At 40.7% G+C, this 144,179-nt stretch overlaps 4 protein-coding genes and 1 pseudogene across 4 annotated transcripts; all 5 read right to left on the reverse strand.

The window, feature by feature from the left end:
* Positions 1-17,127: 17,127 nt before the first annotated feature.
* LOC146890203 (uncharacterized) lies at positions 17,128-35,048 on the reverse strand. Its single transcript, XM_087900575.1, is given in 5 exon segments — positions 17,128-24,238; positions 24,240-25,698; positions 26,864-26,924; positions 27,120-27,246; positions 34,915-35,048. Coding segments are annotated over 5 exon segments (1,734 nt in total). The 5' UTR covers positions 34,942-35,048; the 3' UTR covers positions 17,128-24,178.
* An 18,528-nt stretch (positions 35,049-53,576) lies between these two features.
* LOC148118602 (poly(rC)-binding protein 2 pseudogene) lies at positions 53,577-54,901 on the reverse strand (annotated as a pseudogene).
* Positions 54,902-59,284: 4,383 nt separating this feature from the next.
* Positions 59,285-69,913, reverse strand: LOC125410595 (uncharacterized). The gene is given in 5 exon segments (XM_085681882.2): positions 59,285-59,848; positions 59,851-60,865; positions 62,030-62,090; positions 62,288-62,414; positions 69,783-69,913. Coding segments are annotated over 5 exon segments (1,257 nt in total). The 5' UTR covers positions 69,810-69,913; the 3' UTR covers positions 59,285-59,821.
* Positions 69,914-87,462: 17,549 nt separating this feature from the next.
* Positions 87,463-91,034, reverse strand: LOC148118603 (uncharacterized). The gene is made up of 3 exons (XM_087900578.1): positions 90,872-91,034; positions 90,614-90,674; positions 87,463-89,235 (listed from the first exon to the last, which is right to left on the reverse strand). The coding sequence occupies exons 1-3, from the start codon at positions 91,032-91,034 to the stop codon at positions 88,110-88,112; spliced, it is 1,350 nt and encodes a 449-aa protein (XP_087756704.1). The 3' UTR covers positions 87,463-88,109.
* Positions 91,035-116,328: 25,294 nt separating this feature from the next.
* On the reverse strand, positions 116,329-117,216 carry LOC148118604 (uncharacterized). Its single transcript, XM_087900580.1, has one exon. The coding sequence runs from the start codon at positions 117,052-117,054 to the stop codon at positions 116,347-116,349; it is 708 nt and encodes a 235-aa protein (XP_087756706.1). The 5' UTR covers positions 117,055-117,216; the 3' UTR covers positions 116,329-116,346.
* Positions 117,217-144,179: the final 26,963 nt, after the last annotated feature.

Here is a 144,179-nt window from a genome sequence, read left to right on the forward strand (position 1 = left end):
ATAGATCATGAAAGTTTTGGTGGGGCTGATCAAAACTCCATGATAGATAATGTGTAGCATTAGCTCTCATTTAACCCAAAGTGACAATAATGGTAAGGTTGCTCCTTGTATCCCAATTACACAAAAAAGAAACTGAATCAGAAGCCTTATTGTAAGAGACTGTAGGCCCATAATTATCTATGGTGTGGCAGCCAGGCTCTGAAGCCATAAGCCCAACCTGCTAACAAAAGGTCAGGCTGTTGTTGCTCCTTTCTTTGTAATTTGGAGGATGTCTGATAGAGATGCTAATTTAAGCCTATGTGACAGCTGGAGTGCACAGCAGACAGGTGGATGGGGACATGACAAAACGCCATTCAACTGGTTATCTAGGAGATAGAATATTGGTGTATTTCAAGCTCAGTTTATGTATTGGTATAAAAGCTGTTTGGAGAATAAATGAGAGGAATTCTTCAGGATGTGAACTCAGGACTACATGAGGGACCACTGAGAATCTCCCTCCTGAGAAAGCATATGAGTTGTGTCTTTATTCCCACACCTCCACACCAGTCCAGAGACAGTTTATGTTGGGGTCTGGTCGAGAGAAATAATTTATGGTCTGGGCTAGCACCGGTCCCCAACAGAGACAGAACAGATCATAACACTTACTGTAATGAATAAAGTAAAAAATGACTTTTAGACATGGAAAAATAGCTTAGTCAGAAACTCACTACACCCAAAGCTGCACCTGATGACCTTAACACAGTAACATCACTCACTCAAGACCAGCAAACACCATCTCACCCACGACAAGTCTATAAGCAAGGACTATGAGAAATGTTGTGCTATGCACATCTGGAGAGATACCACTTTGATCTGCTCTGTGTGAAAGATACCCGATTCGGGTGTTTTTTTTTTAATCAGATCAGACAGTGACAATGGACAATGTTGTTTGTTCATGCTATTTCCTAGATGTTTCATTTTGGCCCTGAAATTTCCCACTAACATTCTAAGTTTGGCACATGTGCCAACCATGGATATCCTGTTCTTCTAAGCAAATGGGAAGTTCTCATGAGAACAGGCCAGCTTCTGGTCCTGGGGGTCTCGAGGGTCTTCCACTGAAACAGGATGTTCTCATGAAAGCAGCTGGCTGCAGGTCCTGATAGCAAAGAGGATGTTCTCATTGGAGCAGGCCAGCTGCAGGTTCTGAGGGAGGGGTCCTGGGAGTCTTTCATTCTTCCCTTTTCTTTTCTCATGGATTTAATCATAAATCCATGTGTTTGAAAACCTCTACATCATTCTGCTTTAATATCTGATATTGCTGGGAGAATACCATGGTTTGAATAACTGAAAGCCTGTCTTTTATAAATTGCACCAGGCAATTTAAAATGAAGGGGCCGAATGTAAAGATAAGAAGCAAAATAAGTAGGGGCCCAGCTATAGTGGAAATTAAGGTCACTAACCATAGTGATTGATCAAATCATCTTTTAAATCATCCTTGTTGAGAATCATATTCTTTCTCTTTCTGTTTTAAGCGTTCCCTAAGTTTGGTCATAGATTCCATAACCAATCTGGTATGGTTAGCATAAAAACAACATTCTTCCTTGAATGCAGTGCAAAGGTCCCCTTCCTTTAAAAACAACAGATCTAGGCCCCTCCTGTTCTAGACACCACCACTGAAAGTGAGGTTATGGATATATGTGTTCAATATATATATTGAAAGTGAGGTTATGGATATATATGCTCAATATATATATTCAATATATATTTGATACATATGTTCAATATATATGTGTTCAATATATATAGAAAGTGAGGCTGTGGATATATATACTCAATATATATATGATCAATATATTAGATATATATTCAACATACATGTGTTCAATGTATATATTGAAAGTGAGGTTATGGATATATATGTTCACTATATATGTGTTATATATATATATTGAAAACAAAATCAAAAGACTTGCTCAGACAATAACCATATGAAAAGTAGTATAACTGATGGGACAAAATAACTCACATTTTACAGAGCACTATTTATACAGCAGTGTTGAGAGAAGATAGTAAAACACCTCCAGGGCATGCAGAATAGCTCTAAAAAATTATCTGATGAATGAGGCTTGAAAGTAACTACATGGTAGACATTGTGAACTATTGTCCACTGGGAATAGCACCCATCACTGTGGCAATAATAGTCTATTGACTACAAAGAGCTTATCTCAGTCCTAAGAAACACATGGATGCCTTATCACTGTAAAACAATGTCCTTATGCAAATTTCATGAAATGTATATTTCCCTTAAAAGGCAAGTTCAGCATTATGAAGACAAATCTCCATTGTTGATCCTCAACTCCAGAGAATGCACCTGAGAGGTCAGCTTCAGCCCGGCTGGCGCCATATGACATTCACCGGCTTCCATTGTGTTCTGTAGCATCAGCTTCATCCAAATGTACAAGGGTTGTGCCCATTGCGAGAACTTCAACAAGCAATGAAAGAAAATGCAATACAGAATGACAAATGTTCAAAACAAAACAAAAAGCCCTAAAGCCAGAGGTCAGCCAATGAGGAAGCAGAAATCAAGAATTAGGTTTAGTTCATAAGAGGTACAGAAAGACAAATATAATTAACCCAGTAAGTCCTAAAAGCTCAACATGTCATTAAAACATTAGGCCAGCTTGGACCTAGGGACAACATTCAGAAATAAAATCAATGGGGGTGTAAAACGGAGATGGTGTATTAGGATTTATGTTCAAAACTAAAACAAAAATAAAAGAAAAGGATCAGCAGTATCTTGAGAACCTAAACAGTGGTTCTCCAGCCTCAGCACTCAGAGGGACTGGAAAGGTGATCATAAATAAAACCATATTTGTTTATCTTCTGAAAGTCATGCCATTCCATAATCTCATAGATTAAAGCAAGATTTTCCTGTGGAAAAGTAAACCCTGTCAAGAGGTGAGAAAGATTTAGGTGTGCTTGCTTCTCTCTGCAGTTATCTGCACAATACGGTCTGATCTGGAAAAAATCTCAAACCGTACAAAATAATTCCTGTCAACAGGTCCCAGACACATAGGGGAGGAACAGAACAGAATTACTTTTTGCTTCTGCTATCTGATACTGTTTTAAAAGACATCAACTCTAAAAAAATGAGCAGAGCCCTGTGGGCTTCTGACTTCAGGAAAGAAGAGCCTTAAAGGTGATGTAAACCCATCTCCCAGCAGATGTGCCTGTCCTGTCCAGGCCTTGAGCTCAGGAGATCCATCACCAAGGTCAACCACTGATGGAGGAGGGTTATCTGTCTATTGTGTTATTTTCATTGGTCAATAAAGAGACTGCCTTGGCCCCTTGATAGGACAGAAAATTAGGTAGGCGGAGTTAAACAGAACAAAATGCTGGGAAGAGGGCTATGAGCCAGACGCCATGGAGCCAGCCACCAGGTCAGACATGCTAAATCTTTTCCGGTAAGCCACCACCTCGTGGTGCTACAGATTATTAGAAATGGGTTAATATCAAGATATGAGAGTTAGTCAGTAACTAACTCTCTAAGAGATAATGGGCCAGGCAATGCTTAAATGAATATAACTTGTGTGTTATTATTTCTGGGACTAAGCTAGCCATGCGGGAGCCGGGTGAGGAGAAAAGCAGGCCTGCCCGTAGCTCCTTTCTACAGATGGCGCCAACGTGGATAACTGAATCCACAGAAAGCCTGAGAAAGCTTGGGAAAGAATAGAGTAAAGCATGTTTTCTAGGTGGCAGCCATTTCTCGGGTCTGCTCTGCTTGCTAGAGTCAAGCAAGCGCTCTCTCTAAGAGAGGCTTCCTGACTCAGCTTTAGCTGCAAAACCCTGCAGTTCTTTAAAGAGGTCCTGCCACGAAACACTGAAATGATGTTGATGAAAAGCTGAACGCATGCTTTTCAGTTTTCAGCCATAGCAGGAAAAAAGCTGCGCTGTTTTAAAATGCTGGTTTTCTGGGCTGTCCTGCCAGGGCAAACTCTGACTCTTTCAGGTAGGCAGTCTGACTGAATGTGGTCTATGAGCAGAATGCTGCAGCTTGCTGGCAAGGACCTTGAAGCGCCATAGAGTTGTGGCACTGGCTGGTACACAGCTCTGGCTGGTACCTCAGCCACGAGGATTTAGCTGTCAAAGCCACGGCTTTCATCCTCTCTTTAAAGACTCCTGTATTCAGAAAAAGAGAGATATATAATAAAAGAAAGATTCAAAGTTGAAGAAAACCTCTAAATGGTTTACAATATGTTAAAAATATATACAGGCTAAAAGTTAAAGTTCTTAGGGTAAAAAAGGAAGAAAGAGAGTAGTTGGGTATGGTGGTATACACCTTTAATCCCAACACAAGGGAGGCAGAGGTAGACTGACCTCTGTGACCTCAAGGTGTGGTAGTACACACCTTTAATCCAATGCCTGGGAGGCAGAGACAGACAGATCTCTATGAGTTCAAGGTGTGGTAGCATACACCTTTGAGCCCAGCACTTGGGAGACAGAGACAAATGGATCTCTGTGAGTTCAAGGACAGCCTGGTCTACAGAGTTATTCCAGGACAAAGATATACAGAGAACCTATGTCAAAAAGTAAAAGTAAAAATAAAAGAAATAGAGGTTAAAAATAAAGCTACATAAAAATGAAAAATACACAGACAATCTTGATAATATATGTTATTATGCTCTCTTTGAATTGTTTGAATGCTGAGGAAGGAGCAACAGCTTCTAAAAGACTTTTGTATATAAATGCTGCTGAACTAATCCAAGATAGATATGGTAAAAATACCTTGACTTCTAAATTTGGATCTAAGGATATGATACTTTGGAAAGGAGGTTCTTCTTTTGTTTTCACAGAGGATGAAACCCTGTGGATTGCTTCTATCCCGATATGGTATGATAGACCACGCCCTCCTGAAAGGTTTCTGTGAACACCCTCAAAAAATTTCTTCACTCAACTGCCGACTGAGATGAACCTGGCAGACAGGTTATACCATGAAAGACCTGATTAACTGCGCCCCTATACAGCAGGAAGAAGTTTGGAGAGAAATAACTACGTCCATATTCCCAAATATTGTTTATAAATGTTCTTTTACATTTAAAGGGGGATATGATATAGATATAAATAATTTCATTGGTATGGATTTTAAGGTCAATTTTGTTATATGTATATATATTTCTGATCTTGACTGATGTATTGTGATTGTGTAGTTCATTTTAAAAATGTAATGTATAATTAGAAAATATAGGTTGTTAATGGATAATATCGATAATAGTCAAGCTTGTAGTAAATTTCAGATAAGACATTCATATCTTTCAAAGACTACAGAGCATGGCATTTAATGTTTTAATAACTTAGGACTTTTCATGACAATGAGACACGTCTGCTCCTGGCAGCACCAATCTACTTCAAGAGGAAGAAGGGCATCGAAGAGGCTCCTTATGGAGTTGGTTAGCCATTTGGGCAAGAAACTGCTCTTGCCTAGACTGTTGTATAAACTGGACACAGAGAACCAGCAGAGAGAGGACTGCTGAACTTGCCTAAAGGTAAGATGATCTTTCGAGGTTCTTGATTCATGAAAGAGTCTGCGAGACATTCTGCAGGACACAACAGATAATGACTGAACTGCCTTTGAAATTTCCTGCTTCATGGAAATGTCTCTGGATATTATGGGCCTGAAGGCCGAAAATGGATGCCCCAACGATACAGAGGAACTTTGGATGACTGTCCAGGCAGCGAGATATCTCTATCATTTCTAGAGTTTTGGAAGTTGCTTACTTCTTGTTTACTTAGGTAATATATCCTTCTGGAGTCTTTGATGGAGTTGAAGAATAGATAGTCATAGTTATAATTTTCCATTATTATGATAAAGATATAGTTATAAATATTATGACTGTAATTCTTGCTTGATAACTGTTTTGTTATGTGTAATTTTACTATGTTAAAATGAAAGCCTTTCTTTTTTGTTTAAACAGAAAAAGGGGAAATGATGGAGGAGGGTTATCTGTCTATTGTGTTATTTTCATTGGTCAATAAAGAGACTGCCTTGGCCCCTTGATAGGACAGAAAATTAGGTAGGCGGAGTTAAACAGAACAAAATGCTGGGAAGAGGGCTATGAGCCAGACGCCATGGAGCCAGCCACCAGGTCAGACATGCTAAATCTTTTCCGGTAAGCCACCACCTCGTGGTGCTACAGATTATTAGAAATGGGTTAATATCAAGATATGAGAGTTAGTCAGTAACTAACTCTCTAAGAGATAATGGGCCAGGCAATGCTTAAATGAATATAACTTGTGTGTTATTATTTCTGGGACTAAGCTAGCCATGCGGGAGCCGGGTGAGGAGAAAAGCAGGCCTGCCCGTAGCTCCTTTCTATAAACCACAGTCAGCAGATGCGTGAGCAGCAGCTAACTAGCCAGGAAACAGAACTAGTGGCAGCGATTGCTGGGGTGTTTTGAACCCAGAACAGGACAGAGGGAGGGAGGTCTGTCCAGTCATTTTTGCTGGCCTCTAGGGCCAATTTTGTCAGTTTATAAAAATTTTCTTTTAGAATTTTATTTATACTATCTATCTGACCTGAGCTTTGGGGTTGGTAAGCATAATTTAATCTTTAATTGATCCCCAGTGTCTTGGCCATGGCTTACTTGGGCAACAAAGGCAGGTCTATTATCAGACATGATTACCTTGGGCATTTCAAACCTCAGGAAGATTTCTTTTATGATCTTCTTAGCCATTACATTGGCTGTCTCAGTCCTGGACAATGTATGTTGGCTATCTTTTTGGCAAATGTGTGGCCTTGAGAAGGCTCAAAATTTCCGCAAATGTCAACAGTCCTCTTTGTCTGTATATTGCTCTGTGTATATGGGTGGTGGCAAAAGCATACCTGCTGTCAGTGTAGACATGTCCTCTGCCATCCATAGAATTTGTATCAAAGCCACAGGTTCAGTCTTCTGGGTGGGTCACCGTCCCTGAAGGGAGGCTACTCACCCAAATCATTAGCTTTCTGTTCATCACTGCTGCCCCCACCTTTTGCTTACCTTCAGTCTTATATACCTGCTTGGCTCAGACCCCCAGCCTTGTGCCCCAGGCAAGCTTTGCCATCATTTCCGGCTCTGCCTGGCACAGCTCAGCCTGCCATTCTGCCAGCCGCCTGTCCTTTCTGCAGGTGCTGGTATGATCCATAGTCCATGGACCTGAGCAGGGCACAGGAGCAGCAGTCCAGTGCAGGAGTGCACCTGTGGTAGCATTGTGAGTTCTCTATTGCAGTCTGACAGGGGTGAAGGGAACAAGACTACAGGTTGAGCAGCCAGGGCTCATGCAGGCTTTAGGGCAAGTGAAACCAAGGCAGTTGCTAGGAGGCAAGGATTTCTCCTGTGGTGATGGCAGGGGGAGGTGGTCAAACTGGTGAGGAGGGCATGGTGGAGGCAGAGGCAGGCAAGCAGCCTGTGTCTCCTGCAGAACTGAAAACAGCAAGGAAAGTGGAAAGTCCCTTGTTTGGTCAACAAAAGGCTTTGATCAGGGGTGACCAGGGAGTCTGTCCCTCTTCATTTGTCTATTAACCTTCTGTTGCCCAGGCTCCCTATCTATCTGAGTCCTGTCAGAGATTTCTTTGACAGTCTTAGCCAGCGAGCCAGTGGTTGCAATGCAGATGTTTGCAGTGTTTCCAGGGATGCAGATCCACAGCAGGACTGTGGAGGTTGCTGAGAGAAGTTGCTTTGAATTCTGTCATGGGTAAGTAGTGTGCACATAGGGTAGTCAGTGAAGGTAGATGTCCTTGGTCTTGAAGCCTGATTAAGTGCTTCTGAAGTCATTAAGGGAAGCAGGGTAGCTCTGCAATTTAGGACAACTCACAGTGACTTCCACGGCGAGAGCACTTTTCTTGCCAGAAATCTGTAAGAGCCACAGCACAAGCTCCTTATGCACATTCCGACTCCTGCAAACATCCAACTTCCTCTGCCTCAGAGGCTCAGACAAGGTGAGCAGGATGCTAGTATTGTCTGTTCAGCAGGTTTGGGGATTTTGTTGGAAGATTTTCTTTGTGAGAAATTCTTGGAACTCACACTGATGTTGGTGACATTTTTAACTTGGAGATGTCTAAGTTTGGGGGTTGTGGTTTTATTGTATCCATGGTTTATTTTGCAATTCTCAGGAGACATTAGATTAGGGGCAGTAGGACAATCGGAGGGGATGTTTCTTCAAATAGTTTGAGGGCTGGACTAACCTCTCTCCTCTCACCAGCTCCCTACCCAGACAGCACAGTGGGCTCTGGGATGGGGGTGGGGAGGAGGGACAGGTCAGCATCAGGTTTAGGAAAAGAAGTTACTTTTTTAATTCTGACATTTAGACAAAAGCCAACATTTCCTCAGGGACGTGAGAAAATATTTTCTACTTTCTAAAAAGGACTTTTCTCCTGTATCTTATTAAAATGATCTTTGGCTCTACAGTGCAGAGACCTGGGGTGCAGATTAGCATACCAAGGGCTGAGCAAGTCTCTAGGCTCCTGCAGTGCCTACTCACAGGTACTTGTTAAACCCATGGTTCCCCCATTTTACCCACTGTGCACAGCTGCCATTTTACTTACTTACTTACTTTCTTTCTTTTTTCTTTTTGGTTTTTCAAGACAGGGTTTCTCTGCAGCTTTGGAGCCTGTCCTGGAACTAGCTCTCGTAGACCAGGCTGGCCTTGAACTCACAAAGATCCACCTGCCTCTGCCTCCGAAGTGCTGGGATTAAAGGTGTGGGCAACCACCGCCCAGCCCATTTTAGTTTCTTTACTGTGCTCATTTCATTCACTCACTGAGCTCGTCCTCTATCCAGAAGGCTGGGCAGGGAGAAGAGAGGCAGTAGATGCAGACTGCAGTTATGCAGGGTGAGGTGATAAAGTTTGCAGAGCCATTGGGTGCTCAGTGACTTTCCTTCTACATTCCATGGCAAAGGGAATTATGGGAAGGAGGCACATTGGGTGAGCATTGAGACACAACCAGGTTCCCAACCCCACCTCAGCCTCCTCCTTCTCTTCCACCTAATCACCTAACTTCTCTGCACCCAGGAGCCCTCATTAATGATCCAGCCACAGGTGTTCAGTACCATGTTCTGGGGCCCTTCCACCGTGAAGATCCAGCTTTACAGATGATTCACAATACTGTGTCTCTTGAGGCCAAACTGAGAAAAAAGCTAGGCAGGGCAAGGCAGGTCAGGCCAGGGCAGGGCATGTCTGGTCAGATCAGGTTGGGGCAGGACAGAGCAGGGCAGTGTAGTTCTCACCCAGGAACCTTGAGGCCTAGAACTGGAGCCTTGGGGCCAGAAGCCTTCAGCTGACAGGAACTTGATGGGCAGACAGCCAAAATGCCCATAGCAAATTGTGGGTCATAAGTTAAAGAGACCTGTCACTGTGGCTGTTAAAAGCCACACTTGATGAAGTGAGTGATTTTAGAAGGTGTCTTTTCTGTCACCTCTCTCCACCATGAACTATCTGAAACCTACTTTCTCTAGCTGGAGGAAACTGACATCCAGAGATGATAAATTACCAGCCTTACACTGCAAGCATCTCTTACCATCACACTCTCCTCTTGGTACTTCTTCTAAGCTGTGCCAGCCTCATCCTGTGGCACAAGCAGTGTCTGTTTAATTGTTGTTTCCATCCTAAACCCTACAGTTGTTGGATTCTTGGGATTGAGAGGAGGAGGGACAGGACATGATCAAGGTTGGGTGTCCAATAGAGAACTATGTGAAGCACTGCAGACTCAGGTACACAGATGCATCTTTCCCCTGTCAATCAAACACTGTCCTGCAAAATTATACAAAATAGGCAGGTTATATTCATATATTCAGGAGAGAGAGAGAAAGAAGCAACAATTAATAAAAATGAGGATATGTACCACACCAGCGTGGATTGGAACCAAGAGTCTCGGTAGAGGATGTTGAATGAATTCACAGAGCATGAGGTTTAGGTGGAACAGCTACTTTATTGTTCTGCTGGGGCTAGCTTTTATACCATGGCATCAAAAGAGGGGACTGCGAAGGGACTGTCACCTGACCGCAGTAGGGACTGTCACCTGACCCCAGCAGGGATCAAGAAATGATCACATGCACTCAAACTTCCTTACCCAACTCCAGGAGCAGAGGGAAGTTATTATGTGTTCTTTGCAGATAAGCACCTCAAATGGGAGCAGGGAAATGTAACTCGGTGCTGCAATTCCCACAATTCTCCCTACTTTATTTTATAATGAGGGTTCCTGTCTTAGGTTCTGCGAGGGAAGAACCTTCCCTTACCTCTCAAAAGGCCCCCATGCCCTGTCTTACGTGGGGGGTCTCCTCACAGGTTGCCCGTCCTTGGAAACCCTCATTTTTTCAGCATCTGCAGCCATAGCTCATGACTTCTGGGAGAGTCATGGGCCAGACTGAGTAACACCTGACGGTGGACAAGCTCAGTCATGGTGAAGGTGTTTAGGACTCGTTTAAGAGGAGCAGGTGTACTGCCACCCTACTAGTCCCAAGATCCCCAGGGACAAGGCACCTCCCCATCGCTGTGCCCAACCCCCATTCTGGGCCATGGTATTCCACCATCCCTCAGTAGATACAGGTTTAACACGAGTTTCATTAATTGCAATAATTTGATGTACCAAAGAGTGGGTAAAGTTTACAAAGGAATCATTCCAAGGCCCCCTAAGGTAACCATTAAGGCGTTGCACCTCAAAGGACATATTTTTCACTTCCATAAGGGTCACACAGGCAGAATGATAAAAATGAGAACAAGAGGCTTGTTGCACCATCCACAACACATTAATCTGTTACTGCAATAAGGCTGTTTGCTGATTTAAATTTAACATCCCCAATTGAATATGTGAGTTAATGGTATTTTGAGTGTCTAAGGCCTGGGTAACATGGCAAGAGTGTTAACAGTCTCTGCAGTAGCTGTATTCTGGGACACGGTAATTCCTGCAATGGTGGCAGCTGTGGCTGATATGGCAATAGCTGCGATGACTGCGGCAGTGATCCCAAAGTCTCTTCTTTCTTGATACAAGATTAGCTCCCGCCCGCCCATCATGTGGGTCTTCTACCACCAGGGGAACCAGAGCACGAATTTTCACCATCAGCATGGACTCATCTGTCAGGGACCAGCAGTTGCTCAAAAAGCAGGAGCTGTAAGAACAATTAAGGACACCATCCTCCCCGACCGACCCATTAAAGGAGACAAACATAAAGGGAGGCAGAACACAAGCTAGGCTGATAATAGAGAAATTCATTCCCGCTGTGTAATTAATCTGGAGGGATGTTTCAAAGATGTCTGATGTGTTACATCTGGCTGTAGCATTGAAAGCCAAGCCCCTTTGAAGGGCTAAAGGCCTAATATCTGTACATGCATGCAGGCCGCAGAGAAACATGCCTGCAAACGTAGGTGAAACCCCTGACATATTTGGAATTCCATAGGAATAATCAAGACCCCTCTCAAGGAGTTTTTAAAGGTTGGTCAGTGACCAAACCACCATAAATATTTATCTCCCTCCAATTTCCATGGTTCCTTAGAACCACAATTTCCCCAAGGTAATGGTAAGTACAATCTGAAGGATTGTGGCATCTTCCAACATACGGGATCTGGTCTCAGAGGGGTTGGAAGTCCAGAAACATTTCTTTTAAAATTTATTGGGTAAAAGATATCTCTCAATCCAAATCAGGGATGCCCAGAAGGATAAGAAGAAAAGTCTCCCAAAGAATAATTACTAAGGAACACGCATGGTCCAGACAAAGAGATACTAGGCAACTCTGAAATATTGCTAATCTTCCGGAAGCAGAGGGCATGGCATATATCAAATGTTAAATTACCCAATGAAGATCTTTCTAATGCTGTATTTGCTGCAGGAATCCCCAAGGTATAATTGGTGGAATAAAAGGATGGAAAAACAGAGCTTATTTTACTTACTGGCATCAGTATGGGTGGATTCCTCACCAGTGTCCATCTCAGGCCTCCCTCGATGTTCTTCACTTGAATCCATTTTATCAGGACCAGTAGGGCCTGGCTCCACTGGCCGAACAATCAGCTCCCGCACCCAGATGGGCTTTTTGGTTCCTGAAGGGAAGACACAAATGGCTCCCCTCACCCTACCCAACATGGGTGTGGGTGATTGCCATTGTCCCGTGATACTATCCTTCCATTTAACCCAACCCAGAGATTGGGAAGGTTTCTGCCAATGTCTTTCCATTGCTGATAGACCTTGTTTATCTACTGTTAAAATTTTTAAATGTATAAAATTATAGATAACTGATTATTTGGGGAGGTGATATACTCCCCCTTCTTTATTTTACAAAAAAAAATTGTTTAAGGGTAGCATGCGTGCACTCCACTATGGCCTGTCCTGTGGGATTATGTGGAATTCCAAAGGTATGTGTAATTTGATGTTCTTGGCAAAAATTTGCCAACCATTGGCTGGTATAAGCCGGTCCATTGTCCATTTTGAGAAAATCTGGGATGCCCATATAGGCAAAAGTCTGTAGACAATGAGCAATAACATCCTTAATCTTTTATCCTGAATGTAGAGAGGCATAAATTACCTTGGAATAAGTGTCTATAGAGACATGTAAAAATTTAAGTTTGCCAGCTTGAGACAAATGGGCAACATCCATCTGCCAAAGGTGGTTAGGATGGAGGACTCGAGGATTAACACCTTCATTTGGGGCATTATGAAATGGAGCATAAGCTGGACATTGGGATGTGATTTGAGTAGCTGTGGCTAGAGTACAGCCATAGTGAAACTTTAGAGAAGAGGCATTTAAATGATACTTTCCATGAAGATGATGGGCTCGTTGTTCCTCAGAAAGGAACAATGTCATTGGGTGGGTGAGGGAATCTGCAAGCTTATTTCCTTCTGTCAAGGGCCCTTGCCAAACGGTATGGGCCCAAATGTGGCCAACAAAGGCAGGAAGCACTCTTTGGCATTTAAGACTTTGCAGCTGAACCAAAAGGTGGAAAACCTGAGAGGTAGGTAATATGTATGGCAAGGTTTTCAATGGCCCAACAATCCTTGCCACATATATACTATCAGTGAACAAATTGAAGGGTTGATCCTTGAAAAGAGAAAAGGCTATAAGGTAGGCCGTGAGTTCTGCAGCTTTGGCAGAAATTGGACCTAGGGCCTGCTTTTCTTTAATTGAACCAGAGTCCACCACTGCATAGCCCTTGGAAGAATCATCAGTAAACACTGAGCGCACTCCCTTAAGGGGGGATGTTTTAATAATTCTTGGAAAGATAACAGGATGATTCTTTAAAAATGAAATTAAATGAAAATCAGGATAATGGTGATCAAAAATGGCTCCAGTGGTTGCAATGAACAAGGTCCATCCATCTTGAACCCTCTGTAGCCTTGCTATTTCCTCTTTTTGATAAGGGATTAGAAATTTACTTGGGATCCTGCCAAAAACTTGTAAACTAAAATCATATGCCTTCCATAGGAGCTGTAGCACCATTTCATAATATGCGGTCACTACCTTCTTAGGGGAAGAGGGTAAATGTAGCCAATAAATGGGTCCCCCTTGCCAAAAAACACCAGTAGGTGAAAATTGTGATCTTGGAATGAGCCCCTAAATTCTGAGAGGAAACTCTGTCCCGTGACTCATTTCCCCCTCCCTGTCTGGAGGCTTTTTCTTTTTAATCTTCCTCTCCTCTACCTTACCGGGCCTCCCCTTAGCAGGCTGAGGGACTGGTTCTGCCTCTGTGTCAGAGGCCACATCAGAACAAAGGGAAGCCTTAGTCTCACTATCTTGAATCTCAGATAACACCTCTTTTGTTGCTTCCAAAGCCTGCTTAACCCGTACTTTCTCTGTAAGCAAAGCATCCAAATCAGTCTCCAAAGGGAGAATGTGGCAATTGGCAGGACTTCAGGCCCCTCCTTTCTCAAAGTTTTTTGAAGATCCTCGCAAACCTGTTCCCATACAGAAATATTGAGGGCGCCACTGGTGACGAATCAGGGACTCCACATTTCTATAGTTTTAAGAAAAACATCTAAAGTCTTAGTTTTTACAGCTATTCCCTGCTCTTTCAACAACCTCTTTAACTGAAACTTTAACTCTGATTTACATGGGATATTTCCCATTGCTTAATTATCTCTTAATTACCTTAAATATCTCTTATCCTTTAATTATCTCTTGATCCCTAATGTATCCTGGCCGGCTACAGAATGACCTGGTCCACTAACTTCTCTTTCCAATCTCGGGGGGGGGCTCCAATTACCGTGCCAGTGCGGCCTGGAACAGGAGTCTCAGGGGAGGGTGTTCAGGTTGAATGAATTCACAGAGCACGAGATTCAGGTGGAACAGCTTCTTTATTGTTCTGCTGGGGCTAGCTTTTATACCATGGCACCAAAAGAGTAGGGGGTTGCAAAGGGACTGTCACCTGACCCCAGTAGGGACTGTCACCTGACCCCAGCAGGGATCAAGGAATGATCACATGCACTCAAACTTCCTTACCCAACTCCAAGAGCAGAGGGAAGTTTTTATGTTTTTTTGCAGATAAGCACCTCAAATGGGGGCAGGGAAATGTAATTTGGGGCTGCAATTCCCACAGATATAAGAGCAAGTGGTATGTGGGAGGAGATTGGAGGAGAAAAGGGAACGGAAGTAATGAAGGAATTGTATTTTTATTTCAAATAATATTAACTAGGAAAGAAGAACAATTCAGATCTTTATCAATCCAATGTGTATGTATGTCTCATATAGGAAGGGGAACCTCCTTCATACATAATGATTAAGGACATGGCTCAACACTCACTGTACACAGTTCCTTATGCATAACTGAAAATCCAGAGTGTTAAAGAAATCTTTGGGATTTTGATTGCTAATTCAGCTTCTGTAAGCAACTACATGTATCCTCTCTGGGCCACATGTCTTTTTTGGTGACTTGATTTTTAAATAATGAGTACAAATCAAATATATGCATATGAAATATTTTCATCTTTTAATATTGAGTTTCCTAAAAATAGTACAAGATGAGGATAGGGTGATGGACCAATGGATGCCTTAGTTTCCTTTCTGTTGCTATAATAAAAAAGCATGACAACAAACAACATGAAGAGGAAAGGGATTATTTGGCATCTATATTCCGGGTCACAATCCACTGAGGAAAGTCAAGACAGAAACTCAAACAGGAACTCAAGCAGGAGCCATGGAGAGTTAGTTGTTTGCTAGTTTGTCCCTCATGACTTTGTTAACCTTTATTCAGATACATCCCAGCACTGTCTGCCCAGAGGAAGCACGGTCCATCCTGAACTGGGTCCTCACACACCAAACATTACTGCCAGAAAATCCCCCAAACACTCGCCTACAAGCAATTTGATGGAGATGCTTCCCAACTGAAGTTCCTCTTCAGTGCCCTGGTGCTATTCACTTGGAGGGAGAAAACAGATAACAGAACAGAGTGATGGGCAGGCAAGAACTGGGAAAAGGCAAAAGCTAACATCTTTAGCATGTTACATGACACCTAAGGTACCCAGAAAACTTAAGAGGCACAACTGAGTCAATGTCTATGTAGTGAAATGTGGACATACTTACAAAGGTGCATATGGATTGAAGATGGTAAATATCTGTAAAATTCAATAAACTTATTCTTTTACGATGCAAGCTTATTCGAATGATGAATATTTAATGTAAAAGCAAGGGAGAAACAAACCAGAATATCCAGCTATTCAAGTAGCTAGGTACATGACCCTGAAAGCCTGAATGCCTTTGGTTTACTAGACTTTGCCACGTGTCTACTAGCTTATCTCTCCTTCCCTGTGAGACACTTTGTTCTATATGAGATGCAGAGCTGCAGTGTAGTTCTTTTTTTTAACTTTTTTAAAAAAAGATTTACTTATTTATTTATTATGTATACAACATTCTGCCTCCATGTATGCCTGCAGGCCAGAAGAGGATGTCAGATCTCATTAGAGATGGTTGTGAGCCACCACGTGGTTGCTGGGAATTGAACTCAGGACCTCTGGAAGAGCAGTCAGTGCACTTAACCACTGAGCCATCTCTCCAGCTCCCAGTGTAGGTTCTTTGCATGTCAACTGTAAACTCCTGGGCCTTTATTTTTACTATTATTCATGTTCAGCATTGTTGAATGAATTATTGATGGTGTTAAAGCATGTTTGCTTTGTAGTTTGCGATCTTCAGAGTCTAGTTTATTTAAATAATGATGATGCCTGGTGAGTGTATTCTTGGGACCGGGATCATGGAGGAAATGCAAGTTATTTTCATGAATGGGATTTTGAGATGGGTTGGAAAATATCTATCCTACTGCAGGGATGGCCTGTCTGTGGAAGCCCACGTGTGACTCAGTTTCCTTCTGGAGTCATTTCTGACTTAAATTATTTGAGTTGGAGCTTGCCTGTTCTTCTTTTTCTATTAACATTGAGGGCTGTAATGACTGTGTTAACCCATAGAAAAGGTATTTTTGTCCAGATGAAAAAGCACATTTTTCTATTAAGATTTTGGCTGGTGTATACCAGCTGGAGGCACACCTCCATAAAGATTAGTAGCTGCTTGCTACTAGATGAATTCTTGTAATGAGATAATGCACCTGCTTGAGCTTCCTCCCAAGGAAGGAGCAGGGAGGTGGTCAGCTGGCTGTGCTGCTCTTTGTTCTGTCTTTGGCCTGCAGTATATGTGCTGCCTGAGAAATTAACTCGGGGCTGTTTGGTATTGACCATCAGTCCTCCTGCTATACCCTATGTTTCTGTCTGCATTTCTCTTCATCAAACATTTCCTTAGCCTCAGCGCCCCCTTCCAGGGAACCTCAGCTGATTTCTGCCAGAGTGGGCCCTGACAGCAGTCCAGATGCAATCTTCCTACACAATCAAATGGGCATTTTCTCAGATCAGAGGGAATAGTTTTACCTGCCAGTGTGCTCACCCTTTAGGTTTTTCAGGAATTGGTGCTGTCAGAACAGACATTACTTTGAGCCTTTTCGTACATGTTCTATGTTATCTCCTTTAAATCTTGCCTGAGAAGTTTGCTAAGACATGCACAGTGGAATGCTCTCAGCAGAACCGACTGCTCCCCCTTCCCCTTTTCTTTTGTAGAGATGTTCCTATTCTGCGCATGTGTATTCTATGCCGCATTTATTCCTTACTTGTTGTTTAGGAAATATTTTCTGCTGAGGAAAAGATGGAAGATTCATTTGATTTGTCTCAGTGTTCTTTATTTGAGAGCTTGTATTTTAAAGGGACTGTAACTTTACAAGACAAGGCACAGAGAAAGCAGAAAGTAATTGTAGTGAACAGTTAGCTACATTTGTCCTTATCTATGCTTAACTCCCCACAAGTCACTATGATATTATTAAGAGCTGAAATAATTTGTATTGGGCAGGAACCTATGACTTCCACATTCAGTGTCTGAGTGATATTTACCAAGGACCATTTACTGAGATAAAGCAAAAATGATAACAGAGCAGACTAGTAGCCAGAAAACTACCACAGGTCAGGGAAGGGCAATGTCTTCAGGTTGTGCCACGAAGTCTGAGGCACCCAGAGCACTTTTAAGGCATAACTTATAATAAGGAAAACATAGATTTCATTGCAAAATGCATATGGTTTCCATAACATATATTTGCAAGATACACCAAGCATAAATGAAAATATGTATGCATGAATATATTTAATATATGTGGGTACATATTAAATATTACTATAGACCTATAGGAATAAAAATAAGGTACTGACATCAATACATTCATCAGCTGAATAGAATTTGAATAGAAGCCTACAGTCTATGTGTATACAACCACCTGATATTTGAAAAAGAGACCAACCACACACCTTGTTGTAAAAACAGCATCTGTAACCAATATTTCTGGTTAAACAGGGAAGATACATGTAGAAGAATGAAACTTAGTTCTAATTATTTCAGCTTCAATAAAACTCAAACCCATAGAAATCAAGGACCTTACTATACGATGTGGTATTCTAGATATGGTAGAGAAAGGATTAGGGAATGCACTTGAATTTAGATGCACTAGAAAGGATTTTCTGAATAGGACCCTGCTAGAACAAACATAAAGATCAAGAATTCAGAAACAGGAACAAATGAAACTGAATAGTTTATGTACAGCAGAGGACACAATAATGGAAGTAAAGAGACAGCCTATAGAATTTGAAAAATCTTTACCAGCTACGTGCCTGACAGAAAGCAGCTATCTAGAATATAAAAAGAACTAAATAACTAATAAATACATAAATAAAAAACAAGGATAAAAGCAATCCAATTAAAAAATGAGGCATGGAACTAAACAAATAGTTCCCAAGAGACGAAAACCAAATGGTCGATAACGTTCTTCAAACCTCAATATTCATAACCATCAGAGAGACAGAGAGAGAGACAGAGACAGAGACAGAGACAGAGAGAAAGAAAGACAGAGAGAGAGAGAGAGAAATTAAAACTACTTTGAGATTCCATCTCACTCCACTCAGAAAGACTAAGTTGGATAAAATTTCAACAAATGCTGGCAAGGATGTGTGGAGAGAACAGGTTTTTGCTGCCAATGGGAATGCAAAACGTGTGTATCCAGCTATGGAAATCAGTGAAGATCTTTCTCAAAAAGCTAGAAATAAGGGGCTGGAGAGATGGCTCAGAGGTTAAGAACATTGCCTGTTCTTCCAAAGGTCCTGAGTTCAATTCCCAGCAACCACATGGTGGCTCACAACCATCTGTAATGGAGTCTGGTGCCCTCTTCTGGCCTGTAGGCATACACACAGAGAGAATATTGTATACATAATAAATAAATATTTTAAAAAAAAGCTAGAAATAAATGTACCACATCATCCTCCTATACCACTGTAGGGCAACTACCCAAGGACTCCACTATATTCGACTACAGAAATACTTGCTCATCCATGGTCATTGCTGTTTTATTCCCATTATGCAGAAAATGGAAACCACCTAGATATGCATGAACTGATGAATTGAACATAAACATGCTGTGTACTTTTGCAATGGAATTTCATTCAGTTAATAAGAAAATTAAGCTATGAAATCACAGGTAGAGGGATAAAGCTAGAAATGGTCATTCCCAGTGAGGTAGCCCAGGCATAGTAAGACAATATTGTAAGTTTTCTTTCATTTGTAGACATAAGCTTTGAATATGTAGATGTGTATGCTTCATTTGGAATACCCATAGAGGTCAGCATTAAACTGACTCCTGATGACTTACCTGTCTCTTCATTAAGTCCAAAGATTGGTGCCTCTATGCTGTCTCTTTCATGGTGATAACCCTCAAAATCACTGCCTGTATTTCAGAACTTGAATGCCATCTGAAGATACCTAGTGCTGTTTTCTGCTACAAACCACAGATGTTTGGATTTCTTTTTATCCCACTTGTTGCTCTTTTTCAATAAATAGCTAAATGATTCATTGGTTATAACCATTCAGTAGAGTAACAAATTTTTTCTAAGAAATCAGCCCTTTCTATTTAATTCTGCCTCACTCAATAAAAAAGATTCTGGGTCAAAATATCAAACAAATAACCTCTAGATTGACTTTTCTTGCAGACATTTTATCAATGAAATCCTATGACCTTGACCTTAACTACAATTCATCCTCCAGGAACTAGAGAAATAGCTGACGACTCTAATAGCTCTGTACACAGGTTTCTATGGCTTTTTCTATCGACACCTGTGATATCTTCCACATTCTTCCAAAAGACAACATTTCCAAGTCCTAGGCAGCAACAAAATCACTTTTGAGGAACCATTTTTCTCCTAACTTGCTTCTCTGTTGCTGTGATGAAATTACCTAACCAAAAAACAACACAGGTAATGAACAGGTTTATTTCAATGAAAACCACAGGATACAGTCCATCACTGGGGGAGCTTAGGATATAAGCTTAAGCTAGGAAGGAAAGGCAAAATCACAAAGAAAGAAGGTTTCCTGCTTTCTCAGTGTCTCACATTGACAGCAGATTCCCACTTGCTTAGTGGTACAGTAACTCTGAGTAGAGGAACCTTCCCACATCACCCAGCAATCAACACAATCTCTCACCGTCACTGCAGTCAACCAGTCTGATATGGTTAAGCCATCAACTGACAGTTCCTCAGATGACTCTAGCCTATGTCATGTTTATAGGTGAAGGAAATGAGGACATAAAGACAATATATGAGTATTTTTAAAATCCATAAGCAATATATTAAACAGATAAACCACTGAGGTAGCAAAATCCTAAATAATGATGATAGCAAAAACTGGAAAACTCAGATATGCCGAGAAATAAGCAGAGGGAAGACTCTAAAATAAAAGGGAACAAACTGAAACTGTTTCTCCTAGACAGTCCCCAAACCAACAAAATCTGAACACACGACATAATAAAGCGAATTTTCAGAATATAGAAATAGGTGAAGGTCCCCCATTTACAGAGAAACTACAATATAGACTATAATTAATAAAACTATACAACAATGATGGCACCAGTGATAAAAGACAGAGCAATAAATATAACACCAACCTTTAAACAAGAACTAAAGATTAAAATCTAAATCAAACAAACTAGGGCCTTCAGTCCCCAGCAGCTTTTTGAGGCCAGAGCAGTGCTCATGATACCAGCAAATACACTGCTTGCTACCCCATAAACCCTTCACGCTTGTCCAACAACTCTAGAGTTCAACCCTGCACCTGGGCCCCAAGTCTCAGGCTATTTAGAAGGTGTCCTTGTCTTTATTAGAGACCAGAAAGGCTCAAGAAACCTCAGGTCAGACACTGCCCATCAGTTGACACTCCTTAAATCCTGCCCAGCAAGCAGCACCAGACAGCACACCTTCCCCTGGGCTCCACACTTGGGCCCACAGCCCCAGCAGTTTTACAGGAGGGAAGGCTGGTCCCAGAAACCCCAGGGAAGACACTGCCTACTGTCCACTGAGCCTGTTTGAGCCTGCTCAAATATCGAAGATGGCACACACCATTCCCCACCCTCACTCTTCACTCCTGATCATGGTCTACACCTTTGGAAGATTTTTACTTTCTCAGATGAAAGGCAAAATCCAGGAATCCAAGGTCTAAAACATCAGAAGACTTCAATCTCACTGGAGCACAGGCCAGATCTAGATTCCTGGTCCTAGGGACACCAGACCATAACAGATCTAGGGACTCTATACTGCACACCCACTCTTGGGCTCCAGATCCTGGTCAACAACTTTAGAAGAGGACTTCAGTTTCATCTAGCAATCCTCATGAAACCCAGAGCAGACACCCCAATGAACCCAAAGAAACACTTGCCACCAGAACTCTTGGTCATTGAGGGCAGAAGACCAGAAAAGAAAGAGAAACCAAGGAACAAAACACTCATGTAACAAAGACAATTTTAGGAATCGACACCTGGACCTAAAATCACCTCAAATACAGATGGGTAAATGTCAGTGGTAAGAACACAAACACAAACAGAAAATGCAATAATGCATTATCAGAGTCTACCTATTCTACAGCAGCAACACCTAAACAATGCAACAGAGCTGAAACTCAAGAAAATGACCTTAAAATTACTTTATGAAGATAATAGAAATCCTCAAGAGGATATGAACAAATCCCATAATAAAGTTGAGGAACAGACAAAGAAAATTTGAAGAAGTCAATAAATCCCCAATAGAAAACCAAAAAAATTAAAGATTTCAAGGTCTACAAATAAATATAGACTTAATAAAGAAAACAAATGGATGGAAACCTAGAAATGGAAAATCTGGATAAATGAACAGGAACTACAGCATCAAGCATCACTAATAGAGTATAAGAGATGGCAGAAAGAATTGTTAAAGACACATCAGAGGAAATTAATTCTTCAATCAAAAAGTTGTAAATTTAAAAAATTCCTGCCACACAATATCCAGAAAATGGTGGGCACTATGAACCAATCAAATATAAGAATAGTAGGAATACAGGAATGAGAAAAATCGAGCCCAGAAATGCAGAGAATATATTTAAACAAAACCAAAAAAGAAAATTTTCCCAATGTACATAACAATATGCTTATAAAGGTACAAGAAGATTACAGAACACCAAATAGATTGGGCCAGAAAAATGAATCACCTCACCACATAATACTCAAATGCTAAGCATACAGAACAATGAAAGAATATTAAAAGCAGCAAGGGGAAAAGTGGAAGTAACAAATAAAGGAAGACCCATTACAATCACACCTAACCCCCAACAGAGACCGTAAAAGCCAAAAGGGCCTAGACTGATGACTTGTAGACTACAAGAGACTAAGGATGTCATCAAAGACTACTATACCCAGCAAAATGCTCAACCATCAGAGATTGGAAAAACAAGACAAGATATTTCATAACAAAGTCAAATTTAAACAGTATCAAACTAAAGCCCAAGCCCGATATAAGTTACTAGAAGGAAAACTCCACTCCACAAAGCTAACTAACCCCATAAACAGAAGTAATAGATAATATCACACCAGCAAAACCGAAAGAGAAACACACACACACACAAAAACACAAGCACACTTTACAACCAACAACAATATAACAGGAATTAACAATCATTGGTCATTGAAATACCTCAATATCAATGGACTAATAACATCAAAAAAAAGAAAAAGAAAAGACACCGGGTGACAAGCTGAATACAAACTCACAAACTAACATTCTACTGTATACGAAAAGCACACCTCAGCATCCAAGATAGACATTACCTTTGATTAAAGGATTGGAGAAGGATTTTCAAGTCAAATGAATCTAAGAAGCAAGCTCGCGTAGCTATCCTAGCATCTAACAACAGACTCTGAAGAAACACAGAGGATAATAGCATATTTGCATCTCAGCTCTGTAACAATTCTAGCAACTAAAAGCTTGGGATTTAAATTTTTCTCCTCCACATAGCAAACAAATGAACATTAGAAAAGCCCTCTGGCTGGGCTGTGGTGGCCTGGTCTACAAGAGCTAGTTACAGGACGGGTTCTAAAACTAAAAAAAAAAAAAAAAAAAAAAAAGCTCTCAGATGGTCATGACTTTCATTATTTCTGTGTTCTGTCTGCCCTTTATTTTCCATTGCTACATGTAGTGTAGACAAGAAGGGTGGAACTAGAACAGCCATCTGACAAATGAGAGATCAGTAAAGATAAAAATCAGAAAGTAACAAAATCAGAAATGATAGGGGGAGATAACAACAGAATAATTTCTTCATATTTCAAAACTCTGCACTCCACAAAATTGGAAAATTTGAAATGGACAACTTTCTGGATAAATATCACTTACCAAAATTAAATCAAGACCAGATGAGCAAATTAGATAGACCTATAATGTCTGCCTTCTGCCACACGGATTATGTCACCTGCTTAACACCATGAACACCAAAAGAATTTCTGTAACTTCACCCTTTCACAGTTACCCTTACTGAAATAGTATGAACACATGCTAATTTATAATAAAAAATGGACCACTTAGATGATGGGCATCCCATTCTATACATTACAGCAGAAACACATCAATCACTAAGTAAAAGCAGAAGAAAAGATGAACAAAAGTGGCAGAAGAAATACAACGAACAAAAAATAATTTTCACTAAAAGGATTTGTCACACATAGAGAAAACTTTAGTATTTCAAAATAGAAAGCACAATACAGTGCTCTTCATCATTGGTCCTGAGTGATCATGGCAATTAATTTACTTCCTTCAAGACTGTGATGCATAATAAAAGAAACAAGAGATTTTTCTTGTTGCTAAAGACTACCGTGATGTCTAAAGTACTCACCAAATAATAACATGAATAGGGTTTTTCTCTTGTATAAGTTTGTTCTTCTTTCCTGAGTTCAAAATGATGTGAGTAGACTTTAAAACATTGACAGGGTTAGACAGTTTAGAAAAGTATATAACCGGGACCGAGGTCTGATTTTTGACAACTTCACATAGAGCTTCATAAATTCATAAACTGATTTTGTCGATGAGTTTTCAGATGGAAACAATATATAAGAAAACATCATGAATCTTGAACAGATTGTTGACACTGTCAAAATTTCCCACAGAATGCTCCTTTATGTAAGGATATAAGTGTGCTGGATAAAGAGTTTACCAAATACTTTACGATAATACACTCTCAGAATTTTTCATAGGCACTCACAGACTACTGTAAAAAACAAAGGCTTCAACAGAGTGATTGTACACAAAAAGGTTAACTCCTGTATAAAGTGCAAAACTTTGCAACACTGACTATATTATTAGGGTATTTCTGCAGCACATCTTTTTCAGATGATTTCAAAGACTGCTGACCAATGCAAAGGCTTTAGCACATTGGTTACATTCTCAGGGTTTCTCTCCAGTATGTGTTGTTTTATGCTTTTGAAGACTACCTTGTTGTGCAAAGGCTTTACCACACTGATTGCATTCATAGGGTTTCTCTCCAGTATGTGTTCTTTTATGTGTTTGAAGATTACTGGGGTGAGAAAAGGCTTTACCACATTGATTGCATTCATAGGGTTTCTCCCCAGTATGTGTTCTTTTATGCTTTTTAAGATTACCTTGTACTGCAAAAGATTTTTTACATTGATTACATGGATAGGGTTTCTCTCCAGTATGTGTACTTTTATGTATTTGAAGAGTATTGTGATGAGCAAAGCTTTTACCACATTGAATACATTCATAGGGTTTCTCTCCAGTGTGTGTTCTTTTATGTGCTAGGAGATGACTATGTTGAATAAAGGCTTTACCACATTCATTGCATTCATAGGTTTTCTCCCCAGTATGTGTTCTTTTATGTCTTCGAAGATTACCTTGTAGTGCAAAGACTTTACCACACTGAATGCATTCATAGGGTTTCTCCCCAGTATGTGTTCTTTTATGTATTTGAAGAGCACTGTGACAAGCTAAGGCTTTACCACATTGATTACATTCATAGGGCTTCTCCCCAGTATGTGTTCGTTTATGTATTCGAAGACTGATCTGATAGGCAAAGGCTTTACCACATTCATTGCATTCATATGGTTTCTCCCCAGTATGTTTTCTTTTATGCATTTGAAGACTATTGTGACATGTAAAGGCTTTATCACATTGATTACATTCATAGGTTTTCTCCCCAGTATGTGTTCGTTTATGAATTTGAAGACCTTTCTGAGAGGCAAAGGCTTTACCACACTGATTACATTCATAGGGTTTCTCTCCAGTATGTATTCCTTTATGTCTTCGAAGATTACCTTGTTGTGCAAAGGCTTTACCACACTGATTACACTGATATGGTTTCTCTCCAGTATGTGTTCGTTTATGAATTTGAAGACCTATCTGAGAGGCAAAGGCTTTACCACACTGATTACATTCATAGGGTTTCTCTCCAGTATGTATTCTTTTATGCCTTCGAAGATTACCTTGTAGTGCAAAGGCTTTACCACACTGATTACACTGATATGGTTTCTCTCCAGTATGTGTTTGTTTATGCCTTTGAAGACCTATCGGATAGGCAAAGCCTTTACCACACTGATTACATTCATAGGGTTTCTCTCCAGTATGTGTTCGTTTATGCGTTTGAAGAACTATCTGATAGGCAAAGGCTTTACCACACTGATTACATTCATAGGGTTTCACTCCAGTATGTATTCTTTTATGCCGTCGAAGATTACCTTGTCCTGGAAAAGATTTACCACACTGATGACATTCATAGTGTTTCTCTCCAGTATGTGTTCTTCCATGCCTTTGAAGATGTCTGTCATATGCAAAGGCTTTAACATATCGATTATAAACAGAAGATTTCTCTCCAGGATGATTTCTTTCTGGTCTGTAAGGATAATTGACACATGCAAAAGTTTAACCACGTTCAATACACCATTGAATCTCTTTATCTCTATGAATGCATTTTATAATTTAGTCCAATTGTAAAGAGGACTTACATCTTAGTGCTCTATTACTAGGTTTGTACTCATGTTGTTCCCCTTCATTTTGGGTTGTTTTGCATCTTTGAAGATGCTTCTGATGGAAGGATACTTTAATGAAGAGTTCACATTTATAGAATCTTTTCAATAGGAGATTTTTCACATATTTGTAGAAAAATGGAAAAATTCATATATAGACATACGGTATAGAAAGTAAGGTTTCTTGGGAGCTGGAGAGATGATTCAGGGATTAAGAGCACTGACTGCTCTTCCAGAAGACCCTAGTTCAATTCCCAGTATCTATATGGCATCTCCAATGTGTCTCAAATTCCTGCCTAGGGCATCCAACACACTCACACAGACATACACCAGGTAAAACACCAATGCACGTAAAATAAAAGTTAAAAAAAAAAGAAAGTGAGGTTTCTTCATAACAACTGCCTCTTGGCTCTTGACTCTAACAGCCTATCACACTAAACTCAGCACAGTCACAGCAAGATTATGAGCAACACTAGATTACTATGGACTGTTTGCTTACTAGAAGGTTAGAGGGATGGACTCATTACCTTTTCAGAATGTTTACCTTTTGGGGGGCTGGAGAGATGGCTCAGAGGTTAAGAGCACTGACTGCTATTCTTCCAGAGTTCAATTCCCAGCAACCACATGTTGGCTCACAGTATTGAGATCTTCTGCCTTCTTATGGCCAGCAAGCATATAGACAGATAGAACACTGCATACTAAATCAATAAATCTGTTTTAAATATAGTTTACCTTTTGTAATATGAGTGGTGAGAAGTTAATGGACTAACAGTTCTACCAAACAGCTCTCATTGAGCTGTGATTCAAATGGTGATATCTGTTTAGGCATTGTTTCTGGTCTTCTTTCTTAAAAAAATGCCTTGCAAATGCAATTCATCTACTTGAAATTGAGGTATATGATTTTCTGAGAATTTAATAATCATCATCCACATGAGGCTGTTCTTATTTATACTGTTCTTTAGTGTAAAATCTCCAGAACACATTACAATTTCTTCAGAGGAACATTTGTATCAGTTTGGGAATGATAATTACCTCTCATGACTTTTAGAACTTTGACAGTGTTCTTTAATATTACGGTCTTTCCAAGTGTATCCTACAAGAGTTGAAAACATATGATATATTATTAAAAATTGTGTAACATTTAAATTACTATCATCAGTGAACCTTAGAACTATGACGGATTTATTCACCTCATTCTTCTTTCTCAATCAAATTACAGAAGAACATGAAAAAAACCAAGGAACACTTGTCTCCTTATTGAAAACCATGATGGAACATTCAGTTTTACCTAGGATAGTGAGGCTGTGGTAGATGTCCAGCATCACATCTTTGTAGAGATTCCTCTGTGAAGGATCCAGCAATGTCCACTCTTCCCATGTGAAGTCAACATGCACATCATCATAGGTCACTGCATTCTGAAATGACACATACATGTGTACAACCGGAAGTATGTTAATGGCAACATTGAAAATATACACTTCTTTGACAGTATAGTCATATAATTCTTGTACTCCTTATACTTATTCCATTAAATAGACATTATAATGTAATCACCAAGTCACTTTGGAAAAAAACTGAATGGAAGGTTCACCTCTCTCATTACTGTACCCTGTGTAAGGGATATCATCTTGTAAGCGAAACGACTATTAAAAAACAGAGAGAGACCAGTAAATAGATAACAGTATAGCAGACACAGGAGAGAAATTATATCAACAATTGGTAGATACAGAAAAGAAAACAAAAGGGACAGCCTGTGTCTATTGGCTCATGACTTTAAACACTGCAATCAGAAGTCAGAGGGAGGTAAATCTGCCTTGGAGTTTAATGCCAGCCTAGTCTATTCAGTCAGTTCCAGGACAGCCAGAAGTACATATTACAACCCCATCTCCCATGCAAAAATCAGTCAAGCAAACAAAAAATAGACAGAACTCAGTAGTATCTTACTGACATTGCTACAAAGAGTTCCGCATTCATCTTCCAGAAACCCAAACTTCTCCACTCTAACCTGTAACATCAGTAAGATTTTACTAAAAGGCACTACGTGTTTTAAACAGTTACAAGTGGACAGTTGGAAACATTACCAAATTAGATGTGGACAATAAATAATCAACACAGAGTCAAAGAGATATCTCATTAGTCAAGAGCTCTTGCTCGTCTTGCATATAGGAGGGCTCAGTTACTATTATTTGTTTCTGGGAACATAACTATCAATTATTCAAGTTCAGGGTTTTTGAAAATATCTTTGATTATTGTGAGGATCAGGTACCTGAGTGATGCATGTCCATGCTTATAGGTGAAATAAGAATTTTCATTAAAAAATTAAAAACAAAAGCAACAGGCAGGAAGAAGGTGATGTATGTGCAATCCAGTGAATCAGAAGGCACAGGCAGTATTTTTGTCATGAATACATGCCATCCTGGGAAACCAAATGATAACTTCTGCCAAATTTGGAAATTCAAAGTATAAGTGCAACTCAGATTAACAGCAAATGCTTGACATGGTCAAAACCCTACATTCCAGACATATCAGACAATAAGATGAAAAGAAAAAGCCAGGAATGTTGGCCCACTTTTAATCCCGGGATTTGGGATACCAAGTCAAGGGGATCGGTGAGTTTGAGGTCATTTTGGAGCCAGCTGGGTGGACAGAGTTACTGTCAAGACAGCTAGGGCTGCAAAGAAAATCCTTATATTGAGAAACAAACAAACAATTAAAAAACAGAAAGGGTAGCAAACTTGCTTAGCATTATATAGCAGTTGCTTCTCCTATATCTTACACGATGTAGAGATAGAGTCTTTAATGGTGGTGGAGGCATGACAGCACAAGAAGGAAGCTGGGTGATTAGTATCAACTGCAACACAGTAGACACAAAGGACAGGAAATGAACTAATGCTGTAGAGACCCATATCACTCTCCCATGAGGAAAACCATCCAGAAAGTCTCTTCCTAATAAAAGGTTCACAAGCAATTGAAAGAAAGTGACCAAAAAAAAACCCATATGTTCAAATATATCATTATCTGGTAAGTTTTAGATTCAATCAACTACATAGTCTCATTATAGGCTAATGGTTATCCATGAAGAAAATACAATTAGTCACTTCAATGATCCTCATCATCTGCAACAACCCCTACACTGCTCCAATGTCCCAAGTCTCTCCACACACACAAGACATCTATTGACAGTAACATCTTGTAAATCAGAAAACAAGTTACATCTTTCCTACACACAATTGCACAGCACACTATTCATATTCTGAAAGACAGTAATGGAGATACAATGAGGAAAGACAGGCCCAAGGCAAGACCAAAGCATAGTAGCCTCACTAGTTCGCCATAAAAACCTGGCTGTAGTGGTGCACGCCTTTAATCCCAGTCCTAGAGAGGAAGATATAAAGGGGTGAGACAGCTCTCAGACAGTGTCATTCTGGAATTCCTGGAGGCAGGATCACCATTTCAGACTGAGGTAGAGGTAAAAGCCAGTGACTGACTGTTTTGCTTTTTTGATCTTCAGGTTGAACCCCAATATCTATCTCTGTTTTTCTATTAATTGTGCTACGGGCCTAGGATGGATAAGGTAGTTATCTGAGCATAAGACAGTGAATAGGCAAGAGGAAATGCAGGAAACAATCTTTGCCCACGAAATTTCCTTTTAGTGACCAGCTTGAATTTCTATCCTAAACTCCCAAAATGGCAGACTATAACCCAAAAGAATCAGCCAAATAATCCTGTTTTTGCCTGGAATCCTTTGGTTAATCGATTTAATCACAGCAACAGAGAAGCAAGTTAGAACAAAAACAGGACACCGAACCTGAATTTGTTCCTAGGGAAAGCCAGGGAATGTTGTCTTTCAGAAGAATGTGGGAGATATCAAGACTTTAGTTGGCGAAAATCATAGAAAGCTGTGCACAGAACTTAATTATCTGTTCTTTCTGGACCAGGAAGATGGGGATATTGAGAGTAATGGCTGAAGGTGGAGATAGAGATGATAGGATTTCAGTCAGAACTAGACAGACTCCATAAGAGTTTGAGCTAGAGGTCATTTCTGTGGTATTTTGGCTCCAAAGTCTATTTTTAATTCTGTCTATATCCTAGAAACTAAAAGAGCATACTGAATAAGTAGTGGGCTAATTTCTTCTTTTCTTTATTTTTTTTTTGAGACAGGGTTTCTCTGTAGCTTTGGAGCCTGTCCTGGAACTAGCTCTTGTAGACCAGGCTGGCCTAGAACTCAAAGAGATCCACCTGCCTCTACCTCCCAAGTGCTGGGATTAAAGGCATGGGCCACCACTGCCCGGCTCTGTTGGCTAATTTCTTAAATGAAGTCGTGAATCTGTTGAATGGTTATTACTGATGGCTCATTCAGTGAAAAATTTCAGAAATGGCAAGTGTTTCAACTGTGGTAAATAAGGTCATCTAAAAAGGGATTCCTAGTGAAGCTCATTGGGATACCAAGCCATTGACTATACATTTGACTCACACTTGCCCTGACTGCAGGATATGTTAGGTCAATGGTGGCTCAGAGCTTCTGTATTGGCCAACCAATGACTGGTCTAATGCATAAGATGTGAAAGAAAGCCCATACCTAACACTGCCACGATGGCCAGCACCCAGAACTTGGATGTTCAGAGAATTAGAGTAGAACCAAGATATGACTAAGAAAAAAAAATCAATGAAATGATGTGTACCTAAATTCTCCTGTAATCATATATTGGTGCCTAGCCCAACAGTCGTCAGAGAGGCTTCTTCTGATTGCAATGGGAGCACACGCACAGACCCTTACCCACACCCAAGCTCTGGGAGTCCTGCGGAAGTAGAGAATGGTTGTAGGGACAAAATGAAAGGATCAAACCTAGTAATAATAGGAATAAAAGGAGAAGAATCACAGTTCAAAGGCCCAGAAAACATTTTCAAAAAAATTGATAATCAAAAATTTTCCTGGGGGGCTGGAGAGATGGTTCAGAGGTTAAGAGCATTGCCTGCTCTTCCAAAGGTCCTGAGTTCATTCCCAGCAACGACATGGTGGCTCACAACCATCTGTAATGGGATCTGGTGCCCTCTTCTGGCCTGCAGGCATACACACTGACAGAATATAGTATTCATAATAAATAAATAAATATTTAAAAAATAATTTTCCTGGGCTCGAGAGATGGCTCAGCGGTTAAGAGCACTGACTGCTCTTCCAGAGGACCCGGATTCAATTCCCAGCACCCACATGGCAGCTCACAACTGTCTGAAAACCCAGTTCCGGGGGATCTGACACCTTCACACCAATGCACATAAAATAAAGTTAAATAAACCATAAAAAATATTTTAAAAAAATTTCCTAATGCAGCCCACAAAATCAACTAAGCAGAGATCATAGAGGCTCACAGAAACAGAAACAGTAATCACAAGACTGCAGGGGTTTGAACATGGATCTCTGCATACATGTTATGGTTTGGCAGCTTAGTGTGGGTGGAGGCTGTTCATTCAGTCTTGGTCACAAGAAATAACCACATAGAAACTTTATTAATTAAAACACTGCTTGGCTTATTACTTATGCATATTTCTAGCTAGCTCATCTTAGGTTTACCCATTTCTATTAATCTGTATATTGCCACATGGTTGTGGCCTATTCTCTATCTGCCTGGAAGGCCCACCTTGCCATTTTTGGCCCTGTGATAGGCCAAAAGCAGCTTCTTTATTAACCAATGGTATTTACAGAATACAGAGGGGAATCCCACATCAGTTTGATGTTTTTGTGGGACCTCTAACAGTGGGTGAGGAGGTGTCTCTGACTCTTTTACTTATTCTTGGAAATCTTTGCCTCCTACTAGGTTGCTTCATCCATCCTTGATATAAGGGCTTATGACTGGTCTTATTGTACCTTGTTATACAGGATTTTGTTGATATCCTTGGGATTTCTGTCATATTCTGAAGAAAAATCGAGAAGTGGATCTGGTGGAAAGAGGAGCAGTGGAGAGGACAGGGAATAGTGGAAGGAGGGGAAATTCCATTTGGGATGTAGTGAATAAGATAGAATAAATTTAAATAAAAAGAAAGAAAGGAATGTGGACACAGTGAGTGAAGACTGGACCAACACAAGACTAAAACTCAGTAGGGCAAACAACAAATCCTGTAGCTCTGTCTCAGACAGGAGGGTCTTCATTCTCAAAGGACTTATATAAGTATCCCTGAAAATTTACATACATGTCTCTCCTTTGCTACTTCTACTCCCTGTATGCAGCTCTCCATAGCAGACGTCCCATAGCTTGGGTATCTCAATATCCCATCATCTCAACATAATACAACCCTTCCTTCATCTCCACAGCTTCACACAATGAACTCTAAGTCTCCTCACTGAATTTCTATTCCAAACTTAGATAGGTGCAAAATGGGTGAACTAAATAAAATCACAGAGGAAGAACCTATGACCAATAAATTCTGTATCTTTCTTATATCCAGAACTAGGACAACATGGGTTATGCCCCAAAATTTGGCTTCTAAGTAGTGATGGAAACTACCGTGCTTGGACCAGAGTTGTAGCAGGCTCTGTACGAAGTTGCCTTTTGGGATTAGGAATCAAGTTGCCTATTTCTTTGTTAAATTGAAGGATTTGATAGATGGAATCTTTCCCTTATGTTCCCTGTCTATGCTTCATAGATTAAAAAGGGCCTTTGCTGGCCAGTGCTCATCCTATGCATTGGGGTTCTCGACTTTGCTAGTTACAGAAAAGGACTGGAAGAGGAGGGTGTCCCAACAAACTGGAGTAGTGGAGAGGATACCTAAACTAAACTACTAAACTACCCTACCCATGTCATCAGACTGATGACTACTCTCTTCCAGTGCTTGATGGGGCAGATGCAGAGATCCACAGATAAACACTAGGCCAAACTCCTGGAGTCCAGTCATAGAGAGGGAGGAGTGGGAGTATGCTAGGGAGAGAAAACTGGAATTGGTATGTAAAATAAGACAGTAAGAAAGAAAAAGAGAGACAAGAAAGAAAGGAGGGCGGGAACGAGGAATGGAAGGAAAGAGGGGGAGGCAGGCAAAAGAAAGAATGAATGAATGAAGGGATTATGGAGAAAATATAAAGAAATGGCAATTAGAACATTGATGGAGCATCTCAAATTGGTTACCTGACTCCACACTGCTAATATCAACTACTGCCAAAGCAGGGAAGCTCTCCCCTCCTTCCTGTCATTCCCTTTCTGTACTGTGCCTGCATCAGCTTCAGAGTTCATCAGTGAACTCAGTTCCTGCACACGTCCTTCTTCATCTGTAACTCCCCAGGAAAAGTCAGAGAGGCTGTAGGACACCATTCCCTGGTCTCTTATCCTTCTCACTGACCAGTCAAGGCCCAGCCTGGAAGGAGCTGGAGGACTGTCTTCTCAGAACTGGGCAACAGAGCCAGGATTAGGTGTTCAAAGCAATTCTCAACTTCGTAGCTCAAGGCAAGACTGGGCTACAGAGGTTATTGCTATAAACAGAAATAAATCAACAGATTTGAAAAAAAGGGAATGAAATTCTTACTGATCAGGAAACACTGGAGAACAGAAAGAAATAGACAAAACAGCACTAATGCACATAAAGAAAATGTTAAAAATGAAACCAGTAAGTGACTTTTAAAATGATAAAAATAGAATAAAAAACATAGCTATACTGACTTTGAAAAAGAGTAGGCCCTTCCCTAGTAGAAGAAAGGCCATTAGTAAGAGATTGATCTTGCCTATGTGCACATGTTGGCTGCTGAAATCTGTAACATGACACTCAGAGCTACGGCCATGCTTGTTACTCAAACCTCTAAGCTGACTTAAATGTGTGGGACAGGACTGAACATTTTGTACAGAGTTCCCTCATAGCAAATCCAATATTCATCGCCTCAAGGTAACTTTCTCCAATGGTGTAGTCACCCATGTGGCCAGTCTTTATTCATATGACATGAACTGACACATGCTGGGCAACTACAGACTTACTCCTCCTGCCACACTCAGGGTCTTTTTCATAATGTAGACTCCAGCAGCTACTGTCTGCCCTGTTTCCCCCTGCAGCGTACACAAACTATTCCTCCTATTCTGGTTCGAAGGCCCCTTGTGGAAATCATTCTCCTGTTACTGCAATGGACAGTCTCATTGTCACAGTCTCTGTGACTCATACATGCAGGTAGAACATTGTATATGTAATAAATAAATCTTTAAAAAAAATGTTCCTTTTCCCTTCCTGAGGGCTAGAGGAAAGCCTTCCTTGACCAGGCCAGTCCTTAACAGGACAGGGTCTTACTTTTCAAATTCTTGTCCCCTGCTGTCATGTTTCACCCCCGTCTGAACTGTGCTTTTCTCAAGGACAAAACTGGAACTTCAAGGCACACCAGGCCACAGGTCAGCTGTAACCCTGTGGTGCTGCCTTAAGCAGCTTGTTAGAATCCTCTTTGAGATGGAAATGGGCCTAGAGGCTGGTTACCAGTCAGGGGTGTCTCCTTTGGAAGGATTTAGAGCCAAATGTCTGGATCATCCCGTTAAAAAAGTATGCTTCTCTCTCCCAGGCCCGGTTAGCATATACTTATGAGTGGGGTATTTTAGAAGCAACCCTCCCGCAGCTATATTCTACTTTGAGACTTACTACCTATCCAGCATTATTAAGTTCTTAATGTCACCAAATCTTACTCTTAGGACATCACAATAAAGTAGTGGAGTGCTACCCGACACACGAGATGCCTTTTACAACCTCCACAAAATTAACTGTAAATGAACCTTACATGTAAAGGTTAATAGCAAAGTGCTGAACATCTAGAACATACTAGAGAAACCAGGCCTCTCCGAGTTAGGCAACCCGCCTTTCATGGCTGCACCAAAAGTTCATTGTTGTTGACTCCAAACACGGTCCCACACACAGCTCCCTGCTCCCGTCGCTCTGCATAGGTGCAGCTCATAGAGCACCGTTACTCACAGGACTGTGCCTGGGTCCAGAGAGCAGCAGGGACCGCATGGGAGCTCACAGGACACGGAATGTGACTGCAGATTCCCACCCGGCCCTGAGGACCTGCCACGAGGGATCCTGGATCTCTGCATCTGATCTTCGCGATCTGGGGACAGCAGCCCCTCGCTCACCATGTTGTGGCTTCCCGGCTCACCCATGCTCCTCTCCCAGCTCTCTGCAGCAGCACTGTCAGCACAACAGGCGAAAACTCCGGACCCAGGTCCTCGTGCATATCTCAGCGAACACCGCCGCTCCCGGAAGGGCTCCACACGACTTCTGACTGGAAGTTCGACCTGGGCGCTCTGATTGGTTGGTGAGGCTTGAGAGACAAGAGTCCCACCCCTCAGGTTATCTAGTGCTTAAAGGCATAGCTCCATAGATTCCTCAGGCTACCTTCCACCCCTGACCTCAGAGCACACCAGGCCGGCAGAGATTTGCATTTCAATAAACGTAGCCCTTTGCTTCAATTGCAGACTCTGCAAACTCCCTGCACTCCACAGGCATGCCCCCTTCTTCCTCCCTCATGAGGTGTGAACATCTTTCACAGCCCTTTCCTCCAGGTGGAGTGCACGGATTCCCTGTCCCACAGGTGGAAGGGTGCCAGTATATTAGTAATTCTAAAGAGAAATTTAAGGACACAAAAGATCTTTGTTCCGTGGCTTTACTAAGAGGTCAGGTGAACTGAAGGTACTTTTTATGTGAAAAACAGAGATACAGAAGAGATGAACGAGAATCAGATAAGAAAAAAAGATCTGTCTCCCACCACAGGGCTGGATGATGGCTTCAATGTTTTCAAAGTTTTCTTCCGGAATTCAGGGCAAACTCTTGATAAATGAATAATAATAAAAAGTGTAGACTTCGGGTAAATTGAATATTTAGAAAATAATGTAGTTAGGAATATTGTCTTTATGAGTACTAGTCAGCATTTTGAATGATAACCAGCTCATCTTCATCAATGGGCAGGTGAAAGAAAAACACAATTCAAGTTCTCTACATGAGCAGGAATGGTAAAATCAAACTTTCCATGCATTAGAAAGGGGGTTGATTAGAATGTCTCACAAGTTGTGGTCCCACTTGTCAACAATGGCATCTATCAAGGGGAAGTGAAGACTCCAGTAGTTCCTCTGACCATGAGGCTGGATGTCTCAGCTGGTCTTCAGTATGCACCAAAGTTCCAAAAAGTAGGCTCTAATGCTAGTAAAGGGATGAACTTGGTACCCAGAGCTAGGACAAGCAGACAAAGAGAGCTTCCTTCTTCAGTACCTTCTTCAGTACCATTTATATGTGTAGGCTGCTATCAGAAGGTGTGATCCAGATTAAATGTGGATTTTATTCTTTGTTTGATCTTTGTGTGTGTGTGTGTGTGTGTGTGTGTGTGTGTGTTTGACACAAGGTTTATCTTTGTAGACCTGAAAATCACACTGTAGTTCAGACTGCTCTCAAACTTAGAAAAGTCAACTGCCTCTGCCTCTTGAGTGCTGGGATAAAAGTGTGCACCGACACAAGGTGCTAAAGGTGGATTTCATCAATTCATGTGATTCAGATTAAAAATGGATCTTGTATTTCAAAATCTTTAAGAAAACTCCCTTACAGGTGTACCCAATGCTTAGTGTTTCAGTTATTCCAGAGTTAGTCAGTCAGATTACCAAGAATAGCCATCATGATAGCCACGTCACAGAACTGAGAAGGACTTCTTACCTATAGAAGGCAAGGAAAGTATTGGAGTTGATTCCAAAGCAATGCTTTCCCTAATCAAAGGGAGCGTGGGGATTTCACTTAGGAGTCTGGACATGCGCAGGTAGAGTTCTGCTATTCCTAAGCATTCTGAGTTAGCAAATCCACATCTGACATGATCACGATGTAAATGCAGGGACATGTAGGGGCTTTTGTACCTCAAAGTCATGTGGGAACGTGTCTAAATTATAAAAATAATGGGAAAAAGTGCCTCCAACATATTCATCTCATACCACAAGTTATTAGCTGAAAATCAAGTAAATGACTCTTGAAAATCAGATTGCTTTGAAGCCTGTACTACATGTTAACCTTTGTCTTTGATCTACATGACAGCTGTATCTGTATCAATTTCACAGTTCCTGCTGATACAAAAGTCATACAACACTGTTATGAGTCTGTAAGGACAAGTCTAGGAGAAACAACACAAGTAGAAATATGTGCAGTTATGATAAGAGTGATGTAATAATGTAGATAGGCAGACAGGAGTGTTAATCGAGAGTGTGATGCATATAGGAATGAGGCAATGCTTAAGAGTGGTATAAATATGAGGCAAAAACTACCAGAAGACATTCTCAAGATGATCTGCTAGAGACTCTGTCGGAGAGGCGCCAGAGAACCTCTACGGCACCGAGAATCAACCAATCAACGAGACACCGAACCAGAGATCTTCCAAAAGCCAGAGAAGTAGCTCTTGCCAGCGGATCAAGACTTGCTGATCCAGAGGTCTACGTCGAGAGCCACGGACCACCATTAGGTTGTATACCCCAATGCCTTATTAGATAGAATATAGTAATGCCTTGCCTAGGATTTAGAAATATATGCTGGCCGAGGAATGTTACCTCGGTGTGATAGGATTGAAGTGGAAGTGAATATGTGCTTCTGTGTAATATTATAATTTTGTTTGTGATAATGATACTTGCTTATTGGCTTGCCAGAACGATTATAAGATCTTGAAGTGCCTATACAATAAACTTAGTTCAGACAAAGCAGAGAACTGCTATCCTGAGTGTCATTTCCTTGGAGACCTCCAAGTGAGGCCAGAAGGCCCGCTCAGTAGTCTCGCGACAAACACAAATACAGAAATTTAAGGAAAGGTCACCTTACAGCACTCTGGCCACTGCTCTTAGATGTGTGGGTATTCTGAACTCTAATAACTGCAGAACAAAGTTGCTCTTGCCTCTTGAGCAGGCTTGCCTGGAGGAAGGTCACAGCTGCTTCTATATAAGACCAGAAGGAGTTCATTTTAAGTTATCCCTGTTTGCTGTCTGTCTCAGAGTTGTGATACCATTGTAGAAAATCCCATTCTTTCCTTTTTAATTTTTTTTCTAATTTTATTTATATGGTGTTTTTACTGAATATGTCTGTACACAGTACCCACAGAGGCCAGAAGACAGCAGGAGATGCCTGTGACTGGAGTTACAGCAAATGGTTAACTACCATGTGGGTTCTGGGAATGGAACCTCAGGAACAACACCCAGTGGTCTCTCCAGCCCCTCTTTTTTTATTGAATTGCTTTCTTTAACTAAAACATATTACATCAATTTTCCCTTTTAGTCCTCCCGCCATTCGTTTCCACATTCTTCCCTTCTGACTTCTTCTTTGTTATGGATATATGAATAAATGTACTTAGATATATGAATACACCCTGCTGAGTCTGTTTTTGTTATTTGTATGTATATGGTTTAAGGGCTGACCATGTTGTACTTAGGGAGCTCATCCCTGCCTGAGGATAATCCTCTCACCTGAAAGAGAATTCTACTTTTCATTCAGCATGGAGGGTCTGATGCTAACTAGGCTGCCCTGTACAGGAAACGTAATCAAGAACAGAATGTATGGGGCTGGAGAGATGGCTCAGAGGTTAAGAGCCCTGCCTACTCTTCCAAAGGTCTTGAGTTCAATTCCCAGCAACCACATGGTGGCTCACAAACATCTGTAATGAGGTCTGGTGACCTCTTCTGGCATACAGACAGAATATTGTATACATAATAATAAAAAAACAGAACAGAATGTATGGATTGGAGAATACTTTAGCAGTTAAGAGTACTGAAGAATCTTCCAGAGCACCCAGCTTCCATTCCCAGTACATTTAGAAACTCACTACTATATGCAACTCCAGTTTCAGCAGTTCTGACACCATCTCTTGGGCTCCCTGGTCACCTGTCATGAATGGTGTACAAAGACATGCATACAGAAAAAAACATATACATAAAATAGTGACTGATACTAGATTTGTAAGAAACAAAACAAAAGAATCCACCATCACCACAATGACAACAAAAACATAAAAAAGAGATGACTTGCACCATAAGATTTCTTTTTCACACTGTGTGTGGTAGTGAATTCTTTTAATACAAAACTCCAGACACAGAGGCAGGAAGAGAAAGATGAGTCTTAAAACATGAACTACATAGACGAAAGCAACACACACACATACACCATATGCACAATGTTAAAAAATTGAATAACAGAGAGCACAGAAGGTTCAGGACAATATGTCTTAAAGTCATTTTAGCTGTCAGCCATTGGCCACTATTAAATCACTCTCAGAAGTGAATATATACGAGTTTACTAGCAGAGTCAGGATTACCTACCTGAATTCAAGGCTGCTTAGCCTACATAGTAAGTATGATAGCAAGACATCTCTAAATTATATGTGATAATACACCCTTAAACACACATACCTATTTGAATATAATTTTGCCTTGTTGTTTGAGACAAGCTCTAGCTAGCCTAGAACTCATTATGTAGAGTTTAATGAACAGTATTTATATTGAATCTTATACAAAAAATCTGGTAAATATTTTATCCTACACCTTTAGCTTATTATTGAAAGCATGACAGTTTTCTATACAAGAGGGAGTTTCCAAGTAAAAGCCTTCATATTTACTTATATTTCAAGAGAACTGGAAGTGGAGAAGAATTTATACTCATTACATGCCTATAGGTTGTTTTCCTTCATCCAATCATTCTATGAAATCAATAATAGTTTTCTTGAACTCTTTCGATTTTAGAAACATTTAACTAGTTGATTTGTAAATTGTTCTGTCTGCCTATTTTGTGTTACTGGTAAGACTCCAACTATGGAAGCTGAAACTATGGAAGAATATTGAAGTAAATATTCCAGCTACAAGTAAACCAATGACTTTTTAAGAATGTTTTTCTAGCAGAAGCAGACAGAGATCCATAGACAAGTACTAGCCAGAGCTTCCAAGGAGTCCCATTGAAGAGAGTAAGGTGGGCTGTACAAACCAGGGGAAGTCAAGGTCATGACAGAGGATCACGCAGAGACAGCTGACCTGGGCTCTGGGACCTCATGGATACTGGACCACCCATTAGGGAGCATGTGCTTGGCAGTTGTATAGCTAGTATGTTTGTGCAGATTCTAGCTGTGGGATCAAGACCTGTCCCCAGCCACTGGCATTGTGCTGGATTTTGGGAAAGTATTCCTCAAATTGGCTTGCCTCTCACAGCCTTAATACGGGGAGAGAATCTTGGTAGTACCTCAATTGGATGTGCCATTCTTTGCTGACACCCGTGGGAGACCTGCCCCTTTCTGAATGGAGAGGAAGAAGTGGATGGCGGTAGAGTTGAGGTGAGTGGAGAGAACAGGAGTGAAGTGAGGGGAAACAGGAGGCGGGATATAAAATAAATGAAAAAATTTAAATAAAAATAAAAAATTTAAGAAATAAAGAAAAATCAAAAAGAATGTTTTTCTTTGTAAACGGTTTGTTTATCAAGACAGGGTTTCTCTGTAGCTTTTGGAGCCTGTCCTGGAACTTGATTTTGTAGACCAGGCTGGCCTTGAACTCACAAAGATCTGCCTGCCTCTGCCTCCCGACTGCTGGGATTAAAGGCCTATGTGAAAGATACCCAATTCGGGTGTTCTCCCCTCGGGAACCCTGACACCCAAGAACCAAGATCAGTCCACACTGGATGCAAAAGCAAGAGGTATTTTTATTTCGGTAGCGCTATCCGGTGACTCAGGGCTCCAGGGGGAGAGTGAGAACCCTGAGCAAAATTTCAGCAAGCTTATATAGGCAAAATTGATTATGTTCTCAGCAGTTTTCAGAGCATAAATGTCACTAGTTATTTTAAACAGATCAGACAGTGACAACGGACAATATTGTTTGTTCATGCTATTTCCTAGATGTTTTATTTTGGCCCTGAAATTTCCCACTATCATTCTAAGTTTGGCACATGTGCCAACCATAGATATCGTGTTCTCCTAAGTAAACCGGATGTTCTCATGAGAACAGGCCAGCTTCAGGTCCTGGGGGTCTCGAGGGTCTTCCACCAAAACAGGATGTTCTCATGAGAGCAGCTGGCTGCAGGTCCTGATAGCAAAGAGGATGTTCTCATTGGAGCAGGCCAGCTGCAGGTTCTGAGGGAGGGGTCCTGGGAGTCTTTCATTCCCCCCTTTTCTTTTCTCATGGATTTAATCATAAATCCATGTGTTTGAAAACTTCTACATCATTCTGCTTTAATATCTGATATTGCTGGGAGAATACCATGGTTTGGATAACTGAAAGCCTGTCTTTTATAAATTGCACCAGGCAATTTAAAATGAAGGGGCCGAATGTAAAGATAGGAAGCAAAATAAGTAGGGGCCCAGCTACAGTGGGAATTAAGGTCATTAACCATAGTGATTTATTAAACCATCCTTCAAGTCATCCTTGTTGAGAATCATATTCTTTCTTTCTCTGTTTTAAGCGTTCCCTAAATTTGGTCATAGATTCCCTAACCAATCCAGTATGGTTAACATAAAAACAACATTCTTCCTTGAGTGCAGTGCAAAGGCCCCCTTCCTTTAAAGACAACCGATCCAGGCCCCTCCTGTTCTGGAGCACCACCTATGAAAGTGAGGTTATAGATATATATGTTCAATATATATATGTTCAATATATATATGTGTATGTATATATATAGATATATATATATATATATATATATATTGAAAACAAAATCAAAAGACTTGCTCAGACAATAACCACATGAAAAGAAGTATAACTGATGGGATAAAATAACTCACATTTTACAGAGCACTATTTATACAGCAGTGTTGAGAGAAGATAGTAAAACACCTCCAGGGCATGCAGAATAGCTCTAAAAAATTATCTGATGAATGAGGCTTGAAAGTAACTACACGGTAGACATTGTGAACCATTGTCCACTGGGAATAGCACCCATCACTGTGGCAATAATAGTCTATTGACTACAAAGAGCTTATCTCAGTCCTAAGAAATACATGGATGCCTTATCACTGTAAAACAATGTCCTTATGCAAATTTCATGAAACGTATTTTTCCCTTAAAAGGCAAGTTCAGTATTATGAAGACAAATCTCCTTTGCTGTAGACACTGGGAGTGTTGATCCTCAACTCCCGAGAATGCGCCTGAGAGGTCAGCTTCAACCCAGCTGGGGCCATATGACATTCACCGGCTTCCATTGTGTTTTGTAGCATCAGCTTCATCCAAATGTACAAGGGTTGTGCCCATTGCGAGAACTTCAACAAGCAATGAAAGAAAATGCAATACAGAATGACAAATGTTCAAAACAAAACAAAAAGCCCTAAAGCCAGAGGTCAGCCAATGAGGAAGCAGAAATCAAGAATTAGGTTTAGTTCGTAAGAGGTACAGAAAGACAAATATAATTAACCCAGTAAGTCCTAAAAGCTCAACATGTCATTAAAACATTAGGCCAGCTTGGACCTAGGGACAACATTCAGAAATAAAATCAATGGGGGTGTAAAACGGAGATGGTGTATTAGGATTTATGTTCAGAACTAAAACAAAAATAGAAGAAAAGGATCAGCAGTATCTTGAGAACCTAAACAGTGGTTCTCCAGCCTCAGTACTCAGAGGGACTGGAATGGTGATCGTAAATAAAACCATATTTGTTTATCTTCTGAAAGTCATGCCATTCCATAATCTCATAGATTAAAGCAAGATTTTCCTGTGGAAAAGCAAACCCTGTCAAGAGGTGAGAAAGATTTAGGTGTGCTTGCTTCTCTCTGCATTTACCTGCACAATACGGTCTGATCTGGAAAAAAATCTCAAACCGTACAAAATAATTCCTGTCAACAGGTCCCAGACACATATGGGAGGAACAGAAAAGAATTACTTTTTGCTTCTGCTATCTGATACTGTGTTTCAAAAGACATCAACTCTTAAAAAATGAGCAGAGCCCTGTGAGCTTCTGACTTCAGGAAAGAAGAGCCTTAAAGGCGATGTAAACCCATCTCCCAGCAGATGTGCCTGTCCTGTGCAGGCCTTGAGCTCAGGAGATCCATCACCAGGGTCAGCCATAGTCAGCAGATGCGTGAGCAGCAGCTAACTAGCCAGGAAACAGAACTAGTGGCAGCGATTGCTGGGGTGTTTTGAACCCAGAACAGGACAGAGGGAGATCTGTCCAGTCATTTTTGCTGGTCTCTAGGGCCAATTTTGTCAGTTTATAAAAATTTTCTTTTAGAATTTTATTTATACTATCTATCTGACCTGAGCTTTGGGGTTGGTAAGCATAATTTAATCTTTAATTGATCCCCAGTGTCTTGGCCATGGCTTACTTGGGCAACAAAGGCAGGTCTATTATCAGACATGATTACCTTGGGCATTTCAAACCTCAGGAAGATTATTTTTATGATCTTCTTAGCCATTACATTGGCTGTCTCAGTCCTGGACAATGTATGTTGGCTATCTTTTTTGGCAAATGTGTGGCCTTGAGAAGGCTCAAAATTTCCGCAAATGTCAACAGTCCTCTTTGTCTGTATATTGTTCTGTGTATATGGGTGGTGGCAAAAGCATACCTGCTGTCAGTGTAGACATGTCCTCTGCCATCCATAGAATTTGTATCAAAGCCACAGGTTCAGCCTTCTGGGTGGGTCACCGTCCCTGAAGGGAGGCTACTCACCCAAATCATTAGCTTTCTGTTCACCACTGCTGCCCCCACATTTTGCTTACCTTTAGTATTTTATACCTGCTTGGCTCAGACCCCCAGCCTTGTGCCCCAGGCAAGCTTTGCCATCATTTCTGGCTCTGCCTGGCACAGCTCAGCCTACCATTCTGCCAGCCGCTTGTCCTTTCTGCAGGTGCTGATATAATCCAAAATCCATCAACGGGCACAGGAGCAGCAGTCCAGTGCAGGAGGGTACCTGTGGTAGCATTGTGAGTGCTCTATTGCAGTCTGATAGGGGTGAAGGGAACAAGACTGCAGGTTGAGCAGCCAGGGCTCATGCAGGCTTTAGGGCAAGTGTGGCACCAAGGCAGTTGCTAGTAGGCCAGGATTTCTCCTGTGGTGATGGCAGGGGGAGGTGTTCATCCTGGTGAGGAGGGCGTGGTGGAGGCAGAGGCAGGCAAGCTGACTGTGTCTTCTGCAGAACTGAAAACAGCCTGGAAAGCGAAAGTCCCTTGTTTGGTCAACAAAAGGCTTTGATCAGGGGTGACCAGGGAGTGTGTCCGTCTTCATTTGTCTTTGATCTTCTGTTGCCCAGGCTCCCTATCTATCTGAGTCCTGTCTCTCTTTTTTTTTCTAGTCAAATTTCTTGTCTATTATCCCTCCGGTTTTCTCTTTTCTCTGCCTCCTGCCTTTTTCTTTTATTTCATTTTCTCTGTCTCTCGTTTAACATTTCTCTATCTCCCCCAATTCTGCAAGGTACAATCTTGCAACCTATCTATCTGCTGTAACTTTCTCCTTATATCTGATGCTGACTGTCCTATGAAGGCCATGGCTATCACTGCCTGATGACCTTCAAAGGTTGGGCAAAATTCCTGTAAACCTTCATTAAACATTTAAGGAACATAGATTCTAACTGGCCCCTGGAGAACCTCTCTTACCTTGGCTGAATTAGTGGGGTGTCTTGCATCTCCCCCTGAGATTTGCTATGAGCCCAGGATTTTTTTTTATTTATTTATTATGTGTACAATATTCTGTCTGCATTATGCTTGCAGGTCAGCAGAGGGCACCAGACCTCATGACAGGTGGTTGTGAGCCACCATGTGGTTGCTGGGAATTGAACTCAGGACCTTTGGAAGAGCAGGCAATGCTCTTAACTACTGCGCCATCTCTCCAGCCCTGAGCCCAGGATTTTGACTTCCAGTTTATCCTTTTAAGAATTAATTAGACATCATCATGTAGAAGAATGAAAATAGATCCATATTTATCTCTATGCACAAAACTAAAATCCAAACAAATCAAAGACCTTAACATAAAACCAACAATATTGAACCTCATAGTAGAAAAAGGGTTTTAAATACATTTTTAAACACAGCCTCAGTGGCATAGACATTGAGAAAAACAATCAATAAATGAGATCTCCAGAACTGAGAAGCTTTTTGTATAGCAAAGGATATAATCAACAGAACATAACATCAGCCTGTAGAATGGGAAGGTATCTTTATAAGAAAATTAGGAACCTAGTCCTCATAAGAACAAATAATCCAGTAAAATTATGTTACAGACCTAAACTGTAAAATCTCAACAGATGAACTTAAAATAACTGAAAGATATTTAGAATTTGCTTAAATAACATTCTTAATCATCAGGGAAATGCAAATTAAACAATTATGAGATTTTTGTCTTATCCCTGTAAAAATGACCAAGATTAAAAATATTGTTCGACAATTTATGCTTAAAAGAATGTTGGATAAAAATAAACTGATACAACTACCTTGAACAATAGTATGATGAATTTTCAGAATTAGGTAACACATTATCTTAAAACTCAGCAATACCCTTTTTGGGCCTATTTATAAAAGATGTTTATTTATATCATAAGGACATGTGTTTAACTATGTACATAGCAGAATTATTTTATCATAGGTAGAATCTGAACACAACCCATAATGTATCTCCTTTATATCAATAATAAATGAAAATCATCATATTTTTAAATAGTCATAAATATTATAAAGAATCAAAAGGCCATTTTAATTTAACCTCATCAATTAGCAAAATCATCATTGCCATTATAGTGGGGTGAGAGGCTTCAGCTGATCTTCACCATGTGGGGCAACTCGGGGGCCCCCAATCCATCACAAGCATTGTGAGCACTAAATTTTAGATCTAAACATGGGCTGTTTACATGGCCCTGGCCCAGGGCCAGGGCTTTTACAGTGATAGTTCTTGAAGACAATGTTGTCCTGTGCCCATCTAAACAGAGCTGGAAGTTCATTTTTTTTTTCTGGACATACTGCGTAGTTAGAAATATAGAAACCAACAATCTGTAGTTTTTCTATAAGCACATTCTTTTAATGTGACTCAGCTTAATTTCCCTCAATTTTTAAACCAGAAGATTTACCCTGGACACAGCACGTGATGACTGCAACAGAGCATCCCTAGAGAGAAGCTATCAGGGCTGGCAGACCCTTGAAAACATCCCTGCCAGTAGGAGCTGGGAAGACCTTGGCATTGGCTATAAGCGGAGGGAGCACCCTAGATTGTCTAAGGCAGCCTTCCCCCCCAAGTCTTCCTGCACAGTGCTGGTGAACTTCAGGTCAGAAAGGAGCCCTGCTGGAGTAAGGGAGGATGTCACATTCAGCACAGGGACTTCAGTGGGGCAAGCATTCCCCTCTCGTGGATGCTTCAGCCCCAATCTCTACCTGCTGTAGCAGGGAGAACTAACTGTGAGAAGAGGTGGGCAGGATTACAAAGCCTAAGAGGAGTTATGAGCCAATAGCAGAGGCTCCTCACCTGGGGAATTTAGCTGGAGCCCGTGGCGAGCTTTCCCCGGGCCTGCCTTTTCGCCCATGGTGACTGGAGGGGGAGGGGCCCAGCAGTTGCAACAGCAAGAGGAGCGGTGGGACTGGGTATCAGGGAGGCAGGATTTACTGTTTTGTCACTCCAGCATGGAAAACGAGATGGGGGAGGGGCAGACTGCCCTTATCAAAGTCAGAGAGAAGCCAGCCCCTGCACTGTGCTCTGTAACAAAATGGTTTTACCCAGAGTAGGGGAGTTCCCTGGATAAGCTCTCCTGGTGGCCATTAGGGTCAGGCTGGCTTGCCCTGTTGCTGGCCCATTTTAAAAGTGGGCCATTCCAGGAAGCAGACTGCTTGCCCTCTCTCAGATTTCCACAGCTTGGTCTGCAACTTCGCTCTAAAGTTAGAGCAAGGGTCAGAGGTGGATACTTACTGTTTACTGTCCCATGGTACCAGGTTTAGACTTCAGTACAAATAGATATACAAAAACAAAGACACAACATATAAACAGAACAATCAGACAGCCGGCAACGCAAAGCGCAACTTCGGTGAAAAACTGAAAGTACAAATTCAGAAGGGGAAGTGAAAACGCCACCCTGCACACGCACAAATCCCTAGGATTCATGCTGAGCCCAAAAATATTGAGCTCCCCAGATCCCCTGGAGCATCCCCCGGGGTGGCAAGGGAGGAGTCCGAGCTTGTCAGTCCCTCCTCAGGCCACCTCAAATACAGAACGGCAACGGATCCGAGCCCATTTACAGACGCTGCACAACAGGGTTAAGACAAAAACAAACAGAGAACAAATAATCAGACAGACAAGGACGAACAGATGCTGGCCAACTTACCTCCCAGTGGGCTTCCGGTTGGTCTGGGCGGGGTTCCCCAAATCCAGGACGAGCCCCCAAATGAAAGATACCCGATTCGGGTGTTCTCCCTTCGGGGACCCTGACACCCAAGAAACAAAATCAGTCTGCACTGGATGCAAAAGCAAAGGTATTTTTATTTCGGTAGTGCTATCGGGTGACGCAGGGCTCCAAGGGGAGATTGAGCACCCCGAGCAAAATTTCAGCGAGCTTATATAGGCAAAATTAATTACGTAATCGGCAGTTTTCAGAGCATAAAGATTACTAGTTATTTTAAACAGATCAGACAGTGACAATGGACAATGTTGTTTGTTCATGCTATTTCCAAGATGTTTCATTTTGGCCCAGAAATTTCCCACTAACATTCTAAGCTTGGCACATGTGCCAACCATAGATATCGTGTTCTCCTAAGTAAACGGGATGTTCTCATGAGAACAGGCCAGCTTCAGGTCCTGGGGTCTTGAGGGTCTTCCACCAAAACAGGATGTTCTCCTGAGAGCAGCTGGCTGCAGGTCCTGATAGCAAACAGGATGTTCTCATGGGAGCGGGCCAGCTGTAGGTTCTGAGGGGGGTCCTGGGGGTCTTTCATGTGTCTATAGTATCTCTCCCAGGATGCTAACCCATAATCAGAGTCTTCTGTTAGAGACTGGACCTGACATTCTGCTAAGATATGTTACCTTGGGGAGACAGGCTTAGGACAATACTTATGAAAGTATGATGTGAGCCTTGTGTGGTGACCATCAGCATAATAAAGTGTAAGTTTTGTTTACTAACTATGCATATCTCCCTTCTTGCTGCTGATGAGGGACGGATAAGGATACTAGCTGAAGAAGAGCCTCGCAGGCAAGCTCCATTCCTCCCTGGTTCCTGTACTTTCTTGGCCCTGAGTGGAATTCCTACCCTGACTTCTACCAGGACAGGGAGTGTAACCTGGAAGTATAAGGTGAAATATATCATGTCTTCACCTCAATTTTCTTTTGCCCATGGTGTTTGCCACAGCATCAGAATAAAATTAGTGAAGTTGAGCTACAGAAGCCTGAACAATCTGAACACAGAGGGATCTCCAAATAGTTTTGCTACACCACTGTAAGCCGTGCTAGATTGTAGAAGCCTTAAGAAGCTGATAAACTATCATGCTCTTCCAAAAACCACATGCTCACAAGAATGCCAAGACGAGAGGAGCAAAGACAATTAATTAGTTCTCTTCTACCGTGAACATCATTCAAATGCACAGGATAATGTAAGGCACAGTCTGGTCTTCTTCTCCCCACTCTACAGACTTTGTTTCCCATAAATAAACATGGATTTTCTCAAAGAATTGGGAAATTTAAGATGCATTTGCATCGAAAGTGCCATAGAAAGATTTCATTGACAGTCTTAGCCAGCGAGCCAGTGGTTGCAATGCAGATGTTTGCAGTGTTTCCAGGGATGCAGATCCACAGCAGGAGTGTGGAGGTTGCTGAGAGCAGTTGCTTTGGATTCTGTCATTGGTAAGTAGTGTGTGCATAGGGCTGCCAGTGAAGGTAGATGTCCCTGGTCTTGAAGCCTGATTAAGAGTTTCTGAAATCATTAAGGGAAGCAGGGTAGCTCTGCAATTTAGGACAACTCACAGTGACTTCCACGGGGAGAGCACATTTCTTGCCAGAAATCTGTAAGAGCCACAGCACAAGCTCCTTATGCACATTCCGACTCCTGCAAATATCCAACTTCCTCTGCCTCAGAGGCTCAGACAAGGTGAGCAGGATGCTAGTCTAGTATTGTCTGTTCAGCAGGTTGGGGGATTTTGTTGGAAGATTTTCTTTGTGAGAAATTCTTGGAACTCACACTGATGTTGGTGACATTTTTAACTTGGAGATGTCTAAGTTTGGGGGTTGTGGTTTTTATTGTATCCATGGTTTATTTTGTAATTCTTAAGAGACATTAGATTAGGGGCAGTAGAACAATCAGAGGGGGTGCTTCTTCAAATAATTTGAGGGCTGGACAAACCTCTCTCCTCTCACCAGCTCCCTACCCAGACAGCACAGTGGGCTCTGGGATTGGGGTGGGGAGGAGGGACAGGTCAGCATCAGGTTTAGGAAAAGAAGTTACTTTTTAAATTCTGACATTTAGACAAAAGCCAACATTTCCTCAGGGACGTGAGAAAATATTTCCTACCTCCTAAAGAGGACTTTTCTCCTGTTTCTTATTAAAATGACCTTTGGCTCCTCAGTGCAGAGACCTGGGGTGCAGATTAGCATACCAAGGGCTGAGCAAGTCTCTAGGCTCCTACAGTGCCTACTCACAGGTACTTGTTAAACCCGTGGTTCCCCCATTTTACCCAGTGTGCAGAGCTGCCATTTAGTGTCTTTACTGTGCTCACTTCATTCAGTCACTAAGCTCGTCCTCTATCCAGAAGGCTGGGCAGGGAGAAGAGAGGCAGTAGGTGCAGACTGCAGTTATGCAGGGTGAGGTGATAAAGTTTGCAGAGCCATTGGGTGCTGAGTGACTTTCCTTCTACATGCCATTGCAAGGGGAATTATGGGAAGGAGGCACACTTGGTGAGCATTGAGACACAACCAGGTTCCCAACCCCACCTCAGCCTCCTCCTTCTCTTCCACCTAATCACCTAACTTCTCTGCACCCAGGAGCCCTCATTAATGATCCAGCCACAGGTGTTCAGTACCATGTTCTGGGGCCCTTCTACCTTGAAGATCCAGCTTTACAGATGGTACAAAATACTGTGTCTTTTGTGGTCAAACTGAGAAAATAGCTAGGCAGGGCAAGGCAGGTCAGGGCAGGACAGACCAGGGCAGTTCAGGTCTGGTCGGATCAGGTTGGGGCTGGGCAGAGTAAGGCAGTATATTTATCACCCAGGAGCCTTGGGGCCTGGTACTGGAACCTGGGGGCCAGGAGCCTTTGCCTGACAGGAACTTGGGGGTTGGGGGGACAGCCAAAATGCCCATAGCAAATTGTGGGTCATAAGTTAAAGAGACCTGTCACTGTGGCTGTTAAAAGCCACACTTGATGAAGTGAGTGATTTTCGAGGTGTCTTTGCTGTCAACTCTCTCCTCCATGAACCATGTGAAACCTACTTTCTCTAGCTGGAGGAAACTGACATCCAGAGATGATAAACTGTCAGCCTTACACTGTGAGCATCTCTTACCATCGCACTCTCCTCTTGGTACTTCTTCTAAGCTGTAACAGCCTCATCCTGTGGCACAAGCAGTGTCTGGTTAATTGCTGTTTCCATCCTAAACCCTACAGTTGTTGGATTCATGAGATTGAGAGGAGGAGGGCCAGGACATGATCAAGGTTGGGTGCCTGATAGGGAACTATGTGAAGCACTGCAGACTCAGGTACACAGATGCATCTTTCCCCTGTCAATCAAACACTGTCCTGCAAAAGTATACTAACTGGGCAGGATATAGTCATATATTCAGGAGAGATGGAGAGAAAGAAACAACAATTAATAAAACAGAGGATATGAGAGCAAGTGGTATGTGGGAGGAGATAGGAGGAGGAAAGGGACTGGAAGTAATGAGGGAATTGTATTTTTATTTCAAATAATATTAACTAGGAAACAAGCACAAATTGGATCTTTATCAATCCAATGTGCATATATGTCTCATATAGGAGGGGGAACCTCCTCATACATAATGATTAAGGATATGGCTCAGCACTCATTGAACACAGTTCCTTATGCATAACTGAAAATCCAGAGTGTTAAAGAAATCTTTGGGATTTTGATTGCTAATTCAGCTTCTGTAAGCAACTACATGTATCCTCTCTGGGCCACATGTCTTTTTTGGTAACTTGATTTTTAAATAGTGAGTACAAATCAAATATATGCATATGAAATATTTTCATCTTTTAATATTGAGTTTCCTCAAAAATACTGCAAGTTGAGGCTTGGGTGATGGACCAATGGATGCCTTAGTTTCCTTTCTGTTTCTGTGATAAAAAGCATGACAACAAACAACATTCAGAGGAAAGGGATTATTTGGCATCTATATCCCGGGTAACAATCCACTGAGGAAAGTCAAGACAGAAACTCAAACAGGAACTTAAGCAGGAGCCATGGAGAGTTAGTTGTTTGCTAGTTTGTCCCTCATGACTTTGTTAACCTGTTTTCAGATACATCCCAGGCTTTCGGCTCAGGGGAAGAACAGTCCATCCTGAACTGGGCCCATGCACAGCAGTCATTACTGAAAGGAAATCCCCCAAACACTCATCTACAAGCAATTTGATGGAGATGCTTCCCAACTGAAGTTCCTCTTCAGTGTCCTGGTGCTATTTACTTGGACGGAGAAAACAGATAACAGAGCAGAGTGACGGGCAGGCAAGAACTGAAAAAAAGGCAAAAGCTAACATCTTTAGCGTGTTACATGACACCTAAGGTACACAGAAAACTTAGGAGGCACAACTGAGTCAATGTGTATGTAGTGAAATGTGGACGTATTAACAAAGGTGCGTATGGATTGAAGACGGTAAGTAACTGAAAAATTCAAAAAACTTATACTTTTAAGATGCAAGCTTATTCAAATTCTGGAATATTTCATATAAAAGCAAGGGAGAAACAAGCCAGAATATTCAACTATTCAAGTCGCTAGGTCTAGAGAGGGAAAACTATGGTGCTGTTTTCATTTCAGGTCCAGGACTCTGAAAGCCTGAATGCCTTTACTTCACTAGATTTTGCCAAGTGTCTACTCTGCTCCTTGTGAGATGCTTTGTTCTATATCAGATGCAGAGCTACAGCGTAGGTTCTTTTTTAAAGATTTATTTATTTATTTATTTATTTATTTATTATGTATACAACATTCTGCCTCCATGTAAGCCAGAAGAGGGTGCCAGATCTCGTTACAGATGGTTGTGAGACACCATGTGGATGCTGAGAATTGAACTCAGGACCTCTGGAAGAGTAGCCAGTGCTCTTAACCACTGAGTCATCTCTCCAGCTCCCAGTGTAGGTTCTTTGCATGTCAACTGTAAACTCCTGGGCCTTTATTTTTACTATTACTCATGTTCAGCATTGTTGAATGAATTTTCCTGACAATGTTAAAGCATGTTTGCTTTGCGGTTTGCGATCTTCAGAGTCTAGTTTATTTAAACAATGAGGATGCCTGGTGAGTGTATTCTTGGGGTCAGGATCATGGAGGAAATGCAAGTTATTTTCATGGATGGGTTTTGCGATTGGTTGGAAAATATCTATCCTAATGCAGGGATGGCCTGTCTGTGGGAACCCACGTGTGACTCAGTTTCCATCTGGACTCATTTCTGACTTAAAGAAATCATTTGAGTTGCAGCTTGCCTGCTCTTCTTTTTCTATTAACATTGAGGGCTGTGAGTAATGTCTGTGTTAACCCATAGAAAGGGCATTTTTTGCCCAGATGAAAAAGCACATTTCTCTATTAAGATTTTGGCTGGTGTGTACCAGCTGGAGGCACACCTCCATAAAGATTAGTAGCTGCTTGCTACTAGCTGAATTCTTGTATTGAGATAATGCACCTGCTTGAGCTTCCTCCCAAGGACGGTGCAGGGAGGTGGTCAGCTGGCTGTGCTGCTCTTTGTTCTGCCTTTGGCCTGTAGTGTCTGTGCTGCCTGAGAAATGAACTTGGGGCTGTTTGGTATTGACCTTCAGTCCTCCTGCTCTACCCTATGTTTCTGTCTGCATTTCTCTTCATCAAACATTTCCTCAGCCTCAGCGCCCCCTCCCAGGAAACCCCAGCTGATTTCTGCCAGAGTGGGCCCTGACAGCAGTCCAGATGCATCTTTCCTACACAATCAAATGGGCATTTTCTCAGATCAGAGGGAATAGGTTTACCTGTCAGTGTGCTCACCCTTTAGGTTTTTCAGGAATTGGTGCTGTCATAACAGACATTACTTTGAGCCTTTTCATACATGTTCTATATTTTCTCCTTTAAATATTGCCTGAGAAGGCTGCTAAGACATGCAGAGTGGAATGCTCTCAGCGGAACCCACTCCTCCTCCTTCCTCTTTTTTTTTTTGTAGAGATGTTCCTATTCTGCGCATGTGTATTCTATGCCGCATTTATTGCATTTATTCCTTACTTCTTGTTTAGGAAACATTTTCTGCTGAGGAGAAGATGGAAGGTTCATTTGCTATGTCTCAGTCTCAGTGTTCTTTATTTGAGAGCTTGTGTTTTTTTTTTTTTGTTGTTTTTTTTTTGGAGTGGTAAAACAGAAGAAAATCTTAATTCTATTCAAACCCAGCCAGGGCTCTGTGAAGGTTTAAAGGTATAAAAATAACATCAAGACAGGAATAACACCCACATAAGTCACTGTGGCATCCAGTTTCTATTCACAAAGAAAAAGCTCCAGTCCATCTTTTAATTTTTTTTGAAAAATTCCTGACATTACAGAACTAAACTGAAATGTATTAATATTCCACTCTTACATTTCCATGACAAACAAAAATTCATGAGCCAAAAAAAAAACCCCAAAAAAAGGAAAAGGGGGAGAAGCTTATAAAACTAAATATGGATATCTCAGCGTAACTGCTGAACAGAGAAAGAATTAAAACGCTTTTAATTAAAAAATCATGAGTGGATGATAAAGTGTGTAGAAACTGAAAATTTACAAACTATTTAAAACCTGGAATTGCTGACTGTTCAGAAACTACACAGATGGATCATGGGTGGTGGTGAACAGCAGAAAGGGATTATGGGTGAATCTGCATTGTTCTAGCTGCTCCCCATGCCACCTGTCTCCGAGGAAAGCCTGACATTGATTAGATACTGAGCCAGGCTGATGCTGGCAGCAGACCCAGTGATGGTGACCTGCCTATCAGTAGATCCTTCCACTGGGTTTGCAATTTTGATCTGCGCCCCAGACATCTGACGGATCTCATTGATTTTGGCGCCCTGACGCCCAATTATGCAGCCAATCAAATCATTTGGAATGGTGAGTTCATGAGAAGTAGTTTGAGCAGATGCATCCAAACCCCAATAGCCTTTCACCTCTGGAGAGCTGGATTCAATGCCACTGAATCCGGTGTTGCCATGGGTCATGGGAAAATGAGACTGTTGCATTGCCAACTGGTGCAGCTTGGTCAAATCTGGCTGTGGAATGGCATACTGTCCTTGAATGGTATAGGCCTGACCACCTGCAAAGATGACTGGAGAACTCGAGGGCTTGGGCCGGTACGGGATGGTCACGCCCTTCGGGGGGGACTCCAACATGACCACGCAGATCTGTTTGACACACTCAATGATGGATTGCGGAATGCCAGCAATAGTGATTGCCCGCTCAGTTGAGTTGGGGAGCATATCCCCTGCCACCTGGACCTGAGCCCCTGTACTCTCTCTTATTTCCTTGATCTTGCAACCACCTTTTCCAATGAGAGAGCCACACTGACTAGCAGGGACCACGAGCCGTAAGGTAACTGGGGGTCTGCTGGCAGCTGTGCTATTGGTCATAGAGCTGCTTATGTCCTCTTCCAGTTTATCAATGATCATAGCAAAGGCTTTGAAGATGGCATTAGTCGGTCCAGCCAAAGTGATAATTCTCTCAGGACAATTCCCTTCTGAGATGTTGATACGTGCACCACTCTCCTCGCGCATCTTCTTAACAGATTCTCCTTTCTTTCCGATGATACTGCCAACTTCCTTTCCATGCATAAGTAGCCTGATAGTAAGAGTGACATTTAATCCACCTTCAATCACACCGGTGTCCATGTCTAGTAGTTACAGGGAGTTGGATTTTTGAGTGGTCAAGTCTTTGGTCACGGGTGGGAGTGAATGCCAAAACTGGAGGCGCGAGTCAACTGAGGGGAAAAGGGGAGCGGGCGGGAAGGGGAAGGGCGGGAGGCCGGGGGCGGAACAATAGGGGCGGGCGGGAAGGCGAGGGGGGCCCCGCTGGCGGGCGGAGGAGGGGAGTGGAGGAGGAGGAAGGGGAAAGAGACCCCGGGGCGGGTGGAGGGCGGCGGAGGGCGGGCGGGCGGGAGAGGGCGCAGGCTGCGGCTGCTCCGGCTGCTGCCTCTGCTGGTCTGGGCGAGAGCTTGTGTTTTAAAGTGACTGTAAACTAGTGTCTTTACTAGACAAGACACAGAGAAAGCAGAAAGTAATTGAAGTGAACAGTTAGTTACATTTGTCCGTATCGATGCTTAACTCCCCACAAGTCACTATGATATTATTAAGAGCTGAAATGATTTGCATTGGGCAGGAACCTATGACTTCCACATTCAGTGTTTGAGTGATATTTACCAAGGACCATTTACCGAGATGATGCAAAATGATAACAGAGGAGATTAGTAGCCAGAGAACTACCACGGAACAAGGAAGGGCAATGTCTTCAGGTTGTGCCACGAAGTCTGAGGCACCCAGAGCACTTTTAAGGCATAACTCATAATAATAAGGAAAACATAGATTTCATTGCAAAATGCATATGGTTTCCACAACATATATTTGCAAGATACACTAAGCATAAATGAAATATGCATACATGTATATATTTAATATATGTGGGTACATATTAAATATTACTATAGACCTATAGAAATAAAAACAAGGTACTGACATCAATACATTCATCAGTTGAATAGAATTTGAATAGAAGCCTACAGTCTGTGTGTACAGCAACCTGATATTTGATAAAGAGGCCAACCACACACCTTGTTGTAAAAATAGCATCTGCAACCAATATTTCTGGTTAAACAGGGAAGATACATGTAGAAGAATGGAACTTAGTTCTAATTATTTTAGCTTGAATATAATTCAAACCCATACAAATCAAGGACCTTATTATAAGATGTGGTATTCTAGATTTGGTAGAGAAAGGATTAGGGAATGCACTTGAATTTAGAGGCACTAGAAAGGATTTTCTGAATAGGGCCGTGCTAGTACAACCATAAAGACCAAGAATTCAGAAACCGGAACAAATGAAACTGAGTAGTTTCCGTACAGCAGAGGACACAATAATGGAAGTAAGAGACAGCCTATAGAATTTGAAAAATCTTTACCAGCTACCTGTCCAACAGAAAGCTGTTATCTAGAATATAAATAGAATTAAATAACTAAGAAATACATAAGTACATCAATAAAAAGCAAGGATAAAAGCAACCCATTTAACAAAATGAGGCGTGGAACTAAACAAATAGTTCACAAAAGATGAAGACCAAATGACCGATAAAGTTCTTCAAAGCTCAGTATTCATAACCATCAAAAAAGAAAAAAGAGAAAGAGAGAGAGAGACAGAGACACACACTGAGAGAAATTAAAACTACTTTGAGATTCCATCTTACCCCAGTCAGAATGATTAAGTTTGGAAAAATGTCACCAAATGCAGGCACGGATGTGGGGAGAGGGGAACAGATTTTTGCTGTCAGTGGGAGTGTAAAACTTGTGTATCCAGCTATGGAAAGCAGTGAAGATTTTTCTCAAAAAGCTAGAAATAAATCTACCTCCTACACCACTGCACGGCAACTACCCAAGGACTCTACTATATCCTACTACAGAAATACTTGCTCATCCATGGTCATAGCTGCCTTATTCCCATTATGCCTAATAGGAGAAAATGGGTTGGGAGTACACCGTCACCAAAATGGGAGTTCTTTGCTTAAAGAATTCTTATGTTTCAACATAGCAGAAAATAGTTTTGACTGCTAAATTAATTTCATTCTTTTATAATAAAGAAAATGGTGTCTGTTGGGATCACTTGGAAATTATTTTGTATTCTATGACTGATGATTGAAGGTAATTCTGCAGCACAGTGAGGAAATGAAACCTTTTTAAACAAATGCAAGAAAATAGATTTTCAAGGAATTCTTGTAAGATTTATATAATATAGCATGCAAAGCAACTTGTTTTGCTCTAATCGTTTTATAACTCAGAAAACTTTTGAAAACAAATTAATCCCCAGGTTTATGTGCCTGTTTGGTTGTGTGAGAAAATGACTTCCATGAGAAGAGTGCAACAGATAAGATTCCTTTGGATCCAAAGTAAGAGGTGGTTAAGAGCTTCCAAATTTGCTTTTGTTATCTGCATTCCAGTCATTCCACACAAGAATACTTGCTTAGTGATCTGCACAGTCCTCATACTAATTTTTATCCAATAAGCTAAAAGAATTTTACAGTTCAACTGTAACAACACCAAGAATACAAATCAATATAGAAGACTGAATAAACGATCCCTCAAAATCACTGCATTAATATTAAGCTGAGGCTTTTGCATGCAAGACACTGCTCACTCATCCCCTATAAACCCACCAAAATATTCCAGACTGCACACACATCTCCTACCCCTTGCTCCATAAACCAGTGTACAGCTGTGGAGGAAGACTACCCCTCCTCCACACCTGGCTCCATAGCTTGGTCTACAACATAGGAAGAAGAATTCCCCAGCCCCACTCCTGGTTCCATAGCCTGATCTACAACATAGGAAGAAGACTTCTGCTATACCAGATGCCAGGCTTGATCTAGGAAACCCAGTTAAGGAACCACCCACCCACTTCCCACTCACACTCCTTAAACCCTGCCCTCAACCTAAGACCTTACTGCTTACCTGGTCTCTACACTAGGGCCTACAGTCGCCAGCAGCTTTTCGAGGGGAGCGCAGTTCTCATGATACCAGCAAAGACTCTGCTTGCTACCCCATAAACCCTTCATGCTTGTCCAACAACTCTAGACTTCAACCGTGCCCTTGGGCCCCATGTCTCAGGCTATTTAGAAGGTGTCCTTGTTTTTATCAGAGACCAGACAGGCTCAAGAAACCTCAGGTCAGACACTGCCCATCAGTTGACACTCCTTAAATCCTGTCCAGCAGCAGCAGACAGCACACCTTCCCCTGGGTTCCACACATGGGCCCACAACCCCAGCAGTTTTAGAGGAGGGAAGGCTGGTCCCAGAAACCCCAGGGAAGACACTGCCCACTGCCCACTAAGCCTGTTTAATCCTGCTCAAATATAGCAGATGGCACACACCTTTCCCCACACTCACTCTTCATTCCTGATCCTGGTCTACATCATTGGAAGATTTTTACTTTCTCAGATGAAAGGCAAAATCCAGGAATCCCAGGTCTAAAGTCTTCTAAAGAAGACTTTAATCTCACTGGAGCACAGTCAGATCTAGATTCCTGGTCCTAGGAACCCCAGAAACCAGACCAGATCTAGGGACTCCATACTGCACACCCACTCTTGGGCTCCAGATCCAAGTCAATGACTTTAGAAGAGGACTTCAGCCTCATCTAGCCATCCTCATGAAACCCAGAGCAGAGTTAAAGCTTTAGCTGTTGTGAACCCAAAGACACACTTGCCACCAGAACTCTTGGTCATTGAGGGCAGAAGACCAGAAAGGAAAGAGAAACCAAGGAACAAAACCCTCATGTAACAAAGACAATTTTAGGAATCGACACCTGGACCTAAAATCTCCTCAAATACAGATGGGTAAACGTCAGTGGTAAGAACACAAACACCAACAGAAAATGCAATAATGCATTATCAGAGCCTACCTATTCTACAGCAGCAAGACCTAAACAATGCAGCAGAGCTGAAACACAAGAAAATGACCTTAAAATTACTTTATGAAAATAATATAAGTGGATATGAACAAATCCCATAATAAAATTGAGGAACAGACAAAGAAAATTTGAAGAAATCAATAAATCCTCAATAGAAAACCAAAAGAAATTAAAGATTTCAAGGTATACAAATAAATATAGACTTAATAAAGAAAACAAATGGATGATAACCTGGAATTGGAAAATCAGGGTAAGTGAACAGGAACTACAGCATCAAGCATCACTAATAGAGTACAAGAGATGGAAGAAAGAATTGTTGAAGACACATCAGAGGAAATGAATTCTTCAATCAAACAATGTTATAGCTAAAAAAATCCCTACTACACAATATCCAGAAAATTGTTGGCACTATAATCAAATATAAGAATAGTAGGAATACAGGAATGAGAAACATCGAGCCCAGAAATGCAGAGAATATATTTAAACAAAATCAAAGAAGAAAATTTTCCCAATGTAAATAACAATATGCTTATAAAGGTACAAGAAGATTACAGAACACCAAATAGATTGGGCCAGAAAAATAAATCACCTCACCACATAATACTCAAATGATAAGCATACAGAACAATGAAAGAATATTAAAAGCAGCAAGGGGGAAAGTGGAAGTAACACTTAAAGGCAGACCTATTATAATCACACCTGCCCCCTCAACTTCAAAATGATGTAAGTAGACTTTAAAACATAGACAGGGCTAGACACAGAGCTGGACAGTTTAGAAAAGTTTATTACCGGGACCGAGGTCTGATTTTTTGACAACTTCACATAGAGTTTATGAATTCATAAATTCATAAACTGATTTTGTCTGAGTTTTCAGATGGAAACAATACAAAAGACAACATCATGAATCTTGAACAGATTGTTGACACTGTCAAAATTTCCCACAGAATGCTCCTTTATGTAAGGATATAAGTGTGCTGGATAAAGAGCTTACCAAATACTTTACAATAATACACTCTCAGAATTTTTTATAGGCACTCACAGACTATTGTAAAAAACAAAGGCTTTAACACAGTGACTGTACACAAAAAGGTTAACTCCTGTATAAAGTGCAAAACTTTGCAACACTGACTATATTTTTAGGGTATTTCTGCAGCACATCTTTTTCAGATGATTTCAAAGACTGCTGACCAATGCAAAGGCTTTAGCACATTGGTTACATTCTCAGGCTTTCTTTTCAGCATGTTTTCTTTTATGTGTTTGGAGGTGACCAATTTGTGCAAAGGCTTTACCACACTGATTGCACTCATAGGGTTTCTCTCCGGTATGTGTTCTTTTATGTATTTGAAGATTATTGTGGTATGTAAAGGCTTTACTACAATGATTACATTGATAGGGTTTCTCTCCAGTATGTGTTCTTTTATGTATTTGAAGATTATAGTGAAATGTAAAGGATTTATCACATTGATTACATGGATAGGGGCTCTCTCCAGGATGTGTACTTTTATGCATTTGAAGAGTCTTGTGATGAGCAAAGGTTTTACCACATTGAATACATTCATAGGGTTTCTCTCCAGTGTGTGTTCTTTTATGTGCTAGGAGATGACTATGTTGAATAAAGGCTTTACCACATTCATTGCATTCATAGGGTTTCACACCAGTATGTATTCTTTTATGCATTTGAAGAGCACTGTGACAAGCAAAGGCTTTACCACATTCATTGCATTCATAGGGTTTTTCCCCAGTATGTGTTCTTTTATGCTTTTTAAGACTACTTTGTGCTGCAAAGGCTTTACCACACTGATTACACTGATATGGCTTCTCTCCAGTATGTGTTCGTTTATGCATTTGAAGACTTATCTGATAGGCAAAGACTTTACCACATTCATTGCATTCATAGGGTTTCTCCCCAGTATGTGTTCTTTTATGCTTTTTAAGATTACTTTGTACTGCAAAGGCTTTACCACACTGATTACACTGATATGGTTTCTCTCCAGTATGTGTTCTTTTATGCATTTGAAGACTTATCTGATAGAAAAAGGCTTTACCACACTGATTACATTCATAGGGTTTCTCTCCAGTATGTATTCTTTTATGCCTTCGAAGACTACTTTGTTCTGTAAAGGCTTTACCACACTGATTACATTTATAGGGTTTCTCTCCAGTATGTGTTCTTCCATGGCTTTGGGAATAGCTGTGATAAGCAAAAGCTTTACCACCTTGATGACATTCAAAAGGCTTCTCTCCAATAAGTGTGCGTTCATGCCTTTGAAGACGTCTGTCATATGCAAAGGCTTTAACACATCGATTATGAACAGAAGATTTCTCTCCAGGATGATTTCTTTCAGGTCTGTAAGGATAATTGACACATGTAAAAGTTTAACCACGTTCAGTACACCATTGAATCTCTGTATCTCTATGAATAAATTCTATAATTTAGTCCAAATGTAAAGAGGACATAGATCTTAGGGTTCTATTACTAGGTTTGTACTCATGTTGTTCCCCTTTATTTTGGGTTGTTTTGCATCTTTAAAGATGCCTCTGATGGAAAGATACTTTAATAAAGAGTTCACATTTATAGAATCTTTTCAATAGGAGATTTTTTACATATTTGTAGAAAAATGGAAAAATTCATATATAGACATACGATATAGAAGGTAAGGTTTCTTGGGAGTTAGAGAGATGACTCAGGGATTAAGAGCACTGACTGCTCTTCCAGAAGACCCTAGTTCAATTCCCAGTACCTATATGGCAGCTCCCATCTGTCTCTAACTCCTGCCTAGGGGACACAACAACCTCACACAGACATACACCAGGTAAAACACCAATGCACATAAAATAAAAGTTAAAAAAAAGAGTGAGGTTTCTTCATGAAACTGCCCCTTGGCTCTTGACTCTAACTGCCCATCTCACTAAACTCAGCACAGTCACAGCAAGATTAAGAGTAACACTAGTTTAGTATGGACTGTTTGCTTACTAGGTTAGAGGGATGGACTCATTACCTTTTCAAAATGTTTACCTCTTTGGGGCTGGAAAGATGGCTCAGAGGTTAAGAGCTCTGACTGCTATTCTTCCAGAGTTCAATTCCCAGCAACCACATGGTGGCTCACAGCCATCTATAAGGAGATCTGGTGCATTATTCTGGCCAGCAAGCATACAGACATACAGAACACTGCATACTAAATCAATAAATCTGTTTTTAAAAAAAGTTTACCTTTTGTAATATGAGTGTTGAGAAGTTAATGGATTAACAGTTCTACCGAATAGTTCTCATTGAGCTGTGATTCAAATGGTGATATCTGTTAAGGCATTGTTTCTGGTCTTCTTTCTTTAAAAAATGCCTTGCAAATGCAATTCATCTACTTGAAATTGAGGCATATGATTTTGTGAGAATTTAATAATCATCATCCACATGAGGCTGTTCTTATTTATACTTTCCTTTAGTGTAAAATCTCCAGAACACATTACAATTCCTTCACAGGAACATTTGTATCAGTTTGGGAATGATAATTACCTTTCATGTCTATTAGAACTTTGACAATGTTCTTTAATATTATGGTCTTCCCAAGTGTTTCCTACAATAGAGTTGAAAACATATGATATATTATTAAAAATTGTGCAACATTTAAATTACTATCATCAGTGAACCTTAGAACCATGATGAATTTATTTACCTCATTCTTCTTTCTCAATCAAATTACAGAAGAACATGAAAAAAACCAAGGAACACTTGTCTCCTTATTTAAAACCATAATGGAACATTCAGTTTTACCTATGATAGTGAGGCTGTGGTAGATGTCCAGCATCACATCTTTGTAGAGATTCCTCTGTGAAGGATTCAGTAATGTCCACTCTTCCCATGTGAAGTCAATATGCACATCATCATAGGTCACTGCATTCTGAAATGATACATACATGTGTACAGCAAAAAGCATGAGAGTGACAACAGTGTAAATGTACAGTTCTTTCACAATATAGTCATATAATTCTTGTGCTGCTTATACTTATTCAATTAAATAGACATTATAATGTAATCACCAAGTCACTTTGGAAAGAAACTGAATAGAAGGTTCACTTCTCTCATTACTGTACCCTGTGAAGGGGATATCATCTTGCAAGAGAAATGAACATTAAAAAAACAGAGAGAGACCAGTAAATAGATCAACAGTATAGCAGATACAGGAGAGAAATTATATCAACAATTGGTATATACAGAAAATAAAATAAAAGGGACAGCTGTGTCTATTGGCTCATGCCTTTAAACACTGCAATCAGAAGTCAGAGGGAGGTAAATCTGCCTTGGAATTTAATGCCAGCCTAATCTGTTCAGTCAGTACCAGGACAGCCAGAAGTACATATTACAACCCCACGATGTAGAGATAAGAGTTTTTAATGGTGGTGGAGGCATGACAGCACAAGAAGGAGCTGGGTGATTATTATCAACAACACAGTAGACACAAAGGACAGGAAATGAACTGATGCTGTAGAGACCCATGTCCCCCATGAGGAAAACCATCCAGAAAGTCTTTTCCTAATAAAAGGTTCACAAGCAATTGAAAGAAAGTGACCGAAAACAATCATATGCTCAAATATATCATTATCTGGTAAGTTTTAGATTCAATCAACTACATTGTCTCATTATAGGCTAATGGTTATCCATGATGAAAATACAAGTAGTCACTTCAATGATCCTCATCATCTGCAACAACCCTTAAACTGCTCCAATGTCCCAAGTCTCTCCACACACACAAGATAATCTCTTGACAGTAACATCTTGCAAATCAGAAAACAGATTACATCTTTCCTACACACAATCGCACAGCACACTATTCATATTCTGAAAGACATTAATGGAGATACAATGAGGAAAGACAGGCCCAAGGCAAGACCAAAGCAAAGTAGCCTCACTAGTTCGCCATAAAAACCTGGCTGTAGTGGTGCACGCCTTTAATCCCAGTCCTAAGGAGGAAGATATAAAGGGGTGAGACAGTTCTCAGACAGTGTCATTCTGGAATTCCTGGAGGCAGGATCGCCATTTCAGACTGAGGTAGAGGTAAAAGTCAGTGACTGACTGTTTTGCTTTTTTGACCTTCAGGTTGAACCCCAATATCTATCTCTGTTCTTGTATTAACTGTGCTACGGGCCTGGGATGGATAAGGTACTTATCTGAGCATAAGACAGTGAATAGGCAAGAGAAAATGCAGGAACAATCTTTTCCCATGAAATTTCCTTTTAGTGACCAGCTTGAATTTCTATCTTAATATAGAAATATATTCTATATTCTATATTATGTCTATATATTCTAAATATAGTCTCCCAAAATGGCAGACTACAACCCAAAGGAATCAGCCAAATAATCCTGTTTTTGCCTGGAATCCTTTGGTTAATCGATTTAATCACAGCAACAGAGAAGCAAGTTAGAACAAAAACAGGACACCAAAACTGAATTTGTTCCTAGGGAAAGCCAGGGAATGTTGTCTTTCAGAAGAATGTGGGAGATATCAAGACTTTAGTTGGCGACAACCATAGAAAGCTGTGCACAGAACTTAATTATCTGCTCTTTCTGGACCAGGAAGATGGGGATATTGAGAGTAATGGCTGAAGGTGGAGATAGAGATGATAGGATTTCAGTCAGAACTAGACAGACTCCATAAGAGTTTGAGCTAGAGGTCATTTGTGTGATATTTTGGCTCCAAATTCTATATTTAATTCTGTCTATATCCTAGAAACTAATAGAGCATACTTAATAAGTAGAGGGCTAATTTCTTAAATGCAGTAGTGAATCTGTTGGATGGTTATTACTGATGACTCATTCAGTGAAAAATTACGGAAATGTCAAGTGTTTCAACTGTGGTAAACAAGGTCATCTAAAAAGGGGTTCCTAGTGAAGCTCATTGGGATACCAAGCCATTGACTATACATTTGACTCACACTTGCCCTGCCTGCAGGATATGTTAGGTCAATGGTGGCTCAGAGCTTCTGTATTGGCCAACCAATGACTGGTCTAATGCATAAGATGTGAAAGGAAGCCCATACCTAACACTGCCATGATGGCCAGCACCCAGACCTTGGATGTTCAGAGAATTAGAGTAGAACCAAGATACGACTGAGAAAAAAAAATCAATGAAATGATGTGTACCTAAATTCTCCTGTAATCATATATTGGTGCCTAGCCCAACAGTCGTCAGAGAGGCTTCTTCTGACCGCGATGGGAGCACATGCACAGACCCTTACCCAAGCCCAAGCTCTGGGAGTCCTGCGGAAGTAGAGAATGATTGTAGGGACAAAATGAAAGGCCTAAACCTAGCAATAATAGGAATAAAAGGAGAAGAATCTCAGTTCAAAGGCCCAAAAAACATTTTCAAAAAAATTGATTATCAAAAATTTTCCTAATGCAGCCCCCAAAATCAACTAAGCAGAGCTCATAGAGGCTCACAGAAACAGAAACAGTAATCACAGAGACTGCAGGGGTTCGAACATGGATCTCTGCATACATGTTATGGTTCGGCACCTTAGTGTGGGTGGAGGCTGTTCATTCAGTCTTGGTCACAAGAAATAAACACATAGAAACTGCATTATTTAAAACACTGATTGGCTTATTACTTATGCATATTCCTAGCTAGCTCTCATATCTTAAGTTTACCCATTTCAATTAATCTGTATATCGTCACATGGTTGTGGCCTACCAATGGTAATGTCCTGTCTGGTGTATGTCTCCTGTGGCAGTTACGTGATTGTTTTTGACTCCATCTACTCTTTTCCTCTATCCGCCTGGAATGCCCACCATGCCCTATTTGGCCCTGTGATAGGCCAAAAGCAGCTTCTTTATTAACCAATGGTATTTACAGAACACAGAGGGAAATCCCACATCAGTTTGATGCTTTCTTGGGACTCCTAACAGTGGGTGAGGAGGTGTCTCTGACTCTTTTGCTTATTCTTGGAAATCTTTGCCTCCTACTAGGTTGCTTCGTCCATCCTTGTTATAAGGGCTTATGCCTGGTCTTATTGTACCTTGTTATACAGGATTTTGTTGATATCCTTGGGATTTCTGTCATATTCTGAAGAGAAAGTGAGAAGTGGATCTGGTGGAAAGAGGAGCAGTGGCGAGGACAGGGAGTAGTGGAGGGAGGGGAAATTCCATTTGGGATGTAGTGAATAAGATAGAATAAATTTAAATAAAAAGAAAGAAAGGAATGTGGACACAGTGAGTGAAGACTGGACCAACATAATACTAAAACTCAGTAGGGCAAACAACAAATCCTGTAGCTCTGTCTCAGACAGGAGGGTCTTCATTCTCAAAGGACTTAGATAAGTATCCCTGAAAATTTACATACATGTCTCTCCTTTGCTACTTCTACTCCATGTATGCATCTCTCCATAGCAGATGTCTCATAGCTTGGGTATCTCAATATCCCATCATCTCTACATAGTACAACCCTGCCTTCATCTCCACAGCTTCACGCAATAAACTCTAAGTCTCCTCACTGAATTTCTATTCCAAACTTAGATAGGTGCAAAATGGGTGAACTAAATAAAAACCACAGAGGAAGAACCTATGATCAATAAATTCTGTATCTTTCTTGTATCCAGAACTAGGACAACATGGGTTATGCCCCCAAATTTGGCTTCTAAGTAGTGATGGAAGCTACCGTGCTTGGACCGGAGTTGCAGCAGGCTCTGTACGAAGTTGCCTTTTGGGATTAGGAATCAAGTTGCCTATTCCTTTGTTAAATTGAAGGATTTGATGGATGGAATCTTTCCCTTATGCTCCCTTTCTAGGCTTCATAGATTGAAAAGGGCCTTTGCTGGCCAGTGCTCATCCTATGCACTGGGGTTCTCAAATTTGCTAGTTTCAGAAATGGACTGGACAAGGAGGGTTTCCCAACAAACTGGAGTAGTGGATAGGATTCTTAAACTAAACTACTAAACTACCCTACCCATGTCATCAGACTGATGACTACCCTCTTCCAGTGCTTGATGGGGCAGATGCAGAGATCCACAGATAAACACTAGGCCAAACTCCTGGAGTCCAGTCATAGAGAGGGAGGAGTGGGAGTATGCTAGGGAGAGAAAACTGGAATTGGTATGTAAAATAAGATAATGAGAAAAAAGAGAGAGAAGAAAGGAGGGCGGGAGAGAGGGATGGAATGAAAGAGGGAGAGAGAGGCAGAAGAAAGAATGAATGAAGGGATTATGGAGAAAATATAAAGAAATGGCAATCAGAACATTGATGGAGCATCTAAAATTGATTACCTGACTCCACGTTGCTAATATCAACTACTCCCAAAGCAGGAAACCTCTGCCCTCCTTCCTGCCATTCCCTTTCTGTGCTGTGCCTGCATCAGCTTCAGAGTTCATCAGTGAACTCAGTTCCTGCACAGGTCCTTCTTCATCTGTAACTCCCCAGGAAAAGTCAGAGAGGTTGGAGGACACCATTCCCTGGTCCCTGATCCTTCTCACTGATTAGTGAAGGCCCAGCCTGGAAGGAGTTGCAGGACTGTCGTTCCAGAACTGGGCAGCAGAGGCAGGATTAGGTGTTCAAAGCAATTTTCAGTTTCGTAGTTCAGGGCAAGACTGGGCTACAAGAGATATTGCTCTAAGCAGAAATAAATTAATCAACAGATTTGAAAAAAAGGGAATGAAATTCTTACTGATCAGGAAACACTGGAGAACAGAAAGAAATAGACAAAACAGCACATAAAAAAAGGTTAAAAAATGATACCAGTAAGTGACTTCTAAAATGATAAAAATAGAATAAAAACATAGCTATACTGACTTTGAAAAAAAGTAGGCCCTTGTCTGGTAGCAGGAAGGCCATTAGTAACAGAGAGACTGATCTTGCCTATGTGCACATGTTGGCTGCTGAAATCTGTAACATGACACTCAGAGCTACGGCCATGCTTGTTACTCAAACCTCTAAGGTGACTTGAATGTATAGGGCAGGACTGAGCAGTTTGTACAGAGTTCCCTCATAGCAAATCCAATATTCATCGCCTCAAGGTAACTTTCTCCAATGGTGTAGTCACCCATGTGGCCAGTCTTTGTTCATATGACATGAACTGACACATGCTGGGCAACTACAGACTTACTCCTCCTGCCACACCCAGGGCCTTTTTCATAATGGAGACTCCAGAGCTGACTGCCCGCCCTGTTTCCCCCTGTGGTGTACACAAACTATTCCTCGTATTCTGGTCCGAAGGCCCCATGTGGAAATCCTTCTCCTGTTACTGCAATGGACAGTAAACCCTGACTCCATGACTCAAATGGATAATTTAAAAATTCTGACGTGGTACAATCATTTAATTTAATGATTTTGGAGATGTAATATGGAGGACAACAAAGTAATTGCCCTGGAGAGCAACAGTCTGAAATCAGGGCCACCTAAGTCAACAGTAGAGAATGTGTCTCAGAAAGAGTTTTCTGAAAGTCTGTGAATGCAGCTGTTCTAGAATTACTATGTCCTCCCAGGGAGAAATCACTCCACACAATTAAGAGATTAATAGAGAAAAATGTCTGAATGAGAGTCTGCATCTATCTCTGTCTGATGCTCAAAGAGGAGCCTGAACCATAGACAGATTTTTCCATTCCACATACACTGTCATTCCTAAGTTTCTTTTAGGGTCATGTGCCAGGTTACACTCTGAACAATTTAAATAGGTCCAGGAGACAGCAAGTGTGGACACTTAGGCAGATGGGAGACGGACAGCATTGATCTGATGCAGCAGTGACAGGGTCCTGAGGGGAAAGCGCCAGGGAAGGAGGACGACAGGAAAAGGAGAAGGTGGAAAAGGTAAAAGCTGGGGTGGGGAGGTCTTGCACAAGCTGAGTCTCATGCCAACTAAGATTCTCGTCTACTACTCACAGAGGGGATGGAAAGAAATGGGGAGCTTCTATGAAGTCAGCAGAAACTGCCCTACAATGGGACAAATTCAGGAGGCTAATGCAGCAGTGCTCCACAAGAAGAACACAGAGTATGTCTGGCCTTGGGACTGATAATCATAGCTCTCGGGGTGAGAAGAGTTGGGTCTCAGGGTCTGAAGGAACCCTCCACAAAGGCCAGGTCCCAGACCATTACCAGCTAAACATTTTGGGTTTTAGAGAAGTTTCGTTTTCTTTCTCAACACGTCAAGGCCTTAGGTAATGTAAAGTTCCCAATACCTAGGATCCAGGCAGTCAGTCCCTCATTCCAGAATGTTCCAGAGGTGGCTCAGAGGTCAATAGCACTAGCTGTTCTTTCAGAGGTCCTGAGTTCAGTTCCCAGCACCCACATGGTGGCTCACGACCATCTGTAATGAGATCTGATGCCCTCTGCTGGCATATAAATACATGCAGGCAGAACATTGTATATGTAATAAATAAATCTTTAAAAAAAATGTTCCTTTTCCCTTCCTGAGGGCTAGAGGAAAGCCTTGCTTGACCAGGCCAGTCCTTAACACAACACTGTCTTACTTTTCAAATTCTCCTCCCCTGCTGTCAGGTCTCACCCCTGTCTGAACTGTGCTTTTCTCAAGGACAAAACTGGAACTTGAAGGCACACCAGGCCACAGGTCAGCTGTGACCCTGTGGTGCTGCCTTAAGCAGCTTGTTAGAATCCTCTTTGAGATGGAAATGGGCCTAGAGCCTCTGATAGTTGTCCCTCAGGGGTGTCTCCTTTGTAATGGTTTAGAGTCAAATGTCTGGATTATCCTGTTAAAACAGTGTGCTTCTCTCTCCCAGGCCCGGTTAGCATATAATTATGAGTGGGGTGTTTTAGAAGCAGCCCTCCCGCAGCTAAATTCTACTTTGAGACTGCCCACCTAGTCCTTAATGTTTCCAAATCCTATTCTTAGGACATCACAATAAAGTAGTGGAGTGCTACTCGACACACGAGATGCCTTTTACAACCTCCACAAAATTAACTGCAAATGGACCGTACATGTAAAGGTTAAATGCAAAGTGCTGAACGTCTAGAACATACTAGAGAAACCAGGCCTCTCCGAGTTAGGTAACCTGCCTTCCAATGCTGCACCAAGGGTCCATTGTTGTTGACTCCAAACACGGTTCCACACACAGCTCTCTGCTCCCGTCGCTCAACATAGGTGCAGCCCACAGAGCACAGTTATTCACAGGACTGTGCCTGGGTCCAGGGAGCAGCAGGGACCGCATGGGAGCTCACAGGACATGGAATGTGACTACAGATTCCCACCCGGCCCTGAGGACCAGCCACGAGGGATCCTGGATCTCTGCATTTGATCTTCGCGATCTGGGGACATCAGCCCCTCGCTCACCATGTCGTGGCTTCCCGGAACGCCCATGCTCTTCTCCCCGCTCCCCGCAGCAGCACTGGCAGCACAACACGCGAAAACTCTGGCCCCACGTCCTCGCGCAGACCTCAGCGAGCACCGCCTCTCCCGGAAGGGCTCCACAGGACTTCTGACTGGAAGTTCGGCTTGGGCGCTCTGATTGGTTGGTGAGACTTTAGTGACAAGAGTCCCGCCCTTCGGGTTATCTAGTGCTTAAAGGCATAACTCCATAGATTTCTCAGGCTACCTTCCACCACTGACTCAGACCTCAGACCACACCGAAATGGCAGAGATTTGCATTTCAATAACTATTGCCCTTGCCCCCATTTGCAGACTCTGCAAACTCCCTGCACTCCACAGACACGCCCCCTTCTTCCTCCAGCAGGCAGTGTGAGCAGCTTTCACAGCCCTTTCCTCTAGGTGGTGTGGAGGGATTCCCTGTCCCACAGGTGGAAGGGTGCCAGTATATTAGCAATATACTTAAAGAGAAATTTAAGGACACAAAAGATCTTTGTTCTGTGGCTTTACTAAGAGGTCAGGTGAAGTGAAATTACTTTTTATGTGAAACAGAGAGATACAGAAGTGGTGAATAAGAATCAGAGTAGAAAAAAAAAGATCTATCTCCCACCACAGAGCTGGATGATGGCTCCATTGTTTTCAAAGTTTTCTACCGGAATTCAGGGCAAACTCTTGATAAATGAATAATAATAAAAAGTGTAGACTTCCGGTAAATTGAATATTTAGAAAATAATGAAGTTAGGAATATTGTCTTTATGAGTACTAGCCAGCACTTTGAGTGTTAGCCAGCTCATCTTCATCAATGGGCAGGTGAAAGAGAAACACAATTCAGGTTCTCTACATGAGCAGGAATGGTAAAAATTAATCTCTCCATGCATTAGAAAGTGGGTTGATTAGAATGTCTCACAAGCTGTTCTCCTGCTTGTCCAACAGTGACTTCTACTGAGGGGAAGTGAAGACTCCAGTAGTTCCTCTGACCATGAGGCTAGATGTCTCAGCTGGTCTTCAGTATGCACCAAAGTTCCAAAAATAGGCTCTAATGCTAGTAAATGGATGAACTTGGTATTCAGAGCTAGGACAAGCAGACAAAGAGAGAGAGTATTCCTATTCAGTACCATTTATATAAGTAGGCTGCTATCAGAAGGTGTGATCCAGATTAAATGTGGATCTTATTCTTTGTTTGATCTTTGTGTGTGTGTGTGTGTCGGTGTGTGTGTCGGTGTGTGTGTTTGAGACAAGGTTTATCTTTGTAGACCTGAAAATCACTCTGTAGTTCAGACTGCTCTCAAACTTAGAAAAGTTGACTGTCTCTGCCTCTTGAGTGCTGGGATAAAAAGTGTGCACTGACACCAAGGAGCAAAAGCTGGATTTCATCAATTCAAGTGATCCAGATTAAAAATTGACCTTGTATTTCAAAATCTCTAAGAAAACTCCCTTACAGGTGTACCCAATGCTTAGTGTTTCGGTTATTCCAGAGTCAGTCAGTTAGATTACCAAGAACAGCCATCAGGACAGCCAAGTCACAGAACTTCTTACCTGTAGAATGCAAGGAAAGCATGGGAGTCAATTCCAAAGCAATGCTTTCCCTAATCAAAGGGAGCATGGGGATTTCACTTAGGAGTCTGGACATGTGCGTATAGAGTTCTGCTATTTCCAAGCATTCTCAGTTAGCAAATTCACATCTGGACATAATCACAATGTAAAAGCAGGGACATGTAGGGAGTTTCTTACCTCAAAGTCATGTGGGAACATGTATAAATTATAAAAATAATGGAAAAAAGTGTCTCTAACATGTTCATCTCATACCACAAGTTATTAGCTGAAAATCAAGTAAATGACATTGGAAAATCAGATTGCTTTGAAGCCTGTACTACATGTAAACCTTGATCTTTGAGCTATGTGACAGCTGTATCTGTATCAATGCCACAGTTCTCAGGATACAAAAGGCATACAACACAAATACAGAAAAATTAAGGAAAGGTCACCTTACAGCACTCTGGCCACTGCTCTTAGATGTGTGGGTATTCTGAACTCTAATAACTGCAGAAGAAAGTTGCTCTTGCCTCTTGAGCAGGCTTGCCTGGAGGAAGGCCACAGCTGCTTCTATATAAGACCAGAAGGAGTTCATTTTAAGTTATCCCTGTTTGCTGTCTGTCTCAGAGTTCTGATATCATTGTAGAAAATGCCATTTTTCCCTTTTAATTTTTTTCTAATTTTATTTATATGGTGTTTTTACTGAATATGTCTGTACACAGTACCCACAGAGGCCAGAAGACAGCAGGAGATGCCTGTGACTGGAGTTACAGTAAATGGTTAACTACCATGTGGGTTCTGGGAATGGAACCTCAGGAACAACACCCAGTGGTCTCTCCAGCCCCTCTTTTTCTTTTATTGAATTGCTTCCTCTAACTAAAACATATTACATCAATTTTCCCTTTTAGTCCTCCTGCCATTCCTTTCCACATTCTTCCCTTCTGACTTCTTCCTTGTTATGGATATATGAATAAATGTACTTATATATATGAATACACCCTGTTGAGTCTGTTTTTGTTATTTGTATGTATATGGTTTAAGGGCTGACCATGTTGTACTTAGGGAGGTCATCCCTGTCTGAGGATAATCCTCGCACCTGAAAGAGAATTCTACTTTTCATTCAGCATGGAGGGTCTGATGCTAACAAGGCTGCCCTGTACAGGAAACATAATCAAGAACAGAATGTATGGATTGGAGAAGACTTTAGCAGTTAAGAGTACTGAAGAATCTTCCAGAGCACCCAGCTTCCATTCCCAGTACATATAGAAACTCACTACTATATCTAATTCCAATTCCAGCAGTTCTGACATCAGGTCTTAGTCTCCCTGGTCACTTGCCATGAATGGTGTACAAAGACATGCACACAGGGAAAAAACATACATAAAATAGTGACTGATATTAGATTTGTAAAACACAAAAACAAAAAACTCACCATCACCACAATGACAACAAAAACATTGAAAAGAGATGACTTGCACCATTAGATTTCTTTTTCACACTGTGTGTGGTAGTGAATTCTTTTAATACAAAACTCCAGACACAGAGGCAGGAAGATAAAGATGAGTCTTAAAACATGAACTATATAGACGAAAGCAACACACGCATACACCATACACACAATGTTAAAAAATTGAATAACAGAGAGCACAGAAGGTTCAGGACAATATGTCTTAAAGTCATTTTAGCTGTCAGCCATTGACCACTGTTAAATCACTCTCATAAGTGAATATATACGAGTTTACTAGCAGAGTCAGGCTTATCTACATGAATTCAAGGCTGTTTAGCCTACATAGTAAGTATGATAGCAAGACATCTCTAAATAATATGTGATAATACACCCTTAAACACACATACCTATTTGAATACAATTTTGCCTTGTTGTTTGAGACAAGCTCTAGCTAGCCTAGAACTCATTATGTAGAGTTTAATGAACAGTATTTATATTGAATCCTATAGAACAAATCTGGTAAATATTTTTACCTGCACCTTTAGCTTATTATTGAAAAGAATTTTTCTATACAAGAGGGAGTTTCCAAGTAATAATCTTCATTTTGACTTACATTTCAAGAGAACTGAAAGTGGAGAAGAATTTATACTCATTATATGCCTATAGGTTGTTTTCTTTCATCCAATCATTCTATGAAATCAATAACCATTTTCTTGAACTCTTTCGATTTTAGAAACATTTAACTAGTTGATTTGTAAATTGTTCTGTCTGCCCATTTTGTGTTAATGCTAAGACTCCAACTATGGAAACTAAAACTATGGAAGACCATTGAAGTAAATATTCCAGCTGCAAGTAAACCAATGACTTTTTAAGAATGTTTTTCTAGTAGAAGCAGACAGAGATCCATAGACAAGTACTAGCCAGAGCTTCCAGGAGTCCCACTGAGGAGAGTAAGGAGGGCTGTTCAGGCAAGGAGAAGTCAAGGTCATGACAGAGGATCACACAGAGACAGCTGACCTGGGCTCTTAGGAACTCATGGACGTTGGACCACACATTAGGGAACATGTGCTTGGCAGTTGTATAGCTAGTATGTTTGTGCAGATTCTAGCTTTGGAATCAAGACCTGTCCCTGGCCCCTGGTATTGAGCTGGATTTTGGGAAAGTGTTCCTCAAATTGGCTTGCCTCTGACAGCCTTAATACAGGGGAAGAATCTTGGTAGTGCCTCAAATGGATGTGCCATTCTTTGCTGACACCCATGGGAGACCTGCCCCTTTCTGAATGTAGAGGAAGGAGTGGATGGGGGTAGAGTCGAGGTAAGTGGAGAGAACAGGAGGAGAGGAGTGAGGGGAAACAGCAGGCGGGATGTAAAATAAATGAAAAAATTAAAATAAAAAATAAAAATTTAAGAAAAAAAGAAAAACCAAAAAGATTTTTTTGTTTGTTCGTTTTGTTTGTTTGTTTATCAAGACAGGGTTTCTCTGTAACTTTTGGAGCCTGTCCTTGAACTAGCTTTTGTAGACCAGGCTGGCCTCGAACTCACAGAGATCCACCTGTTCTGCCTTCTGACTGCTGGGATTAAAGGCCTGAGCAACCACCCCCAGGCTAAAAATGTTTGTTTTTTTTTAAATTGCTAGAAATTTTCTTTTTCTTCTTTTTTAAAATATTTATTTATTTATTATGTATACAATATTCTGTAGGTTAGAAGAAGGCACCTCTCATTACAGATGGTTGTGAGCCACAATATGGTTGCCAGGAATTGAACTCAGGACTTTTGGAAGAGCAGACAATGCTCTTAACCACTGAGCCATCTCTCCAGCCCCTGTTAGAAATTTTCTAAGCATTGCATTCATGATTTTGGAATATCACTCTTTTTCTTATATTACTAGGATCCAAAAGAGAAAGGAAGTCATTGAAACACAACTGTTGTGTTATTTCTTGTACTAACAACAATTTGAGTTCAATGGTAGTAATTATGGTTACATGATGTACAGAATTAATATACTGGATTCCTGGCTTTCTATGAACCACACATGAGTACAAACTACATAAGCCTGTGCATAGTAGGATTCTTTGTTCGTTGTGTCCAAAGTAAAATTTGAATTGTTTCTCATAAGATTTCCTTTCTGAAGGGTAATGAATCAGGTACTAAGTATTACTGTTCAAAAGGTGTGGAGGCCTGAAAATGTGAGTCCATTTCCTCGCTGACCAAAGGTCAGAGAATTGGAAATTGCCTCTACTCCTTCAAGGTTATCATGTTTCTACCACAAAGAAAGCTCCCACCTAGATTTAGAAAGGAGAGTCCTGTTCTCCCACAGTTATTGTCAACAAGTGTGGCTTATAGTCAGCTATTGTACTTCTGCAATAGAGAAGTAGGTGTGTTCCTACCTCAAACAAAGTCTAAGGACCCAGCTGAGGCCCAGTTCTTTTAAGGAGATAACTTTGGATTCCACCCAGGGAGAGGTTTGTGTACAGAATGTTTTGGTCTATGGTGTGAGCTTGACTTGTTTTGTTCTAGTAACAGAAGGCTTAACTATGGGTGTAGCCCATGACCTTCAAATGGTGTCTGCACTTCCTCATCTCTTGTTAAGGTATTTTTTTTGTCTTACTCCTACCTTTCGGGGTCAGGGGTATTTTAAGCAGTTTTAAATTAAACACTGGCAAATTTCTGTACTCACTGGAATTCCCTTCTGATACTATCCTATATGTTCCTCCATTTTATTATTTCATTCGCATCTTCATAATCTTTACTAATATTTCTAAATCCCCATTCCCTTACCCCGTCAAGAGGTATTTTTCTCGAAGCTGGTCCCCAATAATAATGAAGTAAGATCTCTACTCCTGTTTTGAAAGCTAGGTGAGGAAACACTGAATGCATACTGTAAGTTTGTTTCCACGCCATAATTTAATAGATCATGAAAGTTTTGGTGGGGCTGTTATAAACTCCATGATAGATAATGTGTAGTATTAGCTTTCATTTAACCCAAAATGTCAATAATGGCAAGGTTGCTCCTTGTGTCCCAATTACACAGAAAAGAAACTGAATCAGAAGCCTTCTTGTAAGAGACTGTAGGCCCATAATTATCTATGGTGTGGCAGCCAGGCCCTGAAGCCCTAAGCCCTACTTGCTAAGAAAAGGTCAGGATGTTGTTGCTCCTTTCTTTGTAATTTGGAGGATGCCTGATAGAGATGCTAATTTAAGACTACCAGACAGCTAGGGTACACAGCAGACAGGTGGATGGGGACATGACAAAACGCCAATCACCTGGTTACCTAGGAGATAGAATGTTGGTGTATTTCCCTGTTCAGTTTATGTGTTGGTATAAAAGCTGTTTGGAGAATAAATGAGAGGAATTCTTTAGGATGTGAACTCAGGACTACATGAGGTGAAAAGGAAAAAAAAGAAAAGAATACCACCCTGGATGCTGAAATGTAAGGCCTTAGAGACTAACAAGTCAAGCCTTTGCTGTAAGTTAGGGGGAGGAGGCCTTTTGTCCTATGGCAGGATATGAGTCAGGATATTTACAGCCAACCATCGGGTCTCCATCTAGGAAAGCAGGAAGAGATAAGGAAAACAGGAAGCCCCTGGACAACCCCCTCCTTGGTATTTAGGTGAAAGGTCAAGAATGTGCCACTCAGCGCGCACTCTTAGCCTTATTTGAATTGACCAATGGAATGAATCCCCATGACCACGCTTTTCGCTTCTGTACCCGCGCTTTTGCTCTCCTATAAAAACCCCTCACCCCAGCCTGACGGTGCGCAAGTCTTCTGAGAGACCTTGTCGCCCCAGGTACCTGTGTATTCGAATAAAGCTCTTGCTGTTTGCATCCGTAAGTGTGGTTTCGTCTAATTCGTGGGTCCGGGGCCTCTCTCGAAAGGAAGACATCCCTTGGGGGTCTTTCAGAAGGACCACTGAGAACCTCCCTCCCAAGAAAGTCATATGAGTTGTGTCTTTATTCCCACACCTCCATGCCGGTACAGAGACAGTTTATGTTGGGGTCTGGTCGAGAGAAATAATTTATGGTACGGGCTAGCACCGGTCCCCAACAGAGACAGAACAGATCATAACACTTACCGTAATGAACAAAGTAAAAAATGACTTTTTGATATGGAAAAAAAAGCTTAGTCAGAAACTCACTACACCCAAGGCTGCACCTGATGACCTTAACCCAGTGACATCACTCACTCAAGACCAGCAGACACCATCCCACACACTGGACAGTCTAAAAGCAAAGACTATGAGAAACGCTCTGCTATACACATCTGGAGAGATACCACTTTGATCTGCTCTGCTTCTAGAGCATCTCTCTCAGGATGCTAACCCATAATCAGAGTCTTCTGTTAGAGACTGAACCTGACATTCTTCTAAGATATGTTACCTTGGGGAGACAGGCTTAGGACTATACTTAGGAAAGTATGATATGAGCCTTGTGTGGTGACCATCAGCATAATAAAGTGTAAGTTTTGTTTACTAACTATGCATATCTCCCTTCTTGCTGGTGATGAGGGCCAGATAAGGATACTAGCTGAAGAAGAGCCTGGCAGGCAGCCTCCATTCCTCCCTGGTTCCTGTACTTTCTTGGCCCTGAGTGGAATTCCTACCCTGACTTCTACCAGCACAGGGAGTGTAACCTGGAAGTGTAAGGTGAAATATATCATGTCTTCACCTCAATTTTCTTTTGCCCATGGTATTTGCCACAGCATCAGAATAAAATTAGTGAAGTTGAGCCATAGAAGCCCAAACAATCTGAAAACAGAGGGATCTCCAAATAGTTTTGCTACACCACTGTAAGCCATGATGGATTGTAGAAGCCTTAAGAAACTGATAAACTATCATTCTCTTCTAAAAACCACACGCTCACAAGAATGCCGAGACCAGAGGAGTAAAGACAATTAATTGGGTCTCATCTACTGTGAATATCATTCGAATGTACAGGAAAATGTAAGGGCGCAGTCTGGTCCTCTTCTCACCACTCTACAGACATAAACATAAACATGGATTTTTTTCAAAGAATTGGGAAATTTAAGATGCATTTGCTTTGAGTGACAGCAAAAGCATAGAAAGCGCCATAGAAAGATTTCTTTGACAGTCTTAGCCAGGGAGTCAGTGGTTGCAATGCAGATGTTTGCAGTGTTTCCAGGGATGCAGATCCACAGCAGGAGTGTGGAGGTTGCTGAGAGCAGTTGCTTTGAATTCTGTCATGGGTAAGTAGTGTGCACATAGGGTTGCCAGTGAAGGTAGATGTCCTTAGTCTTAAAGCCTGATTAAGTGCTTCTGAAGTCATTAAGGGAAGCAGGGTAGCTCTGCAATTTAGGACAACTCACAGTGACTTCCAGGGGGAGAGCACTTTTCTTGCCAGAAATCTGGAAGAGCCACAGCACAAGCTCCTTATGCACATTCCGACTCCTGCAAACATCCAACTTCCTTTGCCTCAGGGGCTTAGATAAGGTGAGCAGGTTGCTAGTATTGTCTGTTCAGCAGGGTTGGGGATTTTGTTGGAAGATTTTCTTTGTGAGAAATTCTTGGAACTCATGCTGATGTTGGTGACATTTTTAACTTGGAGATGTCTAAGTTTGGGGGTTGTGGTTTTTATTGTATCCATGGTTTATTTTGTAATTCTTGGGGCAGTAGGACAATCAGAGGGGGTCCTTCTTCAAATAGTTTGGGGGCTGGACTAACCTCTCTCCCCTCACCAGCTCCCTACCCAGACAGCACAGTGGGCTCTGGGATGAGGGTGGGGAGGAGGGACAGGTCAGCATCAGGTTTAGGGGAAGAAGTTACTTTTTTAATTCTGACATTTAGACAAAAGCCAACATTTCCTCAGGGACTTGAGAAAATATTTCCTACCTCCTAAAAAGGACTTTTCTCCTGTTTCTTATTAAAATGACCTTTGGCTCTTCAGTGCAGAGACCTGGGGTGCAGATTAGCATACCAAGGGCTGAGCAAGTCTCTAGGCTCCTACAGTGCCTACTCACAGGTTCTTGTTAAACCCGTGGTTCCCCCATTTTACCCAGTGTGCAGAGCTGCCATTTAGTGTCTTTACTGTGCTCACTTCATTCAGTCACTAAGCTCGTCCTCTATCCAGAAGGCTGGGCAGGGAGAAGAGAGGCAGTAGGTGCAGACTGCAGTTATGCAGGGTGAGGTGATAAAGTTTGCAGAGCCATTGGGTGCTCAGTGACTTTCCTTCTACATGCCATGGCAAGGGGAATTATGGGAAGGAGGCACATTTGGAGAGCATTGAGACACAACCAGGTTCCCAGGCCCACCTCAGCCTCCTCCTTCTCTTCCACCTAATCACCTAACTTCTCTGCATCCAGGAGTCCTCATTAATAATCCAGCCACAGGTTCTCAGTACCATGCTCTGGGGCCCTTCTATCTTGAAGATCCAGTTTTATGGATGGTACACAATTCTTGTGTCTCTTGTAGCCAAACTGAGAAAAGAGCCAGGCAGGGCAAGGCAGGTCCAGTCACATCAGGTCAGGGCAGGCCAAGGCAGGTCAGGTAAGATCAGGTTGGGGCAGAGCAGAGCCTGGCAGTAGAGTTCCCACCCAGGAGCCTTGGGGCCTGAACAGACCCTCAAGAATCAGCTGACAGGAAGAAGGGGAGAACACCAGGCGAAATGCCCATTGGAAATTGTGGGTCATAAGTTAAAGAGACCTGTCACTGTGGCTGTTAAAGGCCACACTTGATGAAGTGAGTGATTTTAGAAGGTGTCTTTTCTGTCAACTCTCTCCACCATGAACCATGTGAAACCTACTTTCTCTAGCTGGAGGAAACTGACATCCAGAGATGATAAATTGCCAGCCTTACACTGTGAGCATCTCTTACCATCGCACTCTCCTCTTGGTACTTCTAAGCGGTGCCAGCCTCATCTTGTGGCACAAGCAGTGTCTGGTTAATTTCCATTTCCATCGTAAACCCTACAGTTGTTGGATTCTTGGGATTGAGAGGAGGGAGGCCAGGACATAATCAAGGTTAGGTGCCCGATAGGGAACTATGTGAAGCACTGCAGACTCAGGTACACAGATGCATCTTTCCCCTGTCAATCAAACACTGTCCTGCAAAAGTATACTAAGTGGGCAGGTTATATTCATATATTCAGGAGAGATGGAGAGAAAGAAACAACAATTAATAAAACAGAGGATATGAGAGCAAGTGGTATGTGGGAGGAGATTGGAGGAGGAAAGGGACCGGAAGTAATGAGGGAATTGTATTTTTATTTCAAATAATATTAACTAGGAAACAAGGACAAAGTGAAACAATGTACATTTGTGTCTCATAGAAGGGAAAACGTCCTTCATAGATAGATACTAATTTAAGACATGGCTCAACACTTATTGAACACAGTTCCTTATGCATAACTGAAAATCCAGAGTGTTGAAAAATTTTTGAGATTTTAATTGCTAATTCAGGTTCTGTAAGCAACTACATGTATCCTCTCTGGGCCACATGTCTTTTTTGGTGACTTAATTTTTAAATAGTGAGTACAAATCAAATATAAGCATATGACATATTTTCATCTTTTAATATTGAGTTTTCTCAAAAATACTGCAAGATGAGACTGGGGGGATGGACCAATGGTTGCCTTAGTTTCCTTTCTGTTTCTGTGATAAAAAGCATGATGGGGAGGAAAGGGATTATCTGGCATCTATATCCCGGGTCACAATCCACTGAGGAAAGTCAAGACAGAAACTCAAGCAGGAGCCATGGAGAGTTAGTTGTTTGCTAGTTTGTTCCTCATAACTTTGTTAACCTGTTTTCAGATACATGCCCAGGGGAAGCATGGTCCATCCTGAACTGGGCCCTCGCACACCAATCATTATTGCAAGGAAATCCACCAAACACTTGCCTACATGCAATTTGATGGAGATGCTTTCCCAACTGAAGTTCCTCTTCAGTGTCCTGGTGCTATTTACTTGGACAGAGAAAACAGGTAACAAAAAGCAACGGGCAGGCAAGAACTGGGAAAAGGTAAAAGCTAACACAATAGTGGAAGTAAAGAGGCAGCCTATTGAATTTGAAAAATCTTTACCAGCTACCTGTCTGAATGAAAGATACTATCTAGACTATAAAAAGAACAAAATAACTAATAAATACATAAGTACATCAATAAAAAGCAAGGATAAAAAGAACCCATTTAACAAAATGAGGCATGAAACTAAACAAATCGTTCCCAAAAATGAAGACCAAATGACCAATAAAGTTCTTCGAAGCTCAATATTCATAACCATCAAAGAGAGAGAGAGAGAAAGAAAGAGAGAAAGAGCGAGAAAGAGAGAGAGAGAGAGAAATTAAAACTACTTTGAGATTCCATCTCACTTTAGTCAGAATGACTAAGTTTGGTAAAATGTCACCAAATGCTGGGATGGATGTGGGGAGAGGGGAACAGGTTTTCGCTGTCAGTGGGAGTGCAAAACTTGTGTATCCAGCTATGGAAATCAGTGAAGATCTTTCTCAAAAAGCTAGAGATAAATCTACCACATCATCCTCCTATACCACTGCAGGGCAACTACCCAAGGACTCCACTATATCTGACTACAGAAATACACACTCATCAATGGTCATTGCTGCCTTATTCCCATTATGCAGAAAATGGAAACCACCTAGATATGCATCAACTGATGAATTGAACATAAACATGCTGTGTACTTTCATAATGGAATTTCATTCAGTTAATAAGAAAATTAAGCTATGAAATCACAGGTAGAGGGATAAAGCTAGAAATGGTCATTCCCAGTGAGGTAGCCCAGGCATAGTAAGACAATATTGCAAGTTTTCTCTCATTTGTAGACATAAGCATTGAATATGTAGATGTGTATGCTTCATTTGGAATACCCATAGAGGTCAGCATTAAACTGACTCCTGATGACTTACCTGTCTCTTCATTAAGTCCATAGATTGGTGCCTCTATGGCGGTCTCTTTCATGGTGATAACCCTCAAAATCACTGCCTGTATTTCAGTACTTGAATGCCATCTGAAAATACCTAGTGCTGTTTTCTGCTACAAACCACAGATGTTTGGATTTCTTTTTATCCCACTTGTTGTTCTTTTTCAATAAATAGCTAAATGATTCATTGGTTATAACCATCCAGTAGAGTAACAAATTTTTTCTAAGAAATCAGCCCTTTCTATTTAATTCTGCCTCACTCAATAAAAAGATTTTGAGGCAAAATATCATACAAATGACCTCTAGATTGACTTTTCTTGGAGACTTTTTATCAATGACATCCTATGACCTTGACCTCAACTACAATTCATCCTCCAGGAACGACAGGTAGCTGACGGCTCTAATAGCTCTGTACACAGGTTTCTATGGCTTTTTCTATCGACACCTGTGATGTCTTCCACATTCTTCCAAAAGACAACATTTCCAAGTCCTAGGCAGCAACAAAATCACTTTTGAGGAACCATTTTTTTCTTCTAACTTGCTTCTCTGCTGCTGTGATTAAATTCTCTAACCAAAAACAACACAGGTAATGAACAGGTTTATTTCAATGAAAACCACAGGACACAGTCCATCATTGGGGGAGCTTAGGATATAAGCTTAAGCTAGGAAGGAAAGGCAAATTACATTGAAACAAGATTTCCTGGCTTTCTCAGTGTCTCACATTAGACAGCAGATTCCCACTTGCTTAGTGGTACAGTAACTCTAAGTAGAGGAACCTTCCCACATCACCCAGCAATCAACACAATCTCTCACCGTCACTGCAGCCAACCAGTCTGATATGGTTAAGCCATCAATTGACAGTCCTTCAGATGACTCTAGCCTATGTCATGTTTATAGGTGAAGGAAATTAGGACATAAAAACAATATATGCATATTTTTAAAATCCAGAACCAATATATTAAACAGATAAATCACTGAGGTAGCAAAATCCTAAATAATGATGATAGCAAAAACTGGAAAACACAGATATGCCAAGAAATAAGCAGATGGAAGACTCTAAAATAAAAAGGAGCAAACTGAAACTTTCTCCAAGACAGTCCCCAAACCAACAAAAACTCAAGGAACATATGACATAATACAGCGAATTTTCAGAATATAGAAATAGGTGAAGGTTCCCCATTTACAGAGAAACTACAATATAGATTATAATTAATAAAACTATACAACACTGATGGCACCACTGAGAAAAGACAGAGCAATAAATATAACACCAACCTTTAAACAAGAACTAAAGATTAAAATCTAAATCAAACAAATCACCGGCAAGCACTCACTTTGTGTATTCCAGTTCTCTCCATGCCTAATAGGAGAAAATGGGTTGGGAGTAGATGGTCACCAAAATGGGAGTTCTTTGCTTAAAGAATTCTTATGTTTCAACATAGCAGAAAATAATTTTGACTGCTAAATTCATTTCATTCTCTTATAGTAAAGAAAATGGAGTCTGTTGGGATTACATGGAAATCCTTTTATATTCCATGACTGATGATTGAAGGTAATTCTTCAGAACAGTGAGGAAATGAAAACTTTTAAAACAAATGCAAAAAAATAGATTTTCAAGGAATTCTTGTAAGATTTATATAATATAGCATGCAAAGCAACTTGTTTTGCTCTAATTGTTTTATAACTCATAAAACTTTTGAAAACAAGTTTATCCCCAGGTGTATGTGCCTGTTTGGTTGTGTGAGAAAATGACTTCCATGAGTCTGTAGATGCCACACCAGAGAAGAGTGTAACAGATTAGATTCCTTTGGATACGAAGTAGGAGGTGGTTAAGAGCTTCCAAATTTGCTTTGGTTATCTGAATTCCAGTCATTCCACACAAGAATACTTGCTTAGTGGTCTGCACAGTCCTCAAACTAATTTTTATCCAATAAGCTAAAGGAATTTTACAGTTCAACTGTGACAACACCAAGAATACAAATCAATATAGAAGACTGAATAAAAGATCCCTGGGAACTCGATGCATTAGTATTAAGCTGTGGCTTTTGTAGGCAAGCCAGTGCTCACTGAACCCCTTTAAACCTGTCAAAATATACAAGACTGCACACACATCTCCCACCTGTAGCTCCATAAACCAGTGTACAGCTGTGGAGGAAGACTACCCCTCCTCCACACCTGGCTCCATAGCTTGGTCTACAACATAGGAAGAAGAATTCCCCAGCCCCACTCCTGGTTCCATAGCCTGATCTACAACATAGATCTGCTATACCAGATGCCAGGCTTGATCTAGGAAACCCAGTTAAGGAACCACCCACCCACTTCCCACTCACACTCCTTAAACCCTGCCCTCAACCTAAGACCTTACTGCTTACCTGGTCTCCACACTAGGGCCTACAGTCCCCAGTAGCTTTTCGAGGGGAGCGCAGTTCTCATGATACCAGCAAGGATGCTGCTCGCTACCCCATAAACCCTTCATGCTTCTCCAACAACTCTAGACTTCACCCCTGTCCCTGGGCCCCATGTCTCAGGCTATTTAGAAGGTGTCCTTGTCTTTATCAGAGACCAGACAGGCTCAAGAAACCTCAAGTCAGACACTGCCAGTCAGTTGACACTCCTTAAATCCTGCCCAGCAGTACCAGACAGCACACCTTCCCCTGGGGTCCAAACTTGGGCCCACAGCCCCAGCAGTTTTACAGGAGGGAAGCCTGGTCCCAGAAACCCCAGGGAAGATACTGCCCACTGCCCACTAAGCCTGTTTAAGCCTGCTCAAATATCGAAGACGGTACACACCTTTTCCCACCCTCACTCTTCACTCCTCATCCTGGTCTACAGCTTTGGAAGATTTTTACTTTCTCAGATGAAAGGCAAAATCCAGGAACCCCAGGCCTAAAACATCAGAAGACTTCAATCTCACTGGAGCACAGGCCAGATCTAGATTCCTGGTCCTAGGGACCCCAGCGACCAGACCAGATCTAGGGACTCCATACTGCATACCTACTCTTGGGCTCCAGATCCTAGTCAATGACTTTAGAAGAGGACTTCAGCCTCATCTAGCCATCCTCATGAAACCCAGAGCAGAAACTCCAATGAACCCAAAGACACACTTGCCACCAGAACTCTTGGTCATTTAGGGCAGAAGACCAGAAAGGAAAGAGAAACCAAGGAACAAAACCCTCATGTAACAAAGACAATTTTAGGAATTGACACCTGGACCTAAAATCTCCTCAAATACAGATGGGTAAACGTCAGTGGTAAGAACACAAACACAAACAGAAAATGCAATAATGCATTATCAGAGCCTACCTATTCTACAGCAGCAAGACCTAAACAATGCAGCAGAGCTGAAACACAAGAAAATGACCTTAAAATTACTTTATGAAGATAATAGAAATCCTTAAGAGGATATGAACAAATCCCATAATAAAATTGAGGAACAGACAAAGAAAATTTGAAGAAATCAATAAATCCCCAATAAAAAACCAAAAAATTTAAAGATTTCAAGGTCTACAAATAAATATAGACTTAATAAAGAAAACAAGTGGAAGGAAACCTGGAAATGGAAAATCTGGATAAGTGAACAGGAACTACAGCATCAAGCATCAGTAATAGAGTACAAGAGATGGAAGAAAGATTTTCAGATGTTGAAGAAACATCAGAGGAAATGGATTCTTCAATCAAAACATGATAAATCTAAAACATCCCTACCACACAATATTCAGGAATTGGTGGGCACTATGAACCAAGCAAATATAAGAATAGTAGGAATACAGGAATGAGAAAAATTGAGTCCAGAAATGCAGAGAATATATTTAAACAAAATCAAAGAAGAAAATTTTTCCAATGTAAATAACAATATGCTTATAAAGGCACAAGAAGATTATAGAACATCAAATAGTTTGGGACAGAAAAATAAATCACCTCACCACATAATACTCAAACGCTAAGCATACAGAACTAACAGAACAATGAAAGAATATTAAAAGCAGTAAGGGAAAAAGCCCAAATAACAAATAAAGGCAGACCTATTATACTCACATCTGCCCCCTTACAGAGACCCTGAAAGTCAGAAGGGCCTGGACTGATGACTTGTAGACTACAAGAGACTAAGGATGTCATCAAAGACTACTATACCCAGAAAAATGCTCAACCATCAGAGATTGGCAAAACAAGACAAGATATTTCATAACAAAGTCAAATTTAAACAGTATCAAACTAAAGCCCAAGCCCGATATAAGTTACTAGAAGGAAAACTCCACTCCACAAAGCTAACTAACCCCATAAACAGAAGTAATAGATAATATCACACCAGCAAAACCGAAAGACAAAGACACACACACACACTCTACAACCAACAACAACAATATAACAGGAATTAACAATCATTAGTCATTGAAATCCCTCAATATCAATGGACTAAAAACACCAAAAAAAGACAAGCCAGATACAAAATCACAAACTGACATCCTACTGTATAGGAGAAGCACAGCTCAGCATCCAAGATAGACGTTACCTTAGAGTAAAGGATTGGAGAAGGATTTTCAAGTCAAATGGATTTAAGAAGCAAGCTCGTGTAGCTATCCCAGCATCTAACAACAGACTCTGAAGAAACATAGAGGATAATAGCATATTTGCATCTCATCACTGTAACAATTCTAGCTACAAAAAGCTTGGGATTTAAATATTTCTTCTTCACATAGCAAACAAATGAACATTAGAAAAGCCCTCTGGACGGGAGGTGGTGGCACACGCCTTTAATCCCAGCACTTGTGAGGCAGAGGCAGGCAGATCTCTGTGAGTTCAAGGCCAGCCTGGTCTACAAGAGCTAGTTCCAGGACAGACTCTAAAGCTAAAAAAAAAGCCCTCTGATTATCATGGCTTCCATTATTTCTGTGTTCTCTCTCCCCTTCATTTTCTATTGCTAAATGAAGTGTAGACAAGAAAGGTGGAGTTCTCAGAGCCATCTGACAAATGAGAAATCATTAAAGATAAAAATCAGAAACTCTAACAAAATCAGAAATGATAGGGGGACATAAAAACAGATGAGGAGGAAATCGAGAGAATCATTTGATCATATTTCAAAACCCTGCACTCCACAAAATTGGAAAACTTCAAATGGACAACTTTCTGGATAAATATCACTTACCAAAATTAAATCAAGACCAGATAAGCAAATTAAGTAGACCTCTAATGTCTGCCTTCTGCCACACGGATTATGTCACAAGGTGTGGAATCTGCCCTATCCACCTGCTTAGCACCATGAACACCAAAAGAATTTCTGCAACTTCACCCTTTCACAGACACCCTTACTGAAATAGTATGAACACATGCTGCCTGAATTTTAAATAATAAATGGACCACTTAGATGATGGGTATCCCATTCTATACATTACAGCAGAAACATACCAATCACTAAGTAAAAGCACAAGAGTAGATGAACAAAAGTGGCAGAAGAAATATAAGGAACACAAAACAATTCTCACTAAAAGGATTTGTCACACATAGAGCAAACTTTAGTATTTCAAAATAGAAAGCACAATGCAGCGCTCTTCATCACTGGTCCTGAGTGATCATGGCAATTAATTTACTTCCTTCAAGACTGTGATGAATAATAAAAGAAACAAGAGTTTTTTCTTGTTGCTAAAGGTTACCATGATGGCTAAAGTACTTACCAAATAATTACCTGAATAGGGATTTTCTCTTGTATGAGTTTTTTCTTCTTTCCTGACTTCAAAATGATGGAAATAGACTTTAAAATATTGACAGGGCTAGACACAGAGCTGGACAGTTTAGAAAAGTTTATTACTGGGACCGAGGTCTGATTTTTGACAACTTCGCATAGAGCTTCATAAATTCATAAACTGATTTTGTCTGAGTTTTCAGATGGAAACAATACAAAAGACAACATCATGAATCTTGAACAGATTGTTGACACTGTCAAAACCTCCTACAGAATCCATGCTCTTTTTTTTAAAATATTTTTATGGTTTATTTAACTTTATCTTATGTGCATTGGTGTGAAGGTGTCAGATCCCTGCAACTGGATCTTCAGACAGTTGTGAGCTGCCACGTGGATGCTGGGAATTGAACCCGGGTCCTCTGCAAGAGCAATCAGTGCTCTTAACCACTGAGCCATCTCTCCAGCCCCAATCCATGCTCTTTTATGTAAGGATATAAGTGTGCTGGATAAAGAGCTTACCAAATACTTTACAATAATACACTCTCAGAATTTTTTAAAGGCACTCAGAGACTATTGCAAGAAACAGAGGCTTTAACAGATTGATTGTGCACAAAAAGGTTAACTCCTGTATAAAGTGCAAAACTTTGCAACACTGACTATATTTTTAGGGTATTTCTGCAGCACATCTTTTTCAGATGATTTCAAAGACTGCTGACCAATGCAAAGGCTTTAGCACATTGGTTACAATTCTCAGGGTTTCTCTACAGTATGTGTTCTTTTATGCATTTGAAGACTACGTTGTTGTTTAAATACTTTGCCACACTGATCACATCCGTAGGGTCTCTCTCCACTATGTGTCCTTTTATGCATTTGAAGATTACCTTGTTGTGCAAAGGTTTTACCACACTGATTGCATCCATAGGGTTTCTCTCCAGTATGTATTCTTTTATGTATTTGAAGTGCATTGTGATGAGAAAAGGTTTTACCACACTGATCACATTCGTAAGGTTTCTCTCCAGTATGTGTCCTTTTATGTATTTGAAGATTATTGTGGTATTTAAAGGCTTTACTACAATGATTACATTGATAAGGTTTCTCTCCGGTATGTGTTCTTTTATGTATTTGAAGATTATTGTGACATGTAAAGGATTTATCACATTGATTACATGGATAGGGTCTCTCTCCAGTATGTGTACTTTTATGCATTTGAAGAGCATTGTGATGAGCAAAGCTTTTACCACACTGAATACAGTGATAGGGTTTCTCTCCAGTGTGTGTTCTTTTATGTATGAGGAGATGACTATGTTGAATAAAGGCTTTACCACATTCATTGCATTCAAAGGGTTTCTCCCCAGTATGTATTCTTTTATGCATTTGAAGAGCACTGTGACAAGCAAAGGCTTTACCACATTCATTGCATTCATAGGGCTTCTCCCCAGTATGTGTTCTTTTATGCTTTTTAAGATTACCTTGTACTGTAAAGGCTTTACCACACTGATTACACTGATATGGTTTCTCTCCAGTATGTGTTCGTTTATGCATTTGAAGACCTATCTGATAGGCAAAGGCTTTACCACACTGATTACATTCATAGGGTTTCTCTCCAGTATGTATTCTTTTATGCCTTCGAAGATTACCTTGTTCTCTAAAGGCTTTACCACACTGATTACATTCATAGGGTTTCTCTCCAGTATGTGTTCTTCCATGCCTTCGGAGATAGCTGTGATAAGCAAAGGCTTTACCACATTGATGACATTCAAAAGGTTTCTCTCCAATAAGTGTGCTTTCATGCCTTTGAAGATGTCTGTCATATGCAAAGACTTTAATACATCGATTATAAATAGAAGATTTCTCTTCAGGATGATTTCCTTCAGGTCTGTAAGGATAATTGACACATTTAAAAGTTTAACCACGTTCAATACACCATTGAATCTCTGTATCTCTATGAATAAATTTTATAATTTAGTCCAATTGTAAAGAGGACTTAGATCTTAGGGTTCTATTACTAGGTTTGTACTCATATTGTTTTCCTTCATTTTGGGTTGTTTTGCACCTTTGAAGATGCCTCTGATGGAACGATACTTTAATAAAGAGTTCACATTTATAGAATCTTTTCAATAGTAGATTTTTCACATATTTGTAGAAAAATGGAAAAATTCATATATAGACATACGGTATAAAAAGTGAGGTTTCTTGGGAGCTGGAGAGATGACTCAGGGATTAAGAGCACTGACTGCTCTTCCAGAAGACCCTAGCTTGATTCCCAGTACCTACATATTAGCTCCCATCTGTCTCTAATTCCTGCCTAGGGAATCCAACACGCTCAAACAGACATACACCAGGTAAAACACCAATGCACATAAAATAAAAGTTAAAAAAATGAAAGTGAGATTTCTTCATAACAACTGTCCCTTGGCTCTTGACTCTAACTGCCCATCTCACTAAACTCAGCACAGTCACAGCAAGATTAAGAGTAACACTTAAGTAACACTAGTTTAGTATGGACTGTTTGCTTACTAGAAGGTTAGAGGGATAGACTCATTACCTTTTCAGAATGTTTACCTTTTGGGGGGCAGGAGAGGTGACTCAGAGGCTAAGAGCACTGACGGCTATTCTTCCAGAGTTCAATTCCCAGCAAGCACATGTTGGCTCACAGCCATCTGTAATGAGAGCTGTGGCCTTCTTCTGGCCAGCAAGCATACATACAGGCAGAACACTTCATACTAAATAAATAAATCTCTTTTTAAAAAGTTTATCTTTTGTAATATGAGTGGTGAGAAGTTAATGGATTAACAGTTCTACCAAATAACTCTCATTGAGCTGCGATTCAAATGGTGATATCTGTTTAGGCATTGTTTCTGGTCTTTTTTCTTTTCTTTTATTTATTTATTATGTATACAATATTCTGTCTTTTGTGTATGCCTGCAGGCCAGAAGAGGGCACCAGACCCCATTACAGATGGTTGTGAGCCACCATGTGGTTGCTGGGAATTGAACTCAGGACCTTTGGAAGAGCAGGCAATGCTCTTAACCTCTGAGCCATCTCTCCAGCCCCCTGGTCTTTTTTCTTAAAAAAAAATGCCTTGCAAATGCAATTCATCTACTTGAAATTGAGGCATATGATTTTGTGAGAAGTTAATAATCATCATCCACATGAGGCTGTTCTTATTTATACCATTTTTTAGTGTCAAATCTCCAGGACACATTTTAATTTCTTTAGAGGAACATTAATATCTGTTTGGGAATGATAATTACCTTTCATGTTCTTTAGAACTTTGACAATGTTCTTTAATATTATGGTCTTCCCAAGTGTATCCTACAATAAAGTTGAAAACATATAATATGTTATTAAAAATTGTGTAACATTTAAATTACTATCGTCAGTGAACCTTAGAACCATGACGGATTTATTCACCTCATTCTTCTTTCTCAATCAAATTACAGAAGAACCTGAAAAAAACCAAGGAACACTTGTCTCCTTATTTAAAACCATGATGGAACATTCAGTTTTACCTAGGATAGTGAGGCTATGGTACGTGTCCAGCATCACATCTTTGTAGAGATTCCTCTGTGTAGGATCCAGCAATGTCCACTCTTTCCATGTGAAGTCAACATGTACATCATCATAGGTCACTGCATTCTGAAATGACACATACATGTGTACAACAGAAAGCATGGGAGTGACAACATTGTGAATGTATAGTTCTTTCACAATATAGTCATATAATTCTTGTCCTGCTTATACTTATTCCATTAAATAGACATTATAATGTAATCACCAAGTCACTTTGGAACGAAACTGAATGGAAGGTTCACCTCTCTCATTACTGTACCCTGTGAAGGGAATATCATCTTGCAAGAGAAACGACTATTAAAAAAACAGAGAGAGACCAGTAAATAGATAACAGTATAGCAGACACAGGAGAGAAATTATATCAACAATTGGTAGATACAGAAAAGAAAACAAAAGGGACAGGCTGTGTCTATTGGCTCATGCTTTTAAACACTGCAATCAGAAGTCAGAGGGAGGGAAATCTGCCTTGGAGTTTAATGCCAGACTAGTCTATTCAGTCAGTACCAGGACAGCCAGAAGTACATATTACAACCCCATCTCCCATGCAAAAATCAGTCAAGCAAACAAAAAATAGACAGAACTCAGTAGTATCTTACTGACATTGCTACAAAGAGTTCTGTATTCATCTTCCAGAAACCTAAACTTCTCCACTTTAAGCTGTAACTCTAAGCTGTAAGCTTTTAGTAAGATTTTACTAAAAGGCACAGCATGTTTTAAACAGTTACAAGTGGATAGATGGAACCATTACCAAATTAGATGTGGATAATAAATAATCAACACAGAGTCAAAGAGATATCTCATTAGTCAAGAGCTCTTGCTCATCTTGCATATAGGAGGGCTCAGTTACTATTATTTGTTTCTGGGAACATAACTATCAATTATTGAAGTTCAGGGTTTTTGAAAACATCTTTGATCATTGTGAGGATAGGTACTGTGTGGTGCATGTCCATGCTTATAGGTGAAATATGAATTTTCATTAAAAACAAAAGCAACATACAGGAAGAAGGTGATGTATGTGCAATCCAGTGAATTAGAAGGCACAGGCAGCATTTTTGTTATAAATACATGCCATCCTGGGAAACCACATAACTTCTGCCAAATTTGAAAATTCAAAGTATAAGCACAACTCAGTTTAACAGCAAATGCTTGACATGGTCAAAAACGTACATTCCAGACAGATGACACAATAAGAAAAAAACAAAAAGCCAGGAATGTTGGCTCACTTTTAATCCCAGCACTTGGGATACCAAGTCAAGGGGATTGGTGAGTTTGAGGTCATTCTGGAGCCAGCTGGATGGATAGAGCTACTTTCAAGGCAGCTAGGGCTACAAAGAACATCCTTGTTTTGACAAACAAACAAACAAACATTTAAAAACAAAAAGGTAGCAAACTTGATTAGCATTGAATAGCAGTTGCTTCTCCTATATCTTACATGATGTAGAGATAAGAGTCTTTAATGTTGGTGAAGACATGACAGCACAAGAAGGAAGCTGGCTGATTAGTATCAAGTACAACACAGTAGACACAGAGAACAGGAAAGGAACTGATGCTATAGAGACCCATATCACCCCTCCATGAGGAAAACCATCCAGGAAATCTCTTCCAAATAAAAGGTTCACAAGCAAGTGACCAAATAAACATATGTTCAAATATATCATTATCCGGTAAGTTTTAGACTCAAGCAACTACATAGTCTCATTATAGGCTAATGGTCATCCATGAAGAAAATACAATTAGTCACTTCAATGATCCTCATAATCTGCAACAACCCTTAAACTGCTCCAATGTCCCAAGTCTCTCCACACACACAAGACAATCTCTTGACAGTAACATCTTGTAAATTCAGAAAACAAGTTACATCTTTCCTACACACAATCACACAGCACACTATTCATATTCTGAAAGACATTAATGGAGATACAATGAGGAAAGACAGGCCCAAGGCAAGACCAAAGCATAGTAGCCTCACTAGTTTGCCATAAAAACCTGGCTGTAGTGGTGCATGCCTTTAATCCCAGTCCTAGAGAGGAAGATATAAAGGGGTGAGACAGCTCTCAGACAGTGTCATTCTGGAATTCCTGGAGGCAGGATTGCCATTTCAGACTGAGGTAGAGGTAAAAGTCAGTCGCTGACTGTTTTGCCTTTTTGACCTTCAGGTTGAACCCCAATATCTATCTCTGTTAATCTATTAATTGTGCTAAGGATATGTGTGTATGGACAAGGTAGTTATCTGAGCATAAGACAGTGAGTAGGCAAGAAGAAACGCAGGAAACAATCTTTGCCCATGAAATTTCCTTTTAGTGACCAGCTTGAGTTTCTATCCTAAACTCCCAAAATGGCAGACTATAACCCAAAAGAATCAGCCAAATAATCCTGTTTTTGCCTGGAATCCTTTGGTTAATCGATTTAATCACAGCAACAGAGAAGCAAGTTAGAACAAAAACAGGACACCAAACCTGAATTTGTTCCTTGGGAAAACCAGGGAATGTTGTCTTTTGGTGTGGGAGAATTGTCTGTATTCTGTCAACCATGTATTTTAAGAAAACGCTGATTGGCCAGGCCGGAAGTATAAGCAGGTCAACCAGACAGGAGGTAGAGGTGGGACAAGGAGAATAGGAGAAGGCTAGGGAGGAGGAAGTTCCCTCCTCCATTCCTGCCCAGGCCACCGAAGAGGCAACATGTGAGCTGCCATGCTGAGAAAGGTATTGAGACATGTGGCTAACATAGATAATGATAATGGATTAATATAAGTTACAAGGACTAATAAGAAGCCTGACCTAATGGGCCAATCAGCTTTATAACTTATAGAGATTCCTGTGTGATTTTTATTGGGACTGAACAGCTGGGGGACCGGGCAGGACAGAAACCCACAAACGAGCCTACCCCTCATGTTACATATGGCGCCCACATGGATAACTGCATCCACAGAAAATCTGAGTAAGCTTGGGAAGGAATAGAGTAAAGCCTATTTTCTTGGTAGCAGCAATTTCTCAGGTATGCTCTGCTTGCTAGAGGCAAGCAAAAGCTCTCATCTAAGAGAGGCCTCCTTACTCAGCTTTAGCTGCAAAACTTTGCGGCTCCTTTAAGAGATCCTGCCACTAAACACTTAAATTGTGTTGAGGAAAAGCTGAATGCATGCTTTTCTGTTTTCAGCCATAGCAGGAAAAAAGCTGCCTGGTTTTAAAATGCTGGCTTTCTGGGCTGTCCTGCCATGGCTAACTCTGATTCTTTCAGGCAGACACTCCGACTGAGTGTAGTCTGTGAGCAGAATGCTGCAGCTTGCTTGCTGGCAGGGACCTTGAAACAATGTAAACTTGTGACAATAAAAATGGCTCCAGCAGTACCTCTGCCATGAGGCTGGAAAGCTAAGGAATGGGCTGGATCCAGCCGTCAAAGCCACTGTTTTAGACTCGTGGTCAGAAAAAGAGAGAGATATACAGTAAAGAGATTCAAAGATGAAAAAAACCTCTAAATGGTTTACTATGTGTTAAAAATACATGCAGGCTAAAGGTTAAAGTCATTAAAAACAAAAAAGAAAGAAAGAGAGAAGTAGGGTATGGTGGATACCTTTAATCCCAATGCCTGGGAGAGTGAGACAGACAGATCTCTGTGAGTTTAAGGAGTGGTAGCACACATTTTTAATCCTAGTACTGGGGAGGCAGAGACAGGTGGATCTCTGTGAGTACAAGGACAACCTGGTCTACAGAGTTATTCCAGGACAAAGATAAATAGAGAACCTGTCTCAAAAAGTAAAAATAAAAATAAAAGAAATAGAGGGTAAAATAAAGCCGTATAAAGATGGAAAATACACAAAGAATCTTGATACTGCATGCTATTATGCTCTAGCTGAATTGTTTGAATGCTGAAGAAGGAGCAACAGCTGCTAAAAGACTTTTGTTTACAAATGCTGTTGAACTAACCCAAGATAGGTATTTTGAAAATAACTTGCCTTCAAAACTGAAGTCAAAAGGTATGTTACTTTAGAGAAGAGATTTTGCTTTTGTTTCCAGAGAAAATGAGAGGCTCTGGATTTATTCTGAGTTAAGAAAAATCCAATTTGACCAAAGGAGACCACCTGAGAAATCTCTGACAGGAATAGATGGCCCAGATGTCTGAGCTCTTCATCCAGAACAGGTTCAAGACTGCTGCCTGAGATGATCGAGACTCAACAGGATACTCCAGTCAGGACTTGATTATAACTCTAAATTTTCTTTAGGTCCCCATAAGATTATCAGCACCCCCAACCAGCAGGAAGTAGCCTGAAATACTATGCCCACATTCCCAACAAATGGACTATGGGTATTTTCCTTTGTTTAAAAAAAAAAGAGAGGGAAATGGTGCAGGAGAATTGTCTGTATTCTGTCAATCATGTATTTTAATAAAACGCTGATTGGCCAGGCAGGAAGCATAGTGGGTCAACCAGACAGGAAGTAGAAGTGGGGCGATGAGAACAGGAATATTCTGGGAAGCAGGAAGCTTGCTTCGCCATTCCTGCACAGACCACCGAAGAAACAACATGTGAGCTGCCACGCTGAGAAAGGTACTGAGCTGTGTGGCTAACATAGATAATAATAATGGGTTAATATAAGCTATAAGAGTTAACAAGAAGGCAGAACTAATGGGCCAATCAGTTTATAATCTTATGGAGTCCTGTGTGTGATTTTACTTGGTTTATGCCGGTTGTGGGGTACCAAGTGGGACAGAAACCCCAACAAGCCGGCCCTTCATGATACAGTCTTTCAGAAGAATGTGGGAGATATCAAGACTTTAGTTGGTGAACACCATAGAAAGCTGTGCACAGAACTTAATTATCTGTTCTTTCTGGACCAGGAAGATGGGGATATTGAGAGTAATGGATGAAGGTGGAGATAGAGATCATAGGATTTTTGTCAGAACTAGACATACTGCATAAAAGTTTGAACTAGAGGTCATTTGTGTGATATTTTGGCTCCAAAGTCTATTTTTATATTCTGTCTATATCCTAGAACCTAACAGAGCATACTTAATAAGTAGTGGGCCATTTCTCAAATGAAGTCGTGAATCTGTTGAATGGTTATTACTGATGACTCATTCAGATCTAGAGTGAAAAATTTCGGAAATGTCAAGTGTTTCAACTGTGGTAAATAAGGTCATCTAAAAAGGGGTTCATAGTGATGCGATTGGGATACCAAGCCATCGACAAAACATTTGACTCACACTAGCCCTGCCTGCAGGATATGTTAGGTCAATGGTGGCTCAGAGCTTCTGTATTGGCCAACAAATGACTGGTCTAATGCATAAGATGTGAAAGGAAGCCCATACTTAACACTGCCAGGATGGCCAGCACCCAGACCTTGGATGTTCAGAGAATTAGAGTAGAACCAAGATACGACTAAGAAAAAAAAATCAATGAAATGATGTGTACCTAAATTCTCCTGTAATCATATATTGGTGCCTAGCCCAACAGTCATCAGAGAGGCTTCTTCTGACCGCAATGGGAGCACACACACAGACCCTTCCCCAAGCCCAAGCTCTGGGAGTCCTGCAGAAGTAGAGAATGATTGTAGGGACAAAATGAAAGGCCTAAACCTAGCAATAATAGGAATAAAAGGAGAAGAATCTCAGTTCAAAGGCCCAAAAAACATTTTCAAAAAAATTGATAATCAAAAATTTTCCCAATGCAGACCCCAAAATCAACTAAGCAGAGCTCATAGAGGCTCACAGAAACAGAAACAGTAATCACAGAGACTGCAGGGGTTCGAACATGGATCTCTGCATACATATTATGGTTCGGCAGCTTAGTGTAGGTGGAGGCTGTTCATTCAGTCGTGGCCACAAGAAATAACCACATAGAAACTGTATAAATTAAAACACTGCTTGGCTTATTACTTATGCATATTTCTAGCTAGCTCATCTTAAGTTTACTCATTTCTATTAATCTGTATATCGTCACATGGTTGTGGCCTACCAATGGTAACGTCCTTTCTGGTGTATGTCTCCTGTGGCAGTTATGTGATTGTTTTTGACTCCATCTACTCTTCTCCTCTATCTGCCTGGAATGCCCACCATGCCCTATTTGGCCATGTGATAGGCCAAAAGCAGCTTCTTTATTTACCAATGGTATTTACAGCATACAGAGGGGACTCCCACATCAGTTTGTTGCTTTGTAGGACTCCTAACAGTGGGTGAGGAGGTGTCTCTGACTCTTTTGCTTATTCTTGGAAATCTCTTCCTCCTACTAGGTTGCTTCGTCCATCCTTGATATAAGGGTTTATGCCTGGTCTTATTGTACTTTGTTATACAGGATTTTGTTGATATCCTTGGGATTTCTGTCATATTCTGAAGAGAAATTGAGAGAAGGATCTGGTGGAAAGAGGAGCAGTGGAGAGGACAGGGAGTAGTGGAGGGAGGGGAAATTCCATTTGGGATGTAGTGAATGAGAGAGAATAAATTTAAATAAAATGAAAGAAAGGCGTGTGGACACAGTGAGGGAAAACTGAACCAACACAAGACTAAAACTCACTAGGGCAAACAACAAATCCTGTAGCTCTGTCTTAGACAGGAGGGTCTTCATTCTCAAAAGGCTTAGATAAGTATCCCTGAAAATTTACATACATGTCTCTCCTTTGCTACTTCTACTCCCTGTATGCAGCTCTCCATAGCAGATGTCCCATAGCTTGGGTTCCTCAATATCTCATCATCTCAACATAGTACAACCCTGCCTTCATCTCCACAGCTTCATGCAATGAACTCTAAGTCTCCTCACTGAATTTCTATTCCAAAGTTAGATAGGTGCAAAATGGGTGAACTAAATAAAACCACATAGGAAGAACCTATGATCAATAAATTCTGTATCTTTCTTGTAAACAGAACAAGTACAACATGGGTTATGCCTCCAAATTTGGCTTCTAAGTAGTGATGGAAGCTACTGTGCTTGGACCAGAGTTGTAGCAGGCTCTGTACGAAGTTGTCTTTTGGGATTAGGAATCAAGTTGCCTATTCCTTTGTTAAATTGAAAGATTTGATAGATGGAATCTTTCCCTTATGCTCCCTTTCTAGGCTTCATAGATTGAAAAGGGCCTTTGCTGGTCAGTGCTCATCCTATGCACTGGGGTTCTCAAATTTGCTAGTTACAGAAATGAATGGACGAGGAGGGTGTCCCAACAAACTGGAGTAGTGGAGAGGATACCTAAACTAAACTACTAAACTACCCTACCCATGTCATCAGACTGATGACTACCCTCTTCCAGTGCTTGATGGGGCCAGATGCAGAGATCCACAGATAAACACTAGGCCAAACTCCTGGAGTCCAGTCATAGAGAGGGAGGAGTGGGAGTATGCTAGGGAGAGAAAACTGGAATTGGTATGTAAAATAAGATAGTAAGAAAGAAAAAGAGACAGAGAAGAAAGAAAGGAGGGCGTGAACGAGGGATGGAAGGAAAGAGGGAGAGGCAGGCAAAAGAAAGAATGAATGAATGAAGGGATTATGGAGAAAATATAAAGAAATGGCAATCAGAACATTGATGGAGCATCTAAAATTGGTTACCTGACTCCACATGGCTAATATCAACTACTGCCAAAGCAGGGAAGCTCTCCCCTCCTTCCTGTCATTCCCTTTCTGTGCTGTGCCTGCATCAGCTTCAGAGTTCATCAGTGAACTCAGTTCCTGCACAGGTCCTTCTTCATCTGTAACTCCCCAGGAAAAGTCAGAGAGATTGGAGGACACCATTCCCTTGTCTCTTATCCTTCTCACTGACCAGTCAAGGCCCAGCCTGGAAGGAGTTACAGGACTGTCTTCCCAGAACTGGGCAACAGAGCCAGGATTAGGTGTTCAAAGCAATTCTCAACTTTGTAGCTCAAGGCAAGACTGGGCTACAGAGGTTATTGCTATAAATAGAAATAAATCAACAGATTTGAAAAAAAGGGAATGAAATTCTTACTGATCAGGAAACATGGGAGAACAGAAAGAAATAGACAAAACAGCACCAATGCACATAAAGAAAATGTTAAAAATGATACCAATAAGTGACTTTTTGAAATGATAAAAATAGATTAAAAAACATAGCTATACTGACTTTGATAAAGAGTAGGCCCTTCCCTAGTAGAGGGAAGGCCATTAGTAACAGACTGATTGATCTTGCCTATGTGCACAAGTTGGCTGCTGAAATCTGTAACATGACACACAGAAAATGGCTTATTTCTCAAACCCCTAAGCTGACTTAACTGTGTGAAGCAGGACTGAGCAGTTTGCACTGGAGAGCTCCCTAACTGCATAGCCAACATTCATCATCTCAAGGTAACATTGTACACCACCAATGTGGCCAGTCTTTATTCACATGACATGAGCTACATGCTGGGCAATTACAGACTTATTCCTCCTGCCACACCCAGGGCCTTTTCTATAATGGAGACTCCAGCAGCTGACTGCCTGCCCTGTTTCCCCCTGTGGTATACATAAACTATATTTCCTATTCTGGTCTGAAGGCTCCATGTGGAAATCCTTCTCCTGTTACTGCAATGGACAGTCAACCCCGACTCTGTGACTCAAATGAATAATTTTAAAATTCTGAGGTGGTGCAATCATTTAATTTAAGGATTTTGGAGATGTAATATGGAGGACAACAAAGTAATTGCCCTGGAGAGCAACAGTCTGAAATCAAGGCCACCTGAATTAACACTAAAGAATGTGTCTCAGAAACAGTTTTCTAAAAGTCTGGAAATGCAGCTGTTCTAGAATTACTATGTCCTCCCAGGGAGAAATCACTCCACACAATTAAGAGATTAATAGAGAAAAATGTCTTTAATGAGAACCTGCATCTATCTCTGTCCAATGCTCAAAAAGGAGCCTGAATCATAGACAGATTTTCCATTTCACATACACTGTCATCCCTAAGTTTCTTTTAGGGTCATGTGTCAGGTTACACTCTGAACAATTTAAATAGGGCCAGGAGACAGCAAGTGTGGACACTTAGGCAGATGGGAGACGGACAGCAGTGACCTGATGCAGCAGTGACACAGTCCTCAGGGGAAAGCGCCAGGGAAGGAGGACGACAGGAAAAGGAGCAGGTGGAAAAGGTAAGAGCTGGGGTGGAGAGGTCTTGCACAAGCTGTGTCTCTTGTCAAGTAGCTCCTTAAGACGAATAGCATGTTTTCTACTACTTACAGGAAAAGAAATGGGGAACTTCTATGAAGTCAGCAGAAATGATCACGCAATGGGACAAATTCAGGAGGAGGCTAAGCCAACTGTGTTTGTTACACAAGGGGAACACAGGGCATGTCAGGAACAGTACTGACTAAGCCTACACTGCCCTTGAGACCTATAACCATAGCTCCTGGGGGTGTGAAGAGTTGGGCTCTTAGGATCTGAAGGAACCCTCCACAAAGGCCCTGGACCCAGACCATTACTGCTGAATATTCTTGGTTTTAGAAAAGGAGTTATGCTTTATTTTCTATACATAAAAGCCACCTTTGAAAAGCTAAAAAGGCCTAGGCTCCAGGCTGTTTCTCCCTCTTCCCAAGAATGTTCCTCCTCCCTGCCTGAGGACCTAAATGAAAGCCTTGCTTGACCAGACCAGTCCTTAATGCAACAGTGTTTTACTTTTCAAATAGTTGTCACCTGGTGTCATATGGCCCCTCTCTCAGAACAATACTTTTCTCAAGAAAACTGGAACTTTAAGGCACACCAGGCCATAAGGTCAGCTGTGACCCTGTAATGCCTCCCCGAGCATCTTGTTAGAAAAATGGGCTGAGAGGCTGGCTGTCAGTCAGGGATGTCTCCTTTGTAAAGAGCTAAAGGTCTGGATAATCTGGTGAAAAAATAATAAGTACCCTAGTATCCTTATCTTTACAGTGGGACCCTCACCTTCATTCTCAAAGGGGCAAGAAGAAATTTCCTAGCAGAATGTTTTCCCAGGAAGATAGTGGCCTTCCCCTCTCCCACCCAGGAGGTTCCGAGCACAAGGTCATTTAGCTCAGCCCAGCCAGCCACCTGGTACAGGCTGATAAAGATGGCCTAACTCAAGAACAGTGGCCTCTCTAAAAACAAGGAAAAAGCTGACTTAACAGAATGGGACAGAGTAAAAGTCCTTGTACACATGCCAAAACATCTTCAAAGACTTTCTTTGTAGTTAGGCCTTTAAAAGCTTACTCCTCTCTACCTTGTTGTAACGGGGATGGAGATGAGTTCCAAACATATTTGTATTATGCTGATTAAACCTTGCTTCTTACAGTCTGGGCCTCTCTGGTGGTCTCTCTCTTGGGGTCGTAATCTGGGCACAACATTTACCAGGCTTGGTTAACAGATATTTATTTTTAAGGTATTTCAGAAGCAGCCCTTCTGCAGCTAAATTCTACTTTGAGACTTACTACGTAGCCAGCATTATTAAGTACTTAATGTCACCAAATCCTACTCTTAGGACATCACAACAAAGTAGTGGAGTGCTACCCGACACACGAGATGCCTTTTACAACCTCCACAAAATTAACTGTAAATGGACCGTACACTTAAAGGTTAAATGCAAAGTGCTGAACGTCTAGAAGATACAGGAGAAACCAGGCCTCTCCAAGTTAGCCAACCCGCCCTCCGTGGCTGCAGAAAAAGCGTGACGTTGTTAACTACACACACCGTTCCCACACAGCTCCCTGTGCCCATCGGGCTGCACGGGTGCAGCCCACAGCCCAAAGTTACTCAGCGGGCTGTGCTTGGGCCCAGGGAGCAGCAGGGACCGCATGGGAGCTCACAGGACACGGAATATGACTGCAGATTCCCACCCGGCCCTGAGGAACCGCCACGCTGGATCCTGGATCGCCGCATCTGATCTTTCCAATTTGGGAACAGCAGTCCCTCACTCACCACGTCGTGGTTTCCCGGCTCGTCCATGCTCCTCTCCCAGCTCTCCGCAGCAGCACTGGCAGCACAACACGCGAAAACACTGGTCCCACCTCCTCCGCAAACCAAAAGGAGCAGCGACGCTCACGGAAGAGCCCTGCAGGACTTCTGAGTGGCAGTTCGGCCTAGAGGCACTGATTGGTTGGTAAGGCTTGTGTGACAAGAGTCCCGCCCTTAGATTTACCCTGTGTTTAAAGACATAGGGCTTGTTGATTCCTGAGCCGACCTTCCACTGCCTACCCTGACTTTCCCAGATCAGCAGAGATTTGCAGTTCAATAACTGTTGCCCTTGATTCCAATAGCTAATCCTGCTATCACCCTGCACTCCACAGGCACGCCCCCTTCTTCCTCTCAGACCTGGTGTGAAACCCTGCACTCCACAGGCACGCCCCCTTCTTCTTCTCAGACCTGGTGTGAACAGCTTTCACAGCCCTTTCCTCAAAGTGGAGTGGAGGGATTCCCTGTCCCACGGGTGGAAGGATGCGCAGAATATTAGCAATTTTAAAGAGAAATATAAGAACACAAAAGGAGATGTTTGTTCTGTGGCTCCACTATGATGTCAGGTGAACTAAAGGTACTTTTTACCTGACACATGGGTGTTGTGCCCAGAGTACGACCCCAAGAGAGAGACCACCAGAGAGGCCCAGACTGTAAGAAGCAAGGTTTAATCAGCATAATACAAACATGTTTGGAACTCATCTCCATCCCCGTTACAACAAGGTAGAGAGGAGTTGTATCTCTCTGTGGGGTAAGCTTTTAAAGGCATAACTGCAAAGAGAATCTTTGAAGATGCTTTGGCATGGGTACAAGGACTTTTGCTCCATCCCATTCTGTTAAGTCAGCTTTTTCCTTGTTTTTAGAGCAAGGCCACTGTTCTTGAGTTAGGCCATCTTTGTCAGCCGGTACCAGGTGGCTGGCTGGGCTGAGCTAAATGACCTTGTGCTCGGAACCTCCTGGGTGGGAGAGGGGAAGGCCACTATCTTCCTGGGAGAACATTCTGCAAGGAAATTTCTTCTTGCCCCTTTGAGAATAAGGGGTGAGGGTCCCACAATGGGTACTTCAGAGGTGGAGAAGAAACTTACAAGAATCAGAGAAGAAAACAAAACGATAGGTTTGTCTTCAACCACAGGGCTGGATAATGGTTTTGTCTTTTTTCAAAGTTTTCTTCTGGAATTCAGGGCATACTCTTGATAAATCAAAGTGTACCCTTAGGGTAAATTGAATATTTAGGTAATAATGAAGTTAGGAATATTGTCTTTATGAGTGCTAGCCAGCACTTTATGAATGTTAGCCAGCTCATCTTCATCAATGTGCAAGTGAAAGAAACCATGGCTGCACAACGTTATGCCCTTTACCTGAGCAGGACTGGTAAAAATCAATCTCTCCATGCATGTAGAAAGTGGATTTATGAGACTGTCTTACAATCTGTAGTTCAGCTTGGCCAACAATGGCGTCTACCAATGGGAAGTTGAAGACTCAAGTAGTTCTTCAGCCCATGAGGATGAATGTCAGATGGTTTTCAGTTGTAGTAAGGAAGAGCAGGCTGTGTCCCACTGCCTGGCTAGCTTAGCCCCCGAAATAATCATACAGAAACTGTATGAATTAAATCACTGCCTGGCCATTAGCTCTAGCCTCTTATTGGCTAACTCTCACATCTTGATTCAACCCATTTCTAATAATCTGTATGTCACCACAAGGTCGTGGCTTACAGGGAGAGATTCAAACCTATGTCCTTCTTAGGTCGGAGATTCATGGCATCTGCCACACTTCCCTTCTTCCCAGACTTCTGTTTTGTCTACTCTGGCCACTTAAGGGCTACCTTATCAAAAGGCCAAGGCAGTCTCTTTATTCAATAAATGAAAAAACACACAAACAGAAGAACCTCCAACACCATTTTCCCTTTACCTGTTTAAATAAAAAAGAAAGGCTTTCACTTTAACATAGTAAAATTACATAAAACAGTAATCAAGCAAGAATTAGTTACATTATTTATATCTATTTTATCTTTTATTATAATTAAGGAAAACTATAACTACCCATTCTTCAACTCCATCAAAGACTCCAGAAGAATATATTACCTAAGTAAACAAGAAATAAGCAACTTCCAAAACTGAGGATTGCAGGGATAGGGAACTGGAATTGGTTTGTAAAATAAGATAGTTTTAAAATTATAAAAAAGGCACCAAATGAAAAAAATCTTGAGAAGATACTAGAACTTGCAATATCACTCGTGGTCATGGTTTGGAACAATTCAGTATTGTGAGGAATGACATTTTTACCAAAAGCAATCTAGAGATTCAATGTAATTTCAGTTGAAATTCCAGTGGCATTCCTTAGAGAAATGGGAGGAAGAATTTTAATATTCATATAGAAGTACACAAGAACCCAAGTAACCAAGATAATTCAAAGTAAAAAGGCCAATGCTAGGGATGTCACTATATTTGATTTCAAGTTGTGCCACAGAGCCATATTAATCAAGCATCATGGTACCACCCCAGAAGCAAACTCAGAGATCACAGGAATAGAAGAGAGAGCCTGGCTATCAGGTCATGCAACTTAAGACACATGCTGTCCAACCAAGACACCAAAAATACACATTGATGTAAAAGTGGCCCTGAGGTTAAGGCCATATGTAACCAATCAGTTTTCAGTAAGATCTGAGTCCTTTTACAGAACTGGGAATTAAAGTCACACATTGTAAATCAGGCCCAAAGCTTGGGCTTGGGAACTCCCAGACCCTAGGGAAAAAGTTAATAGTGTTGTTTTGCTAAATGAACACGTTCTCAAACTGCATTTGAAATATTAAATATTTATGCTTATTCATATAGAACAGTACATTTTAAATTAGTGGGAATTACCGTGTACTGTTATTTTCCTTTGGAGGCACTAGATAGTGACTCTTCCACAAGAACAATATTAACTTCAGTTTTTTTAGAAAGCCCACATCTGTCTTTGCTGTTTCTTTGTTGATGGGGCTGTCACCCTGAGTACACCTTTGCTCCATCTACATATCCTATCTTCCATCCTCAGGAGAAAGTCGTGGAAGTACAGATTGTTTATCAAGTATTTTTATTGCTGGGTCTGGATATACATTCTACAGATGAGAAGGTGTATGATTAGGATTTTTTTAAATTTTATGGTCAAGCATTCTAATATTTTTTGACTTAGGAGTACTTGTCTTCAAAATGACTTAATCCTTCAGAGTCATGAGGTATGATCAAAGCAAAAATAGAAACAAATTAGTATTTAACAGCCAAACACCTCTGCATATGCTTTGCTATTCACATGAGACTCTCATTTAGAAGTCAGAATAATTTATTAATCAGTGTGGAAAAGGAGCAAAACACAACCCAACAAATATAACCTAGTGGGGTTGTAATAAACACACCTAAGTATGTATAAAGTTTTCAATACAAAATGAATTAGATGATTTTTAAAGTAGAAAAGCAATCCTTGCATCAAAAGATTTTACCCCACTCTATCTGAAATGTTGAAAGCTGACTTAAGACATTTAAGATGACTAGTACTGCAAAGCAGAAGTTGTAGCTTGAGCTCTAATAGGTCTTAATAATCAAAACCTGGAGTCAGACATTAAGGGGAAAATTGAAATACCAGAGGAGCAAAGCAGTCATCCACCACCAAGACTCTATCTACCTCAGACCAAAAGGGCGATCCTGTCCTCAGACAGCCTTCTCAGACTGACTGCCTCAGACAGAGAGACTGTACTGCATTCCTGTCTCCACCTCCCTACTTCTGGGATTAAAGTCATGTGATCACAAGTGCTTGGATCAGAGGTGTGAGCCCAGTTTCTCTTTTAGACTGGATCAACCTCATGTACCCTAGAGAAGGTTTGAACTCATAGAGATCTGTCTGACTCTGCCTGCCAAGTGCTGTGATTAAAGGCATGCATCTCCAATGCCTGGCCTCTATGGCTACCTAGTGTGGCTGTTTAGGATTAAGGTGTGTGCCACCATTGCTTGGCATCTATGGCTGACTAGTTTGGCTAGCTTTGCAGTCTGATCTTTAGGCAAGCTTCATTTGTTAGATCATAAACAAAATATCAGCACAGGAATTATCTCTATGAACTTAGTAGTTCCTCACAACATGACACTACAGATTTAAGGCACTAGAAAGAAACACCTATTCCTACAATCCAGCCCACTGGCCACCAGTGTCACATTGCTCATAACTTCAACCACCTAGCTGTATCATACTTTCATCCTATCAGGGAATTATACACATGAAGGCAGAAAGTCTATTCAGGAAACGAAAGTGCCCTTGAGTCTAAAGATGTATCCGAAAATAAAATTTATGTTGATGTAAACATGAATTGCAATAGTTTATTTTTATCAAGTGTTTCTATGCTATAAGATTTTTTTAACCTAAAATAAAAAATCTGTAATTTAAGTCATTATTAGAAAGTTGAGGTAAATGTCAATTTTGGTTTTAACTGTGAAAATGAAATAAAAAGTATCTTCAAATTCACTTCAATTTTTAAGATTGATTTTTTACAAGTGATGTCTATGGGTATGTGTAAATGAAGACATGTGCCTACAGAGGTCTGAGGTTTTGCTTTCTCGAAACCTAGAATTCCAGGCAGTTGTGAATCACCCGACATGGGTGCTGGACAAACAACTTTTGTCCTCTACAAGAACAGTATGTGCTCCACCCATCTGAGCCATGACTCCAGCTTCTCAATAGAGTCTTTAAAATCTACAGACATTCTAAAATTTCCTTCTTCAGTCACCAGGGATTGAGGATAACGTATCTGTAAACAGATCACTTACTCTCTTACCTAAAATGTTATTGGTTCAGATGGTGTTTCTGATTTCTTTTCTTATTAATAGTACTTGAGATCTAATTTCCTGATAAGTCCTCCCTTGACCAAAAGTTACTGAATTTGATCACATATTCACTAGGGTTTTAGGGCCATGATGAGAAACCATAGTCATGGCAACTTCTTAAAGAAAACACTTAATGGGGGCAGACTGAGAGGTTCATAGCTTTGGTCCGTTATTGCATGGCAAAAAGCATGGCAGCTCCCAGGCAGACATGTGTGAGGGCCCACAGCTGTGAGCCTGTTCCACCTTGACTGGAGGTCAGAGAGGTTGAGCCTATTTTTACTCTTTCAGAGGTGTTGACAACAGCTGTGGCTACAAACAGGAGATCCTGACCTAGGGTGTGATTAATTAGTATTTTGGGTATAGAAGTAGATCCTCCCCACTTGAACCAAACAAAGGTCAGAGAATTCTAGTCTGTTCCTTATATCATGTTAATGAGGTCTGTTGCCTCCTCTCCCCCTTCTGGAGTGAAGTATATTAGCATGTGGAAAATAAAAGATACTGGGTCCAGTGTTCACTGAATGTCACTCCCGAAGCTGTTCTGTGTTTCTGTCTCTAATTTCTCTTCTATCTCTGTTCCTTTTGCTTAATAATTCTAATCCTCACACTCCTACCATGAATTGTACAAATCTCATTGAAGCTGGGCTTCAACAGATGTCAGCCCAACATAACACCTTCAACAGATGGTGCCGCAATTTGTGACTTCCTGGATGTGGGGATAGTGGTACAGTAGAAAAAGTGCAGAACTCTGTGAACTGAATGTTATACCACAGGTAAAGAGGTGAGAACTGAGCACTCAATAACAGACAATAATAGATGTTAAAGAATGGTGGGGCGTGATATACCAGGAGTAAAATTGTATAAAACAGAAGGTATGGGACATTTATTTAGGAGTATTTTAGTAACTAGAGGAGCTGGCATGCAGAGATTTTTAGATTGTAGATATTCTGCTTCCTCCTTCAGGCTGGTTACATGTCTGCCCCCCCACCAAAAACTAGGGAGCCAAGTATGATGGTGGCACATGACCTTGAGTTCAAGGATAGCCTGGGCTTCGTGTCAATTAAGACAGCCTCTACCTATCTGATTCTTAGTTTCGGTGGTTCTGGGATATCCACTCGGGAGTTTTCCCTCGTGGGTGTCTTTTGAGCCTGAGAGATCAGAGAGATGAGTGAATTTCCAATATTTTGGCTCCTTGAGAATAATAAAGGAAAAACTCTTCCTGTTTTTAAAACTGAGATTCCTAGTTCCTTGTGTGTACAGCATCTGGGTACAATTAAAAGGATCCATGTCCTTGCTAGGCTCACGGCAACGTTGGCTGTGAAGCAGCACTGATAACCATGTCCTTAGTGGTACCATGAATAGCTGCTTGGCTGGTTTTGTGGATTCTGGTGTTGAACTATCTGCTGATTTCGTTTGGAACTTCTGGGAGTGGCTTGGGACCTTTTTGACATCTCCTCTCACAGAGGGTAAAGTAGTATTACCAAGTTTGGTTGGCCAAAATGGAGGGTGTGGGGATGCTGTCCTCCTTTGAGAAAATGGCTGACCATCTCTCTGATGCTGCCTACTTTGGACAGAAAGACCCCTTTTGCAGTAGGTTTTCAGTTGTGAAAGGCTGATTACTTACAGGAGCAATGGATTGTTTGTCTCTAGAGCCCAACTAAGATACCCCACCATCTATATTAACTTACATATTTGTCTGCATTTGCTGTTGATTCGCTATATACATCACATTGACTGATAGTGATGAAGTATTTAGTAATTATACAACCCAGCACAAAATGGATTTCTTAATAGATACATATCACAATATTTGAAATTAAAAATTGTCTTAAAAAACTATTAAAGTTTAAAACAAAATGTGATTACAGCACAAACTCTTTGCATTTTGTCAATAAACTGAAGATGTGACAAAAGTTCGTTTCCATGCGGCACATTGGTTACCAAAGTCATGATTGCATTTTACTCAATTTAATCATGTTTGCAGAAATGGAGAAAAAGAGCTTGATCTTTAAAAGCTATCAGCCTTGAGTTAAAACAGTGGTTTTAGACACTGGAAACAGAAGAGTGAACATCTACAGCCACCTGTAAACCAATGAGGATTCCACATGGGTTTCCTTAGCTCCTGATGGGCTGACAGCTGGTACCAGCACTACTCATTGGAGTCTGAGAAGTCAGCGCTGCATGGTAATGGCTGAATATTTGGCTTCCGTGAAAAACCCACAGCAATAACGACAGAAAATGATTTTAAGGAACATGAGAAAACACAAATTTAATCAAGAAGAGATGGAATTTTCTAAGTTCTCATGGGAGAACACTACATGGGAAACTCAGAAAAGGTTAATTTGATGTCTCTTTATTTAAGAGACTCTACCTACCCCTCTAGAGCAGTGGTTCTCAACTTTTGTAATGTTGTAACCATTTAGTACAGTTCTTCATGTTGTGGTGACCCCTAACCAGTAAATTAATTTTTTTTTACTTCATGACTGTAATTTTGATACTGTCATGAATCATAATGTAAATATCTGATACACAACTCCTGGGGCAGGGTAGCTTGACCTCAAAAAGGTCATGACCCACAGGTTGTGAACTGCAGTCTACACCAATATTCTTTTCTTCTAGATCAGCCTTCTTGACTTGGCTGAACTCAAGTACTTAAAATCTTTGTAATAATCACTACATACATTTTTATTCAGGAGACATAGCAGATTTTCTCAGCTGAACCTTCTTGGAAGCTTTATAACTCCCTTAATTCTTGAATTTAATATCCAATTTTCTTGTTCAAGCATTGATATCCATCAATACGTTCCTCTGACCTTCACACTTAATTCTCATGGTTTGTTTATTGTTTTTATTGCACTGTACATTTTTCTCTGGTCCCCTGTCTTAGTCTCCTCTCCCCTTCTACCGTCTTTGTGACCCCCACGCTCCCAATTTACTCAAGAGATCTTGTCTCACTGTTTTTTTTTAATTTTCATGATTTCTTTTTTTTAATTTATTTATTTGTTTATAAAAATTTTCACTGTTTCTTAATTGCCTTTAGGCTTCCATAATCCCATTGAGGGCATTGATGCAGCTAAATAGTACCCAGCCAGTTCAGTCTCCTTGAACGCACTCCTCTGGTTTTTAAAGCCTTATTTGGTTGAAAGTACAGAATTGCCTGTCCTTTGAAAAATTCTTCCAAATCAATGAGTGAATATTCTAATAATACAGACATTTTTTTCATATACTCTTGGTGCCTGATCTGGGTCTATATATATACACATATTCACATATATATATATATATGCATATATACATTCACAAACATGTATACTCATTTGTATATAGATGACTCAACTTGCTGAGTCAGTTTTTGTGTAAATGGTTTCAGAGCTGGTCAGTGTGCACTGGAAATAATGTAAGGGGCTCTTCCCTGGGGGAGGTAAATTCTCCTTCTCCCAGCAGTCCTCTGCTGCCTGCAATTCTTTGGCTAGGGGTGACTCCATCACACTTTATCCTTCCATGTTATCACATCCATTGATCTTGCCATTGACTGCTCTTGTTTATGCAGCCAATTCTCTGAGAGACTGCTTCCCACTAGACTTCCAGAATTTCTGGATGTTACCACAATTTTGATTCCCTCTTTTGCAATCTTCCTTGAGTCATAATGCATGTCCTCTATAAGTATTCTTAAAATCCAGTCAAAAAGTGGGATATTATACCTGATATTGGAAAACTAACCAGTTTCCTGAAGCTGGTGAATTCATAGACCTTAGTACTTAATCATATACATAACCACACTGCCTCTTCACTTGACCAGGATAATTCCTAACTACATTTCAAATCTTATCCTAATATCTGCAGGTAAGTACAGGAACCACCTAGTGGGAGCTCACGAGTAACTCAGCTTCCATCTGGATCCATTTCTGACTTAAAGAAATCATATGAGTTCAAGCTTGCTGCTCTGCCTCTTCCAGTAACCTTGAGAGCAATGAGTAACATCTGTGTTAGCCCACAGAAAGAACATATTTTTTGCCCAGTTGAAAGAGTGCATTTTTTCTATTAAGATTTGGGTTGGTGTATGCCAGTTAGAGGCACTCCTCGTTAGAGATTAGAAGTTGCTTAACTGAATAAGATAATGCACCTGCTTGAGCTTCCTGCACCAAGGGCGGTGCAGGGAGGTGGTCAGCTGGCTGTGCTGCTCTTTGTTCTGCCTTTTGCCTGTAGTGTCTGTGCTGCCTGAGAAGTAAACTCGGGGCTGTTTGGTATTGACCTTCAGTCCTCCCAGTCTATCCTGCGTCTCTGTCTTCATTTCTCTTCATCTGTCTTTTCCCCAACCTCAGTGCCCCTCTCAGGGAACCCCCAGCTGATTTCTGCCAGAGTGGGCTCTGATGGAGTGTCACCAAGCATGGGGCTGGGCACGGGGGAAGAATGAAGGACACCACAGAGTAAAATAGTGCACGCTATTAGTCCAGAGTCAGTGAACTCTCAGTAGCTCAGGTCAGCTATTTTGGTGGGTATCTCCATCATTGTCTTGACCCATTTGTTCATATTATCACTCCTCTCTCTCTTGGACTGGTTGTGGGTAGCTTGACCCAGTGCTTCAGTATAAATTCCTGTATCTGTTTCTATCAGTTGCTGGATGAATGTTCTATGAGGACAATTTAGGTAGTCATCAGTCTGACTACTCTGGAAGGCCAGTTTAGGCACCCTCCTCAAACTGACTATAGAGGAAGGATAATTTAGACCTTATCTGTACTATTGCTTAGAGTCTTACCTGTGTTCACCTTTGTGGATTCCTAGAAATTTCAACAGTGCCATGTTTCTTGCTAGCTCTTTAACGGCTCCCTCAGTCAAAATATCTCTTTTCATTCTCTCCCTCTGTCCTTCCCCTTCTTGAGAATTCCATTCCATCATGTTCTCTTCCTCTCTTTAATATCTACTCCGCCTCTTCTGTCTCACCCCCACACTCCCAATTTTCTCAGATCTTTCCTGTTTCCTCTTACCAGGGGGATCCATGTCTTTGTTAGGATTTTCCTTGTTACCTAGATTCTCTGGGATCATGGGTAACCATCTATAGGGGGCTTTTCCTTTGCTTTATGTCTAATATCCACTTATGTGAGTACTTATTATTTCTGTCAATCTGGGTCTGCATTACCTCACGCGGGATGGTATTTTCTAGTTCCATCTATTCACAAGCAAGTTTCAAGATGTCATTGTTTTTTACTGCTGAGTAGTGCTCCATTGTGTAAATGTACCACATTTTCTTTATCCATTCTTAGGGTGAGGAACACCTAGGTTGTTTCCAGGTTCTAGCTATTACAAATGATGCTTCAATGAACAGGTGTGCAAATGTTTTTGTGCTAAGGGCATGCATCCTTTGGGTATAGGCCCAAGAATGGTATTGCTGGGTGTTGACACACAATGATTCCCATTGGCTATGGTTATACATTCCCTTGTTCACTGTTGAGATTTCATGAAAACCCAGTCTGAGTGATGCTCACACACAATACAATGTTGAAGAATAAAGGCTACTTCCTGCCATATGGATTATGGCACAAGATGTGGAATCTGCCCTATCCACCTGTCTAACACCATGAACACCAAAAGAACTTCTGCAGCTCCCCTTTCACAGACACGTGTACTGGAATAGTATGATCACATACTGCCCGATTTTTAGATAAACAATGGACCCCTTCGATGTTGGATATCCCATTCTACACATTACAGCAGAAACATACCAACAACTGAGTAAAAGAACAATAGAAGAGGAACAAAAGTCACAGAAGAAATATAAGGAACACAAAATAATTTTCACTAAAAGGATCTGTCACACATAGAGCAAACTTTTGAAAATAGAAAGGACAATGCAGTGCTCTACACTATCAGTTCTGAGTGATCATGGCAATTAATTTACTTCCTTCAAGACTGTGATAAAAAAACATAAAAGAAACAAGATTTCTTTCTCTGGTTGCTGAAGACTACTTGATGTCTAAACTACTTACCAAATATTTACAAGAATAGGGTCTTTCTCTTGTCTGAGTTTGTTCTTATTTCCTGACTTCAAAATGATTTAAATAGGCTTTAAAACATTTACAGGGCTAGAGACAAAGCTGGGCAGTTAAGAAAAGTTCATTCCCAGGACCAACACCTGATTTTTGACAACTTCCTGTTAATTCATGCTACAAGAAGATCTAAGGGACCAACACTCTCAGAAACCAGCATGAACATTCACAAACCCATACTGACATCATGTAATTAAAATTAAAATTAACTTCTGAAACAATATTTTTTCATGGACAAAAGGTTTTCTCTTGTAAGCATATATCCCCGTAACACAGGTGTTGTGGCATCTAATGACTTCCTCATAGAGTTTTTCTTCATCATGGACTGGTTCATGTAACAGAAGGCAAGCATGTAAGTTTCAACTCAGAGAAATCAATCCTTGTAAATTGGTGGTATCAATCGGGAAGATTTAGGAAATGCTGTCCTGCTGAAGAAAATATGTCACTGGGAGTAGGTTCAGAGAATTTATATTCACATACCGCTTCCAGTTCCTATTCTCTGCTTCATGCTACAGGTTAAGGATGTGAGTCCTTAGCATACTGCTTCAGCTGCCATATCTAGCATTTGTTGCCATGCAACTTTCATGGTGATCATGTATTCCTCTGGAGCCAAGGGCCAAATTAAACTCATTTATAAGTTGAAAAAGACATTATATCACAATAACAGAACAGAAACTAATATAAATTCATAAAATTTAGACCTGAATAAGTTATTTCATATAATTAAAAAAATATACAATCTAAAAGTATTTATATTCATAGCCCAAGTGTTACAGGTCTGGAGGAAAATGTACCATGACTGTCGAAGAAGCCTATAACCAATACCTGTGAAAGGACTTTACCCTGGATACCTACAGCTGATGAGACAGCTGTCATGACTGTTGGGAAGTCAGGCTATTCCTGAAGTTGTGGAGGGAAGTATCTGGATCCGTACAACTCTGAAGAGGAAGGTACTCTAACTGTCAGAAGTCAGGCAATACCTACAATTGTAAAGGGAAGATATCAAGGGTATCTACAGCTGTGAGGGTAAAGGAATCCTGACTATTGGGAAGTCAGGCTACAACTGAAGCTATGGAGGGAAAGTATCCAAAATATCTGCAATGCTGACAAAAAAGATACCCTGGCTGGGGGAAGTCAGGCTATATATACAACAGTAAACGGAAGGTATCCTGGGTACCTAACGCTGTGAGGAGAAAGCAATGCTGACTGCCAGGAAGTCAGGCCATACCTGTGGTTGTGTTCTGGTGGGGGTACTGTGCCCAGCATGATGTGGCAATGTTGCTCCTCTCTGAGCCATTAAGACTGGGTTCAACTCCACTCTGCTAGGAGAACTTCCCAGCAGAGATGTCCATTACCACACTGCTCTATCCCCTCAGGGTGTTTCCCAGAAAACGTGTCCATCACTTTTCTAATCTGCTCCACTAGAAGGATCACAGCAGAGATGTCCATCGCTTCCCTGCTCAGCTCCACTAGGGAGTTTCCCGGCAGAGATGGTCATTTCTACTCAGCTCTGGGACAGATTGTTACTTCTCTGCTTCTCTCACCTAAGAAACGTTGCCACATTTGCTGTGTTCCTGGGATGGAGTTTCTCAGCAGAGTATCTTTTGCTTCTCTGCTCTGCTCCACTAGGGAGATTGCATACAATGTTTCTGCTCTGCTTGAGTAAATGTTCTCCACCAAAACCTGGTTCCAAGGATTTATTTAGGATGTATGAATCCAGGAAAGTGGTGGGCCCTGGCAGATTAGAAAATGGCAGCTGTCATCTGTATAGGCATAGAGCTTATATGGGGCCCCTGAAGGCCAGAGTTTTCCAGGAAGAATATTTTGAGGGTAAGAATTGGTCAGATTTCAGTTCTTGTTTAAGCTCAGGATATGGTGACTTTCATGCTGTGATTGGTTGGTTTTGTGCTCAGGGACTGGTTGGTTTTCCTGCACAGGGACTGGATGATTTCAAGCTCAGTAGTAGGTCAGGGGTAGAGTGTGAGTTTTTGATTTTAGGCCCAATGTGTCTTTCACTGGTTCTATTGTCAGATCTGTGCTGAGAGACTGAAAAGCATAGCCCCCTTCCATGTGCGGTTCCTGAGATGCAGGAAGATCCAGGTAACCTAATGGCAGCTAAATGAGTATGCTACTTGAGTACCAAGAAGAAAACATCTACGTGCCCCAAGGACCACTATTATGGAATCTGCAGACATATTCGGCAATGTTACAGATGATTCTGGTTATAGCAATTCTACTAGTGTACTTGTTCTTCATGCTCTTTTTCTCCTTCCACACCAGTAACTTCTGAAAATATGAATGTGCCTATATGATAATATGAGTCTTTCTGATCTGACAGACTGGGCAGGCATTAAATCTATAAAGCGCGTTACGGGACAAAACCTGACTGATGAAAGAATTGGGGAAATTTGGGAAAAATGCAGATTGTTTTGTTTACCTGATTATAAAACTTGGCAAAAGAATTATTCTAAAACAGAAAAGAACTTGGTTATGATCAACAAAATTTCTGAAGAACCTAGGGCTTTAGGGCTGACTACCTATGGCCTTATACATCAAAATGTTACGTATTGGGATTGTGAGGAACAACAATGGAAGTTATGACAATGGACTAAAACCCACTGAACTAGCTCCTGTAAATTGTAAGCAGTTAGCCTCTGAAGTAAAATCCTCAGAAGTTGTTTTATGGTTAACTCAGCTAAGAATTAAGAATATAGGGACTGGCATGGGGTTTGGAAACTGGGAAAATGTCATAATGAATGACTGTGTTTTGATATCAAAGAATCTTTATACTTCTTGTGAACTGTTTTGCCCAGTTAATGATTATCCTGTGGCAAGAAAAAAAGAATCATTTTCCTTGTGTAAAATTTACAATAAAAGACTGAGGTTTGAAGCTCGGGGAAGAAGGAGCAGAGGAAGAGGTGGAAGAGGAATAATAATAATAACAATAACAATAATAATAATAATAATAATAATAATAACTTGCCCTGCAGCTGATAGCCTGTCAGCTTGCATCAGAATATTGTGTTCATATACTCATCTTCCAGACATTCCAGATTCGACACCTACTTCTCTGCTGAGGGTCTGTTTTTGGCTTGGACTTTTTCTCTACATATAGAGCTTCATAAATTCTTAAATTGATTTTTTCCATTATTTGCAGAGGCAAACAATATAAAAACCGACATCATGAATCTTGAACAGATGTTGACACTGTCAAATTTTTCCACAGAGTAAATGCTCTTTTATGTAAGAATGTGTGTTGGATAGAGAGCTTACCAAATATTTTACAATAATATGCTCTCAGAATATTTTATAGGCACTCAAAGACTATTGCAATAAGCAAAGGCTATAACAGATGGACTGCACACAGAAAGGTTTACTCCTGTATAAACTGAAAAATTTTGCCACACTGACTATATTTTTAGGGTTGATCTGCAGTACATCTTTTTCTGATAAGTTCAAAGATTGCTGACCAATGCAAACGCCTTACCACACTGATTCATAGGGTTTCTCTCCAGAATGTGTGCCTTCATGCAGTTGAAGACCATTATGGTGAGGAATGCCTTACTATGTTTATTACACTCATAGGGTTTCCCTTCAATATGTGTTCTTGTATACATTTGAAGATTACTGTGACATTCAAAGGCTTTATGATATTGACTATATTAATAGGGTTTCTCTCCAGTATGTCTTCTGTGTGTTTGAAGATTACCATGTTGTGTAAAGGCTTTAGTACATTGACTACATTCATAGGGTTTCTCTCCAGTATGTGTTCTTTTATGTGTTTGGAGGTGACCAATTTGTGCAAAGGTTTTAGCACACTGATTGCATTCATAGGGTTTCTCTCCAGTATGTGTTCTTTTATGTATCTGAAGAGAACTGTGACATGCAAAAGCATTACCACATTGACTACATTCATAGGGTTTCTCTCCATTATGTCTTCTTCTGTGTGTTTGAAGATTAGTGTGTTGTGTAAAGGCTTTTCCACATTGATTACATTCATAGGGTTTCTCTCCAGTATGTATTCTTTTATGTATTTGAAGACTACTGTGACATGTGAAGGCTTTATCACATTGATTACATTCATATGGTCTCTCTCCAGTATGTGTTCTTTTATGGCATTGAAGATGACTTTGCTGTGCAAAGGTTTTAGTACACTGATTGCATTCATAGGGTTTTTCTCCAGTATGTGTTTTTTTATGTACTTGAAGATTTCTATGATGTGCAAAGGCTTTACCACATTGATCACATCCATAGGGTTTCTCTTCAGTTTGTGTTCTTTCATGGCTTTGGAGATGACTGCGATGAGTAAAGACTCTACTCCATGGATTATATCCATAGGGTTTCTCTCCAGCTTGTGCTCTTTCATTCATTTGAAGATTTCTATCATGTTCATAGGCTCTACCAACTAGACTAACTTCATACAGCTCCTCTCCAATAAGTGTGCTCTCATGCCTTTGAAGATGTCTGTCATAAGCTAAGACTTTAACACCCTGATTATATACAGAAGGTTTCTCTCCAGGATGATTTCTTTCAGGCCTGCAAGGATAATTGACACATGTAAAAGATTTATCATGTTCAAACCACAGTTGAATCTTCATATCTATAGGAATAAATTTTATTATTTAGTCCAACTGTAAAGGGGAACAAGATCTTAAGGTTTTTATTACTGGGTTTACACCTATGCTGTTCCCCTTCATTTCAGGTTGTTTTCACCTTTGAAGATACCTGTGATGGCAAGATACTTTATTAAGAGTTCACAGTTACAGAAAAATAGTTTATATTTGCAGAAAAATAGAAAAATTCAGATATAGACATGTGGCTCTTGACTCTAACTGCCCATCTCACTAAACTCAGCACAGTCACAGCAAGATAATTAGTAACGCTAGTTTACTATGGACTATTTGCTTACTAGAATGTTTTAGAGCTGCACTTATCACCTTTTCAACATGTACATGTTTTCTAATATAAGTGATCTGAGACTAAATGGATTGGCGGTTCTACAGCATAGCTCTCATTTAGCTATGATTCAAATGGTGGTATCTGTTAAGGCCTTGTTTCATTGTTTATTAACAGAATGGCTTATAAATGTAATTCACCTACTTGAAACTGAGGTATATGATTTAATGGGAATTTAACAATCATCAATGCTCATGAAGCTGTGTTTATTTATATTTATTTATTATGTATACAATATTCTGTCTGTGTGTATGTCTGCAGGCCAGAAGAGGGCACCAGACCCCATTACAGATGGTTGTGAGCCACCATGTGGTTGCTGGGAATTGAACTTAGGACTTTTAGAAGAGCAGGCAATGCTCTTAACATCTGAGCCATCTCTCTAGCCTGAATGTGTGTTTATTAGCATTGCTGCTTTTGCATAAAAATTCCAGGACACATGACAATTTCTTCAGAGGCACATTTTTATCAGTTTGCACATGATAATTACCTTTCTTGTCTTTTAGAATTTTGAAAATGTTCTTCAATATTATGGTCTTCCCAACTGTATCCTACAATATACTAGAAAATATAAGGTTTATTATTGAAAGTGTTCAAAATTTAAATTACTATCTTAAGTACACCTTACAATCATGTCTGATTTATTCACCTCATTCTTCTTTCTCAATCAAATTACAGAAGAACATCAAAAATTAAGGAACAGCTGTCCCCTTTTGTAAAAACATAATAGAAAATTCAGGTTTACCTATGATAGTGAGGTTACGGTAGGTGTCCAGCATCACATCTTTATAGAGATTCCTCTGTGTAGGATCCAGCAATGTCCACTCTTCCCATGTGAAGTCAACATGCACATCATCATAGGTCATTGCATTCTGAAATGACCCATACATTTTTATGATAGAAAGCATGATAGTGACAACATTGTAAATATACACTTCTTTGACAATATAGTCATATAATTCTGGTACGTAATCACCAAGTCACGTTGGAAGGGAAATGAACAGGAGCTTAACCTCTCTCATTTCTGTACCCTGTAAATAGGATGTCACTTTGCAACAGAAAGGCCTATTAAAAACACAAAGAGACAAGAGAAAAAGATCAACAGCACAGAGTACACAGGAGAGAAATTGCACGAAAAATTATTAACTCAGAAAAAAAAAGGATAGGCTGGGTATATTGACTCACACTTTTAAGCACTGCAATCAAAAATTAGACGCAGGTATATCTGCCTTGGAAATGAATGCCAGCCTAGTCTATGCAGTCAGATCCAGGACAGCCAGAATTACATATTAAGACCATGTGTTTCTTGCAAAATTCAGTCAAGCAAACAAAAAAATAGAAAGAACGCAGAGGCTCCTACTGATGTTACCACAAAGAGATCTGCATTCATCTTCCAGAAACCCAAAGTGTCCCAGTTTAAACTGTAACATCAATAAGACCTTACTATGAGACACTGAATGTTTAAACAGCTATGAATACACAAATGAAAACAGCAAATTAAATGTTGCTCATAAATAATCAACACAGAGAAGAAGGGATATTGCATTAGTAAAGTGATCTTGCTGGTCTTACACATAGTTGGGCTAAATCCCCAGTATTTACTTCAGAGAACACAACTATCCATTTCTCCAAGTTCAGGGTTTTTGAGAACATCTTTTGATCATGTGAGGGCCAGGTACCCATGTTCTGCATTTACATTCTTACAGGTAAAATATGCATTTTTATTAGAAAATTTAAAAAAAAAACACAACAGGCAAGAAGAAGGTGATGTACATGCAATCCAGTGAGTCAGAAGGCTCAGGCAGCATTACTGTCATGAATTCATGCCATCCTGGAAAACTGAATGATAACCTCCGCCAAATTTTAAAATTTAAGGTATAAATGAGTCTCAGAACAACAGTATACACTTGTCATGGTCAAAAACCTTCATTCCAGGTACACCACACCATAAAATGAAAACAAAAAAGCCAGGATTGTTGACCCTCTTTTAATCCTAGCACTTGGAATATGGAGTCAAGGGGATCTCTGAGCGTGAGGCCACTCTTGACACCAGGCAGGTGTACAGAGCTACTTTCAGGACAGCCAGGGCTGCAAATAAAAACCTTATTTTCACAGACAAATTATTAAAAAAACCAGAAGGGTAGGAAACTAGGTTAGTACTGAATAGCAGTTGCTTCTGTTGCATGTTATGCAATTTGGGAATAGAGTCTGTAATGGTGGTGAATGCATGACAGCACTAGAAGGAAGCTGGCTGAGTAGGTTCAACTACAACACAGTAGACACAAAGAACAGAAAATGGACTGAGGATATAGAGACTCATATCACATCCACAATGAGGAAAACCATCCAGAAAGTCTCTTCCTAATAAAAGTTTCACAGGCACTTGAATAAAAGTCACCAAAGGGAGAAATGTTCAAAGTCATCACTATCTGGGAGGTTTTATAGTCAGTCAACTACATATGGACTTAGGTCACTATAGGCTAATTAATGGTCATCCATGAAGAAAATGCACTTAGTCACTACAATGATTCTCATAAATTAAATGTGGCTTTGGATTTGGAGTGTCCCTCTCTCCTTCTCTAAACCCTAGCATGTTTATTAAAGTAAAATCCAAAATCTCTGTCTCATGCCAGAGGAGGCATGTGGTATGGGACAGAAGAAAAGAATTAAGGAAAACTACAAAAAGACTATTGTATTGCCATTACTCTCAATCCTTTATTTTTTTTGACTCCTTAACAGCTTTTCTTGAGATCATATGCAGTACTAAATCTTTAAAAGGCTTCATCTAGATTCCTGTACATGACTTCAGCTTTGAGCTCCTATCAGGTAAGTAGGAGTTACATTTTTTGTACTCTGGATATATATATAAAACAAATATTGATCCTTTAACAACTTTGAGATCTGCTGCATAGAATATTTAAAATATTTATGCTTCCTGCAGTGAACCAAGACCATGCATGACAACAACTTTTGAAGGTTCCAAAAGGAGGACAGACCCCATGATGATGATTCCACCAGGACTATGATAACCACACTAGTCTGAAAAACACCACCTACAGATTGACTTTGGACTACAAACTGCTCAGAACAATTTTGAAGTGGCTACCTGGGATAATCCTGCCTCAAACTACTCCACCTAGAAACTGAGACAAGCCCTGGACTTTCTATTACATAGCTACTGGACAACATAAGATATAGCTACCTCACTGAGTATTGACAACCCAAATTTTACTTTTCGGGTCACCTAAAGATGCTGTCATCTCCAGGCAGCAGGAAGTAATTTTGAGAACACCATGCCAACATTCCCAGAGATGGATTGGGTGGTTTTTGGTCACTTAGTGGGTTATGATATTTTTCATTGTTTATGGGGGTTGGTTACAAGTCGATATTGGCAACTGTTAGGAAAAAAATTGAAAAAAAGGACTTCAGATTCAGAGTTCCTGTTTTCAAAAGAAAAATGGGGGCTATAGATATGATAGGATATAAGGGGAGATTATTGAATCTACTCTGAAACCAATCTACTCTGAAACAAATATGGAAATAGGATAAGAGGGAGATTGTTGAATCTACCTTTCAAACAAAAAAGGAACTACTTCTTTTCAATATTTTACATTGTATATTTTATAATATTTTACATTTTGTATATTGATATAAATTTGAAGGTTTTTTCAGAACATACTGTACATCTATTTTTAGTCTTATTCAAGCATTTGTTACTATGCAAGTCATTTAACAATATAATGTATATTTTTAGCCCTTGAAAGTTATTATTACCAACTATTTAGGACAATAAGGAAATGCAGGTTAGCAATTAGTCTCTTATTAGAATTGAACTGATAGTCATATTAAGTATGTTTTCAAGATCAAACAGAGATATATTTTAGATAGACAATTTGTCTTCAAATACTTCAGAGATTTGAGCATATGGCATTTAAGAAGGTATGAAAGGTTAGAATATGTGCTTCACAGAAACATCTGCTCGATACACAAGGCCTGTAGGCCGAAGACGAGTGACCCAACATTGCAGAGAAACCTTTGGTCACCGATGTGGGATTCCCCTCTGTATGCTGTAAATATGTTTTATTATCATTGGTTAATAAAGAGGTTGTTTTGAGCCTATAGCAGGGCACAATATAACCAGGTGGGAAATCTGATATACAGAGAGAGTAGGTAGAGTCAGAGAGATACCACGTAGCCTCTGAAAGAGAAAGATGCCAGGCACCAGTCAGAACCTTGTCAGTAAACCAGGGACACAATTATACAAGCAGATAAGCTTTGTAGAAGAAAAGCTGAGTTATATAAAAAGGATCTCAGCCAGGTGTTCTGGCACATGCTTTAGTCCCAGGGTCCTGGAGCCAGAGGCAAGCAAATCTCTGAGCTTGAAGTCAGTCTGCCCTAATCATCGACTCTATGCCTATCAAAGATTCATATTGAGATAGTATCAAAGGATCAGAGAAAGAAGGACCTGTCTGTGAGTTCAAGGCCAGCCTGGTCTACATAGCAAGATCTAGGACAGCCAGGACTATACAGAAACAATGTATCAAAACACAAAACCAAATCAAAGCAAAGTCTTTTATTATTACATAAAAATATTAAAGATTTTTATTACTTAACCCTCAAGGCTCTTTAAAATTTGAGTGTGTCCAACAGGCACAGCCTTTTAAAGTTATTGAAGAAGAATCAAGGTGATTATTTTAAACCACTAGTATTAAATGCAAAAATATTTTATTCATCCTCTCTTCATAGAAGTCAAGAATTGCAAGTATCATACTTTGCAAATATTTCTATTATGGCTACTTAAACAGACTAGTTGTATGATATCAGAACATTTAAGAACATGGTATTTTGTCATATAAATAAAGTTTAACAAATTGAACAAACTTTTCAGTCCTGTGTTAATTTATTCACCACACATATCTTAAGCATTCTCTAAAGACTAATATTATTTTTGAGGGTTTTCTTTGTGGATGTATGAGTTTGTATGTTTATGTCTGTAGGTGACTATGCATGTATTTGTGTGTGTGATGTACATGTATGGGTATGTGTGATGTCTGTGTATTTGTATTTGTATGTTTGTGTGTGTGGTGTGTGCCTTCATGTGTGTGATATGTGTGCACTTGTGTATGTGTATGTGTGTGTGTGTGTGAGAGAGAGAGAGAGAGAAAGGTGTGTGATGTGTGTTATTTTTGATGTGTGAATGCAGGAACATACTGTGCCTCACGGGTACTGGCCAATGGAAAACGTTCAAGACTTCTTTCTTTCTGTCATGTGTTTCCAGGATCAAACTTATTGTGCTTGTATAGCAAAGTTGATTGGAGCTGATGAGTCATCTCAAGATCTCACAAATACATGTAAATAAACTTTATAAAATAATTGCTGGCACCTAAAGCCAGTAAATATACTGTCTTGGGTGATTGTTTTTTCAAACATACAAGAACAAACTCAAGATTTCTAATAAACTATCCTAGATCAACTTCATGAGTTAGGGGACTTTAGTGCTTAATTTTACCTAAAGAAACAGCAGCTACAACTGCTCAAATAAACAATATCCACTGGTCTATGGAGATACTTACACTAGTTTGAAACTTGATAATTGCTAAACATTAGCTAGATATCTTTGTCACAGGGCAAATTTGGCAATGAAGATGCCTACAAATTATAAAACCATCCATTGGTATAGGCAGGTGACAGGGAAGTTCTTAAACTTAAAACATACAGAATACTTGTTGAGGACCAACCTCAACAAAAACACCAGGGTGGGGGCGTGGAACTTCAAAAATGTAAGTAAAGAATAGCGAGACACATGAAATTACAGAACAGAAACCATAGAATAATTAACAGGAGGGAGTTTTCAGTGACTGAAATTGTCCACGTTTACTTTTCTATAACTTTTATACCCAATGTAAAGGGGTGGGAGTGAGAATGTAACAAAAGACAAATCAATAGCACTTGAGCAAAAGAAATGAAATTATTAAAGATCAAGACACACTGGAGAACAGAAATAGAGATAAGAGCACTAAAGGGCATACAGAAAGTGTTAAAAATGATACCAATTTAAGTGACTTTGAAAAGGAGTAGGTCCTTCCCTAGTAGAGGAAAGGCCATTAGTAAGGGACTGATTGATCTTGACTATATAAACATGTTGACTGTGACAACTCTAACTTGACACAGTTACAGTCAATGGCGTGTTTCTCAATCCTCTGGGCTGACTTACATGTATGAAGGAGGACTGAATATATCTGCACAGGGAAGTTCCCCAATGGCAAATTCAGGATTCTTTGCCCCAAGGTAACCCTGCTATCTACCTGCACTCAGGAGGCACGTCCCCTTCCTCCTGGACACAGTGTGACTAGCTTACACAGCCCTTCCCTCAATGTTTGAGTGGAGTGATTCCCTGTCCCATTAGTGGAAGGGTACCCACAATATTAACAATTTCAAGTAGAGATTTAAGGACATAAAAGAAGATGTTTCTTCTGTGGCTTCACGGTGAGCTCAGGTGAACTGAAGAAACTTTCTACCTGTGAGTCACAGTTTATTCAGAGAACAGGAGGGAAATGCTGGGGAGAGATTTAAAAACATAATGATAGACCTCCCTTTCGCCAGAAAGCTGGATGATGGCTTCACATTGCTTTTGAAGTTCAGGGCAAACTCATGACAAATTAATAATAATAATAATAATAAATGATAAAAAAGTAGTCTTGCAGAAAATTGAAATTAGAGGATCATGGAACTAGGAGGAATATCATTATGAGTACATTCAATATTCATTCCCAAGGCAACCACCAATCTGAAATGTATTTATTCATGTGACTCGTGTTAATACTTGCTGGGAAATTACAAATTAACTCCTCCTAAATGTTCAGGGCCTTTTCCAGAATGGAGACTCCAGCAGCTGACTGCCTGCGCTGTTTCCCCCTGCGGTGTACACAGTAAACTATCCCTCCTATTCTGGTCCGAAGGCTCCACATGTAAATCCTGTTCCTTTAACTGCAATGGACAGTCAACTTCGACTCTACGACTCAAATAGATAATTTTAAAATTCTGAGGTGGTGCAATCATTTAATTTAAGGATTTTGGAGATGTAATATGAGGACAACAAAGTCATTGCCCTGGAGAGCAACAGGCTGAAATCAGGGCCGCCTGAGTCAACAGCAGAGCCCGTGTCTCAGAAACAGTTTTCTATACTATGTCTTCCCAGGGAGAAATCACTCCACACAACAGTGTTTTACTTTTCAAACTGTCACCTGGTGTCATACTGCCCCTCTCTCAGAGCTATGCCTTTCACAACTAGAAAACTGGAACTTTAAGGCACGAGAGGCCATACAGTAGGTTTTGACCCTGTAATGCCTCCTTGAGCAGCTTGTTAGACGCCTGTTCTTTCATATGGGACTGGGCCCAGAGGCTGATTGACAGTCAGGGGTGTCTCCTTTGTAAAGGTTTGGAGCCAAATGTCTGGACAATCCTGTTAAAAACAATTATGTAGCCTAGAATGCTCATCTCTACCGGGCCTGGTTAGCATAAACTTATCCTTGGGGTGTTTTAGATGCACCCTTCCTCAGTTATGTCCTGCTTCATGAGACTTACTAGCTCTAATCATGGGTAAATCCTTTACGTCACCAATCCTACTCTTCTACATCACAGCTAACTGGTGGAGTGCTACCCAACACACAAGATGCCTTTTAAAACCACCACAAAATTAACTGTAAATGAACCTTACACGTACAGGTTAAATGCAAAGTACTGAATATCTAGAAGATACTGGGGAAACCAGGCCTCTCCAAGTTATTCAACCTGCCTTCCATGGCTGCACCAAAAGCGCCTTGTTGTTGACTCCAAACAGCTCCCTGCTCCCTGCGCCCATCGCTCTGCATGGCTGCAGCCCACAGAGCAAAGTTATTCATAGGGCTGTGCCTGGGTCCAGGGAGCAGCAGGGACAGCATGGGAGCTCACAGGACAGACAATATGACTGCAGATTCCCATCCAGACCTGAGGACCCGTCATGCTGGATCCTAGATATCTGCATCTGATCTTGATCTGGGGACAGCAGCCCCTCGCTCACCATGTCATGGCCCGCGGCCCTCTCACAGCTCCCTGCAGCTGCATTCGCAGCACAAAAGGTGAAAGAAAACCCTGACCCCAGCTACTCTGCAGCCCAAAAGGAGCAGTGAAGGCCACGGAAGAGCCCTGCAGGACTTCTGACTGGCAGTTCGGCCTAGAGGCACTGATTGGTTGGTGATGCTCGAGTGGCAAGAGCCCCGCCCTTAGGGTTACCCTGTGCTTAAAGACACAGCGCAAGTTGATTACTCAGCCACCCTTCCTCCCCAGACCCAGACTTTTCCAGATAGGCAGATATTTTCATTTCAATAACTGTTGCCCTTGGCTCCAATAGCTAATCCTGCTATCACCTTACACTCCACAGGCCCGTCAGCTTCTTTCTCCTGCACGCGGTGTGAACAGCTTTCACAGCCCTTTCCTCAAGGTGGAGTGAAAGGATTCCCTGTCCCACGGGTGAAGTGGTGCCCAGAATATTAGCAATTTTAAAGACAAATGTAAACACAAAAGGAGATGTTTGTTCTGTGGCTTCACTATGAGGTCAGGTGAACTGAAGGTACTTTTTACCTGACACAAGGGCAAGGAGAGACACACAAGAATCAGATAAGAAAACAAAATGACTGACTGCCAGACTGAAGGTCTCAGACAGACAGACTGCACTGCACTCTTGTCTCCACCTCCCTAGTGCTGGGATTAAAGTCATGTGATCACAAGTGCTGGGATCAGAGGTGTGAGCTATGTTTCTCTTTTAGACTGGATCAACCTCATGTACCGTACAGAAGGTTTGAACTCATAGAGATCTGTCTGACTCTGCCTGCCAAGTACTGGGATTAAAGTCATGCACCATCACCACCTGGCCTCTATGGCTAACAAATGTGGCTGCTAAGATTAAAGGTGTGGGCCACCACAGCTTGGCCTCTATGGCTGATTAGTGTGGCTTGCTTTGCACTCTGGTCTTCAGGCAAGCTTTATTTGTTAGGTCATAAACAAAATATCAGCACAGGAATTAGCTCTATGAACTTAGCAGGAGTGCCTCACTTCAGGATACTACAGATTTAAGGTGCCAGGAAAGAACTCCTCTTCCTACAATCTAACCCATTGGCCACCAGAGTTTCATTGCTCATAACTTCAATCCCCTAAATCATGTTTCAAAGCGAACCATACCTTCATCTTATCAGGGAATTATACACATGAATGCAGAAAGTCTATTCAGGAGAAGAAATTCCCCTTGAGTCTAAGCATGTTTCAAAATAAAATTTATGTTGTTATAAACATAAATTACAATAGTCTATTTTCATCAACTATAGTCCTGTGAATAGTTAAATGTTAGTGTCAGATCTTACGAGCTAGGTCCATTGCCTCTTGTAGAATTAGAGAAAGTGGTTCACCAATGAGAACTATATAACCAAGGCTGCTGAGACTGAGGGCATTTGTTCACTTCCATTGTGAAATCCACACATCTGTGTTGTTAGTCTGCACATGTACATTTATAAGTAACATAGGTGAAGCTCACATTTTTCCCGGTTGAGTTTCCTTATGTCTTTTGATGAAAGTCTGACTATTAGTTTTGTGCTTTTGTTCTTGGCCTTTTCTCACTATCCCCTTATTCTTTCACAAATATCGTACTCGTTCTTCAATGTAGGTTTGTGTTAAGTACAAAAGACACATTATGTCGATGTCTGTACTAGTTTTCCTTAATTCTATTGAGAATTCTGTCTTTCCATATGGTGCATAGCTTTGGAATTAGTTTTCCTGTTATAATTTGTTGTGAATTTCCTTTGGATTATATTGAATTTATGCTGTAAATTAAACATACCCAACATCTTTTTGTTGCTGTTGAAAATATATCATTTTAATTGTGTTGTTTGCAAAAGGATAAAAGGATAAAAGATACTATTCTATATAATCTTTGTCTAGCAAACTACAGTAAATGTGTGAAACTGAAAGTGATTTGAAATGATGTACAACACATAGGAAGAGGACTGCAGTAATTTAGTGACAAAGAATGCATTGCTGTGTTCACAGGAAAGGTATCCTACTAAGTATAATTTAATTGAGAAAGCAAAAAGAGTGAAAGTAAAAGATGCTCCAGAAGTTCACAATGGATATGGATGTGATGTGGGATTGTGTAGCGGCATGCAAAATAATTTCTGATAGCGGTAGGTTGGGATTTTCCACAGATACCAACCAAAATCATTTGAAGATGTTGAATTATGATAGTTGATATAAAATCGTACTTATTTAGTGTATGTAGTCTGATGCATGTGGACATATTACCTACATCCAAACAACCTTATTATGGCAAGAAAGAGAAAAGAATGTTTTCCAGACATTCTCTTTCTATTCATGTGTTATGTGTGTCTACAATACACAGATTCTCAAATAATGACAGAATCGTCATAGATACCAGCAGCTTTTTCCGTATATTTTCTGTAGAAATAAAATTAGTATTAAGAAGTATTGTTATTGTTGTATTCATGGGAGTTATAATCATGGAGACCTAAATATGAAAATAATCTGAATTTTTCTTTCTGAGGACAAGCTTGGAACCTCAAAAGAATATAGTGCTAGATGAATGAGGATGGAATCAGTGGTTAAAGGATTATACACTCAGAAAGGACTCTTCCAACCAGTGTTGTATTGGTCTGAAAGAGCATGTATTTACACTTTAGGTTCTGTTAACCCACTTCTTTCTCCCATCTGTATTTCTGATTTTAATCTTTACGGATCTCTCATTTGGGAGATAGGTGTGAAATCTCCAGGCTTCTTGTCTACATTACAGGTAGCAATAGAAAATGAAGGGCAGAAAGATCACAGAATCCAGTGAAAGCAATCACCTTCTGAGGGCTTTTCTAAAGTCCATTTACTTGCTATGTGGAGATGAACAATTAAATACCAAACTTTTTATAGCAGGAGTTGTTATAGAGTTGAGACACAAATCTGCTATTATTCTCAGAATTTCCTTAGAGTTTGTTGTCATGTCCCCTTTTTTGTTTTGGATTTTGTTGATTTGTGTATTCTCTCTCTGACTTTTAGTTAGTTTGGATAAGGATTTTTCTCAAAGAACCAATTCTTTGTTTTATTACTTCTTTGGATTGTTTTCTTTCTACTTTGTTAATTTCATTCCTCAGTTTGGTTACTTCCTGCCATCTACTCCTCTTAGGAGTCCCTAGAGCTTTCAGGTGTGCTGCTAAGTCATCCCTGTGGGATCTCTCCACACTTTTCCTGAAGGCACTTAGCACTATGAACTTTCCTCTTAGGAAGCTTTCATTATGTCCCATAAGTCTGGGATGCTGTGCATCATTTTTATTGAATTCCAGGCAGTCTTAGGCATTTACACAATAACTGACTTAGCAAGCTGTGTCATGTATATACATACAGACGAGTGTGTGTGTGTGTGTGTGTGTGTGTGTGTGTGTGTGTGTGTGTGTGCAGAACCAGATCAGGCTCCAAGAGTATCAGAAAAAAATATTTCTTTATTTTTAAAACATTAACTCATTGATTTGAAGAATTTTTCATAGGACAGGCAGTTCTGTACTTTTCACTTAAATAAGATTTTTAAAACCAGAACAGTGACTGAACTGATTGATTACTATTTAGCTACATCAGTGCTCTCAGTGGGATAATGAAAACCTGAAGGCAACTAAGAAACAATGAGAGTTAAGTATGAAGGTCAGCGGAACATTTTTAGCAAGATAATTGGATATTAAATTCAAGACTTAATGAATTTATAAAGCTTCCAAGAAGGTATCAGCTGAAGATATCGGCCATGACCCCTGGATAAAAATGCATGTACAGATTATTGCAAAGGTTTTGAGTACCTGAGTTCAATTGAGTCCAGGAGCCTGTTCTAGAGGGAAAGGATCTTGGTGTGGACTGCAGCAGTTCACAATCTATGGCTTCTGACCCCTTTGGGTCATGACCTTATCACAGGAGTTGTATATCAGAAATTTACATTATGATTCATAATTATCAAAATACAGTTATGAAGTCGGGCGGTGGTGGCGCACGCCTTTAATCCCAGCACTCGGGAGGCAGAGACAGGCGGATCTTAGTGAGTTCGAGACCAGCCTGGTCTACAAGAGCTAGTTCCAGGACAGGCTCCAAAGCCACAGAGAAACCCTGTCTCAAAAGAAAAAAAAATACAGTTATGAAGTAGCAGCTAAAATAGTTTTATGGTTGGGGCCACCACAACCTGAAAAACTGTACTGAAGGATCACAACATTAGGAAGGTTGAGAACTGTAACATGAAGGGGGCCTGGCTTAATCAAGATGTGAGAGTTAGCCAGTAAGAAGCCTGACCTAATGGGCCAATCAGCATTATAACTTATAGAGATCTCTTGTGTGATTTTTCTCTGGAACTAAACAGGTGTGGGACCAGGCAGGAGAGAAAAACCCAACAAGCTGGCTGTGGGGTACCGGACGGGACAGAAACCCAAACAAACAAGCACGCCCCCCTTCATGTTACAGAGAACCACAGCTCTAGAGGGACAGGTAGAGCCTCCTAATTAATCTTTTCTGACTTCCTTCCACATAAAGTGTTCTCCCGTGAGGGTCTTAGCAAATTCCATCTCTTCTTGTGCTAAATTGTGTTGTCTCGTGTTGTTTAAAAATATTATTTGTGGCTGCAGGTTTTTCACAGAAGCTAATTGTTCAGTCATAACCTTGCAGCGCTGACCTCTCAAACAGACTCCAGTGAGTAGTGCTGGTACCAGCTGTCAGCCCCTCAGGAGCCAAGGAAACCCACGTGGAATCCTCATTGGTTTACAGTTGGCTGTAGATGTTCACTCTGCTGTTTCCAGTGTCTAAAACCACTGTTTTAACTCAAAGCTCATAGCTTTTAAAGATCAAGCACTTTTTCTCCATTTCTGCAAACATAATTTAATTAAGTAAAAAGCCATCATGACTTTGGTAACCAATGTGCCACGTAGAAACTAACTTGTCACATTTTCATTTCATTCAAAAAAATGTAAAGAAATTGTACTGTAATCACATTGAGTTTTAAATTTTATTAGTTTTTTATTTGAATTTCAAATGTTGTGATGAGTGTTTATTAAGCAATCCCCCTTGTCGGGTGTATAATTACTAAATGTCTTATCACACGTGGTTGTTTTACAGTTACAGCCACATCTCAGGAGTTCTAATCCCTAACAGTGTGAAGCATGGAGATCTCAGAAACAACGTTTTAGTCAGTGTGACGTACATAATGGGTCAGCAGCAAACACAGACAAGTATGTAAGTAGATATTGATGGCAGGTACATTAGCTGGGGCCTAGGGACAAACAGTCCATTGCTTCTGTAATCAATAAGCCTTTGACACTGCAAAACTACCACAAAAGGAGTCTTTCTGCCCAAAGTAGGCAGCATCAAAGAGATGGTCAGCTGTCTTTTCAAAGGAGAAACACTGTTCATCAATATACCCTTCATCTTGGCCAGCTGAACTTGGTAATAACCAGGACTGTACCCTGTGTCAGAGAAGATGGTCAGAAGGGTCTCAAACAAAAGCAGCAGATATTTCAACATCAGAATCAGTAAAACCTGTCAAGATGGCAAGATGGATGGTTATCAGTGCAGCCTCATAGCCAATGACACGCTGGACCTGTCAAGGACATGGAGCCTTTCAGTTGTATCCAGATGCTGTGCCACAAGGAACTTGGAGAACTTCTCCTTTATTCCCAAGGAGCTAAAACTAGAAACAATTAGGTTCTTCTAGCCAAGGAAACCTTGTGCTAATCATGCACAAACCAGTTCTGTCAACACCTTAGTGTGATGAAGCTCACCCTCCCCAAATATTTATAGCCAGTTGGTGGTTGATGGGGACAGGAACAGACATTTTCTTCATTGGTGTAAGTGCTGATAAGGTGCCTGAGAATAACCTCCCTCAGTCATGATATGTTAAACATTCTTTGAGTTATAAAAACACCAAAAAACCAGAAAAACAGAAAGAGAAGGACTAGTTGGGAAGAGGAAGGGAATGAGTTGATGTAAAGTGGACAAGAGAAGGTAATAGGGGGTGGGTATGACCAAAACACATTATGTATGTATGTGAGTACATATATATATATATATATGTATATATATATGCATCGCAATAAAACCATGTTATGCATGATTAATATGTCAAAAAAACATTTTTAAAATACAGTCAGGGCTCATGAGGTTGACCTCAGAACTCAACACCCATGGAGAGGCTCCCACATGTAAACACATAAACAAATAGAAATAAAACCTGTATGACAGATAGTGAAATGATATGCACATTATTAAAAATCAGTCCAGAAGAATAGATATTCGAAACCTATCCTCCTGGTTCCTACATGGTCTAGTCTATGTTTTGGTCCTAGGAGTGAGTCCAGTCTTCATGGATCTTTATCAGAAGCTTGTTCTACCTTTGCTATACTATAAGTTGATCAGCCAATGATGTGGGATTCTCCTCTGTATGCTGTGAATACCATTGGTTAATAAAGAAACTATCTTCAGCCTGCGTAGGACAGAATATAGGAGAAAGAATGTACAGACAGAGAGAAGCCATGTAGCCCTGCCAGAGACAGATGCTAGACCTTTACCTGATAAGTCACAGCCTCGTGGTGATACACAGATTAATGGAGATGGGTTAAATTAATATGTAAGAGCTAGCCAATGAGAAGCTAGAGCTAATAGGCCTAAAAGTGTTTCAAATAATACGGTTTCTGTGTGGCTATTTTGGGTCTGAGCTGCCGGGCAGCCAGGAACAAGCAAACAACCTCTTACTACAAGGCAAGGGTAAGGAAAAGCCAGTGCAATATTGTATGGTGAGGAATCAAACTACCACAGCAGTATGTGTGTGTGTGTGTGTGTGTGTGTGTGTGCTGATGGATATCAAACTCAGGCCCCATGCACATTAGGCAAGCACTCTACCACTGAGCTACACCCCCAGCCCTACTCTCTGGAAACTGTTACTGTGAAAGTAGCATAGGGAATGGGTTAGGAAATCCAGACCCCGGGTCACCATGGCATCTTGGTTTTGCCAAAGCCCAGGTTTCCCTTAGGATAAGATTCAGGATGTGGACAAAAGCCGTTTTCTAGTTTTTGTCCTCTAACAACTGCTTGATTTTCAATTCTCACTCTGGGAATTTACTAGAACACCTGGCCACATTACAACACCCAGGTCTCTTATTGGTCACACCTTATGTTCCGTCCAGATCAGTCCTCACAGCAATGCACTTTACATGGATAGAAACTCCCATCTCTGTTTGCCAATCTTGAGCTTCCCCTCCATCATATCTCATATGTCATTAGGTCGGAGAGCAGAATCACGTGCCTCCTGTCAATGTTCACGCTGTTACTGAGCATGGTGTCCTGGATCTCACTGATGGTGGTTGTCTGGGCAGCATGGATGTACAGCTGGAGAACCTCACTGTCTCGGCCTTCAGCTGCAAGGCTCCCGGAGCAGCTGTGGCTATCTGCAGACTTCGGCGACAATGGCTTTCTTCCTTTGCTTCCTTGTGACTTTTAAAGAATTCATTCTAGTCGTGTTTATGCCAAGTTCTCTACAACAACATATATTTTTTTAGTCCTGTTCCTGTGTATGTTTGTTTGCCTACATGAGTGTATGTCACCTGTATGGGATACACGTGAAAACCAAAAGAGGATGTTGGATACCCTGGAATTGGAGTTGTAAGGTATCATACCTGGGTACCAGAGCAGAACTTTGGTCTCCTTGGTAGGCCCACAATTTTGATAGATAGTCTTAAGATCTGCCGTGGCCAAAGAACAAAGCACTAGCTTCCACTCTTATCCCCTCTGCCCTGCAAGCCCAGTACAGGCACTCTCCATAAGTCATGTGACCACGGCTACAGCTTGATCCCCAGCCAGTGCCCTGTCACTTTCTCAACACTCTTGAAAGGAAACTCAATTCTTAGTGTCAAAAGAGACTCTTTACATCCCCTAGGAGAGTTTTCTCATTTTGCCATTCCCGAGGTGGACACGTTCAGCATTGCCATCCCTCTTGAGATATACTCAGATAACAGGATTGACGCAAGAAGGAGAAACAGTGAGCACACAAGGAAAGGACCAGGACGAAATACAGTAAACTGCATTGTTAGGTCAACTAGCAGTCATGAGTACTTTACTAGAACATACTCAGTGAAGCCTATAACAGGTCTTTCAAAGCTCTCACTGAGGCTAGGTAGTTTTGGGAGACCCCAGACGTCCATTCCGTCAGTGAGATAACTTTACAAAAAAATTTCCTGACAGAGGGCACCCTTCCTCATCTCTGGATGTGAAAAACATTTGTTGATGTTCTGTTCCCAAAGGAACCCGCTCCTTGTGCATTTGACTTCCCTCTGTGCATCTTCAGCTATACCCCTGCCCTCTCATGACCTCTATCATGTTCCATCTTCACAGTAACAATGGCCTCTTCACCCAGGTCTTTTGGGCTAATCTGACCAACCTGGAGGAAGCAAGTAGGCTTCTAAGCACTCTACATGTTCACAGTTGCTGGTCTTCGGCCAGGAGCAGCTATTTTTCCTTTAATGTTCTTTCTTTCACAAGACTTAGAGAAAGGCAAACTGATTTTTACCTCCAAAACAATATGATCTCTAGTTCTCCTAATCTGAGATCTCTTGAAAATCTAAATGAATCACTAAAGAATTGCAGAGAATGGCTATAAACTTAGAAGGAGAAATATGAATCAGGGCACTTTAGGCAAGGGATAATGACACCAAAGTGATAAACTGTCTACTGAGGACTTACTGCTCAATATTGCTAGCTCCCTTAATATTTTCTCTTTCATGTTATTGGTAACCATAAAAGACTACATATTTTGTTTTTACTATATCGACTTTCTAAATCCAAACACTGATTAACACAGCAAACCTACCCTCTGAACACCACACGTTGCTGAGTTTAACAACCATAGGCATTCATGAGCACAAGAACCACTGGTCCTTTAGACACAAGCCAGAGAGCAGCTGTGTCATGGCCTTGGAAGTGTACGTGAAGTCTTTTATCAGAGGCACACCCAGGGTGATATGTATGCCATTCCTGGAAACTGGAACATCATCGGGTCCATTTCAGTGACTATCTCCCCAGTGCTCTATCCACCGCAGGTCCTGGGTCCAACTGTGTCCTAGAGGAAGGGGCACAGAACAGAATATAATGCACCAAATAAAAAGTCCCTCAAAAATGTTGGGGACAGACTTCTGTTTATTGCCAATTAAAATGAAATATATGAATTCTGCTGGGTTTAAGATGGAAACAGCCAGGCCTTGGTTGTATCCTAGGGAAAGGCCAACACAGCTTAGAAGAAGAAAAGGAGAGTGAGATGGTCAGAGGGTCTCAAAGCAGGACAAAATTCTGTGAGATCAGTGCATGTGTCCTGGAGTGATGTCCACTGTATGAAGTAGTTCAAAGTGGCCTACTGTTACTGTGTACTGGACCCTGACATTCATAACATGAGTTTCCTTATGGGAAGAAGACAATCAGGAAATTTCATTGCATGTCCATCCATGTATAAGAGCATCCAGCCTACAGTCATTGGAGACTATAGAGTCCAAGCACAAAGCTATTCTAAGCCTGGAAATTATGCTGGGGCAGTGTGCATGTTAGACTTTGTTATCAGACTGTCAAAAACTAGAACCACCTGGGAAGAAGGACTAACAATGAGGAATTATTTTGATCAGGTTTACTCTGGCTCTGTCTGTATGTCTTACAGATTGTTCATTGAGATGGGCAGAATCACTTCATTGACTGGGACTGAGCTGTGAAACAGTGCAGAAGCCTGGAGAATGAGCAGAGCAGGCAGGCAGCCTGGGTGCATTCAGTCTCTGCTCCTGACTGTGGATGTGATGTGACTTGCTGGTGATGTTTCTGCCTTCACTTCTCCAATATTGACTATAACCTGGAACTCTGGGCTAAAATCAGTTCTTCCCTAAGTTGTAGGGCATGGGAACTCAATGTAATGAAGATCCTAAGACATCACTTTGGGACTCTGGGATTGCCACAATGCAGGGGGGTGTGAAAGTAATTAATAGCATGTTAACCACAGCATATCAGTACCCAAGGCTCCTGCTTGCCCTGACCCCACACTGTTTCTCCATACACAGTATTACAAAACAAACTGACACCCATTGACACACACTATATCACCCTGTCCCGAAATGTCTCCAGATACTGTCTTGCCGTAACAAGTGCTATCCCAATTCTTTTCCATATACTACTTCATTGGAAAGTATTTTTCTATGGCTTTCCTGACCATTAGAATCTTGAAATAAGGGGAAATGGATCTGAAATCACAGCCGTGAAGATGAATCTCAACCTTATCACGCACATTTACTTAGAGGTCAGGAGAAGCACCTGAAGGGTGAAACCAGAGAAGCACTTTACCTGGCAGGTGTAGTGGGTGGACATATGAATTGACAGTCTGTCCGTTTCTTTCTTTAGTCCAGATAATAATCCTAGGGCTGATGTACACACATCCCTGTAATTACGTCTTGACTGCCCTCTAACTTCTGAGCTTCCTCAGAAAGACTTCTGGGAACAGAGCTTTAACAAACTTCCCACTTCAAAAATCAGTAAAAGTAGTTAGAAGGAAAAGTTACTCTGATGACATTTTATTCACCTAGGTAGGACATGTAACAGCCTCCTCTGAGCAACTTCAAAGGGCTAAGCAAGAAGGACCTCAGGCTGTGCCCAGGGACTCCAGTATCACATCAGCAAGGATAGCGTATTAGCATGGATTTCTAAGGAAGGGAGTGCAAAAGGCAGGAGTCCAAGGTGGAGATAGCAGGGACACCCATGAAATGCTCTGTTATGTGATTGGCAGTTTAGCCTCTCTGTGTGTCAGTTTCCTCCGGCTTGAGAAAGGAAGGTTGGATGGCCCATGGAGATGAGCACTGCCACCAGGGATACCTTACAGAACCACTTCCTCCATAAGGAAGGAAGGAGGCTCTATCCTCTCTGAGGAGTGGATGGGGATTAGGTTGGAGAGAGGTGGGATGGGAATGGGAGACGGGGAGGGAGGGAAAACTGTGGTTGGTACGTAAAAAGAAAAATTTTAAAAGTATTTAGTTAAAAAAAAAGAAGCAGATGTTCTCCCACCTCCACCCTGACACAGGATATTATGTCTTTCTGAGGACCCTAAAACAGTGCTCCTGTTTTGGTTATGTTATTTTTCAGAGAGACAAGCAGGAGAGATGCAGGGAGTTTGAATTGGTATTCAGGCATCGCTCCCTTTTATGGTGGGCTAAGAGAAAAGCTGTCACCCTTTCCAGTAAAGCAGTAGCTGCTACCCGATCCTGGACCCACTCGGTAAGCTGCAGGAGAAACAATGGCCAGTAGACGGGTGGAGCTGTGTGGGACTGATCCTCACTACTGCCCTCAGTGCACTATAGTGGCCTAATGATGCCATTCAGGTAGACGATGGGCAGGAGGTGAGGCTTCTTCTCCGCGGCTAAGAGTGCTGGTCCTGGAGAGTGTCCTGCTCCTTGGCCAGGAGCAAAGGGAGCAGCAGATCCTCCATGGCGCCTCCTGCTTCCTTGACCAGCTGCTGTCACTCACTTGGGCTCAGCAGCAAGCAGGCCTTCACCTCTCCCAGGACTTGACAATTAATCCAAATTTTTCTTTTCAGGATCCCCTAATTACTCTCTTGCCTCCAGACAGCAAGAAGTAACTTTAAGAACATAATGCCTACATTCTCAAGATGTGGGGTGGTTGGTTTTTGGGTTGGTTTTAATTGAGTTATGGATATTTGTCATTGCTTGAGAGGTTTACAAGTTGTTGTTGGTAATGGTCAGGAAAAAAAGCTGAACAAAGAAATTTAGATTCAGGGTTCTTGTTTTGAAAAAAGAAATGGGAGATATAAATATGATAGGCTATAAGGATCGATTAAATCTACTCTGGAGAGGAAAAGGGGAGTATAGATATAATAGGATAATATAGATATAACTATATAGATATAATAGGATAGATTGTTGACTCCACTATTAAACCAAGAAAGCAACTACTAGTTTTAAATATTTTACATAGATATGGATCTTTGTATATTGATACAAATTTGAGATTAATTTTGTTAGAACATATTGAATATACATTTTAAATCTTGTTCAAGATATTGTAATTATACAGCTCAATTAATGCGAATTTCCAGTCCTATTCTTACCAACTAAATAGGATACAAAGGAATGCAAGTTAGTAGTTATTCATTACTATCAAATGTGTAGTCATCAGGTGTGGTTTCAAGGTCAGACAGAGATATATTTTAGACAGGTTATCTTCACAAACTTCATAAATCTACAGAATCTGGCATTTAAGTTGTTTTAATAACATAAGGTTTGTTCTTTTTTATAACAGTAAGATATATCTGCTCCTGGCCACACCAGTCTTCTTGAAAGAAGATAATGGACACTGAAGAAGCTCCACAAGGAGTTTACAATTTTTGTGACAAAAGTTAGCCACTGGGTAAGAAAGTGCTCTTGCCTCAACTGCTGGCAATATGCTGTCCAAATTGGAAAAGCAAGACACACAAAGAAAGGACTGCTGAACCTTTCCAAGACAAGGTAGGACAGCCCTTCAGAATATCCTACTTCACAGAAAAGTCTGTCACATATTCTGGTCATGTTGGCTGAAGATGGATGCCCCAATGTTGCAGAGGAACATTGATTTTTTTGGGTGCCTATCCAGGCAGCCAGTGATTTTTGTCATTTCTCACATTTTTTGGATGTTGCTTACTTGCACTTCCTGCTTACTTGGGTAATATTATTTCCTTCTCAGGTCTCTCATGGAATTGAAGACTTTATAGTTATACTTTTCCTTGTTACCAGATTCAGCAAAGAAATTCTCTAAAAGGTATAAAGTGTATAAGGTTGAGAGACATTAAAAGATAATCTTGATAATGCAAGTTAGAAAAGAAAGTCAATTAGGTACAACCTTTTGGACTCATCAAGATAGGATAAATATAGAGTATTTTCTCTGAATTTGTCAATTGTTAATGGACTAGATATCATTAATGTATTTATTGCCTGTATATATTGTATATAGCTATTGTACTTATTGTATATAGTTTTTCTTACATGATAACCCACTTTTATATTTTAGACAAAAAAAGGGGAAATCTGATGATATTTCTTTGTACTCTAACAAATAAAGCTTGCTTGAAGATCTGAATTCGGAACTAGTCACCATTTAACCATAGAGGTCTGAAGTCTGACAGACCAGAAGTGATATGGCTGGGAGAAGACAAGACTGTAAGGTGGGAGGAGACAGAACATCAGCCCTTATCAGCTGAAGAGTTAGCAAGATAAGAGTTGGCTGTGGCTTGCTCTTTTCTCTCTCAGATATTTCAGCAGTTGTCCCAATATATGAGTTCAGGTTTTTATTATTTAGACCAGTTAGAACTCATGCAACACTTAAGGGTTTCCTTCCTTAGTTGTTTTTTTCAAAATTTGAGGGATTTCATAATCAGCCCTCACATTAGTGCAAAATGCTTTAGCAGGGCACAATATCTCACCACAATGATGGGGAAAGGGAGGGGAAAAAGACAGATACTTCCCACATGCTTCTCACTAGATTTCATGTTTCATGTAGTCAACTCTCAGAGATGCTAGCTGAGAATGAAGCTATTAACACATGACAACTGGATACATAATGTTCCAAGTACAATATACAGTCAATGGATTGTTCAACACAACTGAGAAACATTTTATTGATGCTAACTTTTATTTCATTGCTTTCAGACTTCCAGCACTAGTGGATAGTTTCTTAATTCAAACACAAAGTAGTGGAGTGAAATATCAGATCATAGTAAAGGCTAACACAATGAATGAAGCAATGGTCACACTAATGAGTAAGCCTCAGGTCTACAATAAATCATGTCCACAGCAAGGGAAAGGTTCGTTGAAAAGCTATTTTTTAGACCCCATTTTCAGAACAGACTACTGACTCCAGACTGTGGTGTGTCAGTTTCGTGATCATGACTATGGTCTTCCCATGTTGCATCCATGAACTCTCATCAGACACGGTGAGTCCTCAAGCCCTGTATAAAATATAGGTAATATTAACCCTCATGAACATCTTTTCACAAAAGAATGAGGGACTCATGGAATCGAACTCATTCTGGAGGACATATGCAGTTATTGGCGTGGGAGGGGGACTCATGTTTTTCATCGATGTGGGAATTTCTAGGGTGTTGAAGATCTGTTAGTGATTCCGGAAACATATCCCCATTCCATTTAAATCCATTATTTCTCCATCAACAAAACAAGATGTCAAAGTGGAACAGGAGGTTAGTTAAAAATAAAAAACTATCAGAGAAAATGGAAGGAATACAACAGAAATATGACAAAGTGTGGTCAAAAATGTGACGAAATTCATTACAGCCACATAGATAGCTTCTCTCTCATGCATTATTATGATAGGTTAACAATACAAATCAAGAGTGAAGTATAAGAGTGAATTGTGTGAAAGATATGGGCAGTGATAATTGTCATGGAGATGATTGCAGAGCCTTTTATTTTTGAGCAAGTAGACATGAAATTGGTAAAATTAAAACATAATAGGCATAGCTCAACTATTAAGATTAAACAAATATACTACATAGCTTCAAAAAGCCTGTTGGGACACTAAATTCCACATAGACAACTAGTTAATGGATTTCAAATATTAGCTTCTGGAAATCACATCAGTAAGAAATTCTTTATAAATATGATTTGTTTACATTCTTAAGTAATAAGCTGTAATATTGAAGTATTTTTGTCTTCATAATTTACTGGTTATTAAATTCATCTTTCATAAAATGTTGGTCAAAATTTGCATTTTCACCTTATAAGAAATATGCAAACAGTGCTGGGCAGTGGTGTCGCACGCCTTTAATCCCAGCACTCGGGAGGCAGAGGCAGGCAGATCTCTGTTAGGCCAGCCTGGTCTACAAGAGCTAGTTCCAAGATAGGCTCCAAAGCTACAGAGAAACCCTGTCTCTTAAAAAAGAAAACAAAGAAAGAAAGAGAAATATACAAATAGCAAATCTAAGCTCCATTAAGAAAAAGACTAAATGGAAAATAATTAAGGTTTTCTAGTGCTATAGTTTAGGTGTTAAACATCTCTGAATAGAAGAAATGTAAAGGACTTGATCCCAAGGAGTTGCTTTTTACAAGTAGTTGTCTCTAGGAGGTTGGGACGGCATCAGATGGCTAGGGATGTGTCCCCAGTGGAGACTTGAAGATCTCGACATGAGCAGACTTTCCATTTGTCTTCTTAGCTTTCAAGGATAGAAGTTTTGCACTTCGAGGCATGCCTGCCATAATGTGTTGACTTGTCACAGGTCCAAATCGACAGGGCCAGTTTATCGTGGATTAAATCTCTGGAACTTTAATCCAAAATAAAATTTTCCTCTTCATGAAAAAAGAATCATTTTCATTGTTAATGAATATAATATGATCTTGTTAAAAAACAATATACAATAAAATACTTATTATGGATTAATAATAAATACGATTCAGAGAACCCTTGATTTCTTCAATTTGAATGTCATTCTGTTCTGTGTCAGTGATTCTCAATCTTCCTAATGCACCCTAATATACCCCATGTAGTGGATACCCCCAAACATAAAATTACTTTTCTTGCAACTTCATAACTGTAATTTTGCTACTGTTATGAAATGTATTGTAAATAACTGATTATTCCAATGGTCTTAGGATCATTCAACTCCCCCCAAAGGGTCTCAACTCATAGTTTGAGAATCAGTTCTCAGTATCCTTAGTGTAAATAAATTTAAGTGTTTGAAAGCATGCATTTGATATAGCATTCACTTTTCTAAATTTTTGGATTGTGGATGTGAAAACCAGAGACTGAAATTCAGAAGGCCAAGGACAATTAGCTACATACATTCCAGCAATATATTTCTGACTAAACAAATATGAGGTTGGAGGACATTACATTCACCTTTAAATAATGAAATAATGTTAATTGCTACCTGAGGTTCAGATATGTTCATAGTGTCTATTTCATAAAATAATACAGATGTGAACTATGTATATAATTTTCATCTGTCAGTTAAAATTAATTTTGAAAACCAAACTAACATTCTCTCACAGAGATCCTCACCCCAACACCCAGGCAAATTCATGTGTGTTGGCTTGAAAGTAAGTGGGCCCCAAGGGGATTGGCACTACTGTTAGGCGTTCATTTCACACGGGGATCCTACCCTCCTGTACCAGCTCCTTTCTACCTGTAGCAAATCTGTTTTTCCTTTCATCCAGTACCGGCAACTGGGTATGTAATGTGGGCATCAGAGAGCGAGAAGCAAACTTCCTTTCACCCAACACACATCAATTTTCCCTTTCTTCTTATTTTATTTAACTTCTGTTTAATATATGACTGTGTGTATACATATGGCTTTTGATTTAACCCTATATGTGTGAATATAATCTAGCTTTAATTCTGTAAATGTGTATGTGTGTATGTAACTTAAATTCAACTGTGAATATATGTTCATATAATTACTGTGTTAAAATGTCTTAATCAGTCCTAATGAGCTCTGTTCATTGTATCTCCTTCATGATTAAGAAAACAAGTCTCGGATATTATAAATTGGTATGTACTTTTAAACAATTGTGATAAATATTTAAGGTTATAAAGATGTATTTCAGATTAACAGGAGCTAACTTACCGAGACCTCTCAGCTTGGATCCAGCTCTGCAGGAAGATATGTTGTAGTCATAACTCAGATATACCCAATATACAGAAGTGTTCAAAAGCACAGAAATCTGGAAAATAAGGCATTTACAATGTCTAATTTTTTTAAAAATAAAAAGGCTCTTTGTAACAGAGAGATGGGTTAGCTCGTGGCACCACCCCCATTTCCTCCAAATAAGACAGAAGGAAACAAAAGAACCACCACCCAGAACTTGCTTCATAGGTGGCAGCGCTAGTCACTATGCAAAAACTTCCCTTCATGTCAACCGCTGCAAAGACCCCCTTCAGACAGAGGATGCTGGGGGATCCACTGCCTCAGGTTGCCCAGGGCAAGGCAGAATGGTCATCCTACCAACTCCTAATCCACAGGATCGTCGGAAGCCTGGCAGGTCTAGACCTCTTCCACTCAAAGATGAATGGTGCCCTGAAACCTCTGCCCTCAACAACTGTAGAGGACCCTGGGTATTGGCTGTCTAGGTAGCCAATCAAGTAAGTCTCTGTCATTTGGAAGCATTAACTCAGGTAAGTCCTCTCTTTCTCAGGATCTCTGATGCAGTTTGATGACTGGTGGGTGTGCCAGCTTATAAGTAGGAACCAAGGCTTCAACTGCCTCCCCAGTTCTCTGGGGAAACGTTCAGGTAAACGCACCTCACTCTCCTAGAGCCAATACTAAGTCTAAACACAGTTTACCTGATTACCAGACTCAGAACAGAGATAAACTCATGAAAGATTTCTCCTGAGGGGTAAAGTGATGATGTAATGATGGGGAAGGAACGGGGGCTTTAATGGTCACTCAGGTAAAGATAAAAAACATAAGATGTGAGGATCTAAGGATGTTTTAGGGTCTAAGAAGGTGTTTTACAGTATGTAAATAGGAGTTGTAAAGGACTAAAAGGGCTTAAATTCTCAGAGTTGTAGCATTAATCAATAAAATTCTGATAAGCTATTAATCTAGCTCTGGCAGATATTGCCACTATCCTAACTGCAAGATCAAGATTTTAAATTCCCTTTGGTCATTTTCCAACTATAGACTGAAAAGGTGCTTTTCCTTGCATGAACAATATCTGTCACAGTTTTCCAGAAGAGTGTGAATGCTTTTAGCCCTGAAAGCTCTGACTGATGGCACGTTTGTCCCCTGCCATGGGATCCACAGTCCCACCTCATGCTTCATACCATTACAACTACTAAGAGGTATGGCCTTGTTGGAGGAAGTGTGTCTCTGTGGGGGTTGGCTTTGTGGTCTCTTCTGCTCAAGCTTCCCTCAGTGTGACTTTCAATCAACTTCCTGTTCTCTAAGTCAATATGTAGAACTCTCAGCCACCAACACCAGTCTGCCTGCACGTTGGTGCCATGTTCCCCTGAATTGAACCCCTGATACTGTATGTGAGCCACCCCAATTAAATGTTTTCTTTATAAGAATTGCCATGGTCACGGTATCTTTCACAGCAATAAGAACTCAAACTAAGATATTCATCAAAACTCAAAGAATAGAAGGAAGATCACTGTCCTATGAGGTATTTCTCTGCACTGGTTTCCCTACTTCCATGAAGTTCTGGAATGCATCATGATATGAAGTCCAGTATTAATGCAGTAGTTTTGACAGCTCTGACATGAGAGTGCTCCTAGACTCACTAGGTTATAGTCTATCATTTCAAAACCAGATCAGAATACTTTTCCACAGAATAACTACTTGCTAGCTTTCTGAAAAATCTAGGCAATTATATATTAATTATCAGATGAAAGGAATAGAGGCAGATGTGCAGGATGCATTATTTTGCAGAAGACAGGCTTGCTTAAGAAAGAAGTCAATAAAAGCAGACAA

Source organism: Myodes glareolus, chromosome 22 (assembly GCF_982192425.1).
Source record: "Myodes glareolus chromosome 22, mMyoGla1.1, whole genome shotgun sequence".
NCBI classification, from domain to species: domain Eukaryota; kingdom Metazoa; phylum Chordata; class Mammalia; order Rodentia; family Cricetidae; genus Myodes; species Myodes glareolus.

What these genes read in the sequence shown, in the direction of transcription:
- LOC148118603 (XM_087900578.1), bottom strand. Translation starts at nt 91,034, where the DNA reads ATGCTTTCTGTTGTACACATGTATGTGTCATTTCAGAATGCAGTGACC. An exon ending in CCATAGCCTCACTATCCTAG is followed by an intron (nt 90,675 to 90,871) that starts GTAAAACTGAAT and finishes ACTTTATTGTAG; the next exon opens with GATACACTTGGGAAGACCAT. An exon ending in AGTTCTAAAGAACATGAAAG is followed by an intron (nt 89,236 to 90,613) that starts GTAATTATCATT and finishes TTATCCTTACAG; the next exon opens with ACCTGAAGGAAATCATCCTG.
- LOC148118604 (XM_087900580.1), bottom strand. Translation starts at nt 117,054, where the DNA reads ATGAATGAAAGAGCACAAGCTGGAGAGAAACCCTATGGATATAATCCA.